Here is a 144179-nt window from a genome sequence, read left to right as displayed (position 1 = left end):
GACTGAATGGATCCCACCTACCACTGAAGTGATTGGTATCGATGGTTCAAAATCGATGAGAGTAACACCGTATTTCACATAGACCACTCTTCAAAAAAATGAGAGTAGTGCCAATGCAAAAGCACTAAATACAATCACTTGCGCACTATCACTGGATGAGTTCAAAAGAATTATATCCTGTGATACTGCAAAGCAAGCTTGGGGTAATTTAGAAATGACACACGAGGGTACATCAATTGTCAAAAAATCTAAAGTCCAACTCCTCACAACCAAATTTGAAGAAATTCATATGAAAGAAAATGAAATGTTTATGGACTTTTATATAAGATTGAATAATATTGTAAACTCTATATGGGGTCTTGGCGATAAAATTCAAGAAAGTAAAGTGTGTGCAAAGATACTACGCTCACTTCCTGAACGGTTCAACTCTAAGGTAATCGCGATCCACGAACTTCGTGATACGGATAATATGAGGGTAGAAGAACTAGTTGGGTCTTTACAAATCTATGAGTTAAACTTTAAAGCTCTAAAGGTAAATCTATCGCTCTTAAATCTTCTAAATATATTTCTCAAGAAAATTTTGATTTAGAAAATTCTGAAGACAATATGGAGCTTTTAGCAAAAAAGTTTTACAAGATCTTCAAAAGTAAAAAGAGGGTTGATCTTCAAAAATCAAATAATAAGAAAAGATCTAAAACTAAAACCTAAAAATCTTTAAAAGATAGTCAATGTTGCAACTGCCAAGAATATGGGCATTTGGCAAACAAGTGTCCTAAAAGGGACAAACTCAAATAGAAGAGCATGTTGGCTACTTGGGATGAATCCTCAAATTCTGAAGCTACTTCTGAATCAGAAGATTCTGAAAACGAGTTAGGCAATGAAGTTAAAGCCCTTATGACTCTAGCCAAATTCACTTTTTTAGATAACGATGATTCAACAAGTGAAGAAAATCTGAATAGTGACTGTGAAAATGAAGATGATCTTCAAGATGCCTACAATGCCTTATACAAGGAAAGTTGTAAAATTGCTATCAAACTTAAACTACAAAAAGAAAAATTTTCAAAGCTTAAAGAAAATTTTGAGTCTCTTGTTTTAGAAAATCCTCATATTTCAGATTGTTTTAAAAAGACTAAATGTGATTTAGAATTCAAAACCTCCTTGATTAAAAAACTTAAATCTGAAAATGATAAACTTAAGCTTGAAAACTCTTCACTTTTGAGTTTAAAGGATACATGGAGGTATGCCCAAGGAGATCCAAAGTTTGAAAAACTTCTATCCGGATCTAGAAAATATGGCCACAGATCCGGGTTAGGCTATGATAAGAATATACCTTCTAAACAGAAGAATACTCCTCCTAAGTTTGTGAAAGGAGAAACCTCTAACTCAAAAGGGAAAAGTATTAATCAAAGTTTTTCTAAAAATGCTAAAACTTTTCAAAAACCTAAAAGCAATTATGTCAACTATAAAACTCAAAACCAAAACCCTTTAACTGAAAAAATAGTTGATTTGCTTAAAGAGCTCTTAAAATCTAACTCAGTGGGTCACTCGTACATCAATTACAAATACAAGAAGACCAACTATACTCCTAAACCCAAAACAGTTATGAAATAGGTTCCTAAAGTTACTTGCTTGGTTGCCTACACTGCTTTCAAAGCTACGAGCCATTCAAAGTGGTACCTTGATAGTGGGTGCTCCAGGCATATGACAAGCGACAAGGCTTTATTCACCGATCATAGTGATACAACTGATGGGTCAGTCACATTTGGTGATGGTAGCAACTGCAAGATTATTGGCCAAGGTACGGTTCAACTCTATAACCTTCCCTTATTTAAGAATGTTTTATATGTTGAGGGACTAAAGCACAACCTGTTAAGCATATCTCAAATATGTGATAACAATCATAGTGTAAGATTTTCTAACCAAGGTTGTGAAATTCTAAATAATAAGGGTTCAGTAATATTAACTGGTCCCAGAACTTCTGAAAACTGTTATATTATTAGTGAATCCAGCTCATCTAATCAAATGTGTTACATGGTCCACACCAATGAGACTAATTTGTGTCATAAATGTCTTGGACATGTACACTACCGTAATTTGTATAGACTGAGCAAATGAGAACTAATAAAAGGTCTACCTAAAATACAGAAAGTAGACAAAATATGTGGCAAATGCTAGATTAGCAAACAAACAAGGAGCTCTCACAAAAAGGTGAACTCTAATGCCACATCGAGACCACTCGAGCTTCTCCATATGAATCTTATAGGACCAACCAGGACGGAGAGTCGAGGTGAAAAAAAATACATTCTGGTGATCATGGATGATTATACCAGATTTACATGGGTAGCCTTCTTAATGGAGAAATAAAAAACCCTTGATGAAGTAAAAAGAGTGCTCAAACGGATTCAAACTGAAAAAGGTTCTCAAGTCAGTAAAATCTGTAGTGATCATGGATCTGAATTTGAGAATAGCAGTTTTGAGAAATTTTGTAGCGATCAGGGAATATCGCATGAATTCTCTGCTCTCAAAACACCACAACAAAATGGAATTATGGAGAAGAAAAATAGAGTGCTTCAAGAAATGGGTAGTGTCGATAAGACGCTCTTTGTTAAGAAACATAACGATGATATCTTAATGGTTCAAATCTATGTTGATGATATTATTTATGGATCAACATGTACTAACATGACTGTTGAGTTTACAGACTTAATGAAATCTAAGTTCGAAATGAGCATGGCTGGGGAATTAAATTATTTTCTAGGGTTGCAAGTAAAACAATAACCTGATGGTATTTTTATTTCTCAAACCAAGTATGCCTTGAACTTGATTAAAAGGTTCGGATTTGAGAATGGTAAGAATTTTGATACTCTTATGAATACATCTTTAAGACTCTCAAAGGACTCTATAGGTAAATATGTGGATCCTAAACTGTATAGAAGTATGATTGGTAGTCTACTTTATTTAACTGCTAGTAGACTTGATATTACTTTAAGTGTTGGTATTTGCGCTACATATCAGTCTAACCCTAAAGAGTCACATCTAACTATGGTTAAGCGGATTATGAGATATGTCGTGAGTACTGCTAAATTGGGTCTCTGGTATCCATATGATACTAATGTTCAATTGGCTAGATACTCTGATGCTGATTGGGCTGGTAATATCGATGATAGGAAATCAACCAGTGGTGGTTGTTTTTATATTGGAAATTGTTTAGTTTCTTGGTTTAGCAAGAAACAAAGTTTTATATTGCTCTCAACTGCTGAGGCTGAATACATCGCAGCAGGAAATGCATGTACTCAGCTTGTCTGGATGAAACGTATGTTAAGCGATTATGGAATTGCACAGGAATCAATGATATTATATTGTGATAATTTCAGTGCGATAAATATTTCAAAAAATCTAATCCAACATTCACGTACCAAACATATTGACATTAGGTTTCATTATATTCGTGAATTAGTGGAAGAAAAGATAATATCTTTGGAATCCATTCCGATTGAGACTCAACTTGCTGACATTTTCACTAAACTGCTCGACAAAAGCAGGTTTAATAAATTAAAATTTAATCTTGGTATGTGCATTCAAAATTGATTATTCATGCATGTATGTATCATAGTGTATATATATTTGATAATTTATGTGTTTAAATTTCAAATTTTCATAAAAAAAATGCATATTTTTTATCCTGTACACAACCAGTCGTGGATGTGCTCGACTGGTCGTGGTACAACCGGTCGAGGACAACTCAAGATCGGTCGTGGAGCGAGTTGGGTCTTTTAAAATTTGGGAAAATATCTCATCTTCCTCATTTCCTATTCTCTCTCCAACGAGCCGACGCCCGATCAGTCAAAGCCATCGACCTAGATCTTCAAGGTTAGTGCGTCGTTTGTGTTTTTCTTGTAGATTCTAGTCTATACCACTTCATTTTCACTCTTGGAGTAATCTATTTGATCTTTTATTACAATTTTGAAATTTTCTTGTGAAAAATCTAATCTAACAAAACCCCATTCTACATCATTTGCATCTTCTTGTTTCCTTGACTTTCTTGTTGCAAATGAACTCTAGAGGGAAAAAGAAAACAACACATGGTGCTTCCTCTTCTAGGTCGAATTTAACTCGGCGCCATCTTCGGTCTCCTGAAGATGATCTCTCATATGTGTGGGATTTGCGTATGCACAATGTCATTGTTGAACGTCCTATTGATCTTAATCATATTGCTCATTTTGGTATCCTACCTCTACTCCAAGCTCTAGGATGGGATGACATCTTACATTGGGGTGGGCCTGCATTCTAATCTATTGCACAGGCCATGTTTGCATGTCTTTCTGACTTTTCTTTTGAGAATTTATCTTTTAAGATGGATACTAGATAAGGGCCATTTGATGTAGATCATCATCTGATATCTGGTCTAATGGATATTCTTGTTAATGATGAGGGTATTCATATTCATACTTTAACTGAAAAACCCTCTGAATCAGAGAAGCGTATGCTAACGAGAGATCTTTGTAATTTGAAAGTGCAATGGACTCATAAAGGGAATGCGCTCCCCGCAAGGTATTTGTTACCCAGATACAGGGTGCTCCATAGAATATTTATCTTAAATCTGTATCCGTGTTCTGGTAATAAAACAGAGCTAACGTCTTTTATGTTCGGGTCTTGCATTCTGTCATTTCTAGTACTGAAGTTTGTCTGCCTTCCTTGATATGTCATTCCATTATTCAGTTTCGTCTCCATCCAGGTCATAGTGATATTCCATTTGCCTATCTTATGATTGTTTTAGCTAATCATATGCTAGTGGCTATGCCTGTTGGAGAGGCTCCTATCCATCATCTCATTTTCAACAATTCTAATATAAATAAGATGAAATTGGGATTGGCTCCTGGCCAAGTAGATGTTGGTGGAAGTGGAGCTGAAGCTGGGAATGAAGAAGATGCTGGTGATCTTCCTCCTGATGACATTAACATAGATGATATTTTTGATGAGAGAGAATCTAACTCTAGAAATGATCCTGATTATGCGCCATCTGAGTTTGATGCATGCTTACGTGCTCTGGAAGAGAAGGTAGAAATTATGAATGTTGCCCACGATTTAAGGTTTAAATATATGCACAAGAATCTCAGGCTTATAAATAAGGGCCTTCATCAACTTGATCCTTCTATTCCTGCTCCTTCTTCAGAATCTGATTAAGTGATTATATTGGTCTGTATTAACTTTATTACTTTTTACTTTTAGTGTTGTGTGAACCTTAAGTTTTTGTTTGAACTAGCTTATGTTGAGTGGACTTTTTAACTTACTTATATCTTGACTAATTCATACATTTCTTACTCTCCTGCTAATTATCCTTTTCATTTCTTCCTTTGTCATACTATGACAAAAAGGGAGAGAAGATTTCAAGTATTGATTTGAATGGAATATGTATTGAAGTTGAAGGGTAGTAGCATTAAATTTTTTATATGTGTGCTACTCAGGGTGAGTAAATAAGTAAGGAAGAATTTATGCTACTTAATGACAACTGGTGTGCATGATTCTTTAACCAGACTGTAACTGGTTCTCTTATACAACTGGTGCATGATTCTTTAACCAAACTGGTGCATGATTCTTTATTGAGCATGTTGTGCTTCTCTTATTTTTATTAGAGTATTTTTTGTCATAAATTTGACAAATGGGGAGATTGTAAGTGCTATAGTTTTATGCTCCTTTGGTTGTCAAATTTTGTGGTGCCAAAACATCAATTTATGTCTTGTGCAGCTCATTGGTATATATGATTAAGACATTGCATCACCGCTCTAAACACTTTGCTTCAAGTTAAGAACGAAGAACTACTTCAATCCATTTCAAGAAATGCAAGTACAAGCTACAAAGAAGTGATCTTGTTCAAGACCCAAGTCAAGTGAAATTCAAGCTACAGGAAGTACAACTCAAGATTAAGTGTAATATAAGCCCTAGAAGATCTCAAGCTCAATGTTACATCAAGAATAGAGATTTCAAGCTTCACAATCTTCCAAGGTCATCTATCATCTGAAGAAATGGTATTTCAATGTTCATACTTCATGTTCCAGGTATGAAAGACCATAGATTGACCTTAGGGTAGGTCATTTTGAATACATAATTCAAATTGAATCACTTTATAAGTATTTGGTCTGTTCTAAGACTAGTCCTGGACCTTGTTCGACTAGTCCTAGCACTGGCTCGACCAGTCCTAAAAAATTCAGGACCGGTCCTAAGTTTGTAGCAATTGTTCAGAATTTTCTGTTCATCTACGACCAGTCCTGGACTCTATTCGACCGGTCGTGTGAACAGTGTCAACTAGTTATTCGACCAGTCCTAGTTCTTCGACTCAAACTACAGCAACCAATCTTTGAATCCTACGACTAGTCGTGGGTATTCTACGACCAATCGTAGAGGTCCTACGACTAGTCGTAGACACCCTACGACCGGTCATATAACTGTCTGATTCAATCCCACTTAAAAATTCAAAAATCCGTTTCATCTATGACCAGTCAAAGGGTTCCCAAGACCAGTCTTAGACGTAATTTTTACATCTATAAATAGACGACGAATTTCAGAGTTTGATAATTCAATTCAAGGAAAATCAAGGCATCACTCTGAGATAAGTTTGTGTTTATTTTAAGCTACATTGTGTATATTTAAAATTCTCTTTTATTAGCTTATTTAATTTGATTTTGTTTCTATATTCCAATCTAAATTGAAAAGAGGAATTGTTGTATTCCTTCTTCTTGGAATCAAAATCAAATATAGCTAGCCCAACTGGTTTAATTTAAAATCAATTAGAACCTAGAACCATTTCAAAGTGAGTATTGGACATTGAACTTCTACTCCGATTGGTTCTTCTGGGCTACTACAAAAGAGAAATCCAGGTATTTTACATTTATTGTAAATTCCATTATTTTTATTTTGTTTGAGGTTAAGCCAGAAAAATCTCATTGTGTTGGTTATCTGAGGAGAGCCAGAAAACTCAGAAAGTGGGGTTTTTGGATTGTGTAAGCCCAAGTTAAAAAGACAAAATTGTGAAGGTTTTAGGTAAACCTGTGAAACCTATTTTAATAATGAACGTTGATATCCCCTGTGTGAGGATATTAGGAGTGGAGTAGCTATGTGACTGTTGTTTAACAGTTGGTGTACACACAGGTGAACCACTATAATTTTTTATGTCTTGTGGTTTGAATGTTCGTTTAATTTCTCCTATCTTTTATCATTTAGAATTGTGGAATGTTTATGTGGATGTGAATGTTATAATATTTACATTTCAAGTACAGTAGGGAATGTTGTAATAATTTAGATTTAAATTCTTGTAATTTATTTCAATTCATTACTATTTATTCATTCCTTTTCTATTTAAGTTCTTGATGCAAAAAACGTTTTAGAAATAAGTTGTCCTACCATAAACCCTTGGTTTTTATGGTGTAAGGTTGTCCTTAGAACAACATTTGTATCAACCTCTCAATTCTTGATTATTGAGGTTGCTTTTCATTTTCAGCATTGTGATTTGATTTCTTTTAATCGGCTATCATATTCTTTTATTCTACTGTTAAAGCTTAAATTTGGCATAGTCCTATTCACCCCCCCCCCCCCCCTCTAGGACATATAGCTTGGCCTTTTCAAATCCCCTACTCATAGTGATGGTTATCCTTTAAGATTTACAATAATTTAAGAGATTCATAAGAATAATGTGAGGGTTCTGAAATGTCTCGTACTCCACCTCTACAAGTGGTATCATTATGCGTAACCAATATATATATATATATATATATATGAATGCGTGCCTAACAAAGTGTGTGCGATCCATCATACGTAGTGATCATCGCAATGTGAAATATAATCCATAGAAAACCCAGCTCGCCCTGCATCCCTTACTATAAATATTCATCGACGTGTCCAACGCTACAATGGATTTACATGAATACCTCAAAATGGCACAACACACGGATAGAATAAATTACGTGATACGATTTGTTCATGGAGCGACTATTTGTAACATCTAATCCCGGAAGTGATGTAACATGCATTGCGGATTACTTACATCGATTTGTGTACCACTACCCAAAATTCATGGAATTACGCATCAATCAAGAGGGTCACTACCCAGAGCGCATTACGTTCACGATAAAATATATAAACCACTATATATGAGGCCTATAACACATCACTTACATTAATAGATAAATAAGTCGAACCATAAGGGTTTTGAAATTCTAAGACACGTGCCCAAGCCATAAAGGGAGGTAGCATAGGCTGACCTAATAAAGGAGAAGAGTAGCAATAAACTAAATAAAAGAGAAAAGTAGCAAATAAGCTAACTTAATAAAAAAAAAAAGGGGAGAGGAGTAAAAGGCCAACTCAATATAGAGTGGAAGCACACGTCACTCTCGAAATTGACAAAGAGCAAGACTTATATCCATCATACCACATAAATTCATAAAAATCACGCATAATTAAAATTATACCTTAACCATAAATCTCAAAAGGATAAATAATTGATAACGGTCGATCAATCAATTACATGAAAAATTACAGTTATATGAAAGTATGCAAAAATAAGATAAATCATATCAACTTAAATTAGTGTAAGCTTTAAAAAAATTCATCACTTTAGCCTTAGATTTAAACCCTATGTAGATCTCAATGTAGGAAAGCTTTTACATGAACTACAACCTTATAAAGCAAGAGGGAGACACCATTCATGTGGAAAAGGAAGGGGATAATGGCGTCTACTCTCTCTCTCTCTCTCTCTCTCTCTCTCTCTCTCTCTCTCTCTCTCTCTCTCTCTCTTCATTGGGCGTTGGAAAATTGGGCATGTGAGTGGAGAAGGGATCGCACACCCCTTTTATAAAGGAGTGGGCGTGTGAGAGGGGGTGTGTTTCACATCTCACCTTGATTGGGTTTTTCTAATTTGACCTTTTTTAGATATCTTTCTTTAAATATAATTTATTCAGTGTATCAGGGTCATCGAATAGAGACAGGGTATATGATTTTATTGGTGATCTAAAATGTAGATTGGCCTATCTTAAAAATTCTCCTAACAGGTGCCAAAACGAACTTGATCTCAATTAATAGTCCACACTTAATGATCAGGGCCCAATTTTGAAAGAAATGTGTAATCAGAATAGGTAAGCAACTAGATTGATCGATGGTGAGAAAGGCCTAAATCTGAAAGTTCACCTTTTGCACCAAAAGGAGGGAATTTGAGTCAAGGCGGTCATCATTCAACGGTGTAGGATCATAGATCAGAGTTTAAATTTTGTATGATATCGTAGTCATATGAAGTCAAAGTGTGGTCCAAATTTAAGTTGCAATTGATGGTGTAATGTGGGTAAATCGGAAGCTCTAGATTTAGAAAGAGTTGATAAGCCTAAAACAGATAACTTCGCAGCTAAGTAAAAGTCTGCCAAGGTGGGGTTCTCATATTTCACACTTGGTTTATATAATAGAATATCCAAGTCATTCATATGAAAGTAAATATCCTATTACGACTACCCATGACTTTTCTTCACTTGATGGACACCAAAATCAATGGTTAAGGGGTTGATTTGTCAATTGGGTCACTTTTGCAATGATCTAAAGATTAAAATTCGGTGTGTATGGTTAATTTCTGATAAATAGGCATGATATAAATTTTCACATAAAACGGATCATGAGAACTATGTGATCTAGATTAATTCAGGAGTATAAGTCAATGACATTAAGTATTAACGATTTTGCCATATTTTATTTCTCCAACTTCCACCGTCCATAATGTCAGACTACACCATCCAAATACATTAAAATATGACAGACATTCTTCATTTTTCATTCTCTTTCCATCACCCCATTTTAGGCCTTGATCGCTTACAGATTACCAAGATGCTTTTTTAATGGGCTATACCGCCTTGAGGTCTAAATCAACACTTTGATATATCTAATAGAGAAGTCAGCCAATAGTTATGGGCTTATGGCATATACCTTACCATCTTCGAACTGAGTAGTTCATTATGATATTTAGGCAGCCCATTTGGCGGATCCAAATATGATGGATGGTTAGATGACATGTTAAAAATAAGAAAACTTGATGATTAGTACTCTGATCATATATGTAGGTGGTTGTACGGTCGGTTTTGTAAACGAATGACACAAATAGGTTTTTGGAGTAATCAAAAAGGTAGAAAATGTATACCGTTAGATTCAAGTGACTTGTTCACATGTATAATTTCCTCAAATTGTAGTCCTAATGGTGGGTTAAGAATATTCATAGGTGGTGATCAAGATGAACGGATCAGCATCTCGATTCGATACGTGTACGAGAGGATGTAGAGATCAGGTAGTTAGTTTACTATGATTGGGTGGTCCAAACACAAAGTGGACGGTCATATATCTTTACCTAGTGGTGAATAGTTGATTGAACGGTTAGTTATGATGACAAAGTGAGAATACTTAAATATATGATAATCTTGTCTTAAAAATCAACGGTCGGATGACTTGATTTATATATGGATGAAGATTATTCATAACATTCAAATTCAGGTTAGAGAATAGATGTAAGCTTAGGATAGACTAAATTGATCACACACACACACACACACACACACACACACACACACACACACACACACACATACTAAATTAAATTTCATAGTAACACTTGAGAATTTTCAATACTCGAGTATCAAAAAGTTCGGGGTGTTACAGATCCACCTGAGATTTGGATCAATCTCGTTTTTGGGATTAAGCCATATAATGATTTGGAAAAATGGACGGACAAAGCGAATGAAACACATACATCATGGTGGGGCCCACGGAGCTTTTTCTAGCATTAAACAGTATGGGCTCAGTACTAGAGGGGTCACTATCAATTTCAATCGAAAGCACCTTTCATGAAGTTATGTCTGAATGGGCCCCAAGTATGTTAGTCATAGCATACACGCATGAGGGCGAGTTTAGGCTAAGTTGGGTCGGGACGGGTTACCCAAGTTTGCAAACCAAGCCCAACCCAATGTGGGGTTAGGTTGAGAATTTTCAGTCCAAGCCCAACCCAACTTGACCATGCTTATCCATGGTGCTTAAAAACTTCAGAACCTAACTCACTCAAAATCTTAGTGAATCGAGTGGATCAGCGAGTCTGGCTAGTTAACTTGTGAGTTACAGGGAAAGAGAGATTTTCACATGGACAATTCATAGAAAGACAAAACCTGCACAAAGAGACTTAACACTTCCAGATGATACGCAACCACCAAAATTTGTGGACTTGTGGCGTCCAACATGATCCGTTTGTTTTAATCTACTTTGTCTATTAGTTCAACCACTTGGTGTTCACCATAAATTTTAGATCTGGCTCATTTTTGGCTCATGTCCTAACATGAGCGGAAGAAATTAATGGACGGGATGGATTTCTCACGAACATCTTGGTAGGCCCCATGTAGCTTCCCATTAAGGTCTCAGGGAACTCACATCCCTATAAAATGATCCAGCTTAGCTTTGCATCTATGAGATGTTGGGCGCAATAGCGTCACCCAAATGTGAACTAGACGTGAATCAAACAAGCAATAAGAAAGAAAATTCGAGTAAGCATAGAGAACACAACGATTTACGTGAAAAAAAATTTAGGGTAAAAAACCATGGCATAAAGCGACAAGCAATCCACAATAAAAATGAAATTACAAGAGATGGAATCAACTTACATGCAAATCCTAGAGTAGAAAACCATAGATCCTCTTTCTCCAAACCCTACCTCTCTAGAACAATGTTCCTTAACTTTAATCCCGCAATTTCACTTGTTTATATAACCCGAATCCATAATTAGAAGCAAAACCGCAAAATTACACAAAATTGTGCAAACTTTCAATAGGATCGACTCCTTTTGAGGGCCATCAATCAAATTGACCATACTTTCGATTGAATTGAAAGTACCCAAAATCATCCAGAGAGTAAACTTGTAGTTTTTTATTTTCTAGATCAAATCGAGTAGGACCAAAACATTTCAGCGAACAATTGGGAAAATTCTAGAATTTCTCGATCGAATCGAGCAGGGTGTCGATCCTATTGAAAATTCATGTTCAATATAGATTAAAGGTACCCGATTTTAAAAAAATCTTCACCGTGGCTTTAATCTCCATGCTCCATTTCTCCAAGCTGCTTCCTACATCTCTAATCGTCTTCATCATAGCTTTATTATCACTTTTTATGCACACTCCATCTTCATCAAACATTTGCCAAGCCTAGAGAAGTCAAGCAAAACCTGAACTTCTCAACATGAAATACCTTCGTAAGCATGTCAACTGGATTTACACTAGTGTGTATCTTCTGAAGAGTAACACTGCCTTTGTAACACCCCAAACATTTTAATACCCGAGTATTGAAAGTTCTCGAGTGTTACCATGGAAAGTAACATGATATGTACTTGTTTATGATACACAATCTAGCCATCCTAACCTTATATCTAATCTCCAACCGGAATCGGACCGTGGGGAATAATCTCCATCCGTAAATCAAGTCATCTGACCGTTGATCACGTGGTTTGATACACGTACATTCCCATAACTAAATCAACGAATAACCATTCATCCATAATGATTTAGACATTAGTTCTTTTATGAGAATTACTTAGAAACGTGCCTACAATCATGTAAAACCATTAAATTTCACAAAACTCTTAAATCAGCAATAACTATGAAATTGCCATTAACCTATGCTCCTGAATTCCCAAAAAAAAAAAAAAAAATGCATGGTTCTCATGACCCGATTCACGTGAAACTTTATATCAGGCCTAATTAAAAAAAAAAACGCATGGTTCCCATGACCCGATTCATGTGAAACTTTATATCAGGCCTAACTATCGTAAATTAACCGTACATGTCAATCCTCAACCCTTGGATCAGCAAGATCAGTGGTTAAAATAAATATCTACCCAAGGGCGGCCCATTTGAGTTTTAGACCTGACTAATGTTTGACCAAGGGCCCCATTTGAACACTAATTTGACCTGACAAGATGAATGAACGGAGTAGATTGTGTCAGGACAACTCTGTGGGCCCTACATTTGATGCATGTGCACAGCTCATGCGTCCACTCACTGTGCACTGGTTCGAGGAGACCAGGTCAAACTGGTTTGACCCGTGAAATACAAGAAAAGAAAGGAAACCTCCTTCCTTTCTCAAATCTTCCCGACCGCAAGCTGTTTGAACGGACACTGTCCGCTGGGGCGACTTGTGCCCCACCATGACGGCCCATCAAGGAAATCCAAGCCGTCCATCATGTGTGGACCCCACCTCCGAACAAAACTCTGGAGGACCTTTGACCCGACAGAATTCAAAAGAAAAGGAGGAGCACTTCTCCCACCATTCGCAAATCGAACGGACATCGTCCGCTGAAACGTGTAATGGCCCACCATCCACGATCGGATGGCTAATCCGAACCTTCCATCTTGAATCCAGGATGGATCCGTTCGAAATCCCAGTCCTTTCACACCAAACCAGCTCGAACCATAAAAGCAGGTTCCGTCTGCAAATCCTTCCGCGAACCATGCCAAGAAACCAACACGGTTTCTAATTCTGTTGCGTAAGAAATTCAAAAAGGGGCACCAGAATGCGATCAGATCCGTCCGAAACCGTGTAGACACAATTCTGAACCTCTCCACGACGCCTAAAAAGAGAAGAAAGAAGAAGGTCGACACTTGCCGATCTCTCGCACGAAGATTTTGCACCATGAAATCGGGATCACCTCCCTCAGTCAAAAGACAGAAATCTGGACTCTTAAAAACTGCCCATTTCGAAATTAAAATCGTCCACGACATGAACCGATCAAATATACAACGATTTGAGGAAGAAAGAAGGAGAAAAACCAAACCCGTGCACCGTTTTCTATGTTTTACGCAAACGGAGATGTGCATAAGGGAAACACTCCTGGTTCTTCCTTGCTGCTTAAGTGGATCTGCGCAAGAAGAGCCGCAAAAGAGTCTGGAAGCCCTCATGGCCTATATATTCTCCTCCCACCCACAATCTGACCGCAAGAGAGAGGAAAAAAAAAAAAAATGGGAGCAAGAGAGAAAAGAAGGAGAGAAGAAAGCTGGGCATCATGAATAAGAACACAACCCCGTTGAAGTTCAGTTGGCCTGTCGGAGTGATTCCGACCAACCATCAGCAGCAAGGAAGAAGAAGAGGCAAGTCGAGTGGGTGCAGCCAGGTCCGATTTCTAAATTATACATATATATCAACAAATTTGCAGTTTGGCGAATGTCTACACTGAGTCAACTCGGCTCGACATGGTGGAGCCCTCCACTATGGTTGTTAAAGAATGGATTTTGAAGGGAAAGAGAAAAAGAAAAAGAAAAAAAGAAAAGAATAATGTGTAAGTGCACCCACCTTTGCACACTTATTTGTCAATCACGTGACTAGTTGTGTCTAGTAGTCGGATGAGTTCTTGGCAAATGAAGACTGGCGATACAACTGGATCAGAAGCACCAAAGCCACATTGAAGACAAAGAACCGCTTCTACAATTTTGACATTGCAAATAGATGATCCCAACCCAAATAGAAAAACCTACTTAGGTCATCTATTCAAAGCCAATTCTGAGTTCATATTTTTTATCCTATTAGTCTTGGCTTTAAGAAAGTTCAAGTTGTTGAATGAATCATAGGACAAAGAATTAAAATAGAAAAATCTATCCTACTTCGACTGGAGAAGGTGTCACCGAATGACACTTTCAGTAGCACTGAAGATACCTTTGGTACCACCGAAAGTGCCCAAAACGTTTCAGCAGCCTTCAAAGGAAATTCAGTACCACCGACTCCTACCAATGTACAAATTTCGGTGCCACCAAAAGGAGTAAAATTCATTCAGCAACTTCAGAATTTAATTTGGTACTACTGATTTCTAATTCGGTACCACCGAAGCAAGTTCGGTGCTACCGAATCACCGAAGGCACCTTCGGTAACATCGTAAACTAGACGTTTTCTATCCGTTGGAACTTTTTCTCTATAAAAGCGGCTTGTAGAAAGTTACAAAAATAGTGGATTTAGGCATCTTAGAGTCTCTAGTGTATCCCAAGCTTATCCTAGCCTACCTAGACTCTATCCATACAAGTTTCATGCTCTCTTCATTATGATCTTTCACTTCTATGAGCATTCAAAGCTCCTATTAATGAAGAACATGAACTCATGCCTTCTCTAGAGTATAGAGACCAAACCAATAGGAAAATCCTTTGTATTTTTTATACTCTAGAGCATCAATAGGTTGAATCCCTTAGAAAATTCAGTCATTATCCTAGATACGAGATTCAACCAACTCACATTACCTTTGTCGCCTTTATAGGTATATCTTATACAAGGTTCTTGATCGTGAAGCTGAGCCAACAGGCAAATCCAAGCTGCGCTATCATGAGAGCACCGGGAAGCTGATTCAAGCACGAGAGCAGGAAAATCAAGCAACCCAAGACGAGCTACAGAAGAGGACTCAATCCAACAAGTAAGTATCATTGTTAAAGAGTTCATAATTTAGTCTTTATCCTCATGTAGGATTGAGGCTAAGAGTTTGCTATCAACAAACTCGATTAGGTACCTAGTGTCAGACCTTGGCCGGTGGGCCTAAACGTAGGTGCCTTGTGTGGGACCTTGGTCGGTGGACCTAAACGTGGGTTCTTAGTGTACGACTTTTGCTTTTGCAGAGAGCATAAATCGGTATCCTTAGTATAGGACTGTAAAGGTTATTGGTGAACCTGTTTTAAAACCATTAATAGTGAAATTCGGTACACTCTGGGATTGAATGTGTATGCTAGGAGTGGAGTAAGCACGTAGCCAAACCACTATACTTGCTTGTGTTCAGAATTGTCATTTGCACATCTATTTAATCATGTTTATATATACTTGAATGTTTAAATTCTTATACATGATTGAATGAATGTTATTAATTGATAGGAAGCACTTTTTACACACAAGTACACTATGATATAGCCTAGTTGCTTTATTGATATATCTTAAGCTGCCTATGTGATTGGACCCTCTAACTGGCTTAGAAGCCGTTAGAGTTACATTGCCTTGCTAAGTTTATTTGTAAATCAGTTAAGTTAGGCAATAAAAGTTTTTGATTGGCATAATCAATTGAAAAGTCCTATTCACTCAACCCGGGACCTTGTCTCATATTCATTCTTTAGTATCAGCGGTATAAACCGTAATTTTAGAATGAAGAAAAAAAAAGGAAAGGAAAGACAGAGGAAAGAATATATATATATATATATTCTTTCCTCTGTCTTTCCTTTCTTTTCTTCTTCATTCTTCTTTATTTTCTTGTTTCCTTCAAAATCCATTATGTCAAGCCAAGTCGACTCAGTGTAGACATTCATCGAACTGCAAATTTGTTAAATTAAGAGTATTAGCTGATCAAGGTAGGTGAATATTTATAATTAAATCAAGTTGAATTCTCAATTAGATTGGAAACTACTACTACCTAGCCTTAAATCTACATCTATACTAAACCATAACTTGAGATTGATCCTAAGTGTACAATTTATGTAAGGTAATGATCTAACCATATGAATCGTGTTAATTATACTAGACTTGGTTATGACGATGCATATATTCAAATCTAACAATGTTAGAATGTGATCGAGTTTAAGAGGTGAGGGTTTTATCTTTTAAGCTTATATTAATTTAAATTTACATGAATTATCTTGCCTTTAACCTGTTCTTATGACTTTCTCTCTACAATTGTTTAATTTATCATCAGTAATTAGTTATCTTTTTGGGAATTATGATATGATGTTAATTATAAGTGATCTTTATAAATTTATGTGGAGCAATAGATACAGGCCTTGCCCTTGCCTTTACCAATTTATTGAGTTAGCCCTTACTACTCTTCTCTTTATTGAGTTGGCCATTGTCACTCTCCTTGTTATTGAGTTGGCCATTGCCACTCTTCTATTTGTTGAGTTAACCATTGCTATTCTACTTTTATTGAGTTGACCATTGTCACTCTCCTCTTTATGAGTTAGTCATTGCTACTCTCTTTCTTACTTTACTAGCCATGTGCTATTTACCTTTAAGACTTGGGCATGTGTCTTGATATTCCAGAACCCCCATGATTTAGCTTATGTTCTCTATAAGTGCAAGTGATGTGTTAAGAGGTATCACAACTAGTGATTCAATTATCCTATCATGGACGTAATGCGCTCTGGGTAGAGACTCTCTTGGTCGACGTGTAATTCCATGGATTTTAGATAGTGGTGCACAAATCGATGTAAGTAATTTGCAATGTGTGTTACATAACTTCCAGGATTGGATGTCGTAAATAGTTGCTCTATAAACAAATTGTGTCACGTAATTCATTCGACTCATGTATTGTGTCGCCTTGAAGTGTTCACGTAAATTCACGATAACGTCGGACATATTGGTGAATCTCTGTAGTGTGAAAATGCGGAGCAATCCGGGTTTTATATGAATCGTATTCCACATTGTAATGGTCACTATGTATGATGAGCCGCATACACTTTGCTAGGCATGCATCTCATATAGGTTGTTTGTGAATGCTGATACCCCTCGTAGTAGTGGAGTACGAGACGTATCAGAACCCTTACATTACTTTTATGAATCTCTTGAATTATTGTTAATCATAAAGGATAACCATCACTATGAGTAGGGTGTTAACCCTCTCCAACCATACAGATGATGCAAGTGACGTACAGAATAAAGACCCAGAGGACCATCTCCCTATGGAAGATTATAGTGAAAGACTAAGAAGATAGTTTTATGATTTAGTTTTATACTTCTGCTGCGAACTCTGATATTATAATAAGCTCTCATTGAAAGGGCATTTGATTATCTATTGAATTATTTTACTCTAATGAAATAAACAATACAATCGATTTTATTCTCGTGAATGTTACCTTCATTAATTTATCTGGATGTGATCTAAATGAAAAAAAAATGGGATGCAATTTTTAAGGCATCCAATTTATACATTATTAACACCCAATTTTCTCGGGCACAAGTATAAACTCTGGCCATAAAAATTTGAGATGTTACAGCCTTCCTCAAGTACTTATCAAATAAAATAATAATGAACATCAATAAGTTTATTACGAGAATGGTATACCGAGTTCTTTGTCAAATTAATAGCATTCTCGTTGTCACAATGCACAGGCACAAGTTCCTGTTGAAGCCTTAAATCATTCATCATTCCTTTCAACCAAACAACTTCTTTGAATGCTTTTATCACCGTCATATACTCACATTTGATTGTGAAAAGAGTAACTATAGACTGAAGCTTCAACATCCAACTAATCACTCCACCCGCTAACACGAATGAGTAACCGAAAGTTAACCTTCTATTGTCCACATTCCCCGCGTAATTAGAATGCATATAGCCTATTAGTTTCTCCTCTGATTTTTCAAATGTCAAGATGCAATCCTTCATACCTTGTATGTAATGAAGTAGCCATTTTACTGCATTCCAATGTTGCTTGTCGTGATTAGATGTATATGCTCGCAACACCCACTGCGTGTGAAATATCCGATCTCATATAAACATGGCATCAAATAGCCAACTACGCTCAAGTAGGGCACATAAGACATATATTACTTTTCTTCATATGATGTAGGACATTGTCCTGAAGAAATCTGGAAGTGAGCAGTGTGGGGAGTGCTACCGGTTTTACCTCGTCCATCCTAAGCTTAAGTAGGAGCTTCTGAAGGTACTCCTCTTGAGATAACCATAGCGTGTTTCTTTTCTTGTCCATGTGTAAGTCAATACCGATAATCCTCTTTGCAGCCCAGATCTTTATTTCAATTGTCATGGATAATTAAGCCTTCAATATGTTGATCTCATACATGATATGGCTAGCGATAGGCATATCATCAACATACAATACTAAGATAATGAATTCTACATCACTCAATGCTTTGAAGAAAACACAATGACCGAATTTACTTCTAATAAACTGCTAGCTCGACATGAAAGAATTAAACTTTTTATACCACCGCCTAGGTAATTGTTCTAGGTCGTACAATGACCTCCTCCACCTACAAACCTTATTCTCTAACCTTGTACCTCTAACTCTTCTGGTCACTTATTGTAAATTTGCTCTTCTAATTTTCTATATAGGAAAGCAGTCTTAACATCCAACTATTCCAGTTCAAGATTGTATTGGGCAACTAGTGCCACACGCAAACCTGATATATACATGCTTTGTAACATCCCGAATTTTCATGGCCAGAGTTTGTACTTATGCCCGAGAAAACCGGGTATTAATGATATATAAATTGGATGCTTTTGAAAATCACACCTTTTTTTTCATTTGAATCACATCCAAATACATTCATGAAGGTAACATTCACAAGAATAAAATCAACTATATTGATTATATTTCATCAGAGTAAAAAGAATAATCAAATGCCCTCTCAATAGGATCTTATTACATTTATCGAGTTCGCAGCGGAAGTATAAAACTAAATAATAAAACTGTCTTCTTATTCTTTCAATATAATCTTCCTTAGGAAGATTGTTCACTAGGTCTTCAGTTTGTACCTCACCTGCATAACCTATTCGGTTGAAAGAGGGTCAATGCCCTACTCATAGTGATGACTATCCTTTAAGATTAACATTAATTCAAGATATTCATAAAAGTATGTAAGGGTTCTAATATGTCCCATAGTCCACTAATACGAGGATATCAGAATGCACAAATAACCTACATAAGATACATGCTTAGCAAAGTATGTGGGGCTCATCATACGTAGTGATCTTCATAATGTGAAATATGATTTATAGAAAACCCAGCTCGACCTGCATCCCATAACTATGGATATTCGCCGGTATGGCTAACGCTACCGTGGATTTACGTGAACTCCTCAAGGCACAAAACACATGAGCTAGGTGAATTACGTGACACGATTTGATCATGGAGCGACTATTTATGACATATCCCAAAAATGATGTGATACTGTATTTACGAATTACACACATCGATTTGTGCACCACTACCCAAAGGCCCATGGAATTACATGACGACCAAGAGAGTCTCTACCCAGAGCGCATTACGTCCATGGTAGAATATTTGAATCACTAGTTGTGATACATCTTACACATCACTTATACTTATAGAGAGAGATATTGAATTATGGAGGTTCTGGAATATCAAGACACATGCCCAAGCCTTAAAGATAAATAGCACAAGACCAATATAATAAAAAGAAGAGTGACAATGGTCAACTCAAACAGTGGCAATGGCCAACATAGCAAATAGGAGAGTGACAATGGTCAACTTAATGAAAGATAAGTGGCAATGGCTAACTCAACAAATAGAAGAGCAGCAACGGCCGATTCAATAATAAGGAGAGTGGCAATGGCCAACTCAATAAATTTGATAAGGCAATGGCAAGGCTTGTATCCATGGCCCCACAATATTCAGAAAGATCACCTGTAATCAACATTATACTGTAAGTCAAAGGCAAATAATTATGGTAAAACATATAATTGCAGGGAAGATTCAGAGTAATATGAAGGCATGTAAAAGGCAAGATAAAATAACATGAAGGCATGTAAAAGGCAGGATAAAATAACATGAAGGCATGTAAAAGGTGGGATAAATATAACAACTTAAATTAGTAAGCTTAAAAGATAAAACCCTCACCTTTGGTGTCGTTCAATCTTCCTATTAATGGCGTTGATGAATCTAGAAAACTCTTAATCTTAATCATTTCTTTCCTTTATCCTATTCCACATTATCTAACTAATTAGAATCGACTCTAGGTTATCCTCATTCTTATATTGTTATGGAAGAATAACTAAGAGAATAAAAGAAAACTTGAACTGTGAACCTGTACTGAGATTGGCTATAAATTAGATAATCCTTGAGATTATCTCGACTTTGGTGGAAGCTCTACTGACGTCTCACCTTCTTGTTTCATTCTTCTTCAACTGCCTTCTTATTGTTCTTCTTAAACATCGGGCAACATCGTTTTATAGTATTTGAGAGAGGCTTGTAGACTCCTCTCGTGGGTTTTCCGTTGCCCTGTGTAAACATTTCGCAAGGAGTTTCACCATGCTGGACAGAAGTTGCCTGAGTTAAACTGCCCTGTTTTCTCGCGTAACGATGATCGGAGCGACGTGGCGAATCACGATCCCACTTCTCATCCAGTTTGCCACCATGGGAAGGATCAGATCCCATGTTTATACGTCTTGGACGGTTTGGATCGAGGTCCTAGTCTCGGTCCCAGTCACCTTGCATATGGGAAACTCGGACGCCTCAGTTCCTGTGTAACCGAGAGGAAGTGTGCACGGACATCTTTTGCCTTATGAATCTTGCCTCGATTCTTCTCCTTTTCTTTTCTTTTCTTATGGAGTTGGGTTAGTTTTGGACGGCCCACCATCTGAACGACTCAGATCTCTCAATGGTACTGGTTTCTGGCACCTATGATTTCCGTTTTCCATATGCTACTGTAACAGAATTATCAAGGAGTGACGTGTACGATACTCGCCGATCTTTTTAGACTTCTAGAGCTTCATCGGAATTCTCCTTGGGGAAGTTTGGATGGTTGAGATGTGGCAATGGGTTGCGTAAGGAAGTCTAAGAAGGAGGAAAGAAATCCCAACCAATCGGGATCTTCATGATTTCGCAACGCAAGGGCAGTTCGGCCTTGCCCCCTGATTCTTTTGGTAGGGTCCACTTACGATGCTCTTTCGGTGGATCCGTCTCGTACATCTGTTTTGTGGGTTAGTGCTAGGCCATGGGCTAAAAGATGGAGTAGATCTAAGCTCCGGGTGGGCCACAACATATGTGATGAGTAGGTGTTTCACAATGGTTAAACGTTATTGAAAATCACGTAACAAAGTCACGTGATTGACGTGATTGGTTGTAGTATCGTGTGGTGCCCACATAATTGTTTCCTTTGAGAATATGCTCCGTCTATCAGACTTGTTAACCTAATTTAGGGTATAAGGTCAAAAATGAAATGATCACAATAATTAGGTGGGCCATACTACCCGATCAAGCATCGAGAACATTCACCATTGAAACTTTAATTAAAATTCTCGTGCAACAGTGTCATGCACGTGGTATCACCTTATTTACAATTCTACCCTTTATTTTGTCCAAACTTCCACCATCCGTAACTCATGACTCCACTGTCCAAATGTGATGAGATTTGAAAGGTGGTCTTTATTTTTCTCGTTCTTTCTGTTGTCCAATTTGAGCCCTGATCTCTCGAGGATGACTAAGATACTCTTTTAATGGTTAATACGCTCCGTAATTCAAAATAGTGTTTGTACACATCTAATTTATGAGTCACCAGATGGTCTGGGCCTATACTCTGAGATCTTCATGATGATTGGTTTACCACAATGTTCGTGTGGCCCGCTTGGCAGATCCAAACATGATGGACGGTCAGATGACTTGCTAAAAATAAGGGAACTTAATTGTTAGCACTCTGACTATGTGTATAGGTGGATGTATGGTCAGTTTCCTAAATGGATGGACATGAAGTGGGTTTTTGGAGTGATTAGGGGTAGAACATGTATCAAACTACATGATCAACAATCGGATGACTTGATTTGTAGGTGGGGAATGTTCTCAAGGGTTAGATTAGTGTCAGGGAATAGATGTAAGGTTAGGATAGTTAGGGTGGTATCGTACACATGTGCATATTAAGTTAAGCTTCATGATAACACTCAAGAACTTTCAATACTTGGGTATTGAAAAGTTCAGGGTGTTACATGCTTGACCACGTGTGAAAATCTTACTGAAATCGAAACCCTCCTTTTACGCATAACCCTTCACTACCAATCTAGCGTTGTACATATAATGTTTCTTCTGATAAACTCACTTATATTCAATCGCTTTATACCCAACGGGAAGCTCCACCAGCTCCCACATCTCATTCTTGCACAAAAAATCCATCTCATCCTACATCACTATCATCCACTTTTATACATCTACATTATCAAAAGCATTTTGAAAAGTAAACGGGTCCCCCTCATCCGTAAAGAGAGCGAATGCAACGTTTGAATCATCTCTGTATCTCAACTGTAACCTGCGATCCCACGATGGATTTATCCTGACAAGTGGCGGCTCCCCCTATAACATTTTGAATTTCTCGATACTAAAGTATTAAATGTACTCGGGTAACACTAAAAGCTTTTCCAATTCAGTATGCGAAAATATTTATGCATGTCTGAATTATGCTTCATATACTATGGAAATTAGTATATGAAACCTTGATTTTAGAATCCTCATGCCATCAAAACAAGGGGTGCAAATGGGTTGGTTTGGTCCGGTTCTGGGGTGAAATCGGAACCGAACCGTTCCTAATGGTTCTATAGTTTTTGGAACCAGAACCGGACCGTTAGCACCCTAAAACCAAACCGGAACCAGACTATGAAAAACGGTTCGGTTCCACAGTTCTGGGCTAACCCATTTGAGATTTTCCTAAAACAGAACGAAACCCTCTCCTCAAATCATCAGAAAATAACAAAACTCATTTGAGATTTTTCCAAAACAGAACGAAACCCTCTCCTCAAATCATCGCGAAGCATTCTATAGTATGTAAAGATTATACTACTTTCATAGTAGATAGAAGGAATTAGGGCTTGAAAAGATAAAAAAAGATAGAATAACAAAGGAGAACAAAAATTACCTTTCGAGATCTGCTGCAGAGAGAGAGAGAGAGCGTACCGGTATTGGGAGTCTGGGACGGCGAGAGAGAGTGCCGATAATTGGGACGGCGAGAGAGAAAGAGAGAGGGGTCAGACCGTCAAGGGAGGGCGTCGTACAGCTACTGGTGTCTGGGACGGAGAGAGAGAGAGAGAGAGAGAGAGAGAGGGACTGAGGGAGGGCGAGAGAGAGAGAGAGGGCCGAGGGATTGAGGGAGGGCGAGAGAGAGAGAGGGCAGAGGGACCGAGGGAGTGGTGTTTTTCTTTTTGCAGGGGCGAGAGGGGCGAGAGGCAGGGCCGTAGGGGGGCGCTAAAGCTAAAGGCAGAGGAACTTTAGGGTTTTTTTTAAACGAAAGCTCGGATCCACATTCGGATCTGCGGTTCGTGGCACGGTTCAGATCAACGGTTCAGATCGATTCTACAGGGCCCTGAACCGGAACCAATCCGTAATCAACGGTTTTGGGAATTTCGGAACCGGAACCGGACCGTTAGCATCTTAAAACCAGACCAAACCGGACCGATCCAACGGTTTCGGTCCAGTTACACGGATCCAACGGTTCGATGTGCACCCCTAATCAAAACTATGTAGAATCCTTGTATACACAAATCTAATTGTAAGAATTTAATTTGATACCCTTAGAAAGCCATTGATTTCACATTATCACCCTGATCTTATATTAAACCCTATGATTTATAAGTCGTAGGCTACGATCTAAAGAACCTACCACCGATTAACCCAAGTAACTGAATTAGAATGGAGATCCACCAAAAAACTTACTTAACCAATGGCTTAGATCTTGATATTTCTTACTTAACCAATGGTTTTTCATAGCAGACAGAAGGATACGATTCCATGCATTAATAATGTCTAAGATCTAAAATTCGAAGACAACCCTACAACCCTACACGAATTTCAAACAAAAATCAATCAAAATAAGGAAAATTTGATTTTCAATTTTCTAAATTGAGTGTATGGCATAAACTTACATTCGCTTACTACTAAACGTTGATCAAATTGAAGAAACTACATCAAATCATATCCTTAGGTGAGGATTGTTCTTCTAAGCTAGCTTTTATCAACTCCTGATAGTTTCAGTTGATGAATTTTGTGTGTTGACTGAAATTAGATGTATTTAAATGTTGTAATTATTATATGGTTATTATTCTTATGTTATGTGTGTTGTATTGATAACAGAAAAGATGATGAGTTATCAATGTCCTAGAGGGGGGGTGAATAGGACACTACCAAAATCTTTGAAAGAAAGCGGAATAAATAATCTCAATCGCCAAACTATTGAAACCTTAATTTCAAATAATTCATGGGACAAACTTCACCTAGTATTTTAGGCAGGACAACCTTATTTCATAAATGTCTTCGAATCAATCTTTCAAACTATCAAGAGAAGATAAAATAAATACAACATTCACCACACATAATGAAATAAATATAATATTCACCATATATAAACAATCACCACAATGTACAAGGGGTTATAATGGTTCGGTGCTTAAACCCACACCTACTTCACTCTCAAAATTACTACCTTTGTAATTTTGGCTTTCACTAATTCAAAGTTTTCACAAGTTCACCTTAACAACCTTAAACAGTTCTTATAATTTTCACGAGCTCACCACAATAAAACCCCTTTTATGATTTTCATGAGCTATCACAAATCAACTCTCAGATATTTTTGGGCTATCTCAAAAAACCCAAATAAAATAAAGTAATTGACAATGTACTTATGTTTAAATGATGATTCGAAGATGCAATTGAAGCTTGTAGCAATGATCTTCTTTCTTGAGTGTAGAGGAGGCAGTATTCGCTCAACCAAAAAGAGTATAGGGATTTAAAGTATCTCATGAAATGAAAACCCTAATGCTACAAATTCAATTCTCTTGATTCCCAAGTAGAGTATAGACTAATCTCTAAAAATATATTTGAGATCTGCTTGAGAAAGGGAATTGAATAAGCTTAAATAAATTTATAAATACAGCATAGATAGCTTGATGATGACTTGAGCTTCCCTCTTACTTGCAGAAGATTTTGAGCGAATTTCCGTTATATAATAGAATGAGAGAAGGTCCTTATTTATAGCCAAAGGATTTGAAAATTCAGCTAGCCTAAGAATAAGTTCGACTAGCCAGATTCCAAACAATTCCATTCAATGGCTATCGGATTATGTGGGATAAGTTTTATTTAAAATTCAGCTGACCTAAGAGAAAATTTGGCTGGTCAAATTCTCTCGAAAATTCGAGAATCCTTTGTTGGAATTTGACCCGAACTTTACTCGGGCTGGCTGAACTCCAAGTTAGGCTAGTCGAACCTAAAGTTAGGCTAGCCAAATTTACAACAAATTTTTCAAATATTTAAATTTGAAAATTTTCCCGAACCCTAATTTAGGTTAGCCGAAGAAGTTAGGCTGGCCGAACTTGAAGTTAGGTTGGCCGAACTTTAGTGAAATTACACCAAATTTAATCTAATTTGAGCAATTTTCAAAAGCACCTAAGCTAAGGTCTTTCTAGGGTTATGTCACCTGTTGGTTGGCTAATACAAAGATCTTCTAATCTTTATAAACTTGAAACCGAGCGACATCTTAAGATGATAAGCCGATCTTGAACTGATGTTGAGATGATAAGCTGATCTCGAGATGATAAGCCGATCTCGAGCTGATCTTCACGAGATGTAGTGTAGTTGCAATCTGACCGATATCACTGTGTATCTTTGTCTTACGAAATTTGACAACCTTATATGTGCCAAATATATAAGCACTTACAATAACATGTTTCTTAGGTTGTATGAATTTGTTATTTATTTGGGCTTAATTTTGTGGAAATAAGAAATTGCTCATTTGGCATGTTAAGTGTTTGGTTAAATGCCTAAATAAGAATTTTGATGGAATATGATTCATGCATGCTTATGAACATGATTAGCATATTATTAACTTGCTTTATTTGAGATTAGTCTTTGAAAAACCACTAAAATTGTGGACCACCTACTTTAGGTTTGGCTGTCATATATTGGTTCAATCGATGGAGGTGGAACTAGGCTAACTGACTCTATCATGGGCTATTCATGGACTGCTTTGCACCCAAGGCCAGTCTAGTTTGTGCTCACTTGATCCATCGAATTAATCTAATCCAGAGATAATTATTATTATGTGGCCATTGAGATACATCCAATCGAATCCAATATACCACAATTACCATTATATATAGTCACCATTCATAGCTGCTTCGTAACTGTGATACAGCTAGCTACTCGTTACAGCTCATAAGCCGGGCGTGGTGGTATGGGATACTATGTCTATATTGTCTTTGACCTATGGAAGCAAGAGAGCCTGATAGTGAGTCTTGAGCACCGATGAAGGTGACAAGCGTATCATCATTGTTTGGGTGACAACCCAAAAATAGTTTTGATTTGAAAATTAGGTGTTTGTTGTAGTGACCCTCTTGGTTGACAAGTAAATCTTTGGATTTTCTAATTCATGAGTTGTGTCGTCTTGAGGTGTTCTCGTAAATTCTCAGCAATTTTGCTTTTATGTTAGATAATATTGAATATTGAGTGACAACCCTAAATGGATTAAGGACTTTGGTGACAGGCAATGTGGTTCATGTCTAATTAAACTCGTACTACAATTATGGTAATCTGGTTTCACTAATATTACTACTTGAATTCTGAATAATAAAGATTGAATAATCATGCATTCATATGCATAGGTACTTATGACCATTTAAGTGCCCTGTTGCTCAATGAAAACTAGTGGTGAACTCTACCCCTAGCATAGTGTGTGAGGGAAGAGGCCCACTTCATGTTAGGTGAGAGAGCCCCACATTTATGTTGTCTGAACCATGCATCCATGTATTAAACAAGTAGAATATGACCTACTTGAAATGTAATATTTCATTGCCTGAATTTGATTGTGTTGATATTATGTTTAACTTAGGAAATAGTAACACTGAGTTACTCACTCCCACCTAGGATGGTGTTTTAAAATACCAACCAGATCTCATGTATGTAGGTGTTACTAAGGCTGTTGTAATCAATGATTAAGAATAACTTGACAGGCCTCCACTTCAAAGTTATCATTAGAATCATATATAGAAATAATACGCTGTGGAATTACTTTTAGACATTAACTTTAAGATCTCCATTAATTAAAGTTATTGGTTGTATTTAAATCATGGTATGGACACTAATATAATTGTATTTTATCATTTAAATTTCAACTATTAAGCACCGTTTCATCTAAATTTTAATAAGTGAGTTTATGCTAATTAATTTAATTAATAAATTACATTCATGCATGCATTAGTGACACATTTGTCTTCGCGGATTGTGGATGTAATCGACCCCTAGATTTTAGGGCATTACATCACTTGCTCATGTACCTTTTCCTGTGGCTCAGCTTCTTGAAGAGTCTCACCCTCATCTATTTCGACAACAATCGCCGTTGATTTTTCCGTTTCCTTATGTTCATCCTTACAGAAGAATGAATTCTCATCAAACTTGACGTCCTAGCTCATTATGATTTTTCATGTTGCCCGGATCAAGCCTAAATATTGCATATTTAACTTCTTAATTACATTAGTTTTCAATAAATTTAACAGCTTAATCAATATATTAACATATATTTTCCATATGCGAGGTGATTTCGAAACCAATGATGAAAATGTGTTAAAAAATGAGAAATAAAATATCAAAAAAAAGACATAATGGAGAATTGAAGAGTTTCAAGGCAACGAAGAAAGAATTGAAGTGCCGAAGGACTAGAGAAACTAAGTGAACAAGGAAAAAAATTGAAGATTCAAAGTTATAAACAGAAGAAATTCATAAACTTTTGATCCCATCGATGGGAGTTCGATGCCTTCAAGTGGATTTCAATGGGACTTTGATCCCTCGAGCACAAATTGAGGAATTCTAGGATTTTCTAGAAAACTTGTTGGACAATTTTTGTGTTTCTACTCGATGCCATTGAAGGATATTCGATCCAATCAGTAAACTTTCAAACTAGAGAAGATCTTCAATGCCATCAACAAGGTGTTCAATGGAAACTCCAAGCCATCGAGATGTCGTCGACAGTGTACGCGACTGCTTATTCTCTAATTTGTTTTTCTTTTTCTTTTGTTTAAAATGTTAGTCATGTTTAACTAATATCTTAGCTAAGGCTAAGGGATGGAACTTTTGATAGATATTTGATATTTAATTCGCTTTCAATGAAAGTTTTAGGTTATTTATATTGAATTATGATTGGATGTGATTAAATTCTTAAATTGGAGAAGGAATCAATATGTAAATTTGATTGATCTATTATTGCCTCCGTGTACATTGGATGCTTTCAATTTCCTATGATGTGATTATCTATATCTTCATGAGAGAGCAAGCATATCGTGATTCTAATATATGTTAGATGTTTATGATTGATATTACTGCATTATCTTCTGATTAGATCATTGATTAGAATCCAGTTATAGTTAAGTTAAAGACGAATTAAGTTCGAATTCTATTTATTATGGATTCTTAAACCTTGGTTGTTTTTATTAATTATTTTAAAAACCATTATACTTCATTGGATTATGAATCCAAATAAAACCGATTAGTTCCAAGTGTGTTATCACCAAAGTCCTTGAGGATCAACCTCGGTCTTATTAAGTTATTACTGCATTGCAGCCCTACACTTGGGGTTGTTGTTCCCTCCCCAAGTATAGGGTAGTGATGTAGTAATAAACTTAGTGAGACCGAGGTCGAATCCCAAGGGACTGAAACCTATACGTTATCTGAAACTAGGTAGAATTAAAATTAGACTAAGATGAAATCTAAATTGATTATAATTTGAGGAATAATGGTGAAATATTAATGTAAAACTTAAGAAATTTAGAGGTAGAAAACTAGGGATTCAGAGGATCCACTTGTAGAGATCAAGGAGATCTTATGCCTGTTTCAAGAACTGAACTGGACTTAGAGTCTCATCATCATCCAGTTGAAGGGTGTAACCATGAAAATCAACTAAACGTCCTTTGAGATAGTTTTCAAGAGATGAAAGGTATATGAATTAGAATGGATTCCATCACCAAACCATGCCCAGGAGACAAAGTAAAGAACAGAATTAAACTAATTAAAAATCAATCAACATGATATGAAGGTTAGGAAGGGTACCGTCATCCGACCATGCCCAGGAGAGAATGGTGAACAATAGGGCTTCCTGACGTCATACACGTAAAAGGAAAGGAACATGCTCAAAGTCATCGCAGACCCATTGTAATTTTAGTCACAACAAATCATTAAAAACTTTAAAAAAAATTCCTTAATTAAAACCAAAATCAACATCAATTCAGTCTAAAAATGCATAGCCAAAAGTCTCTCATCACACTACATGCTTCACCTCTTAACCCTAGCTAAGAGGTTTAGCTACTCATGAACATGGTGAGGCTAAACATCTCAACTAGACATAAGCAGAAACTAAGAAAAGAGAAGGAAATGAACTCTTTGAAGCTTGCCCGTGCTCCACTTCTTTCTCGGCTCCACGTTCACGGCCTCCTGATCAGATCCCCCTAGCCAAGATGCAAGGTCCACGTCCTTCCCTGGAAAGATCCCCCATCCCCTCTCTCTTTCATCTCTTTATATAACAACAGGGAAGCCGGCTGAGGCTTGCGCACAAAGGGGCAGTGAGAAGGTCGGTTGGACGTTCGCAGCAGGGCCTGCAAACGTCGCACGCTGATAGTTGGTGGGGCCCATTATTGGGATTTCCAGAGGAATCCATTCCGTCCATTGGATGCAGCAAGAAAAACCAGTCAGAAATGACGTGATATGGCTTGAATTCGATGTGGCCCATAGAACGTTTATTTCACCGTCAGTCTTCTGTTTGAACAGTTTGAAAACTGATCTTCATTGTCTTCTGTTTGAACAGTTTAAAAACTGATCTTCATTGTCTTATGTTTGAACAGTCTTCTGTTTGAACAGTTTGAAAACTGATCTTCATTGGTCACCTAGGCTTTGATGAGAGGGCACGTGGGCTCCTAATGGACGGTCCAGATCGGACCATTGATACCTGATGGCGGCCCACAAAAATCCCTTCGCAGACTCTGTTGCGAGACAGAGCCTACGCAGCGGCGCTGTGACGTTGGTGGGGCCCACTTTACTACTGTTTTGAGAAATCGACGCCGTCCACTGCATTATGCTCGAAAAACCATTCAGGAATGGTGATTTTTGGAGTGAAATCAGTGGGGCACACAAGATCTTCTACTCCGCCGTCCATCCTGCATTTAACGGCTGGGATCGTGAAGACGCTTGCATAGTGGCAAAAGGACACCTAGGCACTGGTCTTGGCCATCTCCTAAGACAAGTGAACGGGTCGGATCATCGAACTGGATGATGAGTGAGGCCCACAACGATCAACCAGCGAAAACAGCGTCGGACGTTGTTTGAATCCTGGTAAGAGTCGGGTCAGCCCGGCTTTGACTGGGCTGACCGTCCGGTGCAGCGCGGCTAGTATGTGTGCTATGCATATGCATCGCATGTGTGGGTCCCAGGTGATGTATTCGAGAAATCCACTCCGTCCAAATGTTTTTTCGCCCCATTTAAGGGGTTGAAACCAAATTTGAAGAATATCCAGATATCAGGCGGGCCCCAAATCGAGAATTTATGGGATGATCTATCCATTGGGACACTTCCACAATGATCCATTGGCTGAAATTTAACTTGTACGGTTAATTTAGGGTCCTCAGGCTATATATGAAGTCTCGAGCCAACTGGATGATGGGAACCCTGTGATCTCGCATTTTGGACCCTTTTTAGGCCACTTGAGCTTCAGTTTCTCGATTTTCTCGGATCTCTGGCGTGTAAATCTATCGATCTCGATCCCCTGGGGTTCTTCCTTCACCTTAGTGACTTCAGAGCATCAAATCCATACTTTTAGTACCATTTTTCAGTCCACAGTCGTAAATTCGCCTTGCAATACAAACACGATTAAAATAAGGCATTAAACAGTATTATGCTCATAAATATAGGTAATAAATGGGGTCTAATATGCAATATTTGATCCTCAACAGTTGTCAACTCTTAGGTTCAATCAAGCCCGGTCATACAGTCTGTATCCCTTCACACAATCACCATAGACAATAAAGTTACACTTCTTCGCCCTCTGGTCTAGCTTATCTCTCTCAACAAATGGTATATGAGAGTAAGCGTGATAACAACATACACACAACCCTAAATAGTCTACTTCCTTACTACTCCATACTTATTCAAGAATCTTTCAATCAATATCCATAGACGGTGACCGATTCACCAAATAGCAAGATGTGTTAATGGCCTAGGTACTTGCCCAACATAGTGTTATTCAACACACTTCAGGTCCTTTCTAAAAGAGTTTGATTCATATGTTCCACCACACCATTATACTCTGGTGTATGTCTGATTGTGTTGTGCCTCACAATCCCCTCGTTCTTACAAAACTGAATGAATTCCTTCAAAGTAAATTCTCCACCATTGTCTGTCCTCAGTACTTTCAATTATCACCCTAACTGTTTTTCAACTTTAACATTTCAAGACTTGAAAGTGGCAAACACGTCAGATTTATTCTTCATAAAATAAACCCTCACCTTTCTAAAGAATTCTTTAATGAATTTTATGAAGAATGATGACCCTACTTTAGAAACCACAAGCGACGGCCCCCATGTGTTAAAGTATACATGATCCAATGATCCCGTACTACTATGTTTCTCGGTTTTAAATGACAATTTTGAGTGTTTACCATATATGCAATGCTTACAGACATTCAAATCAAAATTTTAAAAGAATGGATTAAACCATGATCGAAAAGTACCTTTATACTACGCTTGCTTATGTGGCTTAAGCGTGCATGCCACACACGTTCTAATATAGATTCTGTTACAAACGCTGCAACTCTACCCGATACAACATTAATTATCAACCTATATAGATTGTCATTCCTTTGTGCTTTCATAACAGTGAGTGCTTCCTTTGAAACTCTCAGGACACCATCATGATCGATAAACTTGCATCCTAGTGCATTCAGAGCACATAGATAAATCATATTTTTCTTCAAATTTGGAATATACCTCGAATTAGTCAGAGTACACACCACCCCATCAAACATTCTAATATGAACATATCCAATTCCAATCATCTTACAAGTATGATCATTGCCCATAAGAACTAAGCCACCATCATACTCGCTATATGTGGTGAACCAATTCCAGTGATGAGTCATGTGATATGAAGCCCCCATGTTTAAAATCAACTACTAATAAAAGTGACCAATTTTGGACACCAATAATACCTCGCAACCATCCAAAACTTCATTGGATTTCACTGAATTAGTCTCCCTTGTATAATTATTTGATTTCTCATCCTTCTGAGTTTTAGAGGACCGATAATCCTTCTTCATATGTCTGGTCTTCCCATAATTCCAAAACTTCATTTTGCCCTTACCCTTAGACTTGGATCTCGATTATAAATTTCTCTTCTCCCGCTTAGTTCTTCCCCTAGCAACTAACATATCCGTAGAAGAACCCTCGCCAACGTTCTTCTTTCTCAACTGTTTCGAATGAAAGGCTAAGATAATAATTTCAACGTCAATGATCTCTCTACCGTGGCACAGAGTGTCTACAGAATTCAATAGAATTAAGGCTTGATCTTCCTCACCGATCTTCATCTCCATGCTCATTAATTTGCAAAATACCTTATTAAAGTTGCTAATGTGCTCGTTGATATCTGTCTCTTCCGGTTCGAAATCAACTCCTGATAGAAGTGACTAATCTTGGACACCAATAATACATCGCAACCATCTGAACCTTCATTGGATTCCACTGAATTAGCCTCCCTTATAGAATTATCTGAATTCTCATCCTTCTGAGTTTTAAGGGACTTACAATCTTTCTTCATATGTCCAGTCTTCCCATAATTCCAGCACTTCATTTTGCCCTTGCCTTTAGACTTGGATCTCGATCGCAAATTTCACTTCTCCCACTTAGTTCTTCCCCAAGCAACCAACATATCCGTAGAGGAACCCCCACCATCGTTCTTCTTTCTCAACTGCTTCAAATGGAAGACCGAGATTATAGTTTCAACGTCAATGATCTCTTTACCGTGGCATAAAGTGTCTACGAGAATTCAACAAAATTACGGCTTGATCTTCATCATCGATCTTCACCTCCATGCTCATCAATTTACAAAGTACTTTATTGAAGTTGTTAATGTGTTCATTGATATCTGTCCCTTCTGCCATTTTCAGATTGTAGAACTACTTCTTCAGAAACAGACGATTGGAGAGTGATCTCGTCATGTAGTGACTCTCCAACTTCAGCCACAATCATGCGGTAGTCATCTCACTAAAGATATTATAGAAGACCTCATTGGCCAAGCACAATTAAATTGTGCTAATTACCTTTTGATCTAGTTCATCCCACTCTTCATCACTCATTATATCAAGACACTTCGCTTCTCCAAGGAGTATCTGCTGTAAACCTTATTGAATTAGAAGGGCTTTGATCCTCACCCTCCACAATTCAAAATTATTTTTACCTGTAAATTTCTTCATCTCGAACTTAATATTTGTCTCATTCGATGTCATGTCTTCATATTTAATATGAAACCCCAACCTGATAATTTAATTGCTCCGATACCACTTGTTGAGGGCAGAAGCGTTACCTAAACGTAAATCAAACAAGCACAGAGAAAGAAATTTTAAGCAACCACAGAGAACACATCAATTTACATGGAAAAACCCTTGCAGGAAAAAACCACAGCACAAAGCGACAAGCAATCCATTATGAAAACAAAATTACAAGATATAGAATCAACTTAACATGTAAACCATAAATCCCCTTTCTCCAAACCTTATCTCTCTCTAGAACAACGTTCATTAACCTTAATCCTGCAATTACACCCGTTTATATAACCCAGATCTAGAATTAGGAACAAAACCGTGAAATTATGTAACATTGCCCAAACTGTCAATAGGACCTTCGATAAGATCGACTCCAATCGAGGGTCGTTAATCGAATCGACCACACCTTCGATCGAATGGAAAGTGCCCATAATTGTCTAGAGAACAAACTTGTATTTTTGGATTTTTTTGATCGAATCAAAAATCTCTTTGATCGAATCGAGAACCTCTTTAATCAAATTGAACAAGAACAAAACAGTCCAACGAACAATGTAGAAAAATCCAAAATTTCTCAATTGAATCAAATAGGTGTCGATTGTATCAAAAATTCCTTTTCAACATAGATTAAAGGCACCTGATTTCAACATGAGATCCATCTTGTCCATTAAGCGGGCCCACCGTGTATGTCTTGTTCCAATAGTCAAGCTGATCCACCCATTATGTGGGCTACACTTCTATGCCAAAATTGGACAGGGAAAATTTTGCTCAACAGTCCACAATCAATTGAAAGTGTGGTTCATCGAATGAACAGAGTGGTCGGGATTTGGGACCAGAGAACACGGGCAATGGAGCCAGCCAAATGAATTATTTTGATCTCACACACGTGGCATGCACAAGAATATGTGGGGTGAGTGGGTCTTCATGAATTAGTGTGTGACAAAACATTATGTACAATTGAGGCCCATGGTTTCGTGGCCCATACCGTTCAGGTACTTGGTCCTCTCGTGGTCCCAAAAAAAATCTTCCAGATCAAAGGCTACTGGCCATTCTATCGTTGTCGGTGTTGGAAGAGCTCTATGGGCCCCACCGTGATGTATTTATTTTATATCCAAGCTTTCCATCCATTTTGCAAGTTGAATTTAAGGCATGAGCCCAAAAACGAGGCTATCCAAGTGGGTGGTGATTTAAGGCCCACAATTAAAAGGGATCCCTCGCTGTGGGGGACACCATCATGTATTTTCCTTACATCTACACCATCCATCTGTTTAAAAAGATCATTTTAGGGCATAGTACCAAAAATTAAGCACATCCAAATTTTAGGTGGACCACACTACAGGAGACAACGGTAATTGAATAACTGCCATTAAAAACTTCTCAAGGGCCACTGGTATGTTTATTTTCCATCCAACCGGTTGATAAGGTCATACAAGACTTGGATGAAGGGACTGCACAAATATCAGCTTGGTCAAAAAATTTGTGGCCCATGAAAAGTTTTTTATGGTCAATTACCACGGTTTCATGTGGTGTGATTCACATGAGATTCAGATCTATTTCATTTTTTGGATCATATTCTAAAATGAGCTATTAAAACGGATGGATAGCATGGATGTAAGGTACATGCATGAAGGCAGACCTCCAGGGATCCACTAAGCTCAATCTCACATTTGAAGCCGCACCCAATTGAAATTGGCAATATTTTTTCACCATTGTCTCATGTAGCGTGGCCTACTTGAGATTCGGATTGACCTCATTTTCAGCCCATATCTTAAGATTAGTTGGGAAAATGAATGGACAAGGTGGATAAAACACAGATATTTGTGGGGGCAACGGTGATGTGTGTCTTATCCACTGTCTATCCATTTGTTACGGGCTCATTTTAGGGCACACTCATGAATGAAGTATATCCAAAGCTAAAGTGGACCACATCATAGGAAACAATGTGGGTAGTAACATCTACCCTTGAAACCTTTCAAGGGATATAGTGATGTTTATTTGTAATCCAACTTGTTTATAAGGTTACACGTACATAAATTAAAGAAAAGCACAAGCATCAGCTCATCCAAAACTTTGTAGCCCATAGCGAAGTTTTTAATGGTAGGCTTTTAAGTTGCACTGATTTTTATTTTTTTTAAGGATGTGGTAGCTTGAGTATTGTATTTGCTTCAATTTTGAGTTAATTGGTTAAAATGAGCTGGTAAAATCGATGGACAGCGTGGATAAGAAATATACATCAGCAATCCGTGTAGGCACAAATATTTTTGTACCTAGGGCTATGTGGGTCCACAGAGACAGCCCATAACAAATCAACTTCGTCCATCTGTTTTGAAAGGCCACAAAGCATATAGGATTCCAAAAATCAGGCAAATAAAAAACTCATGTGGGCATACCACGTGAAACAGTGGGGATTGAACGCGGACGATGACGGAAGTTTTGTATCATTCCTACTATTTATCTAGTGGTAATTGTTATAGGGAAAATAGGCCGACTAACGATGAAAGGTCAGGTCAGAACCTTGCACACTTCCCTAGGTCAGATACGACAGTAGGTTTGATCCCATACTCAAACCCGAGTAAGAAGTAAGATCGAGCTCAACATCTCATCACCAGATCAAAACACCTACCGACTTGCCTAAACACCTTCGTCGATTCCAAGATCCCCAAAGTTCATCAGGAACATCCCGTTCCGCTGCTCAACTAAGGAGACAGGTCAGCATAGTTCGAGTCAGTATACCATATGTCAGCATGACCCAAGTCCTCACTACCCAGGTCTGCACAACCCAAGTCGGTGCGGCCCAAGTCGGCAAAACTTAAAGTGACACGCCACTCTCAGGTCAGGTCGGCCAAAGCCATCTCGGCTTCGATGATCTCAGATAATCAGATCTCGTTTAAGAAAGATCCGTCTGAAGTTTTCTCCAAGGATCTCGGAGGATATCTGTGACACGCTCGGACCCCTGAGATCTTCGCTAAGGATCTCGGAAGATCCTTCTGCCAATCCAGGATCTGAATCCATCTCCAATACGCACCTACTAAATAGGAAAATTCCCTCTATGCCACTATCTCTCTTAAGGTTATAAATAAGGTAACTTCAATGGTGAAAGGTATGCTATAACGCCCTGAAAATCGGGGGTCGAGTAAAAGTCCAACCCCGAGTTCCAATGCATCACTTATGCAACATATTTAATGATGATTAAATATTGTCTAGGTTAGTGCATTAATCATGAGTAGGATTATACCAAAACAGTAATTCATACTCCAGATCAATTCATATAACGCAAGCGGAAGACTGGAAAATGTATATAAACGTGTATGAACCAAAAGATCATGATCGGTCTCCAAAGTATGAATAAATCACTGAGTCATCAAATACATGTAATAGTTCAAAATAGTTCAACTACCAAAAATAAACCCTGTAGCCCCGTCGATCCGGAAGGTCTAAGCGAAACCCTCGAAGAACTGCATATATGAAAGCTCGTCCTAATCATCATAGAAATCAGGCTCCGCCTCCTGAGTCGCGCATCATCATCTGCAACTAAGACAGTCTGGTGGGTGTTCAGAACACCGTCCCAGAACGTGGGAGTGAGTGATCAACTCAGTGGAACAATAAAACAAAGGTTAACATGTTATCAATTCAGTCAAGCAGTAATGATAACGCAATACAAGCAAACATCCCTAAGTACTGTGATTAATGCGAGAATGATATGAATAATGATGCATGCCCTCGCCTACGCTCCCTCAGCAACTTCATCTTACGTTCGCGCATGCAACATTGCCACACTGCTTGACCTGCTACGCCAAACGCACGCGTAATGCGGTGCATGAGCATGATTACCAAGTTCTTATTAGTCCTTTTCATACAGCAAGATTGGGAAGCTAAGGTACCTCCCTTATATCAATTCCCAAACAATGATCTATTCTAGGGTCGTCAATCCTAGTAAATCTCATACGATGATATGGTTCTAGGTCGCTACAAAGGGCTCGTCACCTTATCAATGCAGGCCTAGTGTACTCTTGTTGCTACATAAGGGCTCGTCGCCTCTACGCAGTCTTAGTGTACTCTCGAGGTCACTACAAAGGGCTCGCCACCTTATTAGTGTAGGCCGACAGCTCGAATACAGTGTCTCATACCACCATATTCGGCTCACGAGTCTGAGTTGCTCACTGGTCACTACGGGGAGGCTTGTCACCCCGGCGTAGGCCGAAAGCTCGACCACGGTGTCCCATACCACCATGTCCGGCTCATGAGTTTTAGCGGATCAAGGTACCAAGGTTAACGGGGTTTCACTGGTGAGTTTGGTACCTTAGATTCAAACAGTAGTGTCCATACATGGTGAACATACAATAAGGCCAATCGGGTTACTTGACGAGCTCGATTAGTACGAGCGCACATTGAGTTAATCGACATGAAGTAAAGCACTCCGTGTAATCTAACCACTGCCGACATCCCAAGTACGACTCGGATCCATCGATCACGTCCTATGTGGCAAGACAACCTCAGCCACAAATCAGAACATGTTACCGATTGCCTAGACTATTTCATAGTCCCAAACACATTCAATGATAAGAGATAATCATACAAGCAAATAAGAAACAGTAATGGATCTACAATTCCAATCATACAAGCATGTGAACATTTGATGGATTTCAACTTAAACATGAATTCACACATAAGTAGTGTCTAAGTTAAGCAGACAAAGAATGTAAGTTACATGGAGGAAATCATACACATCATTAAGGTAGTTGAGAATCTCTTCTCAATGCCCATAAAAAGTACAATATATTACACACTAATTCATTCAGATATTTCTACAAACACTTAGACTACATATTCCAACATACATGACGTATGTTGGTAATATCACGTATTAGGACAAATTCTTTCGCCAAGGAGTTGTTACACATACAACTAGCACAAACACACGATAACAAATCATGGAAAACACTTGTTCATATTTCATACGTATACGATACTTTCTACATATACATGGAATATATAAATCTCAATATAGTTCATATATATCAGAAATGCAATACAAACATCGCATTTTGCATGTGAAATTTCACCCACATCAGTACTAAACCATTAACCAACATTGAAAGCCTTGAAAACCATAACCTATACGTTTATAGTCCGCACCTTTCACCGGTAGACTTGTAATGAACTCAGTTTAAAGCTAAGTCTTTGTCTATGGTAGATTTGGCAACCTATAGGATAGATTAGGTTAGCTATTTAATAACCTACACTATCAGAAATCTTAAAACGGATTAAGGTTAGGTTTCCTTACCCAATAGTGGAATGGAATTCGCCGGAATAGCAATGCAAATGTGATAGCTAAGGCCGAGAAGCAATGGGATCGAATCCCAGGAAGATCTTCCAACTCTCACTCTTACATTCTCTCTATTCATTTCTCTTTTCTCTTCTCTCTCTCTTAGGGTTTCTCAAATTCGTATGGGATATGAGAAAGGGGGTTTAAGGTCCTTATATAGGCCCAGGTTTGATAGAAAATGGCCCCAGGGCCAAAGTATACTTAGGTTATATCGAAATATGGGCCGTTCCGGTCCAACAGAGCACTTCTGGTGGCCCCTTTTCTACGTGCGGTCGGACTTAAGCTCCCTGACCATGGATCTAGGTCAGGTTGAGTTTTCGTACCGATCGAATTTATAGATTAGCCGTAGCGGACCAGTTTCAGTTCAGCAGTCACAGTCAGTCGATCAGGGCCACAAGTACATCGACATGTGAGGGACATTTCTCCTGATCCGAGGGTGTATTTGGGTCAGATTCTAACGGTCTAAATCCTTATATTTGGCCCACAAGTGACACGATTCAGATTACTTAAATTCGAATTTTATTCTTAAATAGTTTCACGTTTCTCACACTCTTCGCTCCGGGCTCAAGTTATGCATTTGTAGACACAGTTAGGACTTGATTCCCGAGGGGGTTGTCAAGTTCGGTAATGCGGTCGTATCCGTATAGTTTCGGGATAATCAGACTATCGACATACGGTCCAGGTTCGATACGAAGTTTCAAGATGCTCCTGAGAGCAACCGGGTTTAAGAATGGATTCTAGATTTCAGGGTAATGAAGCGTCAATGATTTTGCACGTTTTGAGTCTTGTAAATTATATTTAAAGTGATTAGTGTTAATTTCATAAGCACTCTAGCTTAGCACTTGCTAATATTAACCTAATTTCTAAAGGATTTGGTTCTGAGTGAATTTTGCCTGAAGTGGTACTCGGGTCTTTGTACGGATTTTTCCGAGGCGTTACATATGCACTATCTTTAGCTCCAAACCCTCAATATTAGACTAGACCCAAATCCTATCCTTGACTTAGGCATCAGAGGGTCCCCTGCTCTAGCCAGGTACTCCTTGTCCGTTCCTTATATATATAAAAATGTCCGGGAAGGGACTAACTAATTTTATGCATTAACAGTAATAATTTTATAAACAGTTTGGATGGCATATGAACATCATGGTCAGCTCTAGAAAGATTTCAACGGTGCATGTTGCTGTTGCCACTGTTTTGTTGGTGTGGCCCACCTGAGTTTTGAACCTGCCTTATTTTTAGAGTCCTGTCCCATTGGTCTTTCAAAACAGGTGGACAGAGTAAATTTGTCACTAAAATATATGTGGACCCCACACAGCCCAAGCACAGATATATCTATGTACAGGCAATCCGCTCCTCACACTTACCCACAGATGCCAGCATGGCCCCTCCACGATCTTTTCGTGACCTCCAATCCGAACCGTCCACCATATGCGGCCCCTCACTTTCTCATTGCCGCCCAAAAACAGTAGATCGAAAACTCAGGTGGGCTAGATCAAGTAAAGCCATGCCTACTACCTCTAAAATCACGTGGTGTGAAGCAGGTAGGAGTCGCGATTGTACACTCATCCTAGTGGGGCGCAGATTACGGATGGATTTGATGGAATATACAACACATGGACCCCACACACAATCTGTTAGGCTTTTAATTGTGGGCCTCCCCATCCGAACTGATCCCTGTGGTGTGGTTCACTTGAGCATTGGACCGGCGAAACTTAGGGGCCTGCACATGATGAACGGATTGGATGTCATACAAACATTACATTGGGACCCACATACAAAGCTTTGTGGTGGATCTAGCATCAGAAATTGATACAATACCATCCAGATAAATGACCAGCCTTTGGATGGGCAGGATTTCCTGGATGAAAGACGCCCCCATCCATCCGAGGTTGTTCTCATAAGACCGGTCCAGATCAACGGACCGTGGGCCCCACTTGTCATTCATCAGGACTCCTTCATTCCTACTCTGTAAAAACCCTTCCTCCTTGCAGCCGCACCATTGCTCTTCCATAGTGCAACAATGGCTGCTTCTAGAAGATTCCCAAGCAATCACAGAACAAATCTCCTCCTCTTATTCTCCTCCCCTTCTTCTTCCCCTTCTCTCCCAACCGTCCATCCTCAATTGTACCAATCTCGGTCCATCTCATCTACGTGTCATCTAGACAGCGGCTGGATCGACAAGATCAAAGGCGTGTTCACCGGCCAAAAGCCAACTCCTTCCGAACCCGAACTCCCTTCTTCCCAGGCCTTCACTCTCCTCAGTAAGTGCTCCCACCACCCCGGCGCACGTAGCCCAGCCATACTGCCTATATCTAACGTGCGCCAAAGCCTATTTTCTTCGCCCCCCCCCCCCCCCCTAAAAACCTCCTGCAATTTTCAAAATCACAGTCCTTATTCCCCCCCTCTTTTTTCAGAAAATAGCTATTTTAGAATATTTATTTGTTTATTTATTATTTTTGAGGTTTTGGGGGTTTTAGGATTTGCAGATGAGCTGAAAAATGCAAGGGCAGCTGGGTCTTTCAAGAAGTTCATCGTAGGCCGTAGCAGCGATGCGACATTCGCCGACGCATTTGAGAAGCAGGAATCGATAATTCGGTACCTCGGAGGCTTCGATCCCACCGGAGAGGTCATTATCTAGAGCCCCACCCATGAGACGGCCACTCGCAAGACCCACCCAGATGCCATTGTGCACCCATATGGGCTTTTCATTGGGTGGGCCCAACCGTGTATGTGCCAGGGCCATTGCGTTAGGCAGGCCATACTCCTTTCGCAGAGAATGTGTAGCATCTGTCAATTATTTAAACTGCCCGTTTGATTACCGAACCAGCCTATTCTCTGGCCATGGTGCATCTGAGGTGGGGCCCACTAGATGGACGAGCCAGATATTATGGGTGTTTGCCACATTCACACATGGGGAGAGTAGAGTGGCCGTTTGCATTTCACCCGTTTTTAATTTTTTTTATAAAGAAACCATTAGGAAACATCATGTGTTTGTAAAAATGTTTTTGAAGCCTTTGCATGTATTGATGTGATATTCATTAAAAAAAAATAAAAAATAAAAATAAAAAATTGTATATTGATGTAATATTCATTAAAAAAAAATTGTATATTGATGAGGCCCAATTGGGCTGTGATTGGATCAGATGAGTCTTCTTTCGTCCTTGGGCCCTACGTGTGGTGCCCATTTATCAAAGTTGTAAAAGTACAACTGATATATATATATATATAAAATGATTTTAATAGTTTTTAGTAATCTCCACAATACGCACCAGAGTACAGGGCATTATGTTTAGGCTTTTAAGATTAAAATCAAGGGTTGAGAACTTGAGATTAGTTAATGGAAAAACACTAGTGTACCCATGCTCGGTACCTACTGGGGTTACTTTCTCTAATGTTGGGAAACAACTTAATGTGGACGAAATCCATGCCGTCCATGAGATAATGTTTGCCCCTGATCCCAAAAATCAGGCTGATTCAACAATCAAGTGGGCCACCCCAAAAAGAATTAAATCTAAAACTTATAAATTTATGTGCGCCTGAGTTTTGGAATACTGTAATTTTTGGGCAATTCTTTCATCCTAATGAGGCACAATGGATTGGGTGGCATATAAAGTATAAACACCACAGTAGGCAATACACAAAACTAATGGTGGGTCTTCCATCCCAACTGTTTCATATGTTGTGGCCTACCTGAGTTTTGGATTATCATGATTTTTGGTTTCAATGGTTAATATGAGGCAGCGTGCCTTGATGGAAGGAGTCGATCACATGAAAATTCCACCTATGTGGCTCTCGTTTTGCAGAAGTAACCCTAGTATGTACGTAGGCGAGTTACACTAGCGTGGCTCATCAGGTAATAGGGAGCAGATTACCTTCCTTTCCTCCATACTGTGTATCAAACACATGGCACGTGTGTATGATGATCGGACCAGGCATCCTATAGGTTCAGCTGTTGATTGGTCCCTAACTAAAATTTTCTATGATCTGAATATCTGAACCATCTAATAAGAGGGGGAGCGGGGATCTTAGCGAGGCATATCTTGGGTATACCATTTTCGTATCAGATGAAGGTAAAAAATGGATTCATAAGAATATCAAAATTTTTAATACATCCTCATATCAAGTATAATCTGAACACTGAATGCTTGGCATCTTTTACTAGACATATGATGCATAACTTGGGACAAGGCTGTATTATGCAAATTCCATGAACTGCTAGATAAAGAGTCCTTATTTAGGCAAACCAAAATTTTCATTGAGGTGAAATGATGAATAGTTTTCAAAAGATCACATGATTTGTATAGAAATCAAGGGAAATAGATTTTTTATCAAGATTAGTATATGCCACTATCACATCAAGGCGTATTTTCATCTAACTGATCACGAGACACCTTGATTTCATCTACACTACGGTCTACATTTTCCAAACATCCAGATTATGTGCTAGAATTAGGAACAAAACTGTAAATTCTGAAGGATTTTTAGTTGGATTCTGGCTATTGCAGAATATTTAGAGTTCCATAAGTTTTCTATAAAGAATCAGAATTTCAAGTTGTTTTCTAAATCTCCTCAAACACCTGGGCCCACTTTTTTCAACAATTTCTTTAGTACCCCAAAACCACATCATCAAAACAATCCAAGTACTCAGCTACCCATCTTACCTGTGGTCTAGATGGATCCTCAGCCATGAGAAAAGACGATTCCCTGAACAGAAATTTGGTTAGAATTATGATGATAAAAGGAATGTTGGTTGATGATGCAAATGAAGGGAAGTAGATTGGCTCTCCAAAACGGCCCACTAAACTACAACAGCAAACCAGCTGGAAGAAGGCACCTCAATTAGTTTGGATGCGAGCTATTTGCTGTTAGACGACATAGATTCTTCAAAAATGTACAAGGACAAATTGCGATGACTCAACTGTCTGCTATAGTGGACTTTCTTGTTGTTGCTGAAAAGCGTAGTTGAGTAGAACCCGCAGATGGGCTTGATCTTGAATTTGGATGGTTGGATCTACTAAATTTTTATTAGGACATTTAGACGAGCTTGATCTCGGCCAGATGTGCATTCTGACTGTTGGATCTTCAGTCAGCCAGTTTGTGAGTTCATCCAGAATCCATATGATGATGGCGTGTGCCTTAATGCATCACTTAATGGCCTAAAAATAGCATGTATAGATCCAAAGAACCAGCACCCGAAATCATTGGAAAATCAACAACTCGAATCTTTCAAAATAGCAATTGAAGTCCCATAAATTCAACCCCAACACTAACAACCATTCTATAAATTCAACACATGGTGATGTGAGGAAAAAAATTTATAAGACAAACAACTATTTAACCAGCAATGCTAGATGGGGCAAAGTGTTTGCCGGCTAGAAAGCAACATAAGCAAAGATGGGACGATGTTGAGATGGGTTTATAGAATGACTAGAATCGATACAATTAAGCGTGGGATCCAAGGTGTTCCGTAACGGTAACGGTGGCCATAACGGTCACCACCGTTACCTTTACGATACAGGGCATAACGGTTGTTACAGCTAGAGGTGTACACGAACCTAGCTAGCTCGGTTAGTTCGCTCGACTCAACTAGAAAAAGCTCGATTCGACTCAGTTCGAAGCTGAGTTCGAGCCGAGTCGAGCTGATTTTTTGAGCTCGAAAATAAGTTCGAGCCAAGTTCAAGCTGGCCCCAGCTCGACTCGACTCGACTCGGATCGAACCTAGCTCGAATCGAACTCGGATCGAACCAGTTCGGTGACTCGGTTACTTTGATATTGATGTTGCTCACCAAGTGTTTGATGAAATAACTCAAAGAAGTGTGGCTAGTGGTAAGGAAGGTATGTATATGAAACCAGCACCCTTTTTTCTTGATTTTTATGTTGCTTAGAAGTTGTTTGATAAAATACCTGTAAAACCATTGCTGCTGTTTCAAATACAGTGAGATTTTGAAGGTGCAGTCCAGGTGTTTGTGAAAATGTTGCAATGGCGAACTCGACTCGAATTGGCCCGAGCCACTGATCGAACCGAGCTGAGCTGGCCAGTCAAGCTCGAGGATCGAGCCGAGCCAAGTTCGAGCTGAGGTCAACTAGTGGCCGAGCCGAATCGAGCTGAGGCCAGCTTGACCCAGTTCAACTCAATGTACACCCCTAGTTACAGCCCCGTAACGGCCATTACGGTCTCTCTCTTTTTTTTTAATTATTATTAAAAAAAAACCCCTGAAAAACCTATATCTGCCCCGTAATGTTGATTAAAAAGTATGAAAAACCTGTATATGTCCTGCAATAGACCATTATGGGACTATTATGGCCTTTATAGGGGATGTAACGTGCTTTTAACGGCAATTATAGGTCATTTCTTTCCATAACGACTGTTACAGCCATTACAACCCCATAACATGTAACGGTTGCCAATGTTACCGTTACGTAACGGCCTTTATGACCCCTTAAAGGCCTTTACGGCACACCATGGTGGGATCTTCTTTTTTTTTTGGCAGACAAGAAAAGAACTCGCTTATTACCAAACAAGGGCAAAAGCCAAATAATACAAAAAACGAAGAAGCCAAAGCTTCTATATAAAAAAAAAGGAAAAAAAAAAAAAAAAAAAAAAAAGCCCACATCCCGGGTTAGAGAAAGACACCCACACATCGAGTGAGGAAAAACCCACATCCCGGGTTAGGGAATGACTCCTGCATGAAAATAGGAGTTTCAACTAATCATACAAACTGCGCATGAAACCCAGTATAAGGAATATGTGCAAGTTTAGCAACAACCTTCATGCGCGACAAGAAAATGAGAGAGATAGATTTTCAGTTTTGGAGTGCAGACTATTGGTAACTCTAGCTTCCAGATTCAATTTCTAGGGAGAGTCTGAAAGAATCGAGATAATCTTCTTCATATCAGAGCTGTGCACTTCAACTTGAACACCTGAAATATTAATTTTAAGAAGTCTTGTCAAGCCACGAGAAATAGAAGATAGAAAGGAATTAGTTATGTGCTCCCCCCAACCTCTAAAATAATACCCCAACATGCTTTAAGGAATGGATGAGGTAAACAAAGAACATCACTTTTTTTTATGCTATAAGTGATGGTAGTGGGAATTTCTCAATGAGCAGTAATAGTAGTAGGCATAACACTGACAACCCTCGAAAATAAAAACCGCCTCCCAACATCCTCAACAATGAGCTTAAGCAAAAATTCCTTACCAACTCCTTTTTTAGAGAAATTACAAAAAATTATTTATCTCTAAACGTGTTACACAAGTGCAGAAAAGCTATTGCTAAGCTTGCGCATATCTTTTATATTGGGTCTTTTGTGCAGTTTATGTCTTTAGCTAATACTCTTATTTTCATGTAGGAGTTCTTCTCTAGCCCAGGAGGTAGGCTTTCCCTAACTCTGGATGTGCATGTCTTTCCCTAACACAGGGTGTGAGCTTTTTTTCTTTTCTTTTTCATTTTCTTGCGTTGAGGTTTTGGCTTCTTCGTTCTTTGCATTACTGGGCTTCTACCCTTGGTTGATAATAAGAGAGTTTTTTTCTTGCCTGTAAAAAAAAGGCTTGAATTAAGGTTGTGAGAAGGGTTATGAAGTCTTGTTTGGTTGTTGAGGAAGGGCCTTAGGTAAGATTGATTGGTGAAAGAGGATTCATAAAACCAACCACAAATAGTTGGAGCAAGGCAATGATGATGATGAAGATACAAGTCTAGACTTGATGCACCCCACCATGAGTCAATGTTACCAAAGTCTCCGGCTTTCTAAATTTTTTTGCCATCTATCATGTGTTCCTTATAAATAAAAAATTTGTTGAATAATTCATGACGAATGACAGCATATTGAGATGGTTCACTCATCTGCAACAAAGACCAAAATGGCTCCAATAAGGAGGGGACCAATAATTAGGGTTGAAGGACTTCAAAAGAGAATGAGAAAAGGACCTTAAAGAACTGGGATCACAGTGCTGAGAAGGGATATGAAGCAAGGTATTTCGTAACGGTAACGATGTCCATAACGGCCACCACTGTTACCTTTACGATACAGGCTATAACGGCTGTTACACCTCCCATAACAGTCGTTACGATCTCTTTTATTTTTTTATATAAAACTTGAAAAACCTCTATCATCCCTGTAACAGACTGTTATGAGGCCGTTACGACCTTTATGGGGGGTGTAACAGGCTGTTACAGGTTATTTTTTCTGTAATGGTTGTTAAGGCCTTTACGACCCCGTAACGTGTAACAGTTGCCATTGTTACCTTTACAAACGGCCTTTACGACCCCATAATGGCTGTTATGGCATACCATGTTATGAAGTCCTATATACTACTAAGTAATAAGGATAGATCCTTAGCAGGATTGATTGGCAAAACGGGATTCACAAGCTGATCCTTCATAAATTGGACAAGGCTATGATGATGATGACGATGACAACGACGACGTTGATGATGAAACTGATGAGGATTGAATAATTCATTAAATATTCATAGATGTTATTTGAGTTGTAATTGTTCAATCGCTAAAAGGAAAATTTGTTTCTTTTTTCTTGTTTCTTGAAAAAATCATCAAAATTTTCCTAAATTGTGACTAATTGTGGTGGATGGGGGAATGCCTCAAAATTCTCTATGATCTATATTTGCTTAGAGTTGGTTTTAAACTAGATGATGAAATTGAAAGGCATTGTTTTTCTCCAGGGTTGTGTTTGAGGTTGAGTTTGGATGCTCAACAGAATTGATGACAATAATTCAACTCAATAAAAGCAAAAATGATCAAAGTTTCACTAGCCATTCTATTCATAACAAGGTACTCAAAATCGATTACATAATACCTATAATGGTAGGAACTATTACACATTATGGGGCCTTTATGGAAAAAAAAATGGCCCATGATAGCTTCGAATTGGCCTTGTAATGGTCCATTATGAGGCTGATATAGGTTTTTTCGAAAAAAAAATAAAAAAGAAGACCACAACGGCTGTTACAGGAGCTGTAACAGTAACAACAGTTATTGAATATTATTAAAATCCCTTGATATACATTGATATGCCATCCTCTAAAGGCTCGAACTTTTAGAGCAAGTGGTTGTTTGACATGGTATCAAAGCGGAAGGTCATGTGTTCGAATCCCGGGAGTAGCACATATGCTTCCGTAATATGTTCTCCCACAGGGGGCCATTGTTTATGGTATGGTGTGAGTGTCCCTCCACCCTTGCCTAGTATGTTCCCGTGCGAAGTTCCACCCCGCACGTGCTAGGGAATGTTAAAGTTCCTTGATATACATTGATATGCCATCCTCTATTTTAGAGCAAGTGGTTGTTTGGCAAATACCTTGGTTCATAATGAGGGCTAGCCTCCAAATTACTCTAATGATTGTTGCAAGTCCCACACAATACACAGAACTATACTTAAGGGTTTGGTTGTCATCATTAATTAAATTGTCGCAACCTGCACTTTCATCATTCCCCTGATATCTCCTAAATTATTGGCTAATCAAAATACACACACACACAGAGAATTATTGCAATTCAATTCGGTTGGGCATCACCCAAGGTGACTCCCGGGTGCCTAAAGATCTTTAAAAAGTATGTCTTTATGTAGTTAAAATTCAATTTTTCTATCATCAAAGAGATTCAAGTGTTTGCTTGTTTCTCTTTGTAGAGAAGATCCTTGATTCAAACTCAAATCTTTTCTAATACTTGGTTGTTTACTGATAATGTGGTCCTGGTCAAAATTACTAGTGACTAACCAAATATTAAATTGGAGATATAGAGGAAGACTCAAGGTTCAATATTAGGAGACCAAGAGAGAACTTGTGATATAACTTTAGGAGTATTCATAGATGCAAGAATTGATGGCGGGGAGATTCCTCAAAGTGATTTGTTTTGTTATCTTGGCTCTATCATTGAAAAGATTGAACGATTGAGGATGTTTCCAGTTGAATTGGCACTAGGTGGCAATGTTGTCAAAATCCTACAATCTATGATTTACGATTTTAGTCGAATCTTAAGCAAAACGATTTGAATCCCACCTTTGAATACCTTTTTATATGAATCCTATTTTATGATTTGAATCCTATGATTTACGATTCAAATCCTGATTTATGATTTAATTTGTACTTGTTCTCTTCTATTTTAAGCTTCACTTGGGTTTCATTTTATGTTTTTAAGTTGGTGGGGCTTTAAGAATCGTTTAGAAAAGGCAAATTATTTTATTTTATTCTTTACAAGAGATTAAATGATATATATTCTCTTAAACGTTCAATCTCTAGAGTTTTATATATATATATATATATATATATATATATATATATATATATATATATATAAACATGATTTCTTACTTCTTAACTAGTCGAAGCACCAAATTGATGTATGAGTTATTTGGAATGTTTTTATGGATGGTTACGATCATGTTGACTTATATGTATTGTGGAATGATGGTTAGAATTTTTATTTTTATTTTTTAAATTCTGTGGGTCAACCGAATCAAATGCCACTTTTCTAATGTGATTCTACATTCAAGAATGATAACAAGAGCATAAATTATTAAGGGCGTGTTTGGATTTACGACCCAGATGGTATTGTATTGTGTTTGGACGTCTAAAATACGTTATCCAATGGTTGAATTCAAATTCAAAACGGACGTTCATGGGCGACCCAAGTACGACGCCGAACCGATTTACGGCTTCCACGCGTAACTCTTGTCAGAGTACAGTGTGTCGTGCAGTGCGGTGCTGTCATTGCACTACAACGCCATCTCAGTTTTGAAGACCAAAAGAAAAGCTCTAAAACCTCGATCAACAGCTTCTTGAACCAATCTTCCATTGAAAAAACAGCAAAGATCGCTCCACAACTGAAAATTTCTACCTCAGAGCATAAGGAAGCTCCAGATCCTTTCCTACAGCTTACAACGCCAATCTCTGACCTAGAAACCCGCGTATTTTAGCAGAAACTGGCGCATCTGAGCAGGCCCTGGTGGAAAAAAAAAAAAAACCGCTCCACCACTCTGAAGGCACAGAAGCTCCAGATGCACGCCTGCAGCTTCCGCCACCGATCTCCAACCAAGAAATCCCCCTCTTTTAGCAGAAATCACGCATTTTAGTAGTAAAGTGCGTGCAATCGATATGGAAGTGCTAAGCTGAGCTTGGAGGACCGGAGGGTTTGGCCTTAAAACCCTAGGTACGTCAGATCTGAGTGAGGTTCTTGTCACAAAATCGAGCGTGTCTGAGATACGAGCTCGGGTTTCAGATGAAGCGTTGTGGAGATTCAGATAGCGGTTGATGAGCACGTTTTAGAAGATCAACGGCTGTGATTTGAGAGAGAGAGAGAGAGAGAGAGAGAGAGAGAGAGAGAGATGCAACTGGGGAGTGTCGTACAGTGCAGTGCTTCAGTGCTGTCATTGCACTTATAATTACACGTCCAACACAACCAAGACTCTCTTCCCAAACGTTGACACTGGATTCTACAACTTATACGTATACAAAATTACTCAAAACCAAACAGTGCGGTTGTTCACGACGATATGGACGTGTGCTGTGCTATAGTATCTGGAATACCGTGTCCGTATAGATTTACAGTACAAAACAATACTATAAGTGAATCCAAACATGCCCTAAAGGATACTTGTATGCTTTTTAAGGAAAATTTCTTACAAGACAAAAAAAAGGGAAAGATAAGGATCCTTTAACACTATCATGACATGCTATTACTTGGTGCATATTGATGGTAAAAGAATGATTGCTGAATTTTTTATTTCTAATTTATTTATATTTTTCATATTTTTTTTCCAATTTTTAAGAAAATCATTAAAAAATATTACGATTTGCGATTCGATACGATTCAACCCTTAATATGATTTGCGATATGATAATAATTATGACAACATTGCTAGGCGGATGAAGTGGAGATGCACCCTGGGATGTTGTGTGACAATAGTTACCTTTCAAAAAAATAAAAAAAGTTTTGTGACAATAATAATGCCAACGGATTTTGAGCAAAATTTTTATAAAACAGTTTTCGACCAACTATGCTACATGGGCTAGAGTGTTGAATAATTAAGTCGTAATATGAGCATAGGACGAACCCTACACAGATGAGGATGTTGAGATAGATGTGTAGGAAGACTAGGAAGTATAGAATCAAGAATTAGGTCAATCAAAGCAATCCAAAGTAACCCAAGATGGATGATGGAGAGCCAATTGAGATGGTTTGCCTAGGTCCTTGGGAAATTGGAGACAGCTCTCACAAGGGAACTTTAAGCAGTGTTGAAGGTCCCAAAAAGGAGGGCAAGGAGAAGACCTACAAGGACTTTGATTGAGGTGAAGATTGATGAGATAGGATGTGAAGGCTTCTTTCACTTATCTAAGACAGAGCCTTAGGAACTCCAGGCGAGACAGGATTCGTAAAACTCCAAATATCTAGGAGACAAATTTATCATGATGATGGCAACGATTATGGTGTTGGTGATACAAGACCCTAGATTTGGGTATTATTATAAGTTGGTGTTCTATCCTTTTAGTTTTTATGATCTTGAATCTTCATTCTTTTCATTTGTATCTTCTACCTTCAAACTGCTGCTTGCGTCAATTATATCAGAAATTTCTAGGGTCTCTGATAGTTTTATGTGCGTATATGATATACATTTGCCTGCTACAACCAGTTTTGAAAGATCACTAGCTCCAAGTTCAAACTCATTGATCGTAATCAAACTTTTAATAGACTATTAGATAGCATTTGATTTTTAATAGTCTATTATATTGCACCTGTGGGATTTTTAATGCTCTCACCGCTGGCCCCCAGCCCGGATAAAGAGGAGGGTTGTTCTAGGTTGGCAGCTGGCGTTAAACATATGCTATAACTTTCAACATGAATCTGAACAATATGACTAGCTCCAAGTTCAACTGATGTTGAAACTACAAGGTGTGTTTTCATATTTAACTCATATATTCAGGGTCTCTGATAGTTTTATGTGAGTATATAATATACATTTGCATGCTACAACCAGTTTCGAAAGATCACTAGCTCCAAGTTCAAACTCACTGATTGTAATCAAACTATTTAATAGACTATTAGATAGCGTTTGATTGTAATTAACCTATGTAATAGTCCATTGTATTGCACCTGTGGGATTTTTATGCTCTCACTGCCAGTCCCCAGGCCGGATAAAGAGGAGGGTTGTGTTAGGTTGGCAGCTGGCGTTAAACATATGCTATAGCTTTTCAACATGAATCCAAACAATATGACTAGCTCCAAGTTCATCTGATATTGAAAATACAAGGTAGTTTTCCTATTTAACTCATATATTCATTTTCATTAGGCAGAATTGCATTGATTAGTCATCAATTAACTGAAAATAGAAGGACTACGATTCAGATTCCCAGATATAATGTCAGTTTATTAAGAAATATGCTGGTTAGTGTTTTGTTTCAAATTTGTTGATTGTTTATTGATTCATTTATTATTTGCAGAATCTGCAAAGCACCCAAAAACAAAGCGCTGCAAAACATTGTAATTGTACCATTGCTGAAGTTGAGAATGCACTGGCAAAGTTCACGTGGGCCAAAGAAGCACAAAAGAAGATTGAGAAGTTAAAGGAAGAAGGGAAACCAATGCCGAAGAGCTTGGCCGAGGTAATCCTCCATCGCATCAGTTAATTTCTGCATCTGAATGAGAATGGAGAGTGTTAAAGCCCCTTGATATACATTGATATGCCATCCTCTAATGGCTCGAGCTTTTAGGGCAAGTGTCCCTCCACCCCTTGCCCAATATGTTCCCAAGCGGAGTTCCACCCCGTAGGTGTGGGGGAGTGTTAAAGTCCCTTGATATACATTGATATGCCATCCTTTAGAGGCTCGAGCTTTTAGAGCAAGTGGTTTGACATGATATCAAAGCAGAAGGTCAAGTGTTTGAATCCCGAGAGCAGCAAATATGCCTCCGTAATATATTCTCCCACGGGAGGCCAGGAAAATCAAGTCCGGCATTTCCCGGTCTGTTTATGGTGTGAGTGTCCCTCCACCCTTGCCCAGTATGTTCCTGTGTGGAGTTCCACCCCGCATGTGCGGGGGAGTGTTAAAGCCCCTTGATATACATTGATATGCCATCCTCTAATGGCTCGAGCTTTTAGAGCAATTGGTTGTTTGACAGAGTGCTTCATACCTAGATCTATTTTTACAATAAAGATTAAATTTCATTTTTGAAAGGAGGATGATCCTATGCAATTATTTGCACCTCATTATGGTTCAAATGAGTCATAATGGACATGTAGAACATCCAAATCAACATTTTGAACCATGCAAACAATGTAGCTAGGCCTGGTCAGGTTGACCCATTGGCCAACCAGTCCAACCCGCGTAAGTTGGGTTGGGGTTGAATTTATCAGGTTTCAGGTAGGGCTTAGGTCAGAAACGTGGCCCATTTAACTAAATGTATTAGGCTCGGGTTGACCATGGCCCAACCCAACCTGCCCATACTTATATTATTTATAGAGAATTGATTACCTACAGACAAGGGTATCACAACTTGTGGTATTGTACCATCTTTCCTGCCAACATGCCACTTGTGCAGGAAATCAGTACTGTCAAAATAGTTTAGCCCACTTTGAAGGTCACCCTACTTGAAAATCAGGTTGATCTGCCCACTAGGTGACAACACCTGTATCTTGAATATGACTGCCCATTAGCCATTGACTCCAATGGTGTGGCCTACTGGATGGGCTGACTTGCTTGATTTTTGTGCCAGCTGATCTTCATGTTTGGAGCCTATTGTTTTCATAGTATTGATGTCCTACACAAGTGGCATGTTTGTAGCAAAGACGGTATGACGCCAAAAGTTGCAGCACTTGGCATGCAGTTGATCAGTTCTCTATTTATATATAAAAAGTAGTATTCACTAACCATGCACTTGCTTTGGTAGTAAAGGTGCGTGAAAGTTCTCTAGCACTCAAGTCGTATATCCTCCCAATGCAATTCTTTTATAAATGGGTTGGGACTTGGGTCAAGCTAGGCCGTGCTTGGGCTTATGAATCTAGTCATGAGTTGGGCCTAGTCATCCCATCTTGGGTCACAGGTCAGGGTTGGGCCTAGATATTGGGCATGTTTAGCAAACCGGTCGGGCTTTGGGTGAACCTGACCTGACCCATTGCCACCCCTAAGTCTCTCTTCATGTGCCACCATGCCAAATGAATGACCCTAACATTCAGGCAATGGCACTTTTTGCTATAACCTTCAATTTTCCAAGGCATTGATCAGATGGCTTGAATTATTGGTTCAGCTTGATTTTTGAGACAATACAAGCAATGCATAGTGGGGTGTGGAGAATGAACTGTGTTGTTTGGTGATTGGATCTTTTTTCAATTTATCACTTACATGTAATAATTCATTTTGCAAACCACTCTAGTGAGCATGCTTTTGGCTTGATGGTCCATGAAGAGTAGGCTGGACCAAATGGATGGTCTAGACCAGATTGTGAATAACTCTCTTGTCCAATGCAACTAATTTGCATTATAGTTGGTAGATTGACAGATCACGATGGCAACCAAGAAGCAATAAACAAAAAACCAATCCTTCATGATGACAAGAGAGTTATTCACAATCTGTCCTGCGAGGTCTGGCAGAGAGTTTTCACTAAGAAAAAAAAAAGTTTCTGTAGTGCAATTGAGAGCCATCTGTAAACAATAATTTAGAGGCTTCTCTGGGGCGATGATCCTGCAGAACAAGGTATTCTGTATCAATAACAATGGTTATAACGGTCACCATTGTTATCGATACAGGTATCGGTTGTAACGACTGATACGCGGGTGTAATGACCATGACGACCCCTGTAATGGTTTAAAAAAAATTGCCCGAAAAATTCTGAAAAAAAAATCTAGAAAATCTAGAATAATGTAAATATTCCAAATTTGTATTCATTTTTTATTTTGAACATGTTTATGGTAGCATAATGGACTAACGGTCCACTCGTTGGTGAGAGTGTTGTATGGTGAATTTATGAACATGGTTGTGTCTCTAATGTTTAGTCATCACAATCAAGCAATTAAAATTAAAAATCGGGAAAAATAAAATAAAATTCATATATACTACTTTTTTCGATTTTTTGAAAAAATTGCCCTCGGAGCTTCTATTTGCCCAAATCGCTTCAATCTATTATTCTAATGCTAAAAACTATAGTACGAGTAGTCCAAATTTGTCGTAGAATGATATAGGAAAGTTTTTAAAATGAGATAAATGGAAAAAATTGTGTTTACATAGAACAAAGAAGTGACCGCTTTTCAACTGTTACGGGTGTAACAGTTGTTATGCCCTGTAACAGCCAATACGTTCCCAAAAAACAAATTGTCCCGTTTCACCCATGTCATATAACAGTCATGACCATTACCTAAAGGTATCGGCCTTTATGGTCGTTTTGTAACGGATACGAAACACCTTGCTGCAGAATTGGCTGGAAGTTCAGCACTGTGATTGATTGGTCTTATGGCTATTAGTCTGGGATTTCAGGAATCAGCCTGCTGCTATTGCAGGAACAGGTACTAGGGTCATCCCTGCTGCAATCGAAGAATCAGCTACTTTTTTGGTGTAGTAGTTTTTTAACTACTGGGGATATCTGTTTGAGGACCCTGCCATTTTAGTAGTTGCCTTACGTTAGGCTTGTAGGCTTTGGCTGCCTGCACTTTTACTATTATTTGTGCATTTGTTTCTAAATAAAGGATCATCACTTGTAAAAAAAGAAAAAAACTGTAAATGAGGTTTCATATCCGCTTATGCCGTCCTACTCAAACTGAAATATTTTGTATGACAAAAATAGCCTTCAAAAGTTCTGCCTGGGCCATTGCCACCAGTCTGTGCACACATAACTGTTTGGCCCCCTAGATCTTCAAGCCAGGCATGTGCCCCCAGGCCCCACCAATTACAGCCAGGTGTACAGTACACCCAAAGATAAAGTAGAAGATAATGCAAGACACCTGCATGCATGCAATTGTAATACAATGCAGGGTAATCATATAGGATCTTTCCCCTTTATGGTGCAACAACTTGACTTGACAGGTTATTGCTATTCTGAAAAACATTCGTATTTCAGAATGCAAAGTTTTGTCTCAATTGACTTTCAAAACAAGTTGGGGTGGGCCTGGGGTTGGCTTCGTCCTGGATTTTTTTAAATGGTTTGGTCTGGCTGGGCTTTCAAAATTTTGATTTTGCTTGACCTGGGCCCAGCCCTATAAACTGTTATCTTTAGAAGTAATTGTGAACTGGTTCGAATAAGTATGCTTTCCTTTGAAGATCTAAAGTGTTGTGAATACATGAATCTTGACTAAGCAATATGCTTGAAGGGGGCTTTTGACTCCTGTTTATTTTTTGTAGGTGCAAAAGTTGATGGGGTCGACACCTTTGGATCTTGCGCGGTCAAATTTGGCAAAGAGTGGGCAAATAAGCAGGAATGCACCCTGCCCATGTGGTTCCAAAAAGAAATATAAATGGTTTGTTGCTCTTACTTTCTTACTCTACTTCAAATCTTGTTTTTTTTTTTTTTACCCCAAACATAAACGCCTCAGCCTAATTTTACATGCATATTGTATGATGCTTTCACGTGCGAGAATGATAGAACGAGGTCATCTGAAACAGCCTAGGAGTATTTCCAATTAGTCATAAATGATGGAAAGGGTTCAAGTCCATTGCTTAGTGGTAGATAGTGTGTTTCAACATTAAGGTCATGGGTTTGAGTTCATGTTACCTTTCGAAGAAAAAAAAAATGATGGAAAGCATATTGACATGGTTCTGTGACTTCTGTCCATAATAAACTTTGAACTGTGTTAACTGTCAATAAATATCAAAAGATTGGCAGAAGTTTCTACTGGCATTATTGAGAGGGCTTCCAAAACCAACCTCTAACTGTTGTCCTATTTTACTGGATGGTGAGGTGGAGAGCTGGGACCCGAAACCCTTTAGGTTCGAGCTAGCATGGCTAGAGGTGGAGTGATTTTCCAATCTGATCAAGGAATGTTGATCTTTTGAAGTAGAGGCCTTTGTTGGCTTCAGCTTGAGCCAAAAGCTAAAGTTTTGAACGACAAGATCCTGTCGTCAAAAGGGAGTTGCTGGAAAGCCGATAAAGTGAGCTAGGAGATCATCTGGTGAAGATTCAGACCTTGGATTTAAAGGCCGAAGAAATGGAGCTTCGGGGGATTAAAAAAAAAAAAAACTTACATTGAAGTTATCTCAAAACTACTCAAATCGGTTGAAGAGGGAAGAGATCAAATGGAGGCAAAGATCGAGGGCGACCTGGCTTAAGGAGGGGTACAAAAATACAAACTGCTTCCACAGTATTGCGAGCACACAGGCCAGAAGCAATAAGGTCAGAAGCATGGTGGTGGATGATGGAAGAGTTAAAGGGGGAAGAGATCAAATGGAAGCAAAGATCGAGGGCGACCTAGCTTAAGGAGGGGGACAAAAATACAAAAGTCTTCTATAGTATTGCTAGCTCACGGGCCGGAAGCAGTAAGGTCGGAAGCGTGGTGGTGGATGGCAAAAGAGTTGAAGAGAGAGAAGGTGTGCAATAAGGTGGTTAACTACTATAGATCCCTTCTCACTAGAGTTGGGCACGGGACAACTCCACTCGGCAAACTCGACTTGTCCGACTTGTTCAGACCCAACTCGATCTGAAACGAGTGTGTGAGTCGATCCAAATCGAGTTGACTTCGTCCAATCCAAACTCAAATCGAGTCGAGTCTGAGTCAACTAGTAACTCGACTCGACTCAAAATCCAACTCGGTATTGACTCGACTCGATCCGAAGCTCGACTCGTACATATATATTAAAAAAAAACTAGGTTTTGAGTTGATGGAGAGGTTGCAATTCTAGCAAGTGAATCTAGGTTTTGAGTTGTGATTTTAGCCCATGGATACCCGCTACACCCGACCTGACTCGGTACTTGTGACCGAGTCAGACTTGGTCCAGATTAGTCTAGGCTAGATCCAGACTCGGATCAGGTCGGGCATGCTGGACTTAATACCGAGTCGGGTTGAGTTTGGGTCAAGCCTGTTACAAAACCGGATCAAGTCAGGTCAACCCTAGCTCGGTCCAACTCGACTCGATGCCCAACTCTACTTCTCACCGGCAATGGTTGGGCGATACCTACTCTTGATGACCTAGAGTTTGAGTGTCTTTCCTACATCAAGGTTGCCTCTCTTGAGTAACCCTTTTCGGAGAACAAAATTAAGGTGGTAGTAGACTCCATGGAGAGGGACAAGGCGTCAGGACCTAACAACTTCCCAACGGCTTTCTTCCAAGAATTTTAGGATGTGGTGAAGGGAAATATCCTGGATTTCATGGTGGAGTTTCATGAGAGGGATCGATTGTCAGATTGAGTTTGGAGCTTCCATAATTGCCATTATTCGAAAGGTGTTAGGGGTGGACAAAGGATTCCAGGCCGGTCAGCCTAATTGGGGGGCCATATAAGATCCTCGCAAAAATGTTAGCTTTCATATTCAGAGCAGTCTTAGCCAACATTATTTCCAAGAACCAAGACACATTCAATGCAGGCAGGCAGCTTCTAGATAGTGCGTTAATAGCCATTGAGTGCATCAACTCGCCACAAGGAAGGTGCGAAAGGCATAGTGTGCAAACTAGATATAAAGAAGGCATATGATCACGTCAATTGAAAGTTCTTAGACTACTTACTGGGGCGGAAGGGATGCGGACCCAAAGTAGAGGGGTTGGATGAGAGAGTGTATCCGGTCGGCTAAATTTTTATTTTTGGTCAACGGATCATTCAAATGTTTCTTCAAGTCATCAAGGGGTATTCAAGAAGGTGCACCCCCACCCCCTGCGTGTTTGTTGTGGTGGCGCGAGCTTTGGGTAGGATATTAGCTAAAGGTCAATATGTAGGCATCGCTTACAAGTTCAGGGCAAACACCCCACACTCCCATCTCTAGTTTGTTGACAACACAATGCTCTTTTGTCAAACAATCGAAATTATGGTGGACAAGTTATATTATGTTTTGAGGCGGTCTCGAGTCTAAAGATAAATATTACATAAAGTGAGATGTTGGGGGTGGATATGTTCGAGGAGGAAGTTAAGGGATGGCAGGGATTTTCTGATGCGGATCGGGGGCTTCCCCCTCTACCTATCTTGGGCTCCCCCTTTGCATAGGGAAGCAAGCAAAGCATTTGTGGGATGCATTTGTGAAGAGGTTTGAAAGGAAGCTTTCAAAGTGAAAAGCTAGTACCTTCCTTTGGGTAACCGAATCACCCTCATTAAAGCAGCATTATCAAATCTCTCATTATATTTCATGTCCCTATTCAAATGCTCGAAGACAGTTTTGGCTAGGATGGAAAAGTCAAAGCCTGACTTTTGTGTCATGGATCCGATGATAAGATCTTTTGGAGTGGAAAGATGTGTGTAGATTGTATGAGGGAGGGGCAGATATAAGGGATTGGGAAAAGATGAATTTGGCTCTCTTGGAAAAATGGCTTTAGCGATTTAGGACAGAGGAAGACTCCTTATGGCGCAGGATCATAGCAGAAAAATATGGGTGCCAAGAAGGGGGCGGGGCATCAAGGACTCACCTCTCTATGGAGCCTCATGGGTTTGGAAGGGGCTCTAGGCTAAAGCCAATGTTTAGCATGGGGATCGATTTCTCTATTGGTAATAGGAGAGAGTTCAATTTTGGGCAGATGTATGGATCGGGGAATCCTCCCTCCAACAAACGTTCCCTTGAGTAGCATGCCTTTATATAGGAAGGAACATCTTGGTATCCAGCTGCTACTCTTAGGAAATGTTGTGGTTTGGTCTCCACCATGCTGAAGGAACATGATGGATGAGGAAGTGGAGGAGCTCGTGAGGCCCCTTGATCGTCTCCACCTTTGTATACCGTGAGAGAAGAAAGGAATAAAATGCTTTGGCTAAAGGAAAAAAATCCAGTTGCTTGTCAATTTGATCCTTCTACGGTCTTTTGCGACACTTGGACAAAGACACCTCTTGAGTTTTCATGGCTGACATGCGGCACTATGGGACTCCCTCGAAAGTTGTGGCCTTTGGATGGCCAACCGAAAGAGGAAGAATCCTCACCATAGACAACCTCTAAAGGCAATCAATGATGTTGCCCAATGTGTTCGCGATGTGTATGGCGAATGTCAAAACTATAGATCACCTCTTCATCCATTGCTCGTTTGCTAGGCAAGTGTGGAGTTGCTTCTTTAGAATCTTTGACATATCTTGGGTGATGCCAAAATCGTTCGAGAGTTATTTTTGCTTTGGCACGTGGTGGGGCTAGGGAAAATGCAAAAGCTATTTGGAGATTGGTTTTGCTAGCTTTTTTATGGGCTATTTGGGGGGGAAGAAATGGTAGGTGCTTCCGCAATGAGTCCCGTAAGGTGGAGAAGATTTTCTCAAAAGCTCTTCTTCTTCTTGTGGAATGAGCTTCTTGTATTAAATCATTCGAAGATTGTAATTTTTCCTTCTTTCTTCAGCTTTAACCTTTGCGTCATCTCAGCGGTTCTTTAATCAAAGCCTTGTTACTATTTTAAAAAAAAATCATTTTCTTTTCCAAAAATACACGAATAAGGCGTCGTTTGGTAAACTGAAAAATAAGGTCTGAAAATTAATTTAGGTACTGAAAGTTGAAAGTACTGAATTTTAATACTTAAAAAGTACCGAAAATTGTTTGGTAATTTTTCTAAAAGTTCTTATATATGAAAATAAGCACTATTTTTTACAAAAACTTATTTGGTAAACACAAATTAAAAAGTCTGAAAATTAGAAAATTGTCATCTTTACCCTTGTTGTCCTAATTCTACACAAACCAAAAATTCTGTAATGTTTATTTGCCATCCAACATCTTGATTAGGTCACACGAACCTGAGTGAAGGGAAAATACAAATATCAGCTTGATCCACAACTTTTGTGGCTCTTGTGAAGTTTTTAATGGTGGGCATTCAATCACCACTCTTTTGTATCATATGGTCCGCCTGTGATTTGGATCCACTTCATTTTTGGGATGATGCCCTAAAATGATTCTGAAAAATTGATGGTCGGTTTGGATATATAGCTTATCGAGGTGAGCCTCATGATCAGGCAATGCCCGCTAACGTGTTAGCTGGTAACAACTATGAAATCTCTTTTACTCAATTGTGTGCGGATTGCCTGCCGTGGAACATGACACATGGATCAGTATTGGTTGACATACAAAGTTCCATGCACCCCACCACCATGATGTATGTGTTATATCCACACCATCCATCCATCCATCCATTTTGTTAGGTCATTTTAGGGCACGAACCCAAAAATGAGGTAGATCCAAATCTCAGGTGGACCATACCAAAGGAAACAGTGGTGATTGACGCCAACCATTAAAAACTCCTTAGGGTCCTCTATAATGTTTGTTTGGCATCCAACCTGTTGATCAAGGCACATAGACCTGGGTGAAGGGAAAACACAAATATTTGCTTAACACAACTTTTGTGGCCCTTAATAAATTTTTAATAATGGTCGTTCAATCACCATTGTTTCTTATGGTGTGGTCCACCTGAGATTTAGATATTGTTCATTTTTTTGACCATGCCCTAGAATGATATAGAAAAACTAATGGACAACTTGGATATACAACACATACAAGGAGATGGGGCCCCGGTCAACTCAACACCCACTAACATGTTACATGGTAACCGTCCCCTCCCTTTTACTCGACTCGTGTAGTAGAACGCACCTAGGTCGGTGTCATTTTGACATGGCAAAGCTCTATGGGTCCTACCATGATGTGTGTTATACCCACATCATCCATCCATTTTGTCAGATAATTTTATGGCATGAGCCAAAAAATCTGGCAGATCCAAATCTTAAGTGGACCACACCACAAAAAAAAAAAAAAAAAAAAAAAAAAGTGAGGATCAAATACCTAACATTGAAAGTTACTTGGGGCCCATAGAAATTTTGGATTAATCTGATATTTGTGTTTTCCCTTCATCCAGGTTCATGTGATCTTATGAACAGGTTGGATGGAAAAGAAAACATCACAATGAACCCTTGGAAGGTTTCAATTGTTGGCGTCATTGTCACCATTGCTTTTTGGTGTGGTCCACTTAAGCTTTGGATCTGCCTCATTTTTTGGCTCATGCCCTAAAATGATCTTGCAAAATGGATGGATGATGTGGATATAATACATTTGATGCAGGACATGAAATTCAAGTATGATGTGCAAGATTTCAGGCTTTAGATCACACTAGTTCAGAAACAATTACACAAAATTCCACATCCCACACAAAAGTTCAAACACTCAATCAAGGGGAATCTTATGCGGGTTCGGGCCCACACATGTTAGGGCTGGATCAATCAAAATTATAGACCAAACAAGAATCAAATGAGGGTAAATTCATCCACACATGCACAAATAATTCCCTCAATCCAAGGGATTCAGAAATTTCAATTCGGGAAACCCTAAGGTTGAAGAAAGGGCATAAAATTGGGGATTTGAGTAATTTAGGGTTAGGTTTAGGGATTTTGGGTGAAAGAGGAGAGAGATGAACCAGAGAAGTACCGCACGTGTGGATAGCAGCAATGGCCCAAACGCACGTGCATGTGATCTCGGCCGCACGTGTGCGGAGCCCACTATTTAGAAAAAAGCCACCTTGGCCCTGGTCGGCCAGGGATGGACTCCAAAACTCCCAAATCTTAGCTCGATCCGATGCACAATTTGTGCGTGGTGCTCCGCCGAAGTTTCAGCCCTCTTGCAGGGTCAGATTCTAGAAATCTGCTGTAGAGAGAAAAACGGCTGCAATAAAGGATGGATTTGAAGCGTATGTGATTGTAGGAGAAGAGAAATATAGATAGAAGAAGATGGGGGTGAATCGAGATAGGTGTGGCTTCGCACCACGGTAGTTAGCCCTTCGAGGAAGGGAGGGTTTCACACCCAATTGAATCTCCACAACTCAGAAATTTAGAGGAGCAGAAAAACGCAACAATTTTGTTAATCTTCAATGAGAAAAAAAGACTACAAAGGGTGCTTATTTATAATAAAACTCTATACCCCAAAACTCACGCCATGTGCGCAACCTATTACTTGGAGAAGAAGTAATAAAAAATAGCAACTAATCAAAGCAATCTAAACCGTCCATGATATTCTTAATAACAATAATAAGCAAAACCCAAAGTACTAGATTATTTATAATAGTGGGCCACGATCATGAGAACCCATGGTAGGATTCACATGCCGATCGGGTTCACACCAAGGAACCAAAACGCAGTCCTCTAACCAAAACTCCTGAACCGCTCCAAGATGTCAGGATCAAGTCTCTGAAACTCTTCCTCAGTGAGCCATGTACTGTCTGAAGCTGGGCATGACTTCCACTTGACCAGGAACTTTTGAAATCCGCCGTCCAATGTCTTTACTATCTGATAGTCTAGGATATCTTCTATCTCCTCTCTGGGTGTGGAAAGGGTAGGTATGGGAGGTAGAGGCTGGGAAGATGGGTCGGGAGGGGGCCATGGATCAAGGGACAGGTCTGGGGAATTAGGGTGGTTAGGCGAAAGGCTAGACAATGCATCAGTGGCCCCCTCAAATGCAACTAGATCCTCCACATTGAATGTGGAACTAATTCCCATGGAGGGTGGAAGATCTACCACATACGCATTGAGACCATTTCGTTTTATAATTTTGAATGGTCCAGTGCTACGCGCGTGTAATTTTCGAACGGCTCCCTGAGAGTACCGCTCTGGCCTGATGCAGACCATCACAGAGTCCCTTACATTGAATTCCTTGAAATGTTTATGTTGATCTGCAGAAAGTGTGTAATGTTGCCATGAATGAATGTGATGCACAAAAGACTCTGCAGACTCTGACGACCCATGAGACAATGACATAAGGACAAGATCAATAGGTTTCCTAAGTTTATAACCAGTAACGACTTCAAAAGGACGTAGACCTGTGGACCTATCGACATAACTATTAAACGCAAACTTAGCTATAAGTAGTACGGTGTCCCACATCCTAGTATGTTGTATATCCCTCATAGAGGGAAGCTCATCCGGTAGATCATCAGTTAAGATATCACAAAGCTCATCCACTACCGGAATGGCCTCAGTAGGTAACTCTACACTAGCCTCTGGTGCACTCTCTCTAGCCACAAGGCCGTAAATGTCGTATCACTCAAAAAGGTGGTCCATGTCTACCAACCAATCTTAAAATGCTTTAGGGTCCAAGTGACCATCAGACGTGGGGGCATCTACTCTTAACTCCTTTGAGAAGTTGCGCATCAGAGTCATAGTGGTCTTGATGTCCCTTACGGGGTGGGTGCACGGGTACACGCCCATAACAGATTTTTTGGCCACCTCCATTCCTTAGTCTATCCTCCTGACCACCTACTTGAGATTGGGCATCTTCCCCAATGGTGGGGTTTGCCCTAGCAGAGGTCTCTAGTTGGGTAATGCGCACATTAAGCAGTTTAAAGCGTTGGTCCATACGTTGTTCCAAGCGCCTACCCAAAGACTCAAACTGCTTGGTCAGCTTGTTCATTGACTCTTGCAATTGCTCCATGTTTGGTATAGAGTGCAAGCCAAAACCACGACCCATACACGTGGGCATACAACGACTAACTCAATCTAAGGACCTTTTACTACGACTATATGTGCCTAGATAGGACTAAATGCTCCTATAGGACTATATGTAGAAAACGACACAATACTACTCAATTTCCAGCAACCTATTTGCCCAAAAAAATCCGTCAACAAAAAATCCAGCAAAGAGATGCGGATTTTCTGATAGTAGAAAATTCAGCAGCCTATATAAAAAATTATGGACCTTTAAACAACTCTATATGATGATAATTAATGCATAATGGACACAAATAAACTAAACCCTAAACATGCAATGCATTCTCCTATAAAAACCTTGTGCTCCGATACCAAATTTGATGCAGGACATGAAATTCAAGTATGATGTGCAAAATTTCAGGCTTTAGATCACATTAGTTCAGAAACACTTACACAAAATTCCACATCCCACACAAAAGGTCAAACACTCAATCAAGGGGAATCTTATGTGGGTCCAAGTCCACACATGTTAGGGCTGGATCAATCAAAATTATAGACAAAACAAGAATCAAAGGAGGGTAAATTCATCCACACATGCACATAAATAATTCCCTCAATCCAAGGGATTCAGAAATTTCAATTCGGGAAACCCTAAGGTTGAAGAAAGGGCTTAAAATTGGGGATTTTAGTAATTTAGGGTTAGGTTTAGGGATTTTGGATGAAGAGGAGTGAGACGAACCAGAGAAGTACCGCATGTGTGGACAGCAGCAATGGCCCAGACGCACATGCGTGTGATCCCGGCCGCACGTGTGTGAGGCCCACTATTCAGAAAAAGTCACCTTGGCCCTGGTCGGCCAGGGATGGACTCCAAAACCCCCAAATCGTAGCTCGATCTGATGCACAGTTTGCGCGTGGTGCTCCGCCGAAGTTTCAGCCCTCTTGCAAGGCCAGATTCTGGAAATCTGCTATAGATAAAAAAAACGGTTGCAATAGAGGATGGATTTGAAGCGTAGGTGATTGTAGGAGAAGAGAAATATGGATGGAAGAAGGTGGGGGCGAATCGGGATTGGTGTGGCTTCACACCACGGTAGACAGCCCTTTGAGGAAGGGAGGGTTTCGCACACAATTGAATCTCCATAACTCAGAAATTTAGATGAGCAGAAAAACGCAGCAACTTTCTTAATCTTCATTGAGAAAAAAAGACTACAAGGGTGCCAATTTATAATAAAACCCTATACCCCAAAACTCACACCATGTGCGCAACTTATTACTTGGAGACGAAGTAATAAAAAATAATAATTAATCAAAGCAATCTAAACCATCCATGATATTCTTAATAACTATAATAAACAAAACTCAAAGTACTAGATTATTTAGAATAGTGGGCCACGATCATGAGAACCCATGGTGGGATTCACATGCCGATCGGGTTCACTCCAAGGAACCAAAACTTAGTCCTCTAACTAGGAGGCCTTCCCTAGACGTCGTCATCGATCCAAATCGATGGTGGAGCCCTCCTCCTCCTTGCATATGTGCGTAGGGGGCGTGTGTGTGCGCGTGATGTCCCCATCAACATACATTATGGTGGGCCCCACGAAACTTTCACACTTTCACACATAAATATGCAATACGTTTTCAAAGACCGCAAGGGTGATAATGTCTTTTCAAAATGTTTGTAGGGATATTTTTTGTCAACATTTATTGAAAAATTTAAAAACAAATCACTGACCATCTTCAGCTATAAGTAATAAGTCAAGGGCGTGTGACTGAAAAAAAAAAAAAAAATCACTAATTTTAAGTGATTTTTAATATTAAGTGCTTAATGTCTTACCTTTACCAAACGGTCTGAATTTTCAATATCACTGAACATGACAATTTTCAGTGATAAGTTCTGCAATTAAGTGTTACCAAACAACACCTAAATACATTGAATTTGTTGAGTGATTCAAGGGTAGAAATTTGTCATCATAATTGAGTGAAAATTGGGAAGATCCAAAAAAGGCCAAGAATACTTCATCATCATCACCTTGGCTACTTATTTATTTATTTATTTTTAAAAGATAGGAGACGAGAATACCCTTCTTTTAGAATTCACAATTTTTATTAAAAGAATTAAGAGAAAGGGGCAAAGATGAGGGATCAACGCCCTGACAATTACAAAGAATCATGACAACTGGGCGAATTACTTCATAGGGCAGCTTACAAGCTACTTGAGAACCCAACCCCAAGAGGCCACATCTACTTTGACACTCCTAAACACTTCATCAGGTCTATTAGAACAATTATGGAAGCACCTGTTGACCAAAGACCCGCAAGAAGGGAAAGCCTACACAAAATTTTCGTTTTCTTGCTAAAACTACCCCCATGCACATTAAGAAGAATGAGTCAATTGGAGCCAGTATTACCAAAACAATGGAAAAGATCAAAAAGTATTTCCCACGCAGCTCTCCAAAAATACATTGCATAAATAAGTGGTCCACTAACTCAGCATCCTAGAGGCACATCATACACGCATTAGGAATGACCATGACTCTCTTTCGCAGACTATCAACCGTAAGCACTTTGTTTTTACCCACAAACCACACACAATGACACTAGACGAACCCCTATATGGCCAAATGAACTCCAGCAGATCGTGAGTAGTACGTGAGTTGGCGAATAAAGAAACCAAAATTTTTGTAATGGATAGAAGGACAGTAAATGATGTATGGAGAGGTACAACAAAAGAAAGGATAGCTAAAGTTGTGGATGGCTCAACAGGAGGCATTTTAATCATTTGGAACTCGATGCGATGGTCTATGAAAGATAATTGAGTAGGTTAATTCTCTTAAAGTCTGGTTTTGCGTGACAGATCTTCCGGTTTCTCGTGGGTCTTTTCAGCGGTTTATGGCCTGAATACTTCGTCTCTAAGGGGGCATTTTTGGGCAGAGATGAACTTGGTTGGATCCAAATGGAGTTTCCCGTGGTGTATCGGAGGACACTTTAACGTTACGAGATTTCCTTATGAAAAATCGACATGAGGGAGTCATACTGATGCAGGACATGAAAATTAAATATGATATGGAAGATTTCAGGCTTTAAATCATACTAATTTAGAAATAATCACAAAAAAAATTCAACATCCCACATAAGTTCAAGCATTCAACAAGGGGAATCTACGAGGGTCTTAAGCCTACACATGTTAGGGCTGGATCAATTAAAAATTATAGACCAAACAATGCTCAAAGGAGAGTAGATTCATCCACACATGCAAAGGATTATTCCCCAATCCAAGGGATTCATCATGTTTTAATTTAGGAAAGCCTAGGGTTTGCAAAAGTGGAACAGAACTTGGAATTGAGGATTATCTAGGGTTAGGGTTAGGGTTAGGGATTTAAGGCAAGAGAGGAGAGGATTAGAGGAGAGAGAACCTGAAAATAGTCCACACGTGTGGACAACAATCTGGCCCTGACGCACGTGCGTGGGATCCTTTCTGCACGTGTGTGGGGCCTACGAACCCAAAAAAGGACAGCTTGGTGTTGGTTGGCCAGGGGTGGGCCACCCACACACCAAGTTTCAGGCCGATCGAACGTCCGGTCCGTGCACGGTGCTCTGCCAAAGTTTTAGCCCTCCTGGAGGGACTGATTTTGCAAATTTGCTATAGAGGAATGATTGACTGCAAAAGGGGGTGGATTTGATGATTGGATGGCTATGGGTGATGATGAGTATTGGGGGTAGGAGGTGGGGGCGATTTGGGATGGGTGTGGCTTCGTACTACGATAGTTAGCCCTTCGAATAAGGGAGGGTTTCGCACCTAATTGGATTCCTTAACTCAGAGAATTAGATAAGTAGGAAAACGCAGAATTTTATTCATAATCTTCAATGAGAAAAAACCTACAAGGGGTTGCCTATTTATAAGAAAACCCTATACACCAAAAGCCGCGCCATGTGCGTACACTATTACTTAGAGACGAAGTAACAAAAATAACAACTAATTAATGCAATCTAAACCGTTCATGATGTTCTTAATAATGATAATAACCAAAATCCAAAGTCCTAGATTATCTAGGGTAGTGGGCCACGATCATGAGATCCAATGGTGGGATCCACATGATGATCAGGTCCACTCCAAGGAACCATAGCACAACCCTTTAACTAGGATGCCCTCCATGGATCTCGTCATCGATCCAGATTGATGGTGGGGCCTTCCTCCTCTTTGTGTATGTGTTTAGGGGGGTGTGCGTGTGCGCGTGATGTCCCCATCACATACTCGAAGCACACAGGGTTTTTCGGATTTGATCTATGGGAGTGAGCTGGTTTGATTTGCCAAGGGTAGGGGTTAGATTTACATGGTCTAACGGCCAAACTAATCCTATTCAATCAAAACTTGATTGTTTCTTAGTATTGGCTGAATGGATTGATCAATATCCTTTGTCTTCTCAAAGCGGCCTGCCCAAATCCATATCCGATCACTACCCAATAATGCTAGAAGTAAAGATGGAAAGTTGTGGTCCAAGACCATTCAGGTTTAAACTAGCTTGGCTTGAAGTTGAAGGCTTCAAGGAGTTGGTGATTATTAAATGGTGGGAATCCTTTCACATATCAGGTTAGTGGGTTTTGTTTTATTCCAAAAATTGTCTCCTCAGGTAAAATTGCTTGCTGGAAAGAGGTATTTTTCCGAAACAGGGAAGCAGAGATGGATAGTTTTTTGGAGGAAATTCAAGCCTTGGATCTGATATTAAAAGAAATCGTAGGGATACCATCCGAAGAGATTACAATAACTACTTGATGGAAGAAGAAATAAAATGGAAATGACGATCATGTGCCACATGGCTCAAGGAGGGGGGGTAACAATGTCAATTTTTTCCATGGTTATGCCAGCACTAGAGCTTGTGCGAACAGGATAGAGTGAGTAGTGGAAGATGGGATCCGGATCGAAGGTAAGACGCAAGTTTGTGGAGCTATTGCGTCTTATTACAAAATTTTCTTTCAGATCCAAGGCTGCAAAGACTGAAGCTAAGATGAGCTCGAGTTCTCATCCCTGTCTAGTGGTGGGGCAAAATTTTTGGAAGAGGTAATTTTAGAGGAGGAGATTAAATCTGCTATTAAAGGTTTGGGTAGGAACTAGGCCCCGGGACCTAATGGCTTCCCGTTAGCGTTCTTCCAATTTTTTGGGAAACTGTTAGGTCTCGCTTGGTGGCTTTTTGTTGCGAATTCAACATGAATGGAAAGCTTGCCTCGGAGATGGGTGTGACATTTATAGCACTTTTTCCTAAAAAGGAAGGGGTGGAATGCATCAAGGACTTTCAGCCGATAAGTCTCATTTCCTCTCCTTACAAGATCCTAGCAAAGATTCTGGCAACTAGATTCAGATCCACGTTGGGTCACTTGATATCTAAAAGAGTAGGGGACTTTTGTTAAAGGTCGGCAGATTTTGGAAAGCTCCCTTATTGCTGATGAAGTTATCAATTCGCGGCACAACAAAGGTAGTAGGGGAGTTGTGTGCAAGCTAGATTTGGAGAAAGCTTATGATCATGTGGAATGGGCATTTTTAGACTACTTGTTGGATCGTATGGGTTGCAGAGTAAAGTGGAGGAGTTGGATTATATGTATGGGCTCCACCAAGTTTTCAATTCTAATTAATGGCTCTCCCGAAGGTTTTTTGAAATCCTCTGTGGGTCTAAGGCAAGGAGATCCTCTCTCCCCCTTCCTTTTCGTTATTGTGGCTGAATCACTAAGCAGGATGCTATCTAAGGGGGTTCAAGAAAGTTTATTTCGCAGCTTCAAAGTGAATGGAGAGGTCTTTCAAGTATCACATCTTTAGTTTGTAGACGATACTATATTATTTTCTGACGTGAAGGTTAACCAAGTTGATAATCTCAAAAAGGCAATATTCATCTTCGAAACAGTTTTGGGTCGTTTGGTAAATCTTCATAAATCCAAACTGCTAGGTATAGATCTATGTCGGGAGGAAGTGGAATCTTTTGCTTGCTTGAAAGATTAGAAAGGAGATTATCTGCGTGGAAGAGTAGATATTTGTCCTTGGGTGGAAAAATTCTCCTCATGAAAACAGCGTTAGCTAACCTTCCACTTTATTTTATGTCCTTATTCAAGTGTCCAAAAGAGGTGCTCTCTGTCTTGGAGAAACTTCAAAGGACCTTTTTATGGCAGGGTAGGGAGTCTGAGCTTAAATATAATCTCATGAAGTGGTCTGATGTATGTCAATCAAAGGATGAAGGGGGAGTGGGTATTCGGGATCTTGAATTAATGAACCAAGCTATTTTGGGTAAATGGATTTGGAGGTTCGGGGCAGAGAATGGGGGTTTGTGGAAGTCTTGGTACGAAAGTATGGGGTTGAGGGATTGGGGTGGTGGCCTAAGCACATTCCACTATACAAAGGGTCGTCTGTGTCGAGATCCATCATGACCCTTAAGGGGTTGGTTATCAGGAGGGTGGGTTTTCGAGTGGGAAACGGGTCCAAGGTTAGATTATGGAAGAACGTATGAATAGGAAACTCATTCTTAATTTGATTCCCAAGGTTAGCACATGTAGCCTCAAATCTAGATGCTTCAGTAGCATCTTGGTTTGATTATCCTACTGGTGTTTGAGTGCCTCAATGTAGAAGAGATCTCCGGGAGGAGGAAGTTGGTGAATTATTGGAGTTGCTTCATCATGTCTCAGGAGTCACTTTCTCGAGTGGGGATGATTTGCTATACTGGTCTTACTTGAAATCCGGAACGTTTTCAATCTAGTCACTTTATTGTCGCTCATCAGGTATGTCCAAGTTGATGCAAAGGCGCATACTTTCCCCATTGGGTCCTATGGTGTCCCATCAAAGGTGTTGGCGTTTGCTTGGCTTGTGGGGTGGAATAGAATTCTAACCATTGATAATTTGCAGAGAAGGGACCTTACCATTGTGAATTGATGTTATCTATATTGGAGAGATGAAGAAATATTGAATCATTCATTTATACATTGCCCTTTCTCAAGGGAGTTCTGGTACAGTGTGTTGGGGCACTTTGGAGTCTATTGGGTGTTCCCAGAGTCGATAGCTAACCTATTTGTCCAATGGCATGAGGGAGGCTTAGTGGCAGTTTCAAAGAAGAGATGGAGAATGTTCCTCTTGGTTGGTCTATGGCAATCTAGGCATAACATATGTTCCTGAGATACATGTGGTTCTTCCTAGAATGCTTTCTTAAGAGCCCTTGCTAATGTAGTAGATTGGGTCGGGGCTACAGCTTTTGCAATCTTTTCATCTTTTTTTTTTCTTTGTTTGCTTTTTCTGTCTTTCATTTTTTCGGCTTGCCGTTTTCTAATAAAGTTGTCATCCTTACACACACACACACACACACACACACACACACACACACACACACACACATACACACACACACACACACAAAAAAAGAAGAAGAAAAAAAAAGAAGTTAATGTGACCTGCAGGTACCATGATGCAGGACATGAAATTAACCATCGAGTGCAAGAAATCAAGTCTGTGATTATGCCAATATTAAATAGTCACAAAATTCCACATCTTACATACTATCAAACATTCAAGAAGGGGAATCTATGGGGGTCCAAGCCTACACAACCATTAGGGCTGGATCAAATAAAATTATAAGCCAAACAAGCCCAAATGAGTGTAAGAATCACCCATTCTTGCATAGGATTGTTCCCAACTCAAGAGATTCGCTAAGTTTCAATTTAGGGGAAAATCTAGGGTTTGAAAATTGGGGAAAATTGAGATTTGGGACCCTTTTGGGTTATGGATTTCGGATTATGAGGTTTTCTAGATGACGGTTTGGGATCGGTCAAGGTATTCGAGAGTACAGGGATTGATTTAGCAATTCCCAAGTTTAACAATTCCATTGTACCACCTGTTGATCATGTTTAGGAGTGAATATTAGGGATAGATCTAAGGGGGATTAGGTAGAGGATTAATGGGGGATCCTATGGGGAGGTTTTAAGCCAAAAAAAAAAAAAGGGAAAAAGAGGACCTAGGATGGGCCACGCACGCTGGACAGCAGGTTGGTCTGGATGCACGTGTGTGACTGGACGTCCGTACGTGTGTGGAGCCCACAAAATCGGGAAAGGACTCCTAGGTTAGGATCGGCCAAGGGTGGGTTGTTTCCATACCAAAAATCACTTCGATCTGGCACATGGTTTGTGCGTAGTACACCGCCGAAGTTTCAGCCCTGTAGATGCGCCAAAATCTGAAAACCTTCTTGTGCACCGCTATAGGAGAGAATTTTGATGCGAAAATTGGTAAATCTGATGGTGGATGGGGTGTTGAGGATGATGGATGAGATGCGGAAGAAGATGGTGATGATTTTGAGCAGGTGTGGCTTCACACCACGGTTATTAACCCTTCGAGGAATGGAGGACTTCACACCCAATTTGATCCTTCAACTCAATGTGAGAGAGAGGAAGAAACGCAGGATTTTTTTTATTCATAATACCATGAGAGTCCATACATGGGATTGCTTTATTTATAAGAAAACCCTATGTCCAAAAAGACAAAACTACCCTTGCGCCATGTGCACACACTAATACCAAAACTAAAACAACTAATTTAAGCAATCAAAATCGTTCATGATGTTTTTAATAATAAAAATAATCAAAACTCAAAATCCTAAATCATCTAAAGTAGTGGGCCACGATCATGAGATCCGATGGTAGGATCTATGTGATGATCGGGTCCACTCCAACGCTCCATAACGCAGCCCCCTAATTATGGGGTCCTCCAAAGATGTCGTCGTCGATCCAAATCGAAAGTGGGGCTCGCCTCCTCCTCGAATACGTGCATAGAGGAGGCGTGTGTATGATGTCCCCATCATATCAACCCTATTTTGATTGGTAAAGGTCCAAGTGTTTGGATCGGTTTTTGAAATCACGTCAGTTCGGTTCCACAATTTTGGATCCAGTTACAAAATGGGTCTAGTCGGGGCTGGGTTAATTTTATTAGTAAAAATTATATATTAATTAATCTAAGCAACTTAATGAGGTTTTCCAAGTCAAGCACGTAAGACAGCCCCACACCACGCTTGTGTCAAAGGGGCACATGTTTGTGTGATTTATTCCATCCATTGGGTGGTCCCGACCATGTAAATGCCCTTATCTGACCCCGACCCAACTTGAAACCAAGGTCCAAAGACCTGATATACCATTGGGTACTGGACCTGATCAGATCTGGGTCACGGTCCTCAACAACAAGACCCAGACCTGACAAGACCTTAACCTAATCAGGCCAGGTAGTGAGTAGCCCGATGAGCCAAAGAGCGCAACCCATGTAACAAAAAAAAAAAAAAAAAAAAAACCTCCCCAACCTCCATGTCACACAGTCTCTTATCAACCACAAACAAAAGCTTGCTCTGCAACATCTCAAGAAGTCTCGCCCATCATGTCCTCCATCACAATCCTCGAGAAAGCTTATGTGATGGGGAGACCAAACCAACAAGCCTCCCAGGATCATGAAACACTGGGAGATGGCCCTCTCTCTCAGCAACAACACTAGCCAGTCTTGGAAAAGCCAAACGAAGAGGGGAGAGTCACTACACCAAGGATCCTCCCAAGATCAAGCACGAAATCCATTCCCAACATAAACATCATTTCCTTCCAGAAACAATTGACGATTCTTAAAATGACCCTCCAAGCCTCCGATGCCTATACATAGAGGTAGATTTAGTGAACCAGGATCCTACTTCCAACCCATATTTGTAAGCAGTAACTTATTTCGAAACATTATCTTCCTCTACCCCAAATCTCCACAACCATTTCCCCAATGAGGCAAGATTCAAGTCCCTAATGCCTGCACCACCCTCATTAGTAGGCATGCACATATCACACCATTTCATGTGATGAAATTATGTCTATATTTCGAACCTCTCCAACCTCTAAATCTTCTCTCTTCTGCTAAGAACACTGGGTGGGCATTAGAAGAGAGACTTGAACAACAACAGCATGTTGGACATGGCCACTTTGATGGGCGTTGCCCTTCCTCCAAGCAACAAGTACCTGCCCTTTTAGCTTGAGAATTTCCTCTCAATTCTCTCCATCACATTGTCCCAGAAATGCTTATCTGGCTTCCCTATACACAGTGGAAGATCCAAATACGAAGATGGAAGGCTTCCAATACCAGTCTTTCGACTTGCTGGGTAGCCAACCTTTTTTGTGTTTTGCTCATTTCCCTTTTGCCATTTTTTTATTTGACCTTTTTTGTTGTTGATTGAAACACAATTAACGGCATATATTTCACCATATGGTGTCTTGCTAATTATGGTTTGGTCATTGCAACAAAGACTAGGTAAGCCTCACCATAAAAAAATTTAAAAATTAAAAATAAAAGGGAAAGAAAGACACTTGGCCAACATGTTGATTGCACCAACCATTACTGGTCCAGTGCACCTGCATGGTCGTGGGGGCTCACCTTATGGGTGCCTTGGATCTTGCACGCATGCCAATATGGCACATACAGCTGCACATGTGTGGATTGGAGTCCACATATTTTGGCTTAGCAAAATTCTATGAAATCATGTAGTGCTTCCAGGGTTCCACAGAATAATACTCCAGATTTGCTTCACCAGGAAAATCGTAGGACAGCTTTAAAAAGAAAGAATAAAAAAAGGAAAAAAGAAGAAGAAAATAATCCTTGGGGGTAAAAAGAAAGACCAGAACTGCTGCATGAACAGCTGAAATCATCTAGTGTGAAACAAGTTCTATTAGACTTGTCCTTTTTTCAAAGTTTCTTTTACTAGTCACTGATTCTCTTCTGGTATTTGGTCATGTAGGTGTTGTGGGAAGAATGAGATAAAAAGAATCTAATCAAAGGCAGCAGTCTGATGCAAGGTTAACATGCTTGCAATGGAAAAGCTTCTATCGTCGCAGGCGACAGATTCATGCAATGCTAACATGACCATATGGCAAACACCCGAAAGCCTCCTATGAGTTCTCTGCTTCATAGATTATGCAGCTTTATATTGAAAGCTGAAACAGATTGCGCTTATTGTTCAGGTGAGGGTTTTCCCTTGTTGGATCTTTGCCAGATAGACAAAGTCAAATATGCTTTTGCTAACCAATAAATGGGGGAAAATAGAGAAGAAATCTTTTGCTTCTTGGGATGCTTTTGTTCAAGCTCAAGAGTAGTAATCATCTTACATGCACACGAATGGGAGGGTAATCCCAGTTGTATCTTTCAACACTCATTTTTAAGGTTTTGGTCCCTCAAAATGTAGCTTGGTTAGTAAGAAAAGGACTGGTGTGATATTTGAGAACTGATCGCTTACAGGCAACGGCATGATAATTTGTCATGCAGGCATATCTTTCTGTACCATCTGAATGGTAGGCCTCATCATGAAGCTCACCTCACAGTCTCACACAAATCAGGCCAGTGCATTCAGCAGGTGGGCCACACTGTTGGAATCAGTGGACAATTGCAGCTGACTCAACATGCAGATGTGACCCATCGAATGAGTGGACTGTCCTGATCTTCATGATGAGGCTTACCGTATGGATGTCTTTCACAAGCAGCATGTTGGCAGGAAAGATAGGCCCGCATGCAAGTGGTGATGCCGTCACCTGGTGTAGGTGATGGGCTTTTATGTTATTCTACATTAGTTATTAAATTTTCTCAAGTTGTATTTTTTCTTGTGCTTAAATCCTTATGTTGATATTGCATTATATTTAGCCCTCCCAGTAGGTGTTCTTTCCTGTGATGACCAGGTTTCCTATATATAACCATGCAATCAGAATGTATGATGATTTGAACCCTTCTTTTCTCATAAGGCTACACAAGCAAAAAAATTGCAATGAATTGGGCAATCCAACCATGTTCAAAAAATCATGCAAATCACTTCTTCAGATTTTTAATGATTTTTTAAACCATTTTTAAATGGTTAAGGTTATCTGACCGCTGTGATTTTTTGGTCTATCAGCCTTTTGTTGGCATCCCCTATGAATGAATACTTTAGACCACCATAACTGGAAAAAAAAAAACACCGAGAGTATGAAAATTTATTGATCCTATGCGAAATTGATCTCCTCTCCCCCAAGGTTAGGATTGTTGGTTTGCTGATTTTTGGTCCACGAGCCATTCACAGAAGTCCCCTATGAACGACAGTTTGGATCACCCTGCAAATACGGCAGGTGTATGGTACAGCAAGTCGAGCTCTAATAAGATTAGAAAAGGTCTAGCAAACACATCTAGAACTATCAATATTAAAAAAAAGAAAGAGAAAAAAGAGAAGTCCAAAATAAAAGAGGAAGTAGAATTCATCCATTCCTGGTTATCGAAATTCCCCTACTTTGCCAAAATATCTACTACAGCATTTGCTTCCCTGTATGTGTGGTTCGCTCTCAAACTTACGAATCCATTGGAGTTTGGAACTGTGCTCACCGATCTTGAGTTCTGACCCGGTAGCAACTTGTTTAACAGCATTTTTATAGTTGGTTCAGAATCTCCCTTACTTCTTAGGGTTTAAATATGCAATTGTTCCCTTCCAACCAAACCTCAAATAGTAAAATGAAATACTGCCAACTAAAGTGTTTTAGAGTGAATTTTTTTTCAATACCTTAATGATTCTTTTTATTGTGGGTCGGGAAATTTTAGTTGGAAATTCATTTGCAATGGAGGTTGAAATTTTGGTAGCAACTGGGCAAGTGAAGAACAGGTATGGGTTGCTTTCAATCTGTAAGAGGAATTTCAGTTTTTGGGTATTGGGGGCACTTACAGGCAGCAACTGAAGGGCAAGTGAAGGACAGGCCTGTGTTGCTTTTGATCCATTAGAAGAATTTCAGTTTGAATGTCCGTCCAACCCTAAACCTTCATTGGGGTGTGGGGTTGGGAATAGAACCACAAGTGCATTGTATGCTGATTTGGCAATGGAGTCACTGGAAGTGGTGATTTTACACGATCAGAACTCTTGAAATTTTTTGGGCCACGCCTCGATTCCATGATTTCCAATCTGTCATTAGTTGGGCTGATTTGTTTAGGTAGGGAGGTTTGGGGATAAAGGTGTTGGTTATCTTATTTCTGCTTGTGTTCATTACCTTACAATCATTCCATAATTTAGTTTTTTGACTGTTGCTAATGTTACGGGAAACCCATGTTGTTCTCTTTTTAAACATTTCATGTCCGTGCGACGTCCACCCCATCCAATAGCTCGGCCCTACCATGAGGATCACCTTGGGTAAAAACCAGGGCCATTCAATCATCAGATGGACCACACTTGTATTTTGCTATTTATCAGTGGCTATACATTATTTTCATTGGAAAGAAGGATACCATATGCTAAGATAAGATGAGAGATGTTTTGACTAATGGCAGTATTCTTTGCACCACACTTGCAAGTTGCAAACTTGTGTATCATGCGCCTGCAATCTGGGCCCTTTGTTGTCCAGGTGAAAATGCAGGTTGCCAAATGATGAAGACGGGCAAGTCATCGAGTGCGCCGTGCGTATTGGCTGAATGTGAACCTGTGAACGCATTCTAACCATACATTGTTATCAGATACGTGTGGCCCACCATTTTAAGCCAACCAGCCTTTCTTTTGGGCCAAGGTATGTTCAAGGTGGGTCTAACTGTTGATTGCTGAGGATCTAAAACAGTGCCTAACCATGGGTGCTCCAAAAATCTCTTTGACTGAGCCATCCCAAACCCTTAAATCAGAGGCATGCAAATAGCTGTTTACGAAAATGCAGGAACAATTTGAATTCAACAGGAAAAACAAAGGGATGACTAGATATTTCTGTTCACAACAGGAAAAACCAACTGAATACGGGGCCCAATCTCTTAACAAACTGAAAGACTGTACACAACACCCCTCTGGGAGGTCTGATCGCATTGTTGAAACAATGCTTGTTCCTCTCAAGCGAAATGACCCAGAAGGCTGCAAGGAGACAAGAGTCGCCCCCTCTTCTTTGAGTTACCCACCTTCGCTAACCTCCCAGGATCTGATGTGAAGACCTAGGAGATTTCCGCCTGCTTCAGGATTCCACACCTGGTGAAAACAACCGAAGGACAGTGGAGAAGAAGACAGGAGACAGACTCCGTGTCATCAAGGCAAAGGCAGCAGGCATTCGGGACAACTAATCCCCATTTCTGAAGGTAGTCGATTGTAAGGATTCGACTCCTTCCCACTAACCAAACAAAGGCGCAGACCTTCGAAGGGGCCCCAAAAGACCCGTGCAGCTCAGCAGGCAGGTTCCAAAGGGGAGATTTACACGGAGAAGACACCACCTCTTCCCAGCTTCCATGAGGCTGAATTTGGGGAATCAGGGGTTAGCTCGAACTTCTGCAAGCGAGAGAGAAGCAAGAGTAAGTCGCAATTTCGTCATCCTTAAGGTCTCTTTGAAAGAGGAGTCCACACTCCAACTCCAGAAAAGGAAAAACAATCAGAGACAAGAAATGTTTGGGTAGGGGCAAAGACTAGCTAGAGTTGAGGAGTAGTCTCTGGGGAGAGAGACCACACCGAGGTTCAGAGCAAAATCCAACCCTTATTCATTCCTCACGGCAGAAGAAAGATTTGCAAAGACCAAGGCAGCTAGCTTATCCACTTACTTCCAAAGGGCAGAAGTTTTATACAGAGAAGATTTCTTAATCCACTACCCACCCAACTCTACACCATACTTGGCCACAATAACCGTTTTTCCATAAGAAATCTTCCTCAGAAACAAAATGCCAGTTCCACTTACCTAATAGAGCTGAATTAACTCTATGCCACTCCCTCAGAGGACGGTTTACAAACTTCATCCCACTTAAGGAGAGGAAATTTTAAAGAGGGAGAATCACCTTGCTACAAGAACCTCCTGAGTTTATCTTTGGAAACATAGATTTAGGACAACAGAATAAAGACATGAAGTAAAGCAGCATGTTGGACAGGAAGGTTTTGATCATGTTAATTCTACCTCCCAGCGAAAGGAGATTACATTTTTAAGAGGATAATTCACATTCAAATCTTTCCAGCACCCTATCCTAACGGTGCAGAGCAGGCTTCTTCACACATAACGGAAACCCAAGGTAGGTAGATGGAAAAGATCCCACTTGGCATCCAAAAACTGCCACAAGGGCAATTAGTTCTTCATCTGAAGTGTGGATGCCGGAAATTCACTTTTAGCTTGGTTAATCTTGGGACCGGAAACAATCTCAAACCAACAGATAGCCATAACAAGGCCGATTATCAATGGTTCGGAAGGTCCGTGGAAGATGGGAATGTCATCTGCAAATTAGAGATGGTTGATCCTAACAGGGAAGTTATAAACTGTGAACCTTCTAAACAACCCAACTTCCCACCCCCTGATTAGTATCTAGTGAAAGACTCTTATACAATAATAAAGAGGAAATGAGAGAGAGGATTCCCCGTCTTAAACCATGAGAGGCCTTTAAGAAACCAAAAGAGGACCCATGTATCAAGACGGAAAACTTGGTCGAAAAGACATAACACATGATCCATCTTCTCCAAGTTTCCACCAAACCCAACTGAGCTAACATGTAATTCAGGAATTTCCAACCAACACGATCTTTCCCCAAAGCTAATTTGCAGAGGATGTCTTTCCTGTTGGCCCAACAATAAGAATCTGTGCATTCATAAGCCAACAGAGAACAATCCACCAAACACAATGGCACTTTGTTAGGTGGAGATAACCTTAGGAAGAACCTGCCTAATCCTAGAGCTCAGGATTTTAGCTAAAATTTTGTAGCAACTACTAATCAAATTGATCGGTCTATAATCTTTAAGGCTCTTGGCACCTTCCAACTTGGGAACTAGGGCAATAAAAGAGCAGCCCATCTCCGATGGGATGTAACCAGAAAGGAAGAAATCCTGGATGAAAGCATCCACTTCCTGCTGAACCAAATCCTAGAAAAGCTGGAAGAAGGCTAACAGATATTTATCAGGGCCAGGGACCTTATCCCTAGCTAATAAAAAACAGTAGCCCGAATTTCTTTAGGAAGAATAGGTTTCTCCAGAGAAGCCCCGTCTTTAAAGTAAATCCAAGTAAAAGAGAGATCATCAATGGTTGGCCTATCCAATCCCTCTTTTGAAAGGAGAGAGTAAAATTAGCCATAATACGAATCCCATCTATATACACCTGTCTCGGCACATCCACACGGACTAATAAGATGCCGCCATGTGTCGACATTACATACTAAATAATGGACAAAATCCTACATGCGCACTAAGGATATCTTTTGCCCCATATCCTTCGGTGGCATGCCACCTGGCAAAAGCAAAATGGTACTGAGCCATAAGCACATCTGAAGATAAGACACTGCAACAAGTGACATGTGACCCTAAAATGAGTGGCACGTGTAGTCAAAGCAATCATGGTGAGAGATCTTAGTGACGAGCGGCGCTTTCATGGTGATTATAAAGGTTCAAGAAGTAGATCCTTCTCAAAATGAAAGAAAAATTGAATAACATTATGAGGAATTCGGATCTAGTGAGAATGATCTCGTAACATCCATGGGTCTCTACAATCATGCTGGCAAGGAGATTTGAAAACGGTTTTATACCATAACCCTTGTAGATTTCTTTGCCATGCTTGGAAGATCAGAAAATTATTCCACACCATAATTGTCAAGGATCCTGAACCAAATAGGAAACCAAACAAGGGTCTGCCACCTCCCGAGATATAAAAGCAGCACGCAATTAAGAACTCGAGACCTCACGCCTAGAAGTGTACATGAACCGAGCTAGCTCGGTTAGCTCGCTCGACTCGACTCAACTCGACTCGAAAAAGCTCGATTCGACTTTGTTGGAAGCTGAGTTCGAGCCGAGTCAAGCTGATTTTTTTAGCTCTAAAATGAGTTCGAGCCAAGTTCGAGCTGGCCCCCGCTCAACTTGACTTGGATCAAACCCAACTTGAATCGAACTTGGATCGAACCAGTTCGATGACTCGGTTACTTTGATATTGATGTTGCTCACCAAGTGTTTGATGAAATGACTCAAAGAAGTGTGGTTGGTAGTAAGGAAAGTATGTATATGAAACCAACACTCTTTTTTTTTCTTGATTTTTATGTTGCTTAGAAGGTGTTTGATAAAATACCTGCAAAACCGTTGTTGTTGTCTCAAATACAGTGAGATTTTGAAGGTACAGTCAGATGTTTGTGAAAATGCTGCAATGGCGAACTCGGCTCAATCTTGGCTCGAAATGGCCCAAGCTGCTGACCAAACCGAGCCGAGCTGGCCAATTAGGCTCAAGGATCGGGCCGAGCCGAGTTCGAGCTGAGGTCAGCTAATGGCCGAGCCGAGTCGAGTCGAGCTGAGGCCAGCTCAACTCGGTTCGACTCGATGTACACCCCTACTCATGCCAAACACAATTTTTTACACATCACAATACTACTTATCTTAATTTAGTTCCTCTACTTTTGTCTAGTCACACTGCAGAATGTTTGGAGTTTAAGTTAAGCTTAGATTACTACTACCCTGCACCATCGTTGTAGTATGCTTAGGACTAGTATTAATATCCATGACTTATTGTCATCGGATCCCCAATTAACCAAGTCATCACTTCAAAAATCACACCTCGGTCATATCTATTGACCATCTGCCTCAATTGATTGTCCATACAAGCGATCATAAGTATTTATCCCTTTTATTTATTTCTTTGCTTATTTTGTTAATATGATGATTGTATTAAACTTTAAATACAAATCAGTAAAATTTGCATTGTTGGCCCTCTTTAGTTTATTGTTCTATTGAGAAATACAGCAATCATCGTTGAAAGAAGAAGGCCCTAACGCAAGGCAAAGAGTTCCCATTCATAAGAATAAACCCCACCCCTTCTAAAATTGCCCGATCACCTACAACAATGGGTGGTTGGGAAGGTAGTCGATCTCACATATCCATTCTTAATTGGTCTATCAACGCCTGGGGTTGCAAAGGGTTCAATCCAACTAAGTCAAGTACAACTCTGGCACGCCTGCACTATCCTCATCACACACGATTGACTAAATGTGGACCTTTGTTGGCATGCGTGGCCTGGTGTTTGATTAAATAGCAAACACCATCCACAAACAAGGAGGTGATGGAGTTGCAGTATTTAGTATCCACAAATCCATCATCTTACGGTCTTTGAAATCTCGATCGATTATGCATAGACACTCTCCCAGCTCTACCAGAGTAAGTCTAGCCCAGTTTTTGGTCGCGAGGCATGCGGGGCGTGGTACCACTCCGAATGTTTCATGCCCAAATTCAAATGACACTATATGAGTGTGGCCGTAATGATAATTGCTGGCCTTCCAATGAAGGGTCCTGCATGGGAACAGGATGATCGGTAGAGAGTGGAGAGGGAGCCATGCTGACCGTTCTCCATGCACTGATACCCAGAGCACAGTAGCCAAACCTGGCTGAGGATTCATCAACTTGACCACTTCATATTCCTTAGTCGAAGGATCAAATCTGAAACCAAATCAAAGGTAAATAGCCCACACTTGTCTCACACAGAAGTTTTGTGTGCGTCAATAACCATCATCATCAGTTCCAAATGAGATACGGGTCCATTTTCGCATGATCAATGTGCGAGTAGATAAAATGTGGACATGTATTAAGGAGTGCCAGAGCTTGCATATGCACCTGAATCTAAGGAGTGACTGTACAGAAGCCAAGCAAGTATGCCACGGGAACCAGTTTTCGCTTCGATGGAGTCCTCCATGTTTCTTCTCCTCCACATCTCTCTGCCTTGTTGTATTTTAAGAGGCCAGAGTTAGTTACCAAATCTAGATTAAATATAAATAAGCAAGCAGCGAAATATAAGTTACTTAGAGCCTGTTTGGACACCACTCTCAGTATGGCCATTTGAGTCCGAAACACAGTTTTGATCCAAACGGCTGTTGTTTTGTTCACATTTGGATGCACTTTGGAAACCCATCTCATATCCCCTCCGACAATTAGGTGCTAAAATGCCAACTCAGCATAAACCAATTGGATTGTATTTTGCGGAGTCGACCAAAAATGCAGGCTTGAAATTCCCCTTTGTTGATACCTCCCTATGAGGAAGTGTTTCCAAACAAGCCACATGGGCGGCAACGGAAGGCCAGCTGGTGGGTGTGCCCCATAGGGCCTGAGCCTGGCTCCTAAAATTAGCCCAAGGCCAGGTCTTGTTTTGAAATAGTAAGGCTATTGATCAGATGGGTATTAACACTTAATCAGTGCAATTTCTAGGCAATGGCCTATCTAAGAGGTAACCCATCAATGCGCAATCCCAATCTACCGGTTTGTGAATTAAATGGGGTTATTTTCCCACAGTATTCTTTTACATTCTTCTTCATCAAATTCTCTTCTTTTCCTTTGCCATTATCTTTATGCCTGGATTGAGAGTGTGCATTCGATATGCATTGGCAATAAACATAGAATCCATGCGAATCGAAATTAGCCTGTAATTGAAATTTATGTCAATGTGTTTGCCAGCATATATTTGGAATGCATAGGTGGAGAGGGAGAGAGGAATGCGATTTGCAAATTGGTGGTTGTTGGAATCTATATGAAATGGAATCACATTTCAAAAAAAGACTTCTGATGTATTTTATGTGAATTTGATTCCAATTCACATCAAATATACGCCAAACACACCAATTACCACCGATTACAGGCTGTTAAAAGGCAAGCAACCCCAAAAAGGGAGTTGCTCAATACTCAAGCTGCTTGTGACACTTGCTCACAGGGATTCATAACTTGTACAAGTGGCAGACATTAATTCAAATTAAGCCGACTTAATTGTGAAACTCAGTCTCCTAGTCCCAAAATCAAATTGGTTGAACAATCCTAACCTCTGATTCACAAACACTTGTCTGTTGAAACACGACTGCTGAATATTTCATTTTTAACCGTCCAATAAATGTCCACCAATCTGATAGTCAAATAATCAAAGAAGTGTAATTTTTGATACATGACAAATCTATACAGGGACCCATAATATGGACAGTTTAATTTGAATTACTTATATACCACGCATGCAATTGTCGTTGTGTGTGTGTGTGTGTGTGTGTGTGTGTGTGTGAGAGAGGGGGGGGGAGAGAGCTTTCCCTTCACAGCATGTGCTTATGCCAATTAGCAGTTCAATTAACTTGCCGTATCCCTACTAAACCACCTGCTAATCATTATTAAGGATTATATGATCCACAGCCAATGATATGAATGGCATGCTCAGGTTTTTAGCTAGTACAAGTGGGCCCCATGGTTCAATGATCCAAACCATTGGTCTGCTTGGCCCCTTCATGGATGAACCAAGCTACGAATTTCTCCTCTGTAGGGCAATCCTGACCTTTCAACTTATAACTTGAGAATAAACAGTTGGGATGAGACACATCAACATCTGACACTCGCCTGAAAATAGACCCAAGATCGGTGCCTAGGATCTTCCAATGTGCAGGATGGTCCATCCATGATGCGAAGCATCACTGCATCGGACCAACTATTTGGATCATTCAGCCCCACATCCCACTAGGACAGTGAAAAAATGAGCATACTCGTATATCATCCGGTTGAAGATAATAGTTCCTCATCGTTTATAGAACGGTCTCCTCTCATATAAGTTCTGCCTCTTCCTGATCTCCATCAGCATCCTCAACTTCATTTTCTTCATCCTCATCTGGCGCATCTGGATCCAATCCCTGCTCAAACAAGTTCAGCAGTCACAAACAAATCTGAAAATGAACACTTACAAGTTACAACAACACTTCCTTGGGTCGGCAATAGAAAAGCCACGGCAGAAATGGAAAAGGATATTGGCAGATTCTATGGCAAAATTCCTCAAAATTTTGATTTTACCAAACAATGCCTAGACTTCTTAAGAAGTTTGAAAAGTACTACTTGGGGATGAAATGACCAAAATACCTTTCATCTTTTTTTATTTTTTCCCCTAGAAAGTAGAGTTGAGAATTGCGCAACCCACATGGCGTAAGATATCAAACCCTTCCAGCAGGTGCGCCCCAATGATTATCAGATGAACAAATATCAGGCTAATCCAATCATGTAGGCTACACCATAAAACACGTGCACCACTCAAAAACCTCCAAATTCATGTGTGATCCACCTGATGATTGGATCAACCTGATTTTCCGTTCACTTGATCATCATGATGGGATGCACCTGCTGGACAGGTTGGATGTCATACAGACAATTTGGGCCTCACAAAACCCAACTACATTTTTCAGAAAAAGGATGGGGCCACTTCAGCCTCTTCACCCCACAATTTCAGCCTTTTTGACTTTAAAAAGTCAAAATGGCATCATTTAGCAAACATCAGAATTATTGAGGTATTTTGCATTAAAAATCCAATAATATTAATAAGGGGTCATTTGGCAACCTGATTTAGGGCGGACTTGCATTCCAAAATCCAAAAGATCCCAATCAATATGTTCTGTATCCGTTATGATATGGCCGTAAAGGCCGATATATATAGGTACAGCCATGATAGTTACGCAATATTGGGGTGAAACAAGGCAGTCGGTTTTTTGGGACGGTAACGGCCGTTACCCCATAACAGTCGAAAAACGGCCACTTCTTTCTTCTATGTAAATCCAATTTTTCCTCATTTTTCCACTTTTCTCATTCCAAAAACTTTCATACATCATTCCACAGCAGATTTCGGCCACTCATACTATAGTCCTTAAGATTAAAATAGTAGATTGAAGTAATTTGGGCGAATAGAAGATCTGAGGTGTATTTTTTCAAACAATCGAAAAAAGTGGTATAAATGCATTTTCCCCCCGATTTCTAATTCTAATGCTTGATTATGATGTGTAAACATTAGAGACAACCATGTTCATAAATTCACCAAACAACCCAAAACACACCCTCATTAAAGAGTGGACCGCTACGCTACCATAAACATTTTCAAAACAAAAAATGGATACATATTTGGAATATTTACATTATTCTAGATTTTCTGGATATTTATGCTGAATTTTTGGGCAAAAAATTTTTTTTGAACTGTTACAGGGTCGTAATGATTGTTACGCCCCCATATCGGCCATTACAACCGATACTTGTATCAGTAATGGTGGTGACTATTACGGCCATTGTTACCGATATGGAATACCTTGATCCCAATTCTCATGTTTGATAGCCACTTTTTTGCCTGATTTGAAGGATTTTGAATCCTAATGTCAAGCCACTATCGTTTCCTTTCAAAAAGTTGGGTTGCAAATCCAAATCCACGAATTCCAAATCCAACCTAACTGTCAAAATTTTCAAACTATTCCCTCTGGCATGGCCCACCGGACTTTTGGAATGGCCTAATTTTGGGGTGTCCATGCATCTTGGGTTAGAAACATCTTCTGAATGGATTAGATGGTGTATAAAAAGGTGGGGCCCACGGGTAATCTGGAAGGCTTTCAATGGTAGGCGTCCCAATTGTTCCCTCTAGTATAGCCCAGCTGAGTTATTGGTCAGCCTTATTTTGGGGAAACCATGGAAAACATGAGAGGATGCACATGGTAAACAGATTGGATGTCATTTTCACATCATGGTGACCCTTAAAAAAATTTTGGATTCCACAAATCCAGGTTGCCAAACACTAAAACACAATTTCTGGATTCCACAGGATTGAGGTTGCCAAAAACCACTAACAGGAATTTGGATTCTTATTCCCAAGCAAGCTGCCAAACAATCCCTTAGAATGAAAAGAATGTGTGAGGGAAAGATTGTTGCTCATCATGCTTCCAGGTGTACATTGTCAAATCCGTAGCTCAATATCACTGACTCGACTTTGACTAGATGAAACAACGAGTCTGAGTCCACTTACAGATTCAGTGTAACTGAGACTCCGATTCGACTCCATTTCTTGATAATATTTATTTAAGCATTTAAATGGGAAGTGATCACATACAACTGGACGGGCGATAGGTTACCATACAAGCAGAGGATAAGTTCCAATAATATGGCCCAGTAAGAGAATCACCCAGTGTTAGATCAGTCTGATTCACTCATCAGGTGGGCCACAACATAGTAAACAAAAGGATAGCCACTTATATAAACAAAAAGCATATGTGGCCCACTTAATGAGTGGATCAAACTAATTTTTGCACAACATGATCCTCATGGTGAAGCAAACCTTTTGGATGGGTAGGACGTTGAAAACAAATGACAGGATGGAAATTATCCACTGATTGGATGGTAGATTAGTGAACAAGCAGTTGGATGTGAGCATCTGTCATAATTTATATACAAAATTGATTCAGTTGAAGACTCAAACAAGTCTTTGGGTCAACCAATCTAGTCATCGTGATGGGGACATCAGAGGACCTACTCGGGGGTACCAAAGACGGATACGACCACCCACATCAGCGCAGCTTTCTTTGTGGATGAGAGACAAGTTCCAAATGGAACCCGCCGGGCCATTTTGAAAACCCCACACGCATTGGACATACATCAGGAAGACCCACTTTGGGATGATGCATGTGGGATGCTTAGGAGACCATTTTAGTCATAGGATTTTTATTTCGTGTCAATCCGACCGTTGGATCTTGTCGATCAGGCCATCGAGCCACCATATCTTCTAGATATGGGCCCCTTGTACTCTAACCTTGCTTTTTTATGGTTTTTGTTATTTTTAGAATTTATTTGATGGTTGAGATTGATAATAAATGTTTTAGTTTTCTTATTTTGGATGATGGGTCATTTCACTTAAGTAAATGGCATAGTTGTAATTATTCCAAATTTTTAATTATAAAAGCACGGGAGAGGCGAAGGTCCAACCCTAGTGGTATTATTGAGAAGAGAAAAAAAAAATAAAAGAGGAAAGCTCTCTTGTGTGAATGAATTTTCCTCCTTGTGTTTTATAATTTATGAGAAACGCTCCCTTCTAATTGAACTGCGGAAGGGTAGAAGCTTTTTTGGTGGTGGATTCCCCAAGGTACATCGTTCATCTTTCTCTTCTTCAAAAGGAATTTCTCTTCTTCTATTATCTTCCTATTTTCCATTCCATTACAACCTTTTAACCCATCAAAACCCCACTTAATCATCCCTCTATTTCTTCTCCTTTACCTAGACACGTGTGGGCCCCCATTTGGGGTTTTCCATATTTCATTTTTCTCCAAAACTCCCTAATCCCTAGATCCTTTGAATTCCTAAAAAAATTTCATTCTTAAATCTCCACCCATGAATACAAAACCCTAATGAAAATTTGAATTTTTGTGAACCTTTCCCCAAACCAGATTTTTGCTTGCATCTTTGTCTATCCACGTGGTTGTTGCACTACCCATGCTAGATTGGAAATCCCTACTTCCAAGTGGGCTACTCTTGAATTATTTTATATTTTCGTGCATCGCATATGTGATAACCTAAGATCTTCGTATTATAAATCTGAATTTCCAAATCTATTATGTGGATACACTTGATTTTACATGTTGATTGCTGAAATTAATGTGTAATTGATCTTTCATCTTGCATCCAATGATAGTTTCCATCATCCTATATCACATCGGCTCTACTCATTTGCAGGCTCCTTGGTCATTCTTAACTGAAGCTATGATGTCGGACATCGACAATTGACAATGCACACATCAAGCTGAATGAGGCTTTTGGGTTTCAAACAATAAACTACAATGAGTAATAGACCAAGGACACACCTTCATCTGCTTCTCCAAGCGGTCTAAACCTTTTTTGGCAGCTTCGTTTTGTGGGTTTAACCTGAAATGCAATACACAAAATGGAAAATTAATTTTTATCAGATATTGTATTGCACTGAATCCAACCCCAAATAGGCATATGTAAAGAAGTATGCAAAAGTAGACAAACAATCATACGGATAGCTGATAGCATGAGGGTGTCAATTGAAACTACAGTGCAAATTGTCTGTCTGCTTTGAGTGGGACCCCAACTACAGGCCTTGTAGATGGGTCCATTTTGTGCTCTTTGCATATTAAAAGGAAAAAAGAAAACGAAAAAAAAAAAATGTTCTTTTTCACTCAATAGAAAAGGAAACAGAAAAAGAAAATCAAAGAATCTACTAGACATACCTGAGTGCGGACTGGTAATGTGACAGGGCCTCTGACAGCATATTCGTTGCTGCGAATACTTGTGCCAACTTGATATGGAGAGAGTCATCTGCCCAATCTTTGAGATATCTCTCAAGGAGCGACACAGCATCTCCATTTCGGCCATCAACAACATGGAGCTCAGCCAAGGCTAAAGCAGCTCCAAGGTAACCGGGTTCTGTACGGAGAGCTGATTCATAGAACCTCCTCGCCTGTAACCAGGTTAAATTGACTAGCTTTAGAGCAACGAAATCCACATAATATTTAAAGCTTTCTCCAAAACAATGACAAGAAAAACATAAAGAGACTACTAGCTTAGTGGCATCCACATTGACAGACCCTTTGGATGGTGGCCAAAAGACAAGAAAAGAAAAAAGAAAATGGATAATTTATCCCATGATGGGACGTTTCACCATATTTGAATAGCAAAGAAAATATTGGATTTCCAAAAGGCAAGCATACAGACACCATAGTCAAATTCTCAAGCACAAGATATGACCAAGCTGACCATTGCGAGAACTTTATGAGATTTCCACTTACCATCCAAACAAGACCCCCCAAAAATTAAATCCATGGGAATCAGGGTTTCAATAGTGCTCATGGAAATCTTGGGAAAACATCATTGGATAAACATTACAATTTTCTTTTCTTTTCTTTTCCCACCATCCAAACAGGCCCTAACAGGAATAGCTGCTCTTGGTAAACCATATCACTAACCGCTGAGTTTACTTCAAGCTTACCTTCTCTCTCCCACCAGAATTAATAGCATGCACATCACCGACTAATTTAAGAGCCTTTGCAGACAGAGGCATGGACTTCATTGCCTCTCGAGCAGCATACAAAGCCTCTTTGGTTTTAGAAAGTGCCAAATAAGAGCGAACTAGACCTGCAACCATCACAAGGTCCCAATCATTGAATAGCGTACTGTGTACAGAAACATGGGAAGGTTTTAAGTAGAGAGTTATTGGGTCCGGATGCGTCAGGATGTATAAAATGTCCTGATGATACCAATCCATAAAGGTGGGCCCAGTGTTCAGTCAGTGATCCAGAACATTAATCTAATAGGCCACACCATCAGTTGAGGGGTGCAATTAAAATCTTCCAAACAAGAGGACTTAGCCATCCAATCATAGACCTTTTTTTGGACTTCGAAATTTTTTCTCTTTACTGTCTATCTCTAGTCCACTGATCAAAAGGTTGGGATTTTTTAACTTGGGAGATTCCTGTCAACTCATGCCTCGAGTAGACAGATTGTAATGCAGTGGCCTCCCCATGACATTCCCGTACACTGGGTTAACATGGGCCCCACATGTATGAGCTGGGCAAATCAGGACGGTAGACGACCTGATGCATAATGACCTGATGATTCCTCCAAAGTGGATTTAAGTGAAACAGATGTAATGTGTACTCGATAAATCTATCCAGAAAATCTAACTACTCTGTTATCATTGGCCCTTTGGAAACACACCTTGGTACGAGCGAAGATCAGGCCTTAATTCATGAGCTGCCCTGAACGCCGTCACAGCCGCATCTGGTCGGTTCATTGATAAATACAGGTTACCCTGAAAGAGTGAAAAAACCCAGTAGTCTATGAGATGCAAGGCAAATACAAAAATAAAATAAAATAAAATTTTGAAACACGGACTAGAAGAAATTGCCTCATTATTTCAATAAAATGAATTGATCAATGTCCATCTACAAATAAGCTTACTTCAATACCTTCATTATATGACCTGATATATGCCTATCATCAATTCGAAGGCTCTGCTTGCAAGGGAAATCACCTATCCAGTAAGTCATTTTTGAGATAAAAATAAAGAGGGTTGCTCAAATACATCCTAACGTATTGCAATAAATACATCAGGACTTTAGCCTTTGAATCTGAGCCATCTCCCAATGATCCAAACCGTTTAATGACGATTCTCGCTCTCTATGGTGGAAAGTCAACAAATAAAAGCTCTCAATTGGATTATTTGAACCCTCTGACAATTTGGCTCTTATGCTTTGAATATGAATGGTCACCATAACCTTTGTACAAGCAAAAGGTAGAAATATTCAATCTGAGGATTTATTTATTTTCGGTTTGCGAGGGGGGGGGAAGCATCCCCCATCCAAGAGGAGGCCAATCAAATAAATGGTTTGGGTCATTGAAAGAAAAAAAGAAGAAGAAAAAATCCAACAGCCAGAGGATGGATCTGAGCAAACCTCAAAAAAAAAAAAAATGTTTGGGGTACTTTTTAATTGAGAAAAGTAACCTTCTCCGCATAAGCTAAAGCCTGCCTTTCATCTTTCCTTTCCCATAATACAGATAAAGCTCCAAAGACTTCTGCCCTTGCAGGATCAATGTTCAGCAAATCATGCACCAACTTGTTTAGCTTCGAGTGATCAGACTTCGCCTTTAGAAGCATTGCATACTCATCCATGTATGTAACAATGTATGGATCGATAGCACGAGCCTGTACCAGATCTTAAACATCAAAAAGAGAATATATTGAAGGGATAGATTATTAACTACATCTACGTAATTGCATAACCTATTGACATACCTTTTCAAAATTCATAATTGCTTCGTTGATTCTCCCGATAATGGCTTCAACCTTCACAAACAACATTCAGATTTAAAATTTTAAAATATATATATATATATATATATATATATATATATATATATATATATATATATATATATATATATATATATATATATCACTTCATATCCTTGTCCCAACTATTTAGGATCAGCTTTATGAATCCTGTTTCACCATTTCATACTAAGGTACTATCCTTGGTAGATGAAAGAATGATATGGTGAAATATTTCCATCTAATTGAAAGTACCCTAGTTGAAAGATTGCGATGAAGAACCTTATGACATATTTAGCATCAGGATTATACATGTGTAGGCGTGAAAGTATGAACATCGAACACCATTGTCTACTGCATTGTTCATGAGTGCTTATTTTAACGTAAGTTTTTTTCATGACTTGCTTATATGATTAGTTCAAGTTAACCTCTTCCCTGTTTCAGTCATAAAGACATGCCAACAGACTTGAAAAGGATTTTAAGTTAAAGAAAATCAGCACCAGAATACAAGCCTACCGGTTTTCACATAATACCAGAGTGGATGCCGGTCATTCATCCTCGATCATGGCCATTCGCTAAGGAGAGCAGGCTTTGCAAGCTTGACAAACAACCCCCCTCCCCCCCGATTTTAAAATTTAAAAAAAAAAAAAAAAAAAAAAATTATAAATAAATTAGAAATAAAGAAATACAGAAGGCTTTTATGAGGGGAACTCAAGCCATATAGGCTTTGGAAGAGTGGACCATCACCATAATATGGAGCCAAGTTGTGAGATGTTCTGAAAAAGACAGTGGCTTTGTTTCTGTAGCAACAGAAGAGAAGCCATCCTCAATGGATATACACCCCTAGAGGACTAGTGTCATCCTTTTTTATGTCCTAGACTTTCCCAATAGTGAGATTACTATGGTCTTGTACATGCATGCTAAGACTCCTTTCGACAATGAAAGTAATCACTAATCACAGCAGTCAACAGGCTGGCTTTGACTGCCGTGATTAGTCGATCATCTCCTTGTTCACTGCCCGCTCGTCTCTCAGATTCGTCAGGATTCTCTCTCGCTTCAGCGTTGCTGGCTGTATCCCCTCTTCTGCTTCCTCTCTTCTTGCTTACTGGAACGGTTTCAAGCTGGGAAAGGTGAAATCCAAGGTTTGGAAAATGGCAATTGTGGCCATCTGGTGGGCTGTCTGGAAAGAGAAATGATAGATGTTTCAACAACGCTCACGCATCGGCTCTGACTGTGGGATCGAAAGCAATAAAAAACTTCTAATTGAATGGGCTTCGAATGTGCCTGTCCTATCTGGCTTTGATTTTCTCTTTTTAGGCTTATAGTTTCCCTTTTCTGCTTTCGCTTTTCTGCTATCTCAGCAGTCCTGTTTGTATCCTTTTTCCCGCTTTCAATATATTCCCGTTACTTTAAAATAATAATAATAATAAAGGCTGGCTTTGATATAGATATAAAAAATAATATAATAATAAAAATCTTTCACACAATGCCAAAATTTAAAGAATATGTAGCCATAATTGTGAAAGTACGTACATTTGAGGTAAATGACAACAGGATGAAAAAGAAGCATGCAGCAATTACATGTTTGAAAAAGGAACCCTTGTTCACAGACAAATATCACTAACCTTAGCCATTTCCAATAATATGTGCGCATTACTTGGAAAGCGTTGTAGGAGTTCAGAGAAGAGATCCAGACCACCTGCATCATCCCTAACCAAATGTTTGTAAAGGACCATAAAACTTCTATTGTTATGGAAATAACTTACTAAGACAGTGCATATAATTCTACAACCAAGTGCATAAAAAAAACACATGCCGTGGAACTGACATTTCAGAGTTAGGTCTTGAACATGAACCAAACATCAACGGACATGAGTACAATTTGGTAACTTAAGCAAATGACAAGCCAATAAAACTGATGATGTGATTAATTAACACAAAATGCTTGCTTCTTATTTTTCTTTCTTTTTTTTATTTTTTTGAAAGATAGGTAAGATAGTTTCTGTGTACAGACAAACAATTATCCAATGACCAAATATCAATTGATCTGAAAGTAATATGCAGTAGTAACCAACATAAAGATGTTTGTGAATTCTTTCAAAAACAAAATGAACTAGCAATACAGTACAATTTGAATAAAAGACATCTGGTGATTGCAATGCTATCATTCTCATATCAATCAACATATCTTTGAAAAAAATTTAATACATCTTCACTAAACAATGTGAAGATAGACGACAACATAACCACAATTTATTCCATACTGAATGCAAATCTTTGGAGGAATGTGAGAAAATCTTACAATTTTTTCAAGGAAAAACCAAAAAACATTCTCTGATACCATATAGTTCAAGAAATATACAAAGTCTATTACAATACCAAAATCATAAAGACTAGCAAAGTCAGTTTCTGCAAAGCATCAAAAATGAAGACTTGCATAACTTCCTTTTTAACATCGTAAGATTCATCAGTTAATCATGTTTTCCCGTCATCATCATCTAAGCCTTATCCCAGCTAATCATGTTAGACTATCGTACAGGTTGATTACAATCAAGTTCTATCTAGTAGTCTGTTACATAGGCTGATTACAATCAACAAGTTAGTTAATCACGTATGGTTCAGAGATAAGCAGAATAATTTCTATGTTGTGAGCACTAGGTCAGTTTTTGGACGTTACAACAAAGTATCTCCGTTTTGTTTCTGCATTCCTGAACTAAACTTTCAATATTTCACGGGGAAAAAAAAAAAAACAATAGCATTGAAAGCAAATTGGTATAGCTATCAAATGAACTACAATTATATTGCAAGTTTGCAACTCTTGAGGAAAAGCAGCATTTGCTTTTGCAGAAACAAACATAATGATGCAGCAACTGGTTCTCATGGACCGAAAACTATCTGGATCAATTCCTGACATAGTAACTGAAGCACTTGGTATACCTTTGTAATCATTTGAAGCAACAAAACACTGAGCCTCAACATACCGCTGCATACATGAGGAAAACCCAAAAAAGGCATCAGCACCACCAACATAGAAAAGGCATGTCAAACTACAAACTATTCAAAAGGGGAAGGAAAGACCCAAAAAATATTGACACTTGTAGTGCATAATATCTTCTAGGGAGCCACTATTTACATCCAACTTGACTGATTTTCTTAAACCTATTTTCCATTTTGGAAATCAAAATACTGCACTTTCCAATTCCCAAAATGGAAAATGGTTGGAAGCAAATAAATCAGGGTGGACTCAGATATCAATTTACTTTTCATATTAACCATAAACATAATGATGACAGCAAATTTGATCCATAAAGCAAACCACGCCCTACTGTACTGTGAAGCTCTTGAAGAACATAACCCAATCATAAAAGTTTCAAATTTCAGGCAATGGGTATCATTGGTACAAATTAAGTGTGTCGACGAGATCGTGAGGGAAGGAGCACTACGAGTCACCATGGTATGTGATACAAGGGAGGGCTGCGAGTCACCTACATTTACTCAGAACCATGGGGACATCTCAAACTAGGAACACTGACCGTACTGTGCAGGTAATCCTCAGTCAATAGAACTGTATGGACCATCCTAGATGTCCCCACCTACATAAAGGCCTACTGAATTTGTAGACAGACTAGAAGCCTCCCTCCTGAACAACAAATATCCAGGTTGGTGTTACCGCTAGAGTTAGCAAACCAGGCCCACTTAGACATGGGCATACACATACAGCAATAAAAACATGTATAAAATAATTCCGCAGCACTAAAAACATGTATAAATTAATTCCCAACTTCCCCTGACACTCATTTACAGTGTAGTCTATTCATGATATAGAATTTGACGGATAATACACAAAAACAGATCTCATGAATAATAAAGGTATATAAACATCATAATACAAATAAAGACAGCATGGATGGAAACATCTAAGTCTAACACTACACGTTGCAGCCTCCATTTAACACACTGCTGTGCTGTGTGATATAAGAAAATAGGGTCTGACTTGGAAGTAGGAACATCGTTTTGCAGCAATCAACGTCATATCTAGTGTCTTAGGTCAGCATGACATGATGCAATACCTAAACTTGACTGATATACTCAGCCCAAATACAAGAAGCAATGATTGGGAGAAAAACCTAGTTAGCCTGATTTGTCATTTAACAAGATTCAATAGATCCAAGAAAGCAAACATAAAGAAGCTATCCAAGTGGTTTAGATATACTTGTGGCTTAAAAAGCACTAATGCAACTCAAATAGTGAAAGAAGAGGGCTAGAATGAAAGATTGCTCTCAAACCCCAAAGCACATGGGAAACAGAAACATGAAAACCACTATATTCTTATATGTTCAAAGAAAATAATCGTAATTGCTCCAAGGCACATCTTGGTCCAAATGTATCACAAAACTACAAAAGATGGTCATGAGTAAGCCATTAAAAAATGCTACTACAGTGAAGCGCACATGGGAAACAGAAACATGAAAACCACTATATTCTTATATGTTCAAAGAAAATAATCGTAATTGCTCCAAGGCACATCTTGGTCCAAATGTATCACAAAACTACAAAAGAAGGTCATGAGTAAGCCATTAAAAAATGCTACTACAGTGAAGCGCTCGGTCAAGAGAAATTTTAAGTGGGCAGAACATTTCTCTTGAACTTAGCTGAAAAAGAAATTCATTGCTATCAATAATTTTAGTGATTTAAGGAAAAAAAAAAAAAAAACAGTATTAAACCAAAGGCTTCCGATACATACAAGTCTAGCACCCCTTTTTTTTAACACCCCCACCATCCCCCCCCCCCCCCCCCCCCATCACACACTCACGCCATAGTGGGATTTCACCACCTATGGGTTCTCAAACCCTCAACCTGGTGTTGAAACTCCTAAGAGTGCTACCACCGGAGTAAGAGTGCTACCATCTAGCCCCAAAAAGCCTTTCCTCAAAATATGAGTGAAGACCATATGACATGTGGAACAAATCTCACGCTTCTTCGATCCTATTTGCAGACCTCCAAGGTTCACCACCTCGATCCAATCTGCACTACTCACACCCACAGTAGCACTAGTGTTCTATATTTGGTTTTCCCTTTTAATCAAAGGTTTTCCCCAAGAGATGTGACAAAGGGTTAGTGCAGTGTTTGCAGTTTCAGTATAGAGGCATGTATTGCACCCTTGGGATTTGGAAACATATTGATATTGCATCAGCGAATATATCACAGTGTGAGGGAAACACTAGGGAAGCATTGAGAAAATGATGGATTTTATTTTTTTTGAAAGATGAGTAAATGTTTTTTCTTTTTCCTTTTTTTCTTTTTTTTGAAGGATGACAATTTATCAAATAAACGGCATTTTTTTTTTTTTGAAGGATGACAATTTATCAAACAAACGGCAAAGCCGAACGAATACAGCTGAAAAAGAAAAACATCCAACAGTGCTGAGGCTAGCACATGGCCCAAAAAAGCTACAACCTGACAGCCTGGAATCCTTGAACTTACGAGAGCTGCCCATTCTATCACATGTGATTTAGCTCGAAGAAACACTCCCCTTGGATAGCTTGATATATCCCGAAAGCATCTATTATCCCGTTCCTTCCAAATCACCCATAAGCCAGCAAGGAGGGAAATCCTCCAAACCTCAATTTCAAAAGAGCCACAGCTACCCGCATGCCACTGTGTAAAGAAAGCATCAACCGAGCTCGGCATGACACAAAGAACCCCAAAGAGTTCGAAGAAGCTAATCCATACTTCCCTAGCAAACAAGCAATCTAGGAAAAGGTGATTCACTAACTCCTCTTCATGCCAACATAAAGGACAAGCATTAACAATAACTAGACCCCTTTTCCTAGAGTTGTCAATGGTCAAAACTCAAAACCCTATTCCAACAAGAGAGCCACGCAAACGCCGCCACCTTAGAGGAGGCTCCATAGGACCATACGTGAAATGTAAGTGCTTTAGGACCTATGCCGGAGCCCCCAAACTACATGGAAAAAGGAGATATAACTAAAAATTTCCCCAACTTTGCCTTCAACCAACGCAAAGAGTCAACTTCATCCAAAAGAGATATACCCAATGTTTTAAATATTGACGATATTGGCCAACATACCTTGTATCCCACCTATGCGATACGAAACGCACAGGTAATGCTAATACATCCCACATGTTTGAGCCGGTGAACATTTTCAATTTCCGATCCCTTTTTTGTTGAAATTATATTAAATCAGTGTCAAATACTTACAAATCCATTGGCTCTTCATGTTTTGCATGAAAAATCATGGAGTTGAAGCTTTGATTTCGACATCCATTGGTTCTTCATGTTCTCCATGTTTTTTTCAAAATTTTCCTTCAACTAGCTGTCAATTGAGACCAATTTCCAAAGTATTTGATGAAATGATCACATACACTCTAATTTCAAATTTTTAGTTTAGGTGGTCCGATTTGGAAAATTTTTCCAATTTCTCCCAAATTGCTTGCAATGTTGCACTCCAAACATGGAATCAAGCATGTATGAGGGCCGATATACTGATTTGTTAAGTCCTTGTCAATTTTCAAAAATAAAAATCATTTTTCAATCAAAAATTATTAAAATATTAATTTTTTTTTCGAAATTTCCCTTCAATCAGCTCTCAATTGAGAATAATTTCTAAGTATTTAGAAGTGTTTGATGAAATGATCATCATGCACTCTAAATATTATGCATTCAATTTGAATGCAGTTGCATTAGTTCAGTCAAACAATGCATATCTTAGGACCTTATACAAAGGAAACCTATCATGTGTACTTCTTTTTCGAGATTTTATGATTTAAAGGTGTGTATGAAGGTCTTTTTTAACAATCTCTAAAGTTTCATTGAAAAATTCAACCATTTTTCCAATGTTTCCACATGTTTTCCAAAAAGTACGATAAATTACCTGATACAAACGATATATCCTGTGCGATAACCAATACGTATTTGTATTCCAAGAATGTGATACGTAATGCGATATTGATATTTCAAACACTGGATATACCTGAGAAGAGATTTAAGAGAGCCACTAGTTCACCCATCCCCCACCCCATTAAGCACCTTATTTTTTAGTGATATGATGGATATCCATACTCCCGCCCCCATATACGATGGGACTTTCACCAGCCCTCTCTATCCACCTTGAATTTTCTAGCAATAAGCTCCTTCCATAAGCCCCCTTCCTCCACACCAAATCTCCAAATCCATTTACCCAAGATAGCCTCATTCATGAGGCCCAAACTCCTAATCCCCACTCCCCCCTCCTTCAACCTACACAAATCAACCCATTTCATCATGTGAAATTTCTTTTTTGCCTCCCCTCCTTGCCAAAGGAAATTCCTTCTAAGATTCTCCAACTTCTCTATCCCCCTTTTAGGTACTTGAAAAGAGACATATAATATAACGAGAGATTCAAAAGCACCGTTTTTATAAGAGTTATCCTGCCACCCAAAGATAATGTTTTGCTCTTCCATATCAATATTCTCTTTTCAAATCATTCAATAATTGGCTCCCATAGCTCTTTTTCACCTTCCCTATACAAAGGAAGGCCCAAATACGTGGTAGGGAATGACCCATTCCTACACCCGAACATCCTCGCTAGATGCCCCTACTCCTCACTGGCTAAGCCTATACCCAACACCTCTGACTTGTGAAGGTTAACTAATAATCTTGGTACCACTTCAAACCATGTGATAGCTATTCAAAGGTCGTTCGCTTGAGAAGGATGAGATTCGCATAGAAGGATGAAGTTCTCCACGTGACACATGTTCAAGATGAATCAATATTATTGGGGCCAAAGGCCAAGGGAAACTAGAAAATAACAACAAACAACAACAAAAAAGAAAGAAAAACAAACTCAAGAACCAACACCCCAGAGAGACCCAAATCTTTAAAAAAGACTGCATAAAAAGCCCCCACTAGAACAAACTCAAGGAACCCATTCCTTGATAAACAATAGAGCCCTATTACACCCTAGAAAATGATAGAATTTTCAATGAAACTTCAGGAAATGCTAAAAGACACATAATTACACACTTGGAACTCATAACATTACTAAGTTGCCTTTGTATAGGGTCTTAAACTATGCGTAGTGTTATGTCATGTCCTACAATGTACGTGTTCTCACAAATTAATAAAACCCTCCAAAGGGGAAATTTGTATGCAAACTTGTTGATCATTTGTGAATGATGCATTCCATCCCCAAGCAAACAAGCACATCCACAAAGCTCCAACCGACTCCTCTTAAGGTTGTCCCTCTAGATGCCCAAAAACTCCTTGAGAACTATAACCAAAAGAATTTGATTTCAACTTCTCTCTACCACCTCACTTCCATCACATCCTTGTTCATAAATGTTCTGCACTACTATTAGTACATTCTTCGAAGTATACCTTAAGTAACACAAAGGCAAGAAAAGAAACCATAGGATCTACTTCTTTAAAGCAAGAGTGAATCCTCCGAGCTTCAAACAAACCAGCAACCATGTTAGGCATAGCCTTGGCCACCCCAAATGAACGAAGAGCTCGACCAAACTGCTATAGCGAAAGGACAGTGGATGAAGAGGTGGTCAAAGATTCAGCATCTCTAAAATGGTGCATCATTTTGTCGCAATTCTATACGCGTTGCTCAAATGGTTTATGATCAAAACTTTGTCAAGCCCCACCACCAGATAGTAAACCAAAACTCAAGACATCACTAGAATAGACCACGCACTAGATGGAGTTCCCTTCCTACCACCACCTACAAACTAACTAAAGAAATATTTAACCAAGGATACACCCACTAGATCCCAAATACAAATCCACCTTGCTCTTCTCTCCCTTGGGATAAAGACTCCCCTTGGAGGATTTTTAGGAGGCTCGAAAGATTTTTAATCCCCTCACCTTATATTTCTCTTAAGAGAGTGACACCTCAGTAATTGATTGCCCCTTGTGGGCGTGGCGCTGCCAGAACATCACACCTTTAGCCCTATTCACCCAATAAAGTTCTCGAAACAAGGAATTGAGAGGTCTATTGTTACCAAATATCTTCTAATAACGGATTTTAGAGCCGTCTCCAACTCTTTAACCTTCTTAACATAAGTATCATACTCAAACTTCAACATCCTATGAGTATTTAAAATCAATTATAATGAAAAGAATAACCATTTTGGTTCTCCCCATCATCTGGTTGGTGGGAAGAAAAAGGGCGTTGACTAGAGATAATCTTCAAAAGAAAGCTTTAGTTCTCCCCAACATCTATGTGTTATGCATTATTAAGGCCGAGATAATCGATCACCTCTTCAACCACTGATCCTTTACTCGTAGGTGTGGGAGCACTTTCTTGCCCTATTTAGCATTTAGTGGGTGATGCCGTCTTTGTCAAAGACCTTCTATGGACCTGGCGGGGTGGTAGGGTTGGGAAGGAAGGCAAGGCAATATGGTGTCTTATCCTCATTGTTGTCTGGTGGGTCATATAGGGTGAAAGGAATAGTCAATGTTTTAGCAATAAGAGTGGATCCTTTAAGGATGTGGTGAGAAAGACTAAAGTGGAGGTGGCGGGATGGGCATCTCAAGCGGAAGAAGTGAGTATTTGTAACCTTTTATCTTTTTTTGGGATGTAATTCGCTTGGGTTGTATTCTATACCGGCTTAGCTTGTGCTTTGGTGGGCTTTTTCTAATAAAATTCCGTCACTCTTCAAAAAAGAAAAAACCATTTGTGGCAATTCTCACCCGTTCCTCAAATGGTTGAATGTCAAAACTTTGTCAAGCCCTATCACCCAATAGAAAACCAAAACTTTATGTAGCACCAGAATAGACCACATGCTAGATGATGGGGTTCCCTTCCTACCACCACCTGCAAGCTAACAAAAGAAAGATTAAACAAAGGATACACCGACCACATCCCAAATACAAATCCACCTTGCCCCTCTCCCTCAAGATAAAGACTCCTTAGAGGATTTCTAGGAGGCTTGCAAGATTTTTGATGTCCTCGTCTTATATTGCTCCTAAGAGAGGAAAACCTCACTAATTGATCGCCCCAGTGCAAGCGACACTGCCAGACCATCACACCTTAGCCATAGTAACCCAACAAAGGTCCTGAAACAAGGAGTGAAGAGGTCCATTGTTACCAAATGTCCTCCAATAATGGATTTTAGAGTCATCTCCGACTCTTTGACCTTTTAAAAACAAGTATCAGACTCAAACCCTCATAATCCAATGGGTATTGTCATCACACCTTTTTATCTCTCAAAAAAAAAAAAAAGTAATTATCATTAAGGAAATTATTGCAATTTTTAGCCAAATTCTATTGAGAGAGTATCAAATCATCAAGAACACTTCGACATATTCTTAGAATAATACCACACATGCAGCAATGGTTTCATCAACTTCCAAAGTAGTGTTGAGAAGTAGATATGCTAGCAATGTCACATGTAACAAGTAGAAAAGCATTATTGATAATGCTAGGAAACATCACAAGCTTATGTGTAGGCCACAGTATGTGAAAGGGGAAAAAATGTTGAAATGCATCTTGTTCTTACCTGGAGCCAACGCCCGGTGTCCAAATGATCAGAGGGAGGTCTTCCACCTCTATTTGGTGTCTGAAAGTATCAATTAATGATGTCACTAAACCCCAAATTTTAAAAGGAGGAAAAACTACAATTAAACAAGATGCCAATGAAATATAACGATAGGTATATAAGATCAACCATTTCCAGTACTCAGAAGAAATCGGCTATTAACATATATATATATATATATATATATATATATATATAAAAAAATCAAAACTCACTTCTCAAACACTAGAAAGAAATTCATATGCTGAAAATATCTCAATTGAAGGAGTCTAGATCGGAGAAGCATCGCCCACGAGCTAATCTCAAGCTTTAATAGGCTGGACATGAGATAGAGCATCTTCAAGCATGGATCTCACATGTGATATGTCGAGGCCCATGAATGGTACACGGTAATCTCTATTTTTTCTTACCTATATTAGAAATAGTTTGTTGGATTTGGTAGAGATATCTTAGACTCCTAGCCATCGGAGAGATTTTCTCCTCTTTTAGTTTTCTTCTAGGTGAAGAAATCTGTCTCAAATCCCTAAATATGTAATCAATTGACTTTTACAAAAGAGTTTATTATTTTTCTCTCATGTTTGAGTTTATCTCGCTTGGTTTCTGGCACACGTGTGGAATTCAATTTGATCGCTGTTGATAGGGCCGTCGACAGTCCGGGCCTAGTGTTGTATAAGGCCTGGATTTTGAACTGTTTGGTTCAGGCCTATTCAAAATCGTGCATTTGCTAGGCCTAGGCCCGGCCTGTTGACAGCCCTACCTGCGTCACAGACCTACTGTTTTCATTGGGTTGCAAGAATTGTCATGGAGTTCAATTTGATCCCTGTTGATAGGGCAGTCAACAGTCTGGGCCTAGGGTTGTCTAAGGCCTGGATTTGGAACTGTTTGGTTCAGGCCTATTCAAAATTGTGCATTTGCTAGGCCTAGGCCCAGGCCCAGGACCGGCCCGTTGACAGCCCTACCTGCGTCACAGACCTATTGTTTTCATTGGGTTGTGAGGATTGTCATGGAGTTGTTTGCCAATCTCATCTCCAAATCTATCCAGATACATGTAAGCCTCACATCGACACTTACAGATCATCATGTTTCCCTTAGTTGCCACGTCTTGAACTAGTCAACAGTCGATCCAGTTGAGGACTGCGCCAGAAACCTCATCATGACACAGTCCCACAATGTATTACTGGTTGACAAAGGGTGACATTATTAATGGCAGGTATAAACACATGACCCATGCTATGAAAAAGCCACGACGCAGCATCCTCTTCAGATTCGACTATGGGCTATCTTAGAATTTATGACAAAATAAATAGGTTACTATATGGCACGTATAAGATCTAATGTTTGCTATAAATTAGGAAATAGCAAGTAACTAAAGCATGCAGAATCTAGGTAATAGGGAAAGGTATCTTTTGAAGAAAAAAAGGGGGGGGAAAGGTACCTTACTCTTGGTGTATTAGGTTCTTAAAATTTGGTAGGATTCCGTGAAACAACGTGAACCGAACTGCATATTGGCTTGCTTCAAACTGACTCACAGTTTATCTTTTTGTGAAGCAAATTATGCAACATAGGACTAGATTGCAGTGCATTTAGCAATCATTACATGAGATCTTAGGAGAAATAAAATATTAAGAACAACATACAAATCAGGTACATTAAAAGTGTTTCAATTTGCAAACCTGAGGAAACAAGGAAATAATATCTTTGGCAGAAACCCCTAATTCAGCCAAAGCTGTAATGGCCTCCAAAACATAAGGGCAATGCCTGTGACAAGGATGCCAAGGAGTGAATGGTCTAAACACTGTTAGCAAGCTAACATGTGAAAAGAAACCCTTACAACCTACGGTGCACACTAAAAAAAAGAAAGGGTCAAAACACTATGAAAGGAATGCTCTGCGTGTGTGTGTGTGTGTGTGTGTGTGTGTGTGTGTATAAAGGACCAATGAAAGACTGACCCCACCCCAACAAGACCATACACATTAATAACAATGCACTACTTACTTATCTATGGAACTGGAAAGCCATGCTGAATACAAAATCAGAACTAGTGAACAAAAAAAAATCATTGCAGAAAGCATGGTGCAGATAAAGAAAAATCTAAGGTCTAGACCTCAGCCATAGTCAAGTTCATCTCATGGAAGCATCATTTTGAATATCACTTATTGTTACAGCCGTATCACAAAAAGGTATCAGTCACCCCGTTACGTGTTATGGAGTTGAGCCAGTCCATTAAAGGGAAAAGAATGGGCCATACATGGTCATTACAGCAAACACAGGCCCGCACTACCACAAAGGCCCGTTTTGAAATTTTTAGTTTCAGATTTTCTCATGTTTTCCACTTCTTTCTTCATTTTAATGTTAGACTAAATCAAAGGCCCTTTTTAAGGACCAAAACAAGGATTTGAGTGGTATTCAACAAATCAAAATGAAATGGACTGCTTAGGGAAATACCAAAAGAAGGGGTAAACCATCACTTCTTTTCTTCTTTTTTTCATAGTGTTTTTGTTGTATCTAAATGTAATGGGCCCTAAATCATGCTTGATTTTTGTTCAATTAGGGCCTATTTGGTTGACTTTCTAATGCGAGGGCATTTTCACATCGGGCTCGAGTGGGGTGGCCTCTAGGATGCAAGGGCACACTTGGGGTGGGTGGCCCACATAACCCATGGATTTGAGAGCCGTGTGAGGTGGAGCTCATGGATTTGGGCCCACAAGGTTGTAACACCCCGAACTTTTCAATACCCAAGTATTGAAAGTTCTCAAGTGTTACCATGAAATTTAACTTATTATGTACGTATGTACGATGCCAATCTAGCTATCCTAACCTTATATCTATTTTCCAACACGAATCTGATCGTTGGGAATAATCTCCATCCATAGATCAAGCAATCTAACCATTGATTTTAAGATAGGATTATTATATACTCAAATATTCTCACTTGTCTATCATAGTCAACCGCTCAGTCAAATATGCACTGCTAGATAGAGACATCTAACCGTCCACCTTGATTCTAGACCATCCGATCATAGTAAATTAGCTACTTGATCTCTACATCCGCTCGTACACACATCAAGTTGAAATTCTGATCCATTCATCTTGTTCATCACCTATGAATATGCTTAACCCACCATCAAAACTACAATCTAAGAAACTTACACATGTGAACAAGATACTCAAATCTAATGATACACACGTTTTACCCCCTAATCACTCCAGATACCCACCTTGTGGTCTTCCATTTACAAAACTGATCGTAAATATACTTATATACATTGTTAGAGTACCAACCATCAAGTCTTCTATTTTTAACATGTCATCTAACCATCCATTATGTTGGTTGATATATGTACATTCCCTTAATTAGTTTGGTAAATAATTCCTTATTCATAATGATTTAGATATAAGTTCTTTTATAAGAATTACTTAGAAATGTGCCTATAACCATGTAGAACCATTAGATTTCCCAGCAATAATTACGAAAATGTCATTAACCTAGACCCATTAATTTTAGATCACATGGTTCCCACGATCCGTTTGATGTGAAATTTTATACCATGCCTAGGTATCATTAATTAACTATACATATCAAATTTCAGCCCTTAGATCATTATAAAAGTGACCAAATTGACAAATCAACCCCTTAACCGTTGATTTTGGTGTCCATCGAGTGAAGAAACCTCGTGGGTAATCGTAGTAGGATATTTTCCTTCATATGAACGACTTAGATTGCCCATCATATGAACCAAGTGTAAAATATGAAGACCCCACTTTGGTAAGCTTTTCCTTAGGCGAGAAGTTATCCTGTCAAGGCATACCAACTCCTTATAAATCTGAATCTTCTGATTTAACCACTTCCTTCCGTCCATCGCAACTCAAATTTGGACCACACTCTGTTCTCATATGACTATAAGGATATACAAAATTTAGGCCTCGATCTATGATCCTACACCATTGAAGGTTGAAGTCAGTACCTTCCTTTTGGTACAAAAGGTAAAATTTTAGATTTAGATGTTTTCCACCATCAATCAACCACTAAATTTTGTCCAGCCGTTTGCCCATCCTGACCACACATTTCCCCCAAAATTGGGCCCTGATCATTAAGTGTGGACCGTTAATTGAGATCAAGTTCGTTTTGGCACCCGTTATGAGAATTTTCAAGATTGGCCAATCTAAATTTCGGATCACCAAGAAAATTATATACCCCGACTCTATTCGACGACCCTGACACAATGGACAAATTAGATATAAAGAAAGATTGTCAGAAAATGGCAAATTGGAGAAACCTAATCCAAGTGGGATGGGAAACACACCTTTATAAAAGGAGTGTGCGTCCCCTCTCTCCACTCACACGCCCATTCCCCCTACACCCAAGGAGGGGAGAGAGAGAGAGAGAGAGAGAGAGAGAGAGAGAAGGAAAGAAAAAGAGAGAAGGAAAATGAGAATGAGAAGCCTAAACACTCTCTTCCTTCTCCATATGTATGGTGTCTCCCTCTTGCTCAAGCGATGTCGTGATTCATGTAGAAGCTTTTCATGTAAAAGCTTTCCTATATGGATATCTACCTAGGGTTTAAATCTAAGGCTAAGGTGAGGGATTCCTTTAAGCTTATATTAATTTGAGTTGGTATGATTTATTATGTTCCCTCACAAGCTTTGAATACTCCCTACAAATATTTAGTTTACCACCACCAATTATTTATCCATTGGGAATAATGGTTAAGGTGTGATGTTAATTATACATGACCTTTCTGAATTTATGTGAGAGATTCCTTTAAGCTTGCCTTGATTTAAGTTGATATATTTTATTCCGCCTTTTATATGCCCTGTTATCATGCTATTATAATTCTCCTCTTGCAATTGTTCTATTTACCACCAATAATTATTTATCTTTTGGGAATGATGGTTAAGGCCTGAGCTTAATTGTGCGTATCATTATGTGGGGCGATGGATACAAGCCTTGCCCTTGCCTTTACCAATTTGTTGAGCTAGCCCTTGCTACTCTTCTCTTTATTGAGTTGGCCATTGCCACTCTCCTTATTATTGAGTTAGTCATTGCTACTCTCCTCTTTGTTGAGTTAGCCATTGCTACTCTCCTCTTTGTTGAATTGGTCATTGCCACTCTCCTCTTTGTGAGTTAGCCATTGATACTCTCCTCCTTACTTTACTAGCCTTGAGCTATTTACCTTTAAGGCTTAGGCATGTATCTTGATATTCTAGAACTCTCATGATTCAGTTTACATTCGTTTTGATGCAAGTGATGTGTCGAAGGTATCACAACTAGTAATTCAATTATTATATCATGGACGTAATGCACTCTAGGTAAAGACCATCTTAGTCGTCACGTAATTCCATGGGTTTTGGATAGTGGTGCACAAATCGATGTAAGTAATTTGCAATGTGTGTTACATCACTTCCGGGATTGGATGCTGCAAATAGTTGCTTCATGAACAAATCGTGTCACATAATTCATCCAACTCATGTGTTGTGCCGCCTCGAGGTGTTCACGTAAATCCACAGTAGAGTTGGACACACCGGCGAATATCCGTAGTTATGGGATGCAGGTCCAGTTAGGTTTTCTATGAATCATATTCTACATTGTCATGATCACTACGTATGATGAGCCGCACACACTTTGCTAGGCATGCATCTCATGTAGGTTATTTGCGCATACTGATACATCTCGTAATAGTGGAATACATGACGTATCAAAACCCTTACATTACTTTTATGAATCTCTTGAATTATTGTAAATCTTAAAGGATAATCATCACTATGAGTACGGCGTTGACCATCTCCAACCGTACAAAAGATGCAGGTGATGTACTGATTGAAAACCTAGAGGACCATCTCACTATGGAAGATTATACTGAATAAACAAGAAGATAATTTTATGATTTAGTTTTATATTTTCGTTATGAACTCGATAATGTAATAAGCTCCCATTGAGAGAGCATTTGATAATTTATTGAATTCTCTTACTTTGATGAAATAATAAATACAGTCAATTTTATTCTCGTGAATGGCTACCTTCATGAATCTGACTGGATGTGATCTAAATGAAAAAAAAAAAAAAAAAATGGTGCGATTTTTAAAGCATCCAATTCATTCAATTATTAACACATTGTTTTCTCGAGAACGAGGATAAACTCTGGCCGTGAAAATTCGGGATGTTACAGGACGGAACCCATGGATTTGGGGCCCACAAGGAGGGTTCGGCCGAGGACCTAACCCATGGATTTAGGGCCTGGGCTATGAGATAAAGGGATTAATTCTCCACGCTCTATCAATTCGAGCTTTTAGAGCAAGTGGTTAATTGTCCTGCATCAAATTGGTATCAGAGCGAGATGTCTCATGTTCAAGACTCCTCACCGAGGGTGATTAATACGGGGGCATTTTTACACCAGGCTTGAGTGGGGTGGCCTATGGGATGCAGGGGAACACTCGGGGTGGGCGGCCCACATAACCCATGGATTTTGGGCTCATGTGAGGTGGGTGACTTGTGTGAGGCGGAGCTCATAGATTTGGGGCCCACGAGGGGACGGAACCCATGGATTTGAGGCCCACGAGGAGGGTTCGGCCGAGGACCTAACCCACGGATTTGGGGCCTGGGCTTTGAGATAAAGGGATTAATTCGCCATGCTCTATCAGTTCGAGCTTTTAGAGCAAGTGGTTAATTGTTCAATAAGCCAAGTTGACAAACAGCATTCCTTTCAAAGAATGATCCAATACACCTTTGAATACATGTTAAAAACACAACAACAACAAAGAAGAAGAAAAATTACAGATTCTAATGTTTTACATTTTTTCCTATTTTCCCATTATTATTTTCAAGATTTTTTTGTGCTAAAAATTTTGGCCGATACACCCCACATGGTATCCTTCTTGGGCCCTGCTGATATGGCCACCAATACCATTATTCAATAACTTGCATGTAACACAGCAGTCCCTACAACAAAGGGATACATAAAAACCATGGATATAAGATAAGGTGCTTGCAGATGGAAAAGACTGGTCTTGGAGTAAGATGCAATTCAAGCATACATGCCTATGGATGTGGCAAAAAGAAGTGACAGATGATCTGAGCTTTATTGGAACAAATAAGCAGGCTGATAAGGTGAGAGCACTCAGAAGGAACACAGAAAGATGGTTCTACCAAAAAGTGTAGTGTACCGTAACAATGCTCATCAAAATGTAACAACCCAGAACACCCGCTTGCAATTACCAGTTAGCAATGCCATAACTCCGAGTAATTGGAAGGAAAACATTGTAGCCACATTTTGCATGTGGAAACTTATTACTCAGACAGACGCAAGTGGAAATTTGGATATGGAAATGAGGTGTCTGACACAGATTTCATTGATATGAAAAGATCAGGTCCACTTACACTGTAGATCCCATGTAATGAGCAAATAGTCGCCATTGCTCGACCAAAGGAATTGGTATGATGAACATATGAAAAAGAGTGGTACAATGAACATATGAATTAGAGTGGTATGATGAACGTGTCACTTCTTTTTTTTTCTTTTTTTTTTTTTGATGAACGTGTCACTTGTAATATGGTTAACACAGTCAAAAGTTGGTCTGATAAAGTAAGATCCAAAATACTTATGATCTTGAAGCAATGTGACTTGAGAGAAGTCAAATGATCAGCACAAGCACAAATATTTTTAATCACATGCATGGAAGAGGGTCAGCACAAGGGAGCGCATGCATGCTTGTGTGCAGAGTGCTATTTGTATGGTAAGTATTCAGGGCTGATACAGAGCATGTTCGAAAATCCATATCCCTAATAGGATATGATCAATACAGCAACAGGTTGGTAGAAGAAACTAAGAATTGAGATACTCAAATTTTACAAATTTAAAAAATTTCAATTCAAACAATGCACTTGACTGACCTCAGACAATCTTTATAACAGGAAATAGCAGCACGATTATGCCTAGAAATCCGATAAAGCTTCCCCATGGTCAGATTCATATGCAAAGTTCTTACTTTGCTGGGTATTCCCTCCATCTGTAGAATGGAACAATATGAGCATACTTATTCCAGCAATGAAAGTAGAAGAAGAAAAGAAAGAAAAGATGAAACCACTAGAAATAGATGCTTACTATTCATATTGGACTGATCCAGGTTATTTCTTCTTCTTTTTAACATGCAAAGCATTTTTTTTCTAATCTTCAAAGAAAGTGTACAAAGCATTTTCAAGTGGTTTCTTATGTTTGTCAGAAACTTGCTTGAGATGCTATCAATATCTCTTTCTTGAATCTCTAAACATTTTATCAATAAAGAGCTTTATTCAAAGAGAATAAAAGAGTTTGAATGCTGCAAAGATCCACTAACGATGTGGATAATAACAAGAGGAAGATAAGCAAGAGATAACCCTTCTTTGCAAGCCTACATGCCAGTAACTTCCCTAGGTAGAATACTACAGGGAACTTGCAACATTGCTTTTCTATCAACATCAGTTTACTTGTTAGCATACTCACCGTGATTCAGTCCAAGCAGGTCCACTGGCGGCCTAACCGGTTTGACCCACAACATGTATAAATATATGTAATGATATGAACTAGGCAACTCAATGCCTGTAGCATGGTTGGTAGTGCGCTTAATTTGCAAAAAGCTGGTTATGGGTTTGAATCCGACATGGATCAACTTAAATTTTATCCAAAACAGTTGAAAACAGCCAGTCCAACCAAGCAAAATGCACAGCCTGAATATGCGGACCAGTTGGGCTGGACGGTTTGAATAGTTCCCTGCTCAAAACAGATTTCTAGGTATGCCAGTCCAAACTGGTTCAACCGTGTAGTACTTCTTTTTTTTTTTTGCCAAGTCTTCTCATAAATTGTAAACAATTCATATGGCCCGTGTGACCCCATATTTTCTTCTCCGTCCTGTATTCCTGTTACACTGTATGTATGTGCCACTAATAAGAGGCGTGTTTTGAAAAGAATCCTCAGAAACTGAATTGTGGAGAAAATACAGCCAAACAAGATTGAACTAGTTTTTGCATATATTCATTTCTAGTGTTCAAAACATCACATTAATAAATTAAAAGAAGGTACCCAGTCAGATCTACAGCCAAGGATTAAGAGGGAAAGGAGGGTATTAATGAGAAAGGTTAAGGTAAACCTCGGCAAGAGCAGCTCGGTTCTCATTTAGTGCACAATGGCAAAGAGTTATTTTGAATTTCACCTGCCATATGGATGCATAAATAGATTAAACAAGAAACGTGTACATTATGGATGTATATAAAAGTTTAAAAGAGATAGAAATGTCAAAAGATGACTAACAAAGAGAACTATGCAGAGAAGAAGGATGAAGACTACCTCATTTTCATTAATTGCTGAAATGTTCAAAGAATTTGGAGAGGATGACCTGTTTGATGTGGATAACGAACTTCTAGAGGTTGTTTGCTTCGGGATAATCTTGCAATGCTGCAAGGCTTGCTTGTATGCATTCTGTCAGCAAACAGAGAATATCAATCAATATTAAACAGACTGTAGACAATTCTGACATTGTTAAATTGAAGGACCAGTAAAACACAAACATCAAACCAAACTACTAAAGGGGATAACAGGTAAATTTATCATAAACACGATTGTGGATTCTGAGTTTGCTGAATGTTCACAGAACATCGACTGCTGAGTACAACAGCATCCTACACTAACTATGATGTTTAAATTTCTCCCTAGACTTAAAGTTGCTTGGACGCATAAGCAGAAGAATAGCTCCTTGTGCCAACAACCCAGCAATTTCGGGTGATCAATTCCACCACATAAGTCTGGTGAGAAAATTTAGACATCAGAATTCAGTGTAGGATGTCTTCGTAATAAACAACTTAATCACTTTTCGTAAAAGTTACCAATGCTCGCCGAAATTCCTTATGCCCAAACAATGCATCACCAAGAAGCACCTGTAACAGAAAATAATGCTTATCACAAAATGAAGGATGATGAGAAGGTAATGTGCAAACACAGAAACACCAATAACCAAATAAAGCTAACTAGAAACATTTTTGGCTAACATTCAATGCATGTCTTATTAGGTATAGTGAAATACACTCTTCTTTTATTAAATAGAAACATATTTTCCCTAATCAATGAGAAGAATCAAAGGTACGGGGAAGTACACGCTTGTTGAGTGGGCTATGTCAAAGACTGAGTTCAGGAGCATTCCAGGGTTATTTCCAAGTACAACCATAATCAATGAGAAGAATCAAAAGTACAAGGAAGTGCATGCTTGCTGAGTGGGCTATGTAACACCTCAAACTTTTCAATACTTGAGTATTGAAAGTTCTCGAGTGTTACCATAAGATTTAACCTATCATGTATATGTGTATGGTATCAATCTAGCTAACCTAACCTTACATCTATTCTCCAACATGAATCTGACCGTTGGGAGTAATCTTCATCCCTAGATCAAGCCATTCGACCATTAATCTTAAGACAAGACCATCATATATTTAAGTGTCCTCACCTGTCCATCATAACCAACCGCTCAATCAAATATTCACTGATAAATAGAGACATATGACCGTCCACTTTGATTTTGGACCACCCGATTATAGTAAACTAGCTACTTACCTCTACATTCGTCCGTACACTTATCATATAGAGATTCTGATTCGTCCATCCTGTTCTCCCCATATGAATATGCTTAACCCACCATTAGAATTACAATCTGAGGAACTTACTAATGTGAACAAGTCACTCGGATCTAACGGTGTACATGGTCTACCCCTTGATCGCTCCAAAAACCCACTCGTGTACATCCATTTACAAAACTAATCGTACAACCACCTAGATACATGACTAGGATACTAACTATCAAGTTTACTTATTTTTAACATGTCATCTAACCATCCATCATGTTTGGATCCGCCAAACGGGCCACTCGAATATTACGATAATTCAGTCATTATGAAGATCTTAGGATTTAGATCCAAACCACAAGGCAACGTGACAATTAGATGTGTAAAAACGCTATTTTGAAATTATGAAGCATGTTAACCATTAAAAGAGCATCTTAGTCATACATGAGAGATCAGGGCCCAAACTGAGGCGTTAGAAAGAGCGTGAAAAATAACAATTAGTGGTGAAATTTCATCTCATTTGGACGGCGCAATAAGGAGGAACAAATGACACAAGTCGTGGCAATGGAGAATGGCAAGATTGTAATTATAAGCTTAGAATTTATATACATGCAGCATGCGTTTTTCACTTTCACAGATTTTTTTAGCGTGAATGAAACTCACACGTTTTTGCAACGTGTGGGCCACTCAAGGCTCAGATATGGTTCATATTCAAGATCATAGTGTAAAATAACCTTGCAGCCATGGTGAACGGAGTGGATTACTCACTAAACATCACAGTGGACCCCACCTTCGCCCCAGTCATTCATGAAACCAAAAAAATCTGCGTGCAATGCACGTAACTGATTTCCACAATAACATGTTTAACGGCTAATATAGTCCCACGTTAGCTGATGGTGTGGCCCACCCAAGACTCGGATCAACACAATATTTTGGCTCATGGCCTAACGTGACCTTACAAAATTGATGAATGGAGTGGATTTCTCGAGGAAACACCATAGTGGACCCCACATCATCACACTTATGTAAGGCGTGAAACAAGAATCATGCATTACACGTACAGCGTATGCAACTACTCCAGATCATCTCCTTCTTTCACGCTTCGGCGCAAGGAAGTTTTAAACAGTCCGCAACTCAGACGAAGATGGGACCCACCACCAAAGGGCGATCAGGGGATCTGAACCTTCCATTGAATGTGGTCCCCACATCCGATCAGATCCCAAAAAGTCCAGAAAGGTTTGGAGGAGTCCGGCCTGCTAGAAATAGCAAGAACTTCCGGACGATCTGCGCAAGCCACGAAAGGCTCGTTCGCACCTTGACTTTCCGCACGCAGAACCGACCAAGAGCCGACCAACCTCTTGGATAGGAGAAGGTATCCTACCCGAAAACTGAAGCCAAGAACTCCCAAACAACGGACGTTGATCACACTGCCAACATACCTTACGCAGGAACCTCCTAAAAACCGAGAAAAACTCTATAAATCTCCACCTCAGACGCATTCAGTGAAACCGGGAGAAAGAAAGAAACGAGAAAGAGGGAAAGAGAGAGAGACAGAGAGAGAGAGAGAGCAGTCAACGTGCGCCATTCAGCTACCCATTCCAATACCAGGAGAAAGAGCGAGAGAAATAGAGAACGAGAGAAGAGAGAGAGAGAGAGAGAGAGAGAGAGCTGCATGCTCAACCAGCGATTCACTAGATCATTAGAAACGTCCAAATCCTGCATTTAGGATTCTCCCACGCGAAGCAGGAAAAGAAAGAGAAGAAGAAAGGAAGAGATAGGAAAATACTGCATTATTCATGTAAAGTGCTGGTACTATCAAAGCGACTCACCGAGTCATTAAACTCTAACCCAGGATCAAGCCAAGTTCAGCATCCTAAGAGACAAGTCAGGAACGAGTGGGTGAATTAGGCCAGCCGTCCTGGCAGGTAAGGCACACGTGCAATCTATTCCCTATTTTCATTCTGTTACGTCTAAATTACATTAAGATTAGAATCCGAAACTAAGTAGAGAGTTTATCCAGCAAGTCGAACTGAGTCGACTCAGAGCATAAACTCGTTGGACCACAAATCTATGGATTTTAATGGTTGGCTGATCTTTACAATTCACTCTGATGGAAAACCTTCAAATAAAGTGAAAATATCTCAAATTGTAACTCTGAACCTACCCCAATGGTCTAAAGATTTAACCTAAACATGCAACCACGTAATCTAACTAGATGAATCATATTATTTGTGCTAGAGTTGGAGTACAATAATGCAAACCTAACAATGTTAAAAGTGGGATCGAATTCCAAAGTGAGGGTTTTATTCCTTTAAGCTTATAGTAATTTACATTGATATGCTTTATCTTGCCTTTTACATACTATGTTTTCATGATTTTCCCTTCCTGCAATTATTTAATTTATCATCAACATTTGTCTACCATTTTGGGAATTATGATATGATGTTAATTACAAGTAATCTTTATGAATTTATGTGGGACGATGTATACAAGCCTTGCCCTTGCCTTTACCAATTTTGTTAAGTTAGTCATCGCTACTCATCTCTCTGTTGAGTTGGCCTTTGTCACTCTTCTCTTTATTGAGTTGGTCATCACCACTCTCCTTTTTTGTTGAGTTAGCAATTGTTACTCTCCTTTTTATTAAGTTGGTCATTGTCACTCTTCTCTTTATTATGTTAGTCTTGTGCTATTTTACCTTTAAGGCTTGGGCATGTGTCTTGATATTCCAAAACCCCCATAATTCAATTTATCCTTATATAAGTGCAAGTGATGTGTTAAGAGGTATCACAACTAGTGATTCAAATATCTTATCATGGACATAATGCGCTCTAGGTAAAGACCCTCTTGGTCGATGCATGATTCCATGGGTAGTGGTGTACAAATCGATGTAAGTAATTCGCAATACGTGTTACATCACTTCCAGGATTGGATGTCGCAAATAGTCGCTCCATGAACAAATCGTGTCACGTAATTCATCCGACTCATGTATTGTGCCACCTTGAGGTGTTCACGTAAATTTGCGGTAGCGTCAGACATGCCGGTGAATCTCCATAGTGTGAGAATGCAGGGTGATCCAGGTTTTCTATAAATCGTATTCTACTTTGTAATGATCTCTATGTACGATGAACCGCACACACTTTGCTAGGCATATATCTCATTTAGGTTGTTTGCACATGCTGATACCCTCGTATTAGTGGGAGTACAGGACGTATCAGAACCCTTACATTACTTTTATGAATCTCTTGAATTATTATAAATCTTAAAAGATAACCATCACTATGAGTAGGGCGTTAACCCTATCCAACCGTATAGATGATGCAAGTGACGTACAGATTGAAGACCTAGAGGACAATTTCTCTATCGAAGATTATGTTAAAAGAATAAGAAGATAGTTTTATGATTTAGTTTTATACTTCCGCTGCGAACTGGATAAATGTAATAAGCTCCCATTTGAGAGGGCATTTGATTATTTACTGAATTCTTTTACTCTGACGAAGTAATCAATACAGTCGATTTTATTCTCATGAATGTTACCTTCATAAATGTATCTAGATGTAATCTAAAAATAATAATAATAATAAATAAAGTGCGGTTTTTAAAGCATCCAATTTATTCATTATTAACACCCGATTTTCTCAGGCATGAGTATAAACTCTGGCCGTGAAAATTCGGGATATTACAGGCTATGTCAAAGACTGAGTTCAAGAGCATTCTGGGGTTATTTCCAAGTACAACCATATTGCATTCTTGTTGAGTGCGCTAAGGGGAAGTACAGTCTTGTAGGATGTTTGATTTCGGTGGTTATATCCATTCTATAAGTTTTTGGTATCTTGGCTTTGGCCTTTCTATCTTTTCCTTTTTGTCATTTGAGGTGATGATGATAGGGTCACTCGATGTCGACAATTTTATATGCCAATTAGAACATTTATTAATAAAATTAGTTCCCTCGTCAAAAATTGTTTTATAAACAGGTATACAAATATAGAATTAAGCTAAATGTGATAAGAAATGGACTGGGTGTCAAAAACTTGCTTGCACTTAAAAGGACAATAAAAAAAGTAGGCAATAAGAGATCAAAACTTTGGTAATTTCATATTATTGAAGCCACTGATCTCCCAAATGAACATCTTATAATGATAAACACCACCATCACTTCTACCCAAGATAATCAATGCGAGGCCAAGGACCAAGAAGACACGATGTTCTTTAAAGGTTACTGTAAAATGCCCACCATAACAAGCATATAAACCACACCCGAAAGTTATGTTTAGAAAGGAATGCATGCTCTTGCATTCAACAAATTTGAAGTTTTGAACATGGAACTCCTCTAGAAAGGACATCCACCAGTGGTTAATGACTCCTTAAATATTTCCATTGATTTGAAATTTCATAAGCACCTTGTTCTCCAGGAATAATGGCATGCCAATGTAGACAACTAAAGAGAAATAGATAGTGTCCCAGGATATGAAACTTGCTTGGCCAAGGAATCCTAATTTATATCTCTAAACATTATTAGATCAAAGAACAACAGAAATGAATTTTTAAAACGTCATGACAACTCAATAAATGTGTGACGCATTTTGTGACCGTTCATACATATCACCGGACAACAATGAAGGCTTGGGCTAATTGTGCTTCTTTGAAAAAAGTAGAAAGAATCAAGGGCAACAATGTATAAGAAAAAGAAATAAGTTCGACTAATAGACATTTAAAGTGCAGCTTGCCATCAAAGACTACCTTAAATTAGAAATCAAGGAATAAAATATATGGTCAGCCTTGCAAACAGTTTCCTTCCAGGTACCATTGAAAGAACACCCTTCATGTGAAATGTGTGACCAACAACATAGCCAGGCTGCACTGTTCACGTTTATGATCGAGCATGTTTTGTCTGAAATTAGCCGACCCAATTAGTTGGGATAAGGATTAGATGATGATGATGATGATGTATTGTCCAAAATTGACCCCTAACACAGCTACTTTTACTAATTGGGAAAATTTTCATCGAGTCTTGGAAGCACAAGAAGCTCTAATTGACAATGAATTTTGTTAATATTTCTTTCTTCGGATGTATCTTCACATTTTCCATCCATAACTAATATCCTTTTGTATCATCTTAGACTCTAGACCTCAAAGAGAGAATAATCTGCTATTCATCCTGACCACACACGTATCTCGAGGGGGTGCAGGTTGAGTTAGAAAAGTAGTGTACTTTTCTTTTCTTTTTTTGGAACAGCAGAAAGTAGTGTACTGTTACCTATTTATTTTACTTGTTACAATGACAAGCTAGTCAAGGGGACATTTGTCACTTATGTTTATCAGTGTCTTAAGTATGGAATACCATGTAGCATAGCCTCATTCCTCTGAAGTGTGAGGCTTAAGCTACATGCTACTTGTTGGTTTTTAATTAAGGTTGTGCTTGGTTGCACCAAATATCATGACATTTCATGATATTTGCACCAAATTAGTCTGATTAACAATGAAATTTAGTGGCATTTGGTGCAACAAACACTGTAAAATAATATTAAAAAATAAGCAAAGATTAAGTATAAAGGTAACGAAGGAGCAACCTGACTGATTTAATGCTATTACTTATATTATTTTACTGAAGTCATTGAAAAGATTAAGTAATTTTTACTAAAAATGAAAAATATAACAAATCATTAAAAACATTATTTGATTTTAATGTTTTAGTGAAAAATAATTGGTAGTATAAGCTACATAACGCATACCATAGGTTACGTAGCATGTAGTGTATGCGAAATTAGCATTGAGAGTAGGTTGTGTGTGACTTGAGACATTTTCATAAGCTAGGTGGAGTTAAGGCTAAAGCTATGTGGATAGCATAAGCTACACACTACATAGCAAAGCTATTTAAAACACCGGTATTTAAGGTAATGTCAAAAACTCTATAATTCAGCATTTGTGTGAGCATCTATATGTCAATATATGGAAGAAGAAGGAAAAAAACACAGATTTTGCTATATCATGGGAACAGGTATTGAGACATTATACCACTGACAATTCAAGAAAGAAGCTGCTCCAAAGATAAGAAACTAAATTAAGGCAAGATTGCAAATGTCTAGATTCAGGTGTTCTTGATAGAGATAAACACCAAATACCAACAAAACGAACCGCTTGTAATCTTGTATAAATCAATTTCAAATGAGAATGTAAAACCTACTTATAGAAAGGAAAAAAAAGGAAATATGAGTTCGCTGCAAAGATGAGAATTAAGACATATGCATTGATTCTTCAAATATTTCATAAGTCTTACCAAATTTTCAGCCTTAACATATGGACTGGTTTCAACATTTGTACCAGCTGAAGAAACAAGAAAGCAACCCTGTCAAAGGCCAACAGAAATCGTCAAACTTGAAATCAAGCAGAAGACGATTCCCACAAAGATCAGTAAATGATTAAATGTACGTCCTGATCTGCAATATGGCTTAGTTTAATTTGAAACTAAAATTCATATACGGATACGAAAATTAGGCTGAAAATTCTTCCTATGAATCTTGGTTTCCAAAGGAACAGTGAACTCTGAGTGCAATAGCATAGTTTACTGTTTGGAAACAACTAAAGTTAAAGAGGGATCTTTCCTTTATCATGGAATATGACAAAGCCTGCAAGTTCAAGTCAAAGAAAAAGAATCAATTGTGCAAACTTAAATATCCTAATACAAAAATATTATAGATTTTGATTACATGGACTTTCTCTAGGTCAAAGGCATATCCATGAAGATTTATCTCTCATAGAGCTACCATTTTCCAGGCCACCAAATGCACATAGCACCATTTTGGCTTTGAACCCCACTATTTAGTGTCAAATGCTGCCTCGTATCCTTAAGGACTTTTCATGCATCTAACTAAACGAACCATGGGAAAGAGATTTGAGAGGAATCGTGTCATTTGAATCTTTACTTGAAAAGGTGATAGCCTCAAGAAGTTGCAGTACTGTCCAAATAAGCCAAACCATCAGCCAGTTAAATAAAATATGTCGCATCATGCCCTTGGCATCCATGTCAATTTAAATGAAGTTTCATCAGTGTGGGTCTAGTTCCATTCAAGATGGGATGGCTAAAGAGCACTTTCAAACTGAAGAATTCTTCCCAGTAGCATTACATAAGCCTGTTAGCAATATTAAATGGGATTGAAATGGTAGTCCAGCCAGTACCTAAAAGACAATAGAAAAAACTGCAAATTGTGGGCCCATTATTCAAGGTTGGCCACCAAGAGATAAGGCCTAAAGAGCATGTGAGTGATTCTTGATGTAGGGGCATTTTCACACCGGGCTCGAGTCGGGTGACCAATGAGATGCAGGGGTACACTCGGGGTGGGCGACCCGGCAGGTGGCTTGTGTGAGGCAGAACTCATGTGATGTGGGGCCACGAGGGGGGATTCGGCCGAGGACCTAACCCATGGGATGTGGGGCCTAGGCTATGAGATAAAGGGATTGATTCACCACGCTCTATCAGTTCGAGCTCTTAGAACAAGTTGTTAGTTGTCATGCATCAAAGTGGTATTAGAGCGGAAGGTCTCGTATTCAAAACTCATCACTGGGGGTGATTAATGCACCCATGGGATGTGGGGCATGGGCTATGAGATAAAGGGATTGATTCGCCATGCTCTATCAATTCGAGCTTTTAAAGCAAGTAGTTAGTTGTCATGCATCAATTCTACTCCTAACCTGATTGACAACAAGGAGGGGCATCAATGAGATGTAAACATCAAAGTTTTCATGTCTCGGGCGATGTTACACTCATCATCATCTTCTTCTTCATTCAAGCCTTATCTAGTTATCCCAACAAATAGGGGTCAACTACACGAATCCTACTCCGCCATTCCACTCTATGGCGGACCATATCCTCAATTAATCATAAGTCCTCAAGTCTTTTCTTACTACTACTACCCACATCCTTTTGGGCCTTCCCCTTGCACCTGTAGAGCCTTCAACTTGAACCAACTCACTCTAATCGATGCAGCTCTTAGTCTCCGTTGCACAAGGCCAAACCATTTAAGCATGCTTTCACTCATCTTATTACCTATTGCCTATTGGTGCTACTTCCAAGTTCCCTCAAATACATTCATTTCTAATTATATCCTTCCTCGTCCCACTCACCTATCTCAACATCATCATTTCAACTTCACTCATCCCATAAGCATGTTATTCCTTCACTACCCAACATTCATCCCATAAAGCATGGCTGGTCTTATAGCTATCCTATAAAATTTCCCCTTTAGTTTGAGTAGTACACGATGATTACATCAAAGTCAAGAGGCAAATCTACACTTCCTTCACCTAGCTTGAATTCTATGAGCAACATCCTCCTCAACGTCTCCGCTTTCACAAATTATCGACCAACGATATCGAAAATGGTCATTTTCAAGTACTTCTTGGTCAACAATCTTAACTAGTTCCCCATTTCCACTCTTTTTGTTGCTAAAATTGCATTCCATGTACTTCGTTTAGTCCAACTAATTTTTAAACATTTATATTGCAAGGTATCCCTCCATAGTTATAGGTTTGTGTTTACGCCTCCCCTCATCTTGTCAATCAAAACTATGTCATTTGCAAACAACATGCACCATGGGACCTATTCTTTTAAATGCCTCGTTAACTCATCCAAAACTCATTCATAACCCATGCAAAAATATACAGGCTCAATGCCAATCATGGTGTAAGACTACAATATTTGGGAACTCACTTTTCTCTCTACTATTTGTTCTCACATTGTTACTGCTCCATCATACATCCATAATCATGTCAATAAATCCTCTTGTAACTCTTTTCTTTCCCAACACCAACCAGATCAACTCTCTAAGGACCTTATCGTATGCTTTCTCTAAGTCAATACTCAATAGGAGACCATGTGGATATCCTTCCTCCTCTCCCTATATTTCCCCATTAGTTCTCTAACTAGGAAAATAGCCTCAATAGTTGACCTTCCTACAGTAAATCCAACCGATGTCTGATACATTCGTCTCATGCCTTAACCTTTGCTCGATCACTCTCTCCTAAAGCTTCATACTATTTGACTCATAACTTTAATCTCACATATAATTAGTGCAATTTTGTATTTCTCATTTATTCTTATAAATAGACACCATGATACTTTTCCTCCAATCTTCTGCCATGGTCTCCAATGTCATTTGAATTTATAATTTCTTGTCGTGATGCTCTCATAGTGGTCGTCATTTAACAGGTTTTAGAAATAGCTTCTCCACCTCTCATTGATCTCATCATCCTAAACCAATACCTTTTGGCCATCATTCTTAATGCATTTAATGCGATCTAAGTCCCTACACTTCCTCTCAGTCATTTTTGCAAGTTTAAAGCCATTTTTGTCCCCGATCTATTGTAAATATCATCATATGCCTTATGTTTAGTCCCACTTACTACTTTCATAGCATTCTTGTTTTTATATTGTTTTAAATTGCCTAGTTTTTAGTCCCTTGTCAGGCTTTGATCCTTTTCTGCTAATAGTCTCTTCTATATTGTCATCCCACCACCAAGTTTTCCTTATGAGTGACTTTTCCCTCTAGATACTCCTAAAACTTCCTTCACCACTTTCCTAATGCACCCAGCCATCTTATTCCATATAACATTAACTTCTTCCCTGACAATCCACTTTCCTTCTTCCATCAATATATCACTAAATATCATTGTTTTCTCTTCTTTTAAATTCCACCACCTCATTTTTGGACACCTATTAACTTTATTTACTACATTTCTTCTATCTTTTAATTTAAACATCCATAATGATTAACTTATGTTGCATAGTCAAACTCTCCCAGTATAACCTTGCATTCTTGTAATTATCAAAAATATTCAAAAAAAAGAGAAGCAGAAGAAGAAGAATTTTATTCAAGTGGGAATTATCCAAAGACATTTCAACACTTCTAGAAGAGAGACAGGGTCAAGATTTCAAAACAAGGTACTTCTATAATCAAATATTTCAATAGGACCAAAACTAGGCAAAATGTTGTACTATAGCCCTTGTTTAGTCACTCAGGTGCAAGAAATTCTCTCTCGTATATAGACGCGGCAATTATTGGCATGGAAAGCTCCCAGCCCCAAATTTTGACAACCTCATAATAACAAAAATCAAGAACAAGAAGCTTGGCGAAAAATAAGAGAGCACAATGGATTGAAGACTTGGCGACTCCGACCGACTCGTTTGGTCCAAACTCCTGAGTCAGTCACGAACTGGCCAAGTCGGAGGGTGACTTGCGTCAGTCGGGCCAAGTTGGGCATATTTTCAATGCTGAGACATGATTGCAAACCGGATTGGACACGACCAAGTCCGATTCGACTCGGACGAGTCATCAATCCATGGCGAGCATCCCCATATAATGGTGTCAAAGACAGGTTCTGCAGCTGCAACCCCATGAGGACAGGAGTTACTGTCCTCCCGCATCATAACCACAGCGTGTTACAAATATAGACGTAATCTCAGCCAGTCATTATGCGACAGACCATAGACCAAACATCACACTGATCAAACGATCCCAATAGTCTCAAATCTTCACTGAAAAGGCAAAAATGTAGCAAACGTTACATTATCTACGCGAAAGCTTTTTGATCAGAAGGTTAGGATCATCCTATCAAATCAATTTTTTTCAGAGACCGATCCCTGGGGGAGTCCAGGCGATAAACGGCGCAGATCATCAGACACATCTGCAGCATGTCCGGATAATGGTAGGGTTCGCTAACAAAGAGAATGCATTTTAATGCAAGAGGGGAGTACTGTTCCATTCTCGCATACACGGAAACCAAATGACAATGAAAAGGCATTGTATTGATCTTGAGATTTATGTATGGAACGAAGTGAAAGAAGAGATGATATACCGGAAGTTTGGTGTAAATTAGATAGTGAGGTTGCTTACCAGCATCTGGGCAGAGTCGAAGAGGCCATGATCGAGAAGGGACGTGATCTGATCCTTTGGAACGTCCATTTTGCTGGGCCCTTTCGAGCTCTCTCTGTAAGAGAGTGCGGATTTTTTTGGCGGTCTGTAGAAGAGGGCAGCGTCGGAAAGGAAGGTTATAGTCCGCTTGGGGAATGGTAAGGCGATTCGCGCGAGGAGAGGTGGGGAAAAGTAAATCGCACCGCACGTACAGAATATCGCAGTGTGAGAGATCTGGACCAAGCGTAGAAATTTCCTAGACTCTATATTAGGCAAGATCACTCATCGTATACGTCATAAATGGTATGGGTGAAATGGACGGTTAGAATGAAAGTATCCAACGGTCTCTATTAAACTCAGAAGAATGCCTCCTCCGATCAATGCGCATCCTTGATTTTTTGCATGATACGTGGAGGGTTACATGTTACAAGGGTAAGGATCTCTTACACGTGTGACAATAGGGCATGTGTTCCCCTATTTACCCCTTAAAACAGTTCAAGCGCGAAGGGCTTCAGCATTTGTTCCTGCCTGTATGGTTTTGAGTTGAGCAATGTCCAAGCGATACGCACGCGTACGGATTGAAGAGGTGAATCGCTTTAGATGGGAAACGTAGTACACGTGTGTCGTATCCGTTACCTGTTTCATGTGGGGCCTGTGCTACATGCCTTGTTCCTGGGCCGGATGGTCCGCTCATCAGGTGGGCCACGTGAATGTTGAAAATGGTAGGTGGTGATTTTCTTTCTTTCTTTCTAGATAGTCTACCTTATGAGTGGATTGGCCCGATTAATGGGGCTTTACGGTTGGCCTCTCTTGATGATCAGCTCAGAATTCTCACTCGTGTGTCAATGCTGAAGTTAGTACCGCGATGATTCCCTTCGGTCTCTCGTCGCGCGAATCTCCTTATAATTCGTTTGGTTGAGTTTGAAATTGAGATGGGCACGTGTTGCGTCACGGGACAGTGGCAGTGGAATTGTGTGAGTGTGCCTCGAGCTGTCGAGGGAACGAGATGGGCCTGTGGGCCGGGGCGGCTACTCGAGCCGCCAAGAATTGTGACTGTGAGCATCCAGTATGCACTAGGTATGCATATATGTCAATCCAGACCATCCAAAATCATGGGTCCCACTTGGATGGATCGTGGATCATGGACATAAAACAAATGACCAAACCATCTGGCGGTTTTAATTTGGCAACCTTTCATTTTTAACCGTGGATTTTATGGGAATCATTGGATGAACTCGATCAATGCGATTGTGAGTGTACGACTGGGGCATGTAATTTGGACGGAATGCACGGCTTGCATGCAGCCAATGCTGTGGTTTCATAATTCATAAGCCGGGTCCGACAAGATTAGTGGCTAGATCTTTGGGCTAGAAGTGGAAATGGCCGGGCGTCCATCCACTTTTACGGATCATTTTAAGGCTTGAAACTAAAATTGAGATCTAACTCTCACGTGTACCACACCACAGTAAACAGTAGTGATTGAATATCCACGGTTAAAAACATCCTAAGCCCACTGTAATGTTTATTTGACATCCGACCTGTTTATTAGGTCATACAGAGCAGGATAAAAACAAATATCAGTTTGATCCAAAACTTTTGTAGCCTTCAATAGAAGTTAGCTTTCCTTATATTTGAATTTATTTTGTTTTTGGTCTGTGTCCTAAAATAGATGGCTGATGAAACATATATATATATATAAAGAGAGAGAGAGAGAAATGCTCGCACACTAGTTGGACAAATTATATTTGTCCAACTAGTTGTGTATTAAATAACAACAAATTATTATTCTACTACAAGTAATATAACATTTAAGTATTCATAATATCAAGTTTTATATAAGTACAATAAAAATTATATGTCAAAGATCTAGCCTATCCATCAAATAAGGCATACTAATTATATTTTATTTGCTAAAAATTAATAAACAATCATCATCACTGAAGTCACACGTATAAGTTGAATATGCACAGCTGGAATGGATTTCTAGTAGCCCCGTTTTCTTGTAAATAAATATCATACCATTAATCATTTAAAAAAATGTCTTTCACATGTTTTTTTTTTTAAAAAAATATCCTATCTAATTAACGGATCAAATTTCTTATACATTTAGTGCAATGAACAAATACTTCACACGTGTGCAACTTCCTAAGTCATCCCATTTTCTATTGACATGCATTGCCTCGTTGCCTAATTTACATATCAACTAATGTTAATAAATGCTCTCCTTCGTAGAGAAGCTGCTCCACATTACTTGGCAAGATGAGTACCCAAATTGGGTGGGCCTCACTGCAATGTTAAAGTAAATCCACCCCAACCATCAGGTGAGTCACCTCATGTTTGAGCCAGGCGAGAAAATATGCCAATCTTTATTTCAATTGAGCCACACCATTGGAAAAATTCACCCTTTACACTATTCCCTAAATGTGACCCACTTGAATCCCATGTGAGCATGATTTTTAAGTCTTTGAGGATATCTTTTGGTTTCGCATCTAATGGGTGTAATGGATTTTACATATACATTGTAGTGGGCCCTGTAAAAATCAAGGGTAGACATCTCTCTCCCAACTATTTTCCTAGTGTGCCTTAACTAAATAACTGATCATCCTGATTTTTAGGTTACTAGCCTACCATGGGATTACACATATAATGGTTGGGGTTGATCTCACATACACATCAAGGTTTGGCCCAGTAAAATATCAATGCTGGCGCACCTCCTGTACTAGGTCTTAAAAAAAGTCTAGTACCGAGAAAAGATCGGTTAGTTCCAAGTAGAGGTGTACATGAATCGAGCTAGCTTGGTTAGCTCGCTCGACTCGACTTGAAAAAGCTCGATTCGACTTGGTTCAATGCTGAGTTCGAGCCGAGTCGATCTGATTTTTTAAGCTCGAAATGAGTTCGAGCTAGCCCCAACTCAACTCGACTCGAATCGAACCCAGCTCGAATCGAACTTGAATCGAACTAGTTTGGTGACTCGGTTACTTTAATGCTGATGTTGCTTACCAAGTGTTTAATGAAATGACTCAATGAAGTGTGGCTGGTGGCAAGGAAGGTATGTATATGAAACCAACACCATTTTTTTATTGATTTTTATGGTGCTTAGAAGGTGTTTGATAAAATACCTGTAAAACCATTGATGTTGTCTCAAATACAATGAGATTTTGAAGATGCAAGCTAGGTGTTTGTGAAAATGCTGCAGTGGAGAACTCAGCTCGATCTTGGCTCGAATTGACTCGATCTGTTCATCGAACCGAGCCGAGCTGGCCAATTAAGCTCGAGGACTGAGTTTGAGCTGAGGTCAACTAGTGGCCGAGCCAAGTCAAGCTGAGGCCAGCTCGGCTCAGTTCAACTCGATGTACACCCCTAATTCCAAGAAAAGATTGATGTCTTCCAGACGGACTTAGATTGCGTAGCATCAAATAGGTACAATAGGAATAAGCATCATTCTTTTCTTGGAACTAATGGATTGTTTCTTGGTACTAGACTATTTTATAGGACTCAGTGCGAGAAGCATGCCAGCATTGATATTTTACTAGGCCAAACCTTAACGTGTATGTGAGATCAACTCCGACCATTATATGTATAATCTCATGGTAGGCTAGTAACCTAAAAATCAGGATGGTCTATTATTCAGCTGAGGCACACAAAGGAAAATAGTTGGGAGAGAGAAGTGGACCCTATTTGATGAACGAGCTAGATCGATGATGCATATTCCTATTGTACCTATATAGATTCGATGTCACGTAGCCTTTCACATTAGGAATTATATGAGATTAAAGGGAAATAATTTTGCTATTTAATATATAGCTAGCGGGATCAATTTGAATGGTCCAACTAGTTGTGTGTGAGCATTATTTTTACACACACACACACACACATTTACTTACTTTAATTAAGAAGACGAAAGTTTTCATTAAATGCATAGTTAGTTAGACGAAAATGTAATGTCCAACTAGTTGTGTGTGAGCACTACTCATGAGTAATGCTCACACACTAGTTAGACATTACATTTTTTTCCAACTAGCTATGCATTTAATGAAAACTTTCTTCTTAATTAGGGTAAGTAAATGCTTTCTTTGCACGCTAATTTTATTTTAGCATGGAAAAGTGGCCATGGCTTAGGTGAGTCCCATCATGGTGTTAATGTAAAATTAACCCCGACCATCACATATGTCACTCCACCTTAGATCAAGGTCTCAAAATTTATCCCCATTGTAGTTCAAGAGGACCATGCGATTGGAATTAGCGTACACGGAAAGGTTCACCCTCCAAACAGTTTCCTATAGTGTGACTCATATGAATCATATATGAACCTGATTTTTAGGACCCAGGCTTACTTTTGACGTGACATCTAATGGTTGGAATAGATTTCATTGTTTTATCATGATGGTCCCTGTAAAAATCAACGGTAGATGTCTATCTCCTAATTATTTTCATCGGTGCGGCCCATCTGAATCACGAGTTAGCTTGATTTATTAGTTGTAGGCGTATTACTTTATTACACATCCAATGGTCGGAGAGGATCTCACACACATACCTGAGTAATACGCCTACAACCAATAAATCAAGCTAACCCGTGATACAGATGGGCCACACCAATGAAAATAATTAGGAGATAGACATCTACCCTTGATTTTTACAGGGACAATCATGATGAAACTGTGAAATCTATTCCAACCATTACATGTCACGTCAAAAGTAAGCCTAGGTCCTAAAAATCAGGTTCATATGTGATTCATATGAGCCACGCTAAGGGAAACTGTTTGGATGGTGAACCTTTCTGCGTACACTAATTCCAATCATGTGGTCCTCTTGAACTACCGACGGGGATAAATTTTGAGACCTTGATTTAAGGTGGAGTGTCATATGTGATGGTCAGGGTTAATTTTACATTAACACCATGATGGGACTCACCCAAGCCGTGGCCGCTTTTCCATGCTAAAATAAAATTAGCATACAATGAAAGCATTTACTTACCTTAATTAAGAAGAAAGTTTTCATTAAAAGCATAGGTAGTTGGACAAAAATGCAATGTCCAACTAATTGTGTGTGAGCATTACTCTATATATGTGTGTGGGTGGTGGGTGGGTAGGTGCACAGGGCAAGGCCCATAGAGCACTTACCAGCAACCACTTGCAAACTGACAACATCATTAGCTAAATCCCCTCCTCGGGAGTGGATTAGGTGAGTTGGTGTCCTCGGCCACCCTTACAGTTGGCTCATCTTCATGTATATATTTATATCTATGTCATCCATCTATTTTTCTCAATTATTTTAGGGCACCATCCCAAAAACAACTAAATTCAATTATTGGGTGGGCCATACCATAGGAAACAGTGATGATTGACCTCCTTATCATTAAAAACTTCTTAAGGTGCAACCTTTATTTTCCATACAATTTGTTAATAAGGTCGCATAAGTCCAGATGAAGAGGAACTATATATATATATATATATATATATATATATATATATATATATATATATATATATATATATATATATATATAGAGAGAGAGAGAGAGAGAGAGAGAGAGTCATGCTCCCCTGCGCACTTTTGCACGCGCGTCATGGGTGTCTAATCTGAACACTCCATGTGATGCAGAATCCCATGAAACCCCCTGTCACAAATTTTCATCCTGATCTAAAATTCTGGTGGGCCACAGAAAAGAGAAATGCAAATCAAGGGAGAAAACTGTTTTCATTTTTCATGGCCCATCAAAGTTTTAGATCAAAGTAAAACTTCGCCCCGGGGGGTTTTACGAGGTGCTGTTTCACATGAACGGTTCAGATTTTGAATTCACATAACGTAAGATGGGTTCTCAAAAAAGTTCGTATGTAGTACGTACGAACTCGTTCGCAGGTGAGCGTTTCCGTGTGTGTGTGTGTGTGTGTGTGTGTATATATATATATATATATATATTAAAAATCAACCTTTGGAATAATGCCCTAATGGTTAGTCACCACTATTTCCTTTACAATGGTCCACCTGTTAATTGGATCTACTTTATTTTTGGAATAGTTCCCTAAAATGACAGGGCAAAACGGATGAATTAAGCATGGATACATGATACATATATCCAGGTGGGACCTATGACAAGGGATGCACCGCCTTAGGAGTCCACGGTCTCACCTAATCAGTTCTTTTGTTTTGGGTCGCAGCCCACTGGCACTTCACCATCACCTTTCCATTAGAGTTTCAAAAGTTACGGGCCATCATGATGTATGTGATACATCAACTTTATCTATCTATTTTGGGAGGCCATTTAAGGGATGAGCCTAAATATGAGGCAGATCCAACTATTAAGTAGACCGGAAATGGAAGGGATTGAACGCCCGGCCCTGATAGCTTCTTGGGTGCCAAACACATTCGATGGCAAAAAAAGAAATATAGTAGGCCTATTTAGGTCTAAGTTACCTAATTAATAGATTAGATGATATAAAAAGAAATACAGTGGCCCTATTTTTATTTTTTTTATGGTAGGATTTAATTATAACTTTTTTACTCACGTGGGATCCACCTAAGATTTGCATCTTTTTCATTTTGGGCTCATACCCCGAAATTACAGTCCATGAATGATGGATGGCGTTGATTAAACAACCGCATCATTGTTGGGGCCCACAGTATAGTCCACGGTTAAAGTGGATTCACCATCTTAACCATTATTATACAATATAATATGTGAAATTATATAACCACCGTCAGTCAAAACTCAAGCACATTTTAAGGAGTTTAAAAGCAACTTTAGTTTTTTTAATTCAACCAAAGCATAGGTGTCTATGTGTCATTATCTATAAAAAAAAATTTTAAGAGGAGCATCTAGTACGTGCTATACCACTCTACCGGCTTCGGTGTACCTTGGTGTGAATAAAGCCTATTTATATCCCTAATCGATATATTATAATTGTTTAATTCCCTCCACTGTCCATGTTCATCATATTCAAGCAATCCCATACCATCCCCGTGAGTGGATTAATAGATCTTTGACATTCAATATCCATTTAAGCGGGGTTTAGAACAAATCGACAAGGAAAACTTAAAGTTAATGATTGAAAAATTATATTAACCCATTAAAAACCATAAAAATGCCAGCCATCCTTAAAGCACGTGGTAGACGATCCAAACTAGGAGATTAACCCACATATTAATGCCTCAATAAATTAAGTGGTTCCTATGTTGGATCATGTAAATTTTGAGAACTAAGTCAAATCCACCCAGCCACACCCACTACCTTAGCCTCATCAAGTTGGCTAAGGTAGTATCAATGGATATTTCTTCATCCATACATCCTTGGGGCAAAGGGATTTGATGGAGTTATTGTTGGAATATTTGGTTGAATTAAATAGACTATTAAAATCGAGAACCAAAAAAAGAAGATAAAATTTTGAGAAAGAAAAACTTATTGAATTAAGTCGAGGCGTGACTGAGTCACTCGGCTTGAAATCGAACTTGCTCCCCTTGGATAGCGTCCAAAGTGCAACAGGTTTCCAGAGCAATCGACCTCCAGGATACAATGACTATGACCCCGTCCCAGCAGTGCACTCACTGTACACGGGCTCGAACCACTTGCAGTTTAATCCGAAAGTGCTAAGTTGACTCAGCGATGAACTCAGTAAAATTCTTTCAAACCGTATCAGAGAGAGTTTTATAAGAGAGATAATAATTTCGTATATCTGAAACTGGAATCGGTAGTCTTTATATAGACTCCGAAGTGGCGCATAAGCACCTTTTACAAAAGGTTAGGTCCGTTGGGTTTAAATCCAACAGGGGCGACCAACCGGAAGGGATGCATCTCTATTTTAGAATGAAAAGGCGCAAGTGCGAGTATACTCTCGCACATAAAGTTCTACGAGTACCCATACACACACCCACGCGAGTACACTCACACCGTACCCGCACCCGCACCCACGCCCAGCCTAGCCCATCCCGTTGTGTCGCGTCGCGCACGCGCACACGGACTCGAACTCGAACTCGGCTCGGCTCGGCGCGCGCGCACGTGTGTGGTCAATAACATAGATTAGAACTATTGACATAGCCCCCCATAGGACCAAATTCACATGCCCCATGAAAGGGGCTCAAGCTCTAGGCAAAAAGACTATCTTATATACAAGATAGTTTATTTTGTCAAATCCGATGTGGGACAAAATCCACAATTTAAAAGTACCACAACTTTTCAAAAATGAAGGAAAATCACCAAAAATTTGAAAATTCAAATTTTAATACTATTTTAAAACAAAATATAACAATCTCCCATATGTTTTAAAATAAAACTCTTTTTGATTAAAGCGTAATAGTTGTGCAATGGTGTCGGTGTCACCATAGACTTGAATCGACATTAGAGTAAGCAAGACAGGTCTACAGGAATCAGGTGACACCATAGTCTTAAACCTAAATCCTTTTAATGTAGATCGCACGTACATGTCACTCACACAACTCTTCCTCTGCAAGTGATTCTGCGGTTCGGTGCGTTTCGGCCATACACCATTACCTGAATTTCATGAGTGCTCTAGAGAATTCGCCTAGATTCTCATAGGAAGCGGCCTCCACCTCCACACTCATATAGGTGAATTCCATCAAGTGTATGCAACAACTGTATACACCATCAAATATATAGTTATGGATCCATTAAGAGTTCTAAAAACTCATCCTTTTGCGTTGCTGCTCGCACTGTACACCATAGAAGGGGCTCATATAACTCAGTGCAATCGTCTACCTCGTGTCTTGTTGTTTACTGGTTGAACATATCTCATGGAATCTCCACTTGTATAGGTTGGGTTGCCGACACTGGTAGCTCATATATTAGGCTCAGCCCCATTCCCTTCGATGTATCATTGACTAACCATTTAAATAGTCCTTTAGTCAGAGGATTTGCTATATTCTTTTTTGACCTCACAAAGTCAATGGATATGACTCCATCGCGCAACATGTGTTTCACTATATTGTGTCTGAGTCTAATATAACTGTTTTTTCCATTATATATTTTACTCTTTGCTTTTGCTATAGCTGCTTGATAATCACAATGAATGACATGACCGATACAGGCTTTGGCCACAATGGTATATCAGCAAAGAGATTTCTAAGTCACTCGGCTTCTGTTCCAGCCATTTTTAAGGCAATAAACTCGGATTCTATAGTAGACCGAGCGATACATGTCTGCCTGGTAGACTTCAAAGAGACTGCTCTTCCACCCAAAGTGAAGACATATCCACTCGTAGATTTTGTCTCATTTGAATCACTAATCCAATTAGCATCACTATATCCTTCTAATATAACAGGAAAACCATTATAATGTAAACCATAGGCTATACTGCCTTTTGGGTATCTCAAAATCCTATATAAAGTATTCCAATGCTTTTTTTCAGGGTTATGTGTATATTTACTTAGCCTTTCTACCGCAAAAGCTATGTCTGGTCTAGTGCAGTTTGTTAGATACATGAAGCTACCAATTATTCTGGAATACTTTAATTGAGACACACTATTTTTTGTATTCTTCATGAGAGTCACACTATAATCATAAGGAGTATTGACAGGTAAACAGTCAGAATAATTCAACTTTCTCAATATCTTCTCAACGTAATGAGATTGTGATAATATAATAACACCATTTTTTCTAGTTACTTCAATACCCAGAATTACACTAGCCTCTCCTAAGTATTTCATGTCAAACTTAGATGACATGAATTTCTTAGTTGCATTAACTAATTTAATATTAGTTCCAAAAATAAGCATGTCATCAACATAAAGGCATATAATAACATAATCATTTCCAAAATTTTTACTATACATACATCTATCTACATCATTTATATGATAACCATTTGATTTTAAAACATTATCAATTTTTTTATTACATTGTTTAGGAGCCTGTTTTAAACCATATAGTGATTTAATTAGTTTACATACTTTATTTTCTTTATCTGATATTTTATAACTCTTAGGTTGTTCCATATATATTTCTTCTTCTAAGTTTTCATTTAGGAGAGTCGTCTTAACGTCCATCTGGTGTTTCACCAGTTTATATATGAAGGCTATCGCTATTAAGACCCTGATAGTCGTAATTCTAGTTACAGGGGAATACGTATCAAAGTAATCCATTCATTCCTTTTATTTTAAGCATTTCGCTACCAACATATCCTTTAACTTATCAATAATTCCATCTAATTTTAGTTTCTTTCTAAACACCCATTTACAGCCTATTGGTTTGTTTCCAAGTGGTAGGTCTACAAGTTTCCAAGTGTTATTAAATATAATAGATTCTGAGTCATCATTTATTGCTTCATTCCAAAAGATTGCATCTGGAGAGTTAATTGCTTTTGTATACGTTGTAGGATCATCTTCTGCGAAGAAGATGAAAAAACCATCTCCTAGGTTAGTTTCTCTTCTAACCCTAATACTTCTTCTCAGTTGTATCTCTTCTGCTATTTTCTCATAAGCATTTTTACTAGCAAACGCAATATCTGATTCATTGACTTCCTATATTCCTATAGATTTAAATTTCATAGGGAATACATTTTCAAAGAACTCTGCATCCCTAGCTTTTATAATTGTATTAGGATCTAGAATATTATCCTTAGTTTTTAAAACTAGAAACCTATAGGCCGCACTATTTTGTGCGTACCCTATAAATACACAGTCGGTCGTTTTAGGACCTAACTTTCTTTTCTTAGTTTCAGGCAATCCTACTTTAGCAAGACACCCCCACACTTTAATATATTTATAACTAGGAACATGATTCTTTCAAAGTTCATATGGTGTTAGTTCAGAAGATTTATAAGGAATCCTATTTAGGATATAACAAGCAGATAGAATTACTTCCCCCAACATATTTGAGGGTAAGCCTGAATTGTTTAACATGACATTCATCATCTCTTTTAGAGTTCGATTCTTATGTTCTGCTATTCCATTCTGTTCTGGTGTATAAGGAGCTATAGTTTCGTGAACTATTTCATTCTTTTCACATAATTCTCTAAATTGAGAAGATTCATATTCACCTCATCTATCTGTTCTAAGTCTTTTAATTTTTATATTTAACTGATTTTCAACTTCAAGTTTGTATTTAGAAAAAGCATTTAAAGCTTCATCTTTGTTTCTTAACAAATATACTCTAGTGAACATAGAGTAGTTATCTACAAAAGTTATATAATATATTTTTCCACCTTTAGATATGTGATTTCTAAAATCACTTAAGTTACTGTGTATTAACTCTAATAGAACAGATGATATTTCTATTTGTTTAAAGGGTTTTCTAATGAATTTTGATTCGACACATGTTTCACATTTATCGAATCCTTCATTAGATATATTGGGTAATAAACCTAATCCTTTTGTTTTCTTTAAAGATACTACATTCACATAACCTAATCTATTATGCCATAGATAAAAAGGTTCAACGATATAAACAAAACTGGATGTCTTCTTATTATTATCATTGGATATATTTATAATGAATAAACCATCGCTACGGTATCCCTTACTAACAAAAGTTTCATTCTTAGTCATTACAAGCTTATCTGAATCAAATACTAACTTGACACCAGCCTTATTGAAAAGTGAACTAAAGACCAAGTTTCTTCTAATGTCGGGCACATGTAAGACATCATTCAACATTAGAGTCTTTCCAAAAGTGAGTTTCAAAAGTACTTTCTCTTTCCCTACAACTAGAACGTTCTAGCATTACCCATGAACACCTGTTCATCATCTCCTAATACTTGGTAGGAGGTAAACATGCTACGATCCTTACACACGTGCCTAATTGCACCAGTGTCTAGCACCCACTCCAAGATATTTACAAGGAAGACTTATGACACTACAGCTACTACCATATTAAACTCATTGCCTGTTTCTGTACGATTAGCCTGCGGCTTATCTTTACTTCTCTTAAGCCTACAGGTTTTGACATGATGCTCAGCCTTTCCATAGTTGTAGCAGTTTTCTTTTTTCTTGAATTGATTGTTTGCATTCTTCTTTTTGAGCCTGCATTCATTTGCATAATGTCCAGGTTTGCCACACTTATGACAGTTGCCATTTTTCTTATTATTTGCCTGATTTGATTCCATAAGATTCGCCTTTGAATCTATCTCATTTTTATTTTCTTTTTGGTCCCTAATTCTATTGGCCTCCTCTATTCGTATGTGTATGATAGTGGTTTCCAAAGAAACGCCGTTCTTTTTTATGTTGCATTCTATTCTTATATTCTTTCCATGAGGGCGGTAACTTTTCCATTAGTGCTCCTGACAGAAACACTTCATCCAACTTAATTCCTTCTGTCGATAGTTCGCGAACTAGACTTTGAAAATCGTGAATCTGATTTGTGACAGGTATATCGTCTGTCATTTCATAATAAAGGAAATTAGCAATTGCATGTTTTTTAACGCCTGCATCTTCTGATATGTATTTCTTTTCCAAAGTAGTCCATATGTCTTTAGCAAACACGTAAGAAGCATACACATCAGATAGTTCGTTGGATAAAGAGTTTAGAATATAATTTTTACAATTATTTTCATCTGTTACTTCAGTTTGATTTGCTGGATGTATAGTAAATGATTCAGATAAAATGTATGAAACTTTCAGGGTGGTCAGAGCGAACATAAGTTTCTGTTTCCACCGTTTAAATGATTGTCCAGCGAAGGTTCGATTTTGGCTAACTCAGCAGAAGCATTTATTGTTACTGTAGCCATAGTCTATGTAATTCAACACAAATTCGATTTCAAGATTATTGGAATATTTAGTTGAATTAAATAGACTATTAAAATCAATAATAAAAAAAGGAAAATAAAATTTTGAGAAAGAAGAACTTATTGAATTGAGTCGAGGCGTGACTGGGTCACTCGGCTTGAAATCGAATTTGCTCCCCTTGGACAGCGTCCCAAGTGCAATAGGTTTCCAGAGCAATCGACCTCCAGGATACAACGACAAAGGGTGCCTGTTAGGGCAACCCATCCAAAAAAAAAAAAAGGGGAAAAAGAAGAAAAGAAGAAGAAGAAGAAGTGAGAGTCGTTATCCACATGTCGCACTAAGACAAGTGACTCGTTTGTGTTTTTTGTGTGCGTAGGGTATCTGGGCCGAGCCTTAGCTTGAGTTTGGTGAGTCCAGACCTATCCCGAGTTGCTGCAGTTCAAAAGGAGAGAAGCTTGTTCCCTCCGGCAGCAACTTTCAGTCTGGCTGATCCAACATAACAAGTCGCACATCAAGCCGCAACGTCTGTATCGTCTTATCAAGTCCAGTTACTTCTCGAGCTACCTAACCATCTAGGAAGCCCGGGAAGAAAAGGAGAGAAGAGAATAAGATGGAGAGTGCAACTGTGCTGCCGTACTGAGCTGAGTCGGGAAAAGGTTACTGCCGAGCTCGAATTCGGGTCGAGCCAACAGAGGCTGGGTCAGGGTATGTTCTTGGTCTAGTCCAACAGTTGTTGGACGATGCAAAATAAAGAAAAGAGAAAGAAAGCAGAAGAGAGAAGGAAGAACGTGAGAGAGAAAGGGAGAGAGTTGGGCCGGTGACTGTTGCACCAAGTTGAGTTGGCATGACTCATTCGCTGGTTTGGTCCATGCTCTACTGAACGCTCCAGCAAGAAGAAAGGAAAAGAGAAACAAAAGAAGAAAAAGAGGGAAAAGAGGAGGGAGAGAAACAAGAGAGAGAGAGAGAAGGGGAGCTTGGGCCCGGTGGCTGTCGAGTTGACTCGGCTGAAACCGAGTCTAGCCGAGTCAAGTTGGGTTTGGGCCTGGTCCAGGCCTAGCTGGACAGATGGGCGGTTGTTGCACTTGTCGAGTCAAACTCAGGTGAGTTGTCGGGCTGAGTTTAGGTTACATCAATAGACCACACCTCAAGGCGAGTTAAAACCTTTTATATTAGCTTCCTACAAGAATGTTAGTTATTAAATCCTTGTTTTACAATAATCATCTATCTTCCTTTTTATCCTCATTTAGTTTCTCAGTCATGTTGGATTCATCCTGGTGGAGGTGATCCGAGTTAAACCTATTTCAATCGAATTTAGAGGTGAGGATTTTACCTCCTGAGCTTTCCTCTTTCATGTTAACTCATGTGTTAGTTCAACTCTAATTTTTACCTAATAATTAATGACTTCGCTTTCATGATTATTTGCGATAGTTATTAAATTTAATTACATGCTCAATACCGATTTTGTGGAAACTTATATATATGGTATGCCAATTTTTGCTTAAAGAATAAATATTATGTAATGCATGCTTATAAACCTTTAACCATGACACTTATTTAAATGTATATCTAAACTAGCTACTTGCAAAATTTGAATGATAATAATCATACATACACGACACTCTTATTTTCGAATGGACTAACTGTTCGAAGGGTATATTCTCTTATTAAAAATGGGTTAACTATTTGAAAGACCCATCTTATTGCTTGAATGAGCTGACTTTTTTAAAGACACATTCATTACTTAAGTGAGCTGACTGTTTGAAAAGCCCACTGTCTTACTTGAGCGGGTCGACTATTTGAAAGACCTGTTCCTTTACAAGTTGAATGAGCCGATTGTTTGAAATGTCTATTATCTTATTAGAAATGTGTTAACTATTTGAAAGACCCATCTTATTGCTTGAATGAGCCGACTGTTTAAAAGGGCCCATTCATGTCTAAGCGAGCCGACTATTTGAAAGGCTCACTGCTTTACAAGTTGAGTGAGCCGACTGTTTGAAAGGCTCATTCTCTTGCTTAATGGACCACTGTTCGAAAGACTCATTCTCTTATTAAAAATGGGTTAATTGTTTGAAAGACTCATCTTATTCCTTGAACGAGCCGACTGTTTGAAAGGTCCATTCATTGCTTGAGTGACCCGACTGTTTGAAAGGCCTACTGTCTTACTTAAGCGGGTCGACTGTTTGAAAGGCTCATTTATGTCTAAGTGAGCCGACTGTTAATTGAAAGGCCCACTTCCTTACAAGTTGAATGAGCCGACTGTTTGAAAGGCCCACTTCCTTACAAGTTGAATGAGCCGACTGTTTGAAAGGCCCATTCTCTTGCATGAATGAACTGACTGTTTGAAAGGTCCATTCACTTGGCCAATTGGATGTGCATCCCCAGTTGACGTGCACTCATGCATTTATATACATAAACAAGATCGCATTTGTGAATTGTTTTGAATATTTTATTATCTAGAACAATGCTTAGTTAACACGGTAGTGTGTAATCTTAGAGGGTACTCCTCACTACGATGGTCATTGACGCTATCAAACCATAACAGTTTATGCAGGTGTTAAGCGAGCCGATGTCGTTCATTGGGTTGCTGGAGCAAATCGGGCAGCTGAGGAGCTAGGCGGGGTCCTTATGGCCCATGTTGAGCTCCATCATTAGACGATAGATTTATATTTTTATTTAATGAACTCTGTCATTTGGAATTGTATAAGTCCTGTATGGGTGCTACATTTGAAATTTTATGATGGTTATAATATATATATATATATATATATATATTACAATGCATGGTTTATTCCGCCAACATTTGTTGCTGACTCTGGTTAATGATAAGCGGTTCAAATTTACACTGAAATTTAAAGGCTAACACTCGAATTTTTTGGAGAGCGAGTTAGATACTCGGGTTTAAAAAACCGGGGCGTTAAATTCAATCAACTCCCTTTTGTTCCCCCAATCATGATACCAATGTCTTGCCAAGGTTTCAGCTTAAAGATCAAATGCCTTCCATGTAATACTCATTTTGATGGTTGAATCTCGTACAATTGATGTGAAGTTGTAATTCATGGGGATTCACCAAGATGGGTCTTCTAGATGATTTAGACAATTGTATACCTATAGAGGTTAAGCTTAATCTCTATAACATGAAGGAGTTCAAAAAAAATTTCAAGGTAGAGGTTGGAATCCTTATTGTGGTGTTAATATTAAGGAATATGACTTAAAACTCTTTGGCTTGGAGGCATAGGATGACGTATATGATTATAGACTTACATAAGCTTCTATTGCAAAAAAATACATCCAAATGCTTAAGAACCAGATGCCCTTTATAAGAACTTTAAGTTTTAATAGATTTTTTTTATATATTTTAAATAAGGACAAATAACAGCTCTGTCGGTGCCATTGAAAGCTCTTTGATACCATCAAAGTGATCTTCGACGTCATCGAAAGGTACCTCAATGCTATCGAGATAATCAAATAATATGATATATTTCTCACTAAACATGTCTGAGTTACCTTTCAATGTCATCAAGGAAATAAGATAATATGATCATTTCTTGCTGGACATATCCGACTTCATATTCGATGCCATCGAGGACCCCTCCAGGTACGCTTAATTGGATCGAGCACCAATTAAAAACTATTATTCTGGGCGTATATTTTCACAATAACTTCACACATCTTACGGCCTTACTTATCATATTTCAATTAGGTTATTAAGGCTAGGGGATGATCAACAAAATTTACCGATTAAGCCAGAATCATATAGAGGTTCAATGGTTATTTTGGATCAAGGGTTAAGGTTACAAAGACACCTCGTTTACATGTTTTTTTACTTCTTGATGCTCTTATCCTCTCGTGTCTCCGGTCTTTAGCTTCCAAGGGCTCAATCGAGTACATGATACATGGACTCACGTGATTGATAAACAAGATGCACAAATTAGTGCATTAACATATCTTTCCAAGGTTGCTGAAAACGATACGTTTAAATATTTTGGAGTCAGCACTAGTATGAATGTGACTTCATAATCTACAGTTGGCTATGACCCGCAGAATCACATAAGGGCGGAGAATAAAAAGAATCCTTAACTAAAGTGATTCCCACACTAGTCGACTCGTAGACTATGAGTAAGGGTCTTAATTGTGGAAAATGAAGAGGTTAGGCACTCATTTCCATTCATGCAACGCACGGTATTTATATTTATGGGATTGTGTGATATATATATATATATATATATATTTGTTTTGGGAATTCATAAAAACTTTTAATATTGCCGAGCTAAGCCATGTCACGCTAGGCTTCGACCTAGTTAAGAAAAATAAATAATAATGTAAAAGTAATGGGAAAAAAGAGCGTATGTTAGGCCATACTAGGTAGAGTCACAAAATCCGGATATGTGAAATAATAGAGACAATTGCAAATGTAGTGTAATATGTGTGTGTTGATGTCATAGGTATGTGTGGAGCAAGATATGGCTTGATTTGTGATGTGAGAAGGAAAACAATAAATCATACATCTTTCTTGGTTTAAATGAATGGCTGCATGTCTCAAGTTCCGATCAGACTTGTTGACTTAAATATTTTTCTTAGCTCTGGAACTTTGACTAACAGAGCAATTTAGCATGGAGAAGTCTAAAAAATTGATAGAGTCGAATGAACTCTAATGCGCGTAGTTTATAGACAGGTGATGAGTTGCAACTGAGTTATCTTTAAGGGATGAATTAGATAGATCTCTTACAACACTTCCACTCTTTGGACCCTTCCATCCTCTGGACTCTTCTCCCCTTTACTGCGTCCACGGGGGTGGTTTATGTAGACCCCAATACTCAATTAGTTGCAAATCCTGACAAATTAAAATGAAAACGGATAGTGTGGCAAGGCTTGCCATTGGTCTAGCACACCATACACCCAAAAACAGTCGACCGAGGATCGATTTTGTGTAAAACCTGTCCTTAGTAGACCAATTTGCCTTTTTTTTTTACCTTTTTGAATATGCTGCGGCACTCTGTGGGTGCTCCTGGGACTGTACCTCCCTTAGATTACCATATGTGTGCCCCATTTATGGCTAATTTAATTCGATAGATGTCTCCAGGACATGCCTTTATGCTATAAATATACTTTGACTAGGACTCAACTAAAGTCAATGATTGTGATTTATTTTCACTTAGTGTATGGTGTCTATAGCCACACACCTAAACGAAGGGAAAACACAAATATCTGATTGATCCTGTGGGTGTTGGGATCACAAGTTGGAATTGACTCGAGGCCACTTTTCCCACGAGTTGCCTCTTTTGAGGGGTTTTTGCGCTGTGATTGATTGATTATGTTTGATTAGAGTCACCACTATTCAATTTCTTCGTCTATACAGTCGGCTAGACCTTATAGAAACATTGTGGTAGAGATTCGAAGATTTCCTACCTAAGATGATTATTCAATTTTGTAATCAGAAATTTGAGCAAGAGACAACAGTTACAAAGAGAGAACGTATCAGGCACTCACTCCGCCCGTACAGATGTATGATCTCTACTACATAGAGTCTGATTATTCTTGAGGGTAGGGATTCAATTCTCATATATGAATGTGTGCATTGCTCATGAAAAAATGTGAGGTAATTGGTTAGTTTTCTGTTGGACGGGATCTCATTAAATCGATAAGTATCAGAGCATACTTTCGAGGCAATTTGGTGCAAAGTGTGTTGAATGGTACGTTATGCAGATGTCATAGCTAAATGAAGCTTGATTGAAAACAATTGGGTGAATAGTAGTGTCGCAGGGGATTGTATTAAGTGGCTTGATTTGAACTTTGGTGGGGCTCAAAAAGGCTTAGTGTTGGGGCTAGAGCTCTCTTCCTCACCCTTAATTTCCTTGGTGGGGTGAATGGCTAATGGGGCTTAGGATGATTATGTATTGGTAAGTGATGATTTGAAAACGGTAAGGATTATCCCAAATGTGAATGGAATGAGGTATTTATAGCCATCCAACTTGGTTTTCTTGTAATTCCTGCAAAACCTGAGGTTAAAATTGGCTTGGATGTCTCAGATTCGAGACTGACATGTGGTAAAATCTCATGTATTGGTTTGAATGGCATGATGTGTAATTTTGGTTCAAGAGTGGGACATCATAGTAATTTTAAAGTTTTACACATGCATGAAATAGGCAAGTAAGATGGGCGCACAAGAGAGGCCAACTGGCCCAAGTATAGCCAGTGCCATGCGACGAGCAGCGCTCTGAGTGATGCTCATCGTCCACTTTTGCTCCAGTTTTGGAGGGATGCTCCTCGCATACATGTGGACAACTTTGGTCTTCTTATTGAGCTTTGTAATGAGCTTGGGTCAAAATAAGTTTATGGACTTGCCTTAAAAAGATGAGTTGATTGAGTAGGATATATGGACTAACTAAATTAGTTGACTTAAGGATTAACTCTACTTGTTAGTTTTTTCCAAAAGTTTGGGTTAATGACCAAATTTACTACTGTGTCCGATTATTGCATCGGGTTAACTGGATTTTAGGATTAGTTTTTAAGATTTTAAGATTTTTAGGATTTCTACTTGGGTTCAAGTTTGGATTCGGGTTTATCATCAATCTTCATCAAGCTTATCAAGATTATTGCCAAAGGTGGGTTGTTTACGGATCTAAACCCTTTGTGCCCCTGAGAAGATTTTAATGGTGAGCATTCAATCACCGTCGTTGCCTGTGGTGTGGCCCCCCAATATTTGGATTTGCCTCATTGTTGGGCTCATGCCCTAACATGAGCAGACAAAATGGATGGATGACGTGGATAAAACACATACATTAATGCGGAGCCCACACAGATTGTTAGCCGGTGGGGATGTGGCATGCCCGCCGTATACAACAGACCAGGTAGAGGTAGAGGTGTACACAAATTGA

At 39.1% G+C, this 144179-nt stretch overlaps 2 protein-coding genes across 3 annotated transcripts; one reads left to right on the top strand and one right to left on the bottom strand.

Annotated features, from left to right (window-relative positions):
* The first annotated feature begins 41459 nt into the window (after nucleotides 1–41459).
* Nucleotides 41460–76155, top strand: LOC131230875 (uncharacterized). Its single transcript, XM_058226901.1, has 5 exons — nucleotides 41460–41835; nucleotides 42052–42200; nucleotides 53022–53183; nucleotides 56907–57022; nucleotides 75831–76155. Exons 1-5 carry the CDS (start codon nucleotides 41595–41597, stop codon nucleotides 75862–75864), a joined length of 702 nt encoding a protein of 233 aa, XP_058082884.1. The 5' UTR covers nucleotides 41460–41594; the 3' UTR covers nucleotides 75865–76155.
* An 8667-nt stretch (nucleotides 76156–84822) lies between these two features.
* Nucleotides 84823–124746, bottom strand: LOC131230906 (anaphase-promoting complex subunit 7). Of its 2 annotated transcripts, XM_058226926.1 has the most exons (18): nucleotides 124615–124746; nucleotides 120003–120071; nucleotides 113000–113050; nucleotides 112464–112595; nucleotides 112267–112329; nucleotides 111035–111150; nucleotides 104820–104904; nucleotides 103108–103167; nucleotides 95536–95581; nucleotides 94224–94297; nucleotides 92563–92613; nucleotides 92272–92472; nucleotides 91736–91780; nucleotides 91485–91578; nucleotides 90757–90902; nucleotides 89999–90228; nucleotides 89609–89669; nucleotides 84823–85648 (listed from the first exon to the last, which is right to left on the bottom strand). In XM_058226926.1, the coding sequence occupies exons 1-18, from the start codon at nucleotides 124681–124683 to the stop codon at nucleotides 85562–85564; spliced, it is 1680 nt and encodes a 559-aa protein (XP_058082909.1). In that variant the 5' UTR covers nucleotides 124684–124746; the 3' UTR covers nucleotides 84823–85561. The 2 variants fall into 2 exon arrangements, with proteins under 2 accessions (XP_058082909.1, XP_058082910.1); XM_058226927.1 differs by lacking the exon at nucleotides 103108–103167.
* Between the last annotated feature and the right edge of the window lie 19433 nt (nucleotides 124747–144179).

Source organism: Magnolia sinica, chromosome 17, assembly GCF_029962835.1.
Source record: "Magnolia sinica isolate HGM2019 chromosome 17, MsV1, whole genome shotgun sequence".
In the NCBI taxonomy this organism is placed as follows: domain Eukaryota; kingdom Viridiplantae; phylum Streptophyta; class Magnoliopsida; order Magnoliales; family Magnoliaceae; genus Magnolia; species Magnolia sinica.
The sequence above is the reverse complement of the archived record's forward strand: the minus strand, read 5'-3'. Positions and strand labels throughout refer to the sequence as shown.

Coding starts and splice junctions, on each gene's coding strand:
- LOC131230875 (XM_058226901.1), top strand. CDS start 41,595: ATGGCTGCTTCTAGAAGATTCCCAAGCAATCACAGAACAAATCTCCTC. Junction 53,184..56,906: donor TGCCGAAGAGCTTGGCCGAG/GTAATCCTCCAT, acceptor TATTTTTTGTAG/GTGCAAAAGTTGATGGGGTC. Junction 57,023..75,830: donor TCCAAAAAGAAATATAAATG/GTTTGTTGCTCT, acceptor TTGGTCATGTAG/GTGTTGTGGGAAGAATGAGA.
- LOC131230906 (XM_058226926.1), bottom strand. CDS start 124,683: ATGGACGTTCCAAAGGATCAGATCACGTCCCTTCTCGATCATGGCCTC. Junction 92,473..92,562: donor CAATTATGAATTTTGAAAAG/GTATGTCAATAG, acceptor GATCTGGTACAG/GCTCGTGCTATCGATCCATA. Junction 91,781..92,271: donor CTTTAGCTTATGCGGAGAAG/GTTACTTTTCTC, acceptor CCTTGCAAGCAG/AGCCTTCGAATTGATGATAG.